Here is a 141,736-nt window from a genome sequence, read left to right as displayed (position 1 = left end):
CTTCCTTGAGTTCTAACGTGACAGTTACCGGTATGTTTTTTTTTTCAGCAATGATCAAGCAGTTTCTATCAGATGTGTGTTGGGGTGACCTGGATTGCCAGGTTATGGATACACCTCCAGGTATGATAACAATATAGAATGTAATTTTCAGAGGCTTGTGATGTGCTGATGTGTGAGGTACAGTGGCCCAGTGGTTAATGTCATACACTCTAGATCAATAGGCCTGGATTCTATGGGTCTGTGTACTGCGTTCTTAGGTGATTGATGAGAGACTTGACTTGCAATGGCTCCCATCACATAGGAGGAGAAATGAGTACCAACAAGTTGTTGGGCAACCTGAACTGCAAAAAGACGGGGATATTATATTAAGGAGATTAAGGGGGAGGGAACAATACTCCATACTAGGAGACTGTAGTTGACCTCCCTTGATCAGAGTAGATATACTCTTTATTGTTAACTTTGCTGATAGTGCAATTGTGCACATCTCATTTTGCAGTATGCAGTGTAATCCTATCATTTTTGCCCTGTTCTTAGATTGGTTTTGTTCAATCCAGGGACATCTGATGAGCACATTACAGTAGTAGAAATCCTGTGACATTATAATCCAGATGGAGCAATTCTTATCACTACTCCTCAGGTATGCATAAAGTATTTATTATAATTCTAATTTATTGCTGTCAATAATTATTATTAATAAGCCTTTGGATCTCGGAAAGTTCACTTCTTCATCTTCATAATATGTAATAATATTCCACTTTCTTTTTTTAGGAATGTACAAATGCGTGCATTTTCAAAAGCAGGAGGTGAAGCCTTGGCAAAGAGCTATGATGTTCCATTTTTAGGTAAAAATACTTATTAACATCAGTGACTACACGGGAAGGGGGATAGAGGGGTTAGGGGCAAGCTAGATCATGTTTTGTGGAAAATGGTCTTTTCCCACTATTTGTTGCACTCGTCTATATTAGTATTTATAATATAGATAGGACCCTGCACATGTTCTGATTGGTCAAAACCCCATTTTTTTTTTTATCAGGGTATGAAACAAACAAAAAGCATGACTATTGTTTTTTGCCACATTACCTCTACATCATTCACCTGCGGTTCATGTTTTCTACATTTCCTTCGTGTTGTCAAATGCCCATCATGTTTTGTCACAGTGTAATACACAGCTTAAGCTTCTTTATTTGTTAAATAAAAAAAGCAATGAAGTATGTTGTCTGGAAATGCAAAGGTCTTCTTTGCTGGAAGCTTAATAAGGAATGTCAACCAAATTATTTTTTGTGTCAAGCTTATCACATAGCAGATTAACAGGTTGTTTGTGATCTAGTCCAGGAGTCATTACAAATTGCAGAAAATTCTCACTGATGTGATGTGTTCAATTTGACATTGAAATCAGTCAGTTATCACAGAGGAGAGTCTCCTAACTATATCTTGCTTTTAGATCTTGATAGAATATATTTTTTTCCTTCTTTGTAGTTTCTATTCCACTGGATCCCAGTCTAATGCAATCCTTAGGAGATGGCCAAGCCTTCATTGACTTGTTTCCTAACTCACCAACACTAAATGCAGTAAATGTAATCACTTCCAAACTGTTACAAATGGAAAGCAATGGAGATCCGTGATTGAAGGAACAAGTGTTATTTACTTGGAGGACGACTTGCCCGAGCCCTCGCCCATTGGCTGAGTGAGAATGAAAAGTAACTTGCCCAGTAGCAAAATCAACTTGTCCCGGACAACTGGACAGCACTTTTTTCAAGCCCTGCTCTAGTCATCAAGGAAGAAGACATAGAAAAATACAGCTTCACCCCTCTATGGACGCTTTTACCACTCACTTAAACCAAGCATTGCATTGTTGTGGGAGCATATAAATCACGGACAATAGCCTCCTTCAAAAAGTTCTAATTGTTAAAGCAAGAAAGTATGATTACTGAACAGCATCTTGTTTTGGGAAAAGCTTTGTTTGAATTTTCCTTCGATACACAGTTACATAGTATATGCCACTTCAAGACTTGCTTTGTCTGTGACCTCTTCAGTTGGTTGCCAGTAAAGATTTGAATTTGGGATGACTTCATGTAACCATGCACGAAAAATATTACTTGATACAGAATAATAACAACTGACAATAATATAACCCAATAGAAACAATAACAATAAGATAGAAATAAACCAGTAAATAGATAAATAAATAAGTAGAAATAAAAATGAAAATATTAGTTTAGCATGTGGTATCAAGGTTTATATTTCATGCATGGTTACATGAAGTCACCTTGGATTTAAATTTGTTATGGGGACCAAATTAAGGGCTCATAAATGAAACTAGTTTTGTAGTTGTATATATTAGTGTAACTGTGTGTTGAAATAAGATTTGAATGCAGTTTTTCTCTAGCAAGATGACGTTAAGTGATTATACTTTAGTGATTTTGGCAAGCAGACTGTTGCAGAAATGATCTCTATTAAGAAAAATAATTTAAATGAGGTCTTTCCTAATCCAGATAGTTGCACATCATAATTTTACACGGCCAATAATATACCTAACATTCTTTGTTCAGAAACTCATAAAATGTTGCAGCTGAAAGGACAATGAAAAAAAAATGGAAATAAATACAAGTGGTACTGCCTCAGCATGGTATTTTGTGATTGTTAGAATTGCATATTAAACTAGTCGTTTTTCCAAGGCGTCCTGGAAAGATGATATGGGGTGGAAGGAGGGAATCACGTGAATAATCAACGTTTGAGTTACTTTTATGCGTGAGAAAAATTTACGCAGGGAAGCCAGATTTCCTATTTTGTATTTAATTTAGTGGTTTACTGCGGAAGCGTGAATTAAAAGCTCTTGGAGGTAGCAACACTCAGTGGACTCTTAAAAGTTAAATGATAAGGTTAATCCAAAAAGTTTGTCTGGTTACGATGTACAGCGAAAAAAAATTAGAGTTTTTTTCACCCTGGGAAATGTGATATCAAGCCAACTTTTATCAAGGTTTGATTTTAACAGTTGATTAGTGACTTTGTTTGTTAGAACTGCATGAAACTGCTACCAGCAATACAGCTAAACATCATGCAGTCAGTACTAGTAGCTAACGGTAAACGGCAGATTGGTGTTGATTCTGGATAATTTTTCTGACTCGTCTTATAACAAGAACCAATTTAATTATGACATCAACTCGTCACGCAATAGCATGGTCTTATTCTGTTGCCAGTAATGATCGTAGCGTTTTTTCGGTTTTGATATTCAAAACAAAAATCCACATAACCACTTCATATTAATATCGATTTTAAAACCCATTTAAACAAGAAGGCATTATTGGAAGTAAACAGCGTTACCTAACTTGAGACTTAAAAGAACCAAACACATGAAAACGCATGAAATCTGCCGAGCTTGGGAAGTTTCCTTGTCACATTACCCTTCCTAACGCCTGACAGCCTTCTTGTGAAAAAAACGTCAGTTACAGTAAACGTTTTGTCACTTTGCGAAAGACGTAAGTTTTCCTCTGAATCGCGCAAGGAATCTGTTTCAATGTTGCCATAAAGTCCAATCAGGAGACGGAGACCGTAAGCGCGCGCTATTTTTGGTATTGGGGCTGTCCCTATGAGCTGGGACAATTTTGCTATTTTTAGAGCAATTTGCGTCATCCAATGCGGCACACGCGTTAAGCACACACGCGTACATGCTGTGAGGATTTTTGCGGATGTTGCGCTGGGGAAATGGCGTCCGCAATTCCGGACCTTTTTTTTACGCTTTTGGTCCACAACTCAGTACGTTTATGTCTGCTGGAGTTTTGACTAAGTAGTTTCGTTGCAAGCTGCTCCAATTGTGAAGTAACACAGTGTCGAAGTTAGGACGGTATGTCCACAGGGAGCACACAATCGTGTTGAGTAGGAAGACAGTTAATAAAGGAATGAAAAGAATGAATAGTCTACTGTTGTCATCTCTCACGCAACCTCGCAATGAAAACCGCTACCTCATGTCCTGCGTAACACTGTAGCGCTAAAACTCGTACTTTGGCTTTTTTTGCGCGGAGCAAAATTTTTCTGGTTTATAGTTATAATATAGATAGGAGCCTGCGCGCGCTCTGATTGGTCAGAAACCCATGTTTTATTGAAGAAATAGAAAACATGTACCGTGTTTCTATCGAGTTTTAGTATAAATCTACTAGCTTTCTATCACAAATGCTGTTATCTGATTGGCTACACTACTCACTATCTGTTCTGTGATAGATAGTGAGTAGCGTAGCAGTGTGCCCTTGTTAACAAAAGACGGCCGCTTCCTGGCGTTTTCGAAGTGTCTGTGAAGAGGATTTAGATAAAGTTTTGAACGACTGGTAGATTTATACTAAAACAATTAGATTTTCGCTCTCGATTTCTATCGCGCGATAGAAATCTCGAGCTCATAATCTAATTGTTTAATAGAAACACGAGTGGAAGTTTGGGAGAAGGAGAAATGCTGTGGGAACACAAGCCGTAGGCGAGTATTTCCACAGCTTTTTCGAGTTCTCCCGTCAGGAAAAAATGCAACAGGCACCGTAAAAGTTTTCAAAAAAATCGATAACTTTAAAAAACGCGTGGTTACCCCTACATTTTATTCGGGGCTATTCGCTGTTCGTTATTCGCATTCGTTATTCGCAATTGCTATTCGCTATTCGGGTTTTCTAGACACCCCCAAAGAAAAATTTAAGAAAGAAATTAAAACACCCACGGTCAAGACATTCAAAACGGCTCTTTTTGTGGACGTCTAATCACACGGAGATTCATAAAAAAAAAAGTCTTGGAAATCACGCCAACAACATTATTTTGAAATGTTTTCTCTCAAGTGTCGTTGCCCGAATCATGACCGTTTTGCCAGAAAAATTACGTAACAATTAGTTTCATGGCTGGGGGGGGGCTGCAGCCCCCCTCGCCCCCCCCCCCCAGCTCGTACGCCAATGCTCCTTGGTTCATGTACTGTTAAATATCGCTATACGGATTATATATAAATATAGTTTGGACAACAAACAGAAGCGGCTCGAGTCAGTGGGGTGTACGTCATGAGAAGACACAAGTGATGTCTACTGTAAGTATCTCCTCCCGCGGAGATTTTTGTTTTGCGGTTGTTGCAGGCGTTATAATCTTGTTAAAGCGGTTTCAGCGACTGTCATCTCACGTATCTTCGGCATCTGGAAAGTGTTGTTATTTTAACTAAGCATGGTTTCCCGTGACGGAGAAACAGGTTTTACATTTCACCTCGTGACCTGCAGCCTCGACCTTAAAGCGAGTTCACGGTTGACCTTCGATCGAAGATTGTGCCAAGGAAGGGATTTTATCTTTTCGCTCGCGGCATCAATCCAGATCTTACTTCGAAAAAAACTCGGTGTGTTCTAAACGAACGTGATTGTATCTTAAGTCCGATAAAGATTTTTTTTAAGAAAAGAGCGGTGGTAGCAAGTTTTCAGACGAATTTGCACGAGTGGAAATTGGATCCTGCCTTGCCGATTGCTCCAGTTATCGTGGCAAAGCTTTGGAATTAAAGTGGTGGCTTCTTCATTTGGTTTGCTGGCCATGTTGTCACGCCAACATCTTGCCAAGAGCGCACTTCAAAAGAATACCCTGAACGACCTGGATTTAATTTGCTCACAGTTCGAAAAGGACATGGTCAAGAACAGGGGTAAGTTTGCGAACAATGTTTTTTGAGTTTAGCTGGAGGGGAAGTACCGTAATAACTTCACTTTTAGTGGCGCTTTGATTGGCAAAGGCCATTACAGCATGACCAATGCTGACCTTGTGTTTTCGAGAGCTCAAATTCAGTTTATTTTCCCGCTTGAGGCACCTAAGTTACTTTTTTGCCAATGGGGGGCCTGGGTTGATTTTGCTGGAGTAGGGTCAGAGGTCAGCTTTGGTCAGCTAACATGTATTTTCTTTTGATTGAAAGGACGGGATGGTATCGTGGACCGCAATGACAGTCATTTTACAAATTGTTATATTGAGTGCAATCAAGGGCAAAATAAATGAAAAATTAAGACCGCCACTCCCCCCATTTTAATGATGGAAAAATGCGAATTTATCATTGATTCGGGTGGATAGGTGGTTTTATTTCTCATTTTATTCTGTCCAAGATTTTAGTTTCCTGATGAAAATAATCAATGTGGTTGGTTCCCTAAAATCAATTATGTTGATGAAGACAATGATCATGTTAAGAGGTCACCTTGTTTAATTTGAGGGGCAAACACAATAAAAATTGCAGTAAATGTATGGGAAAAGTTTAAAGTTTGCTGCCTAATAAGTTGAGAGTCAGTGACTTCCTGAATGTTTTATGTGTTACAAGGAACAGATACACAGCAGATCTAAAGGGTTTCCTTAGTCAAATGTGATGAAAATAGATTTCCTGTGATGCAAGGATAGGCACTTTTAAATTTTGTATACAAATGTCTCTAAATTTTCTTGCGAATTGCGACTCACACTATTTTTCAGACTATTGAAAAATGAAAAACTTAATTATGGCTTTTCTAGCGAGGCAACTTCCCACTTATCATATGATCTACAAATTGTTTTACCCTCTAACCTTTGTTTTTAATTTACTGAAAAATATTTCAGGTTGTTAGTCTTAAGATTCTCTATTTTCCCCATACATTTACTGCAGTTTTTGCCCTGTTTGCCCTCCCAAATTAAAATAGCGTGAAAAAACCGTGAAAATCTCTCTTTCATAATTATGTTTTCCGGGGTTCCTTTGGATTTGATCTCGCCACTTTTTACCAGGTTAAAAACAGACAATATTCTATATAATTATAATAATGCAGCACTTACTCAAATGTTATAATTGATTTTTATCAGCAGCCCATATTATGATTGGTTTATCACTAACCATAAACTTAATAAGTCTGTTGAGTCAGGTGTCAAAAATGGACAATAATGGTTATGTGTTAATGTATAGTATTATTCACACTATTCAATTTGCTATGTGGTTGCTAACTGGCAGACAACTTAATACATTTATAGGTGTCCAGCTGAACAGGAAATTCCTAACAAAATTGAAGGCATTCATGTGAAGCACTTTTCATGGAAAAGCTGTAGAAGACCTTACACAGATTTAAACACAGCAAAAAATCTGACTTAAAATGGAGTAACCATCTATCAGTCCTGTCTTCATGTACACATGTGCTCTAATAAAAACATTGTCAGTTGAATTAAGATGATGACCAAAAGATAACCAAAAAACAACCAAAATAGAAAAAATTAAATAATAATGTTTTTAAGATGGCAGTAACATTAATAGGCTACACTTTAGGTGGCACACCCATGAGTGTAGTGTAACCGAGAGAGTCTAATGTCATGCCAGCAGTAACATTAATAGGCTACACTTTAGGTGGCACACCCATGAGCATAGTGTAACCAGGAGATTCTAATGTCATGCCAGCAATAACATTATTAGGCTACACTTTAGGTGGCACACCCATGAGTGTAGTGTAACCGAGAGATTCTAATGTCATGCCAGCAATAACATTAATAGGCTACACTTTAGGTGGTACACCCATGAGCGTAGTGTAACCAAGAGATTCTAATGTCATGCCAGCAATGACATTATTAGGCTACACTTTAGGTGGCACACCCATGAGTGTAGTGTAAGCGAGAGAGTCTAATGTCATGCCAGCAATAACATTAATAGGCTACACTTTAGGTGGCACACCCATGAGTGTGGTGTAACCGAGAGATTCTAATGTCATGCCAGCAATAACATTATTAGGCTACACTTTAGGTGCAACACCCATGATTGTAGTGTAACCAAGAGATTCTAATGTCATGCCAGCAATAACATTAATAGGCTACACTTTAGGTGGCACACCCATGAGTGTAGTGTAACCAAGAGATTCTAATGTCATGCCAGCAGTAACATTAATAGGCTACACTTTAGGTGGCACACCCGTGAGTGTAGTGTAACCGAGAGATTCTAATGTCATGCCAGCAATAACATTATTAGGCTACACTTTAGGTGGCATACCCATGAGCATAGTGTAACCAGGAGATTCTAATGTCATGCCAGCAATAACATTATTAGGCTACACTTTAGGTGGCACACCCATGAGTGTAGTGTAAGCGAGAGATTCTAATGTCATGCCAGCAATAACATTAATAGGCTACACTTTAGGTGCACACCCATGAGTGTAGTGTAACCGAGAGATTCTAATGTCATGCCAGCAATAACATTATTAGGCTACACTTTAGGTGGCACACCCATGAGTGTAGTGTAACCAAGAGATTCTAATGTCATGCCAGCAATAACATTATTAGGCTACACTTTAGGTGGCACACCCATGATTGTAGTGTAAGCGAGAGATTCTAATGTCATGCCAGCAATAACATTAATAGGCTACACTTTAGGTGACACACCCATGAGTGTAGTGTAACCGAGAGATTCTAATGTCATGCCAGCAATAACATTATTAGGCTACACTTTAGGTGGCACACCAATGAGTGTAGTGTAACCAAGAGATTCTAATGTCATGCCAGCAATAACATTATTAGGCTACACTTTAGGTGGCACACCCATGAGTGTAGTGTAACCAAGAGATTCTAATGTCATGCCAGCAGTAACATTAATAGGCTACACTTTAGGTGGCACACCCATGAGTGTAGTGTAACCGAGAAATTCTAATGTCATGCCAGCAATGACATTAATAGGCTACACTTTAGGTGGCACACCCATGAGCATACTGTAACCAGGAAATTCTAATGTCATGCCAGCAATAACATTATTAGGCTACACTTTAGGTGGCACACCCATGATTGTAGTGTAACCAAGAGATTCTAATGTCATGCCAGCAATAACATTAATAGGCTACACTTAAGGTGGCGCACCCATGAGTGTAGTGTAACCAAGAGATTCTAATGTCATGCCAGCAATAACATTATTAGGCTACACTTTAGGTGGCACACCAATGAGTGTAGTGTAACTGAGAGATTCTAATGTCATGCCACCAATAACATTAATAGGCTACACTTTAGGTGACACACCCATGAGTGTAGTGTAACCAAGAGATTCTAATGTCATGCCAGCAATAACATTAATAGGCTACACTTTAGGTGGCACACCCATGAGTGTAGTGTAACCAAGAGATTCTAATGTCATGCCAGCAATAACGTTATTAGGCTACACTTTAGGTGGCACACCCATGAGTGTAGTGTAACCAAGAGATTCTAATGTCATGCCAGCAATAACGTTATTAGGCTACATTTTAGGTGGCACACCCATGAGTGTAGTGTAACTGAGAGATTCTAATGTCATGCCAGCAATAACATTGTTCGGCTGTTACAATATCAATTTGTCTCACCTAAAGGTAGTAAACTGTAACCGTGAAATATTTATATCAGTGCGTATGACAAGCAAGTATACTGATATTTATTACTCTTATTGAATCTTTCATCGTGAAATGTTGACCCCTTCTGTTAAGTTTTTAACAGCCATAACACTGAAGTCACATACTGGAAAAAGTTATACTCAAAGACAACTTATCTGATGAATGCAGAAAATGAGGTCGTATTATAGTCTATTAAAGCTAATGTAAAGTGGCGAATAAACCATCATCATCATATCGTTACACAACCAATCGAATAAAAATATTTATATTTTTTTTATTACAATGTAATGGCAAATTATAATGGCAAATACTACATGTACAACAATAATAGTAATGATAAAGTTTTAAAAAGCCATAAAAAAGCCATAAGGATGATCTTTATACCAGAATATAGAGGGCCCTGAAGAGTCTAGCTTTAAACAAAAGTCGTGTTTAAATAAAAGATTGTTGTTGTTGTTGTCCATTAATGGGTAAATTCTGTCAAGTTAAAGGCCTTGAGTAAATTACGCCCAGCAAAGACAAACAAACAATTGAAAAACAAGTGGATCTCTGCGCGTAATTTTAAGCACTGAGGTGCTTTGTTAGAATATTAACTGTCTCACAAAATCGGCAAGGCAAGGTCTCAAAGACGGTCTTTGAGCTACTCTGACTCTGATAAAAACCCACGGTCTTAGAGGCAGCTTTTAGCATTTTTCATAAGAATTACACACCACTCGCGCCACTGTACAGCCGATCCTTCATTACATCTGAGGCTAAGTAACTTTGAGGCTGTGTTCAAAGGTGATTCTTTTTCTACTTAAGTGAGACGGAACTCGCTGCTACCTTGGGGCTTTTTCCAAAAGGTATGGGAACAGGGCAGCATGTATTTCTCTATGGGTGTATTAAACTCGTGAAAACAGTTTTTTAAAACATGAGATGAAATCCTTCGTGTTCCAGTTCAAATTTATGTCGCTGTCGTGGTTGCTGCCTTTTGGGTGGGCTCTTCATCAGGTAGACCATTCTTAGGGCCTGTTTACAAGGAGAGAGGGTCACCCTAGCACTCACACATTTTCTCTTGTTTTCTTCGTCGTCTTTACAAGGCAGCTAGCTAGGGTTAAACGAGTAGGCGGTTTACCCTATCTGCGTGCTAGGGTTACCCTGGCAGGCGGGCTAACTTTTTCCCTTGTAAACACTCCAGCTAGGGTTAACCCGCCTACCTGGGTTAACTTTCTACTTGTTTCCAGACCCTTTGAGTGTAATCGCGCATTAAGTTGTCCCGCGCTCGGGTTGTAGGGTTACACCAAAATTTTTCTTGTAAACCCGGGCTATCTTTTGCCCTCCAGCTAGGGTTAACACGCTTGCTAGAGTAGACCTCTCTCTCCCTGTAAACAGGCCCTTAAATATATCTCGGTGTGCTGGTTAAGTTTTCAATTTTAATTTCAAGAAACGTTCCTTTTAACGCCCTCCTTTTAGTAATGTGATGAAGTTGTTTATTGAAGTAATTATAATTTGAAGAAAAGTTTCTGTTAGTTCCTGTTACTTGAGAAAAATTTTACGGGTTTTGTTTTAACACTGCGCAACATGACGTTTCTTAATGTTCATAGTAAGCGTTACACTATACCTTCCCTTGTTGTATCGTCATCAGTTTGCCGCTCTTAATTGATAGGAAAAATAAATTATACTTTTGATCCTTGATTCCACTATTTTCTGGGGATGTGGGAGGGTTTCACCACTCTCGGTCGTTACTTTCGAAATTTTAAGGTCTGTTTTCGCAGCGCGTGCGAACACCTTGAAGTCATTGGTAGCCGTGCGAGGTCACTTAAAGCACTGACAAACTTTGCTTTGTGTACTAAGTGATTCCTCACCTCGGGCCCTAACTTTCCCCACGGCTATGTAATTGTGTGACATTTCTTCTCAATAGCGGAGGGCAAAAAGACTGTTCGGAGTATTAAGCTTAGATAACTAATTGTGGAGACTCAAATAAAGATAAATTTATAGATAAATTAGAGATTATTTATTTACAATCAAGATAAAGGTGTTTGTGACTATAAATGAAATTCATCAAGTAGTGCATATACACTCTTTCTTTTTTAAAGAATATGTTTTATAAGAATATCGAGGCTGAAATTTGCGAAATTTAAAGAATATTTTAAGAATAAACCTGAGGCTGAAATTGTGAAAATAATACAATTTCATGCGTTGAAAATCTGTAAAAACAATACAATGATGTTTTTACTTAACTGTATAAAATTATTCCTTTCTCTAAACGGCAAAACTAGCCAACAAACGAAACACTCTTCACTAGCGATAGCCAAATGTTTAATGATGAGCGGTACATGTAATGTGTTTGTACAGTAAAAAATATGTACAATGCAAAAGACATGAGCTAAACAGCAAAATTTTTCATGATAAATTCTTTCTTGTCGTATGACATGACATTTTGACCATACTGATTGCAATGAACAGCAATGGAGCACTTGTAATTGTTACGTAAATGTCATAAGTTAGGAATATTACAATAATATTTTCAGCCTAAAATCAGCAGAAAAATAGGAGTATTCAGCCTGGGCCGGAAAAACAATATTCTTATGAAAAAAAGAAAGAGTGTGATGCGTTATTTTTTAGAAAATTGTTAAGTGTAGTTCGCTCCCAGATCATTTCGGCTTAATTCCAAGATCTGTTTTAGATTGATGAATCGAGCGTCCCTTTACTTCCGGACAAGCATCTCAATGCAAGCTCAGCGTTGATCGTGATGACTTTGATGGAGTAAGCAAGAAATGTTAGTCGGCCCTTGCGCGTCTCTTTACTTGAGCATGCGTTTGTAGGCTCCTGGTTATCTTTTAGTTCAGATCGTAAATCTTGGTTTGAGTAGAGAAGGAGAGGATGATTTCGTGTTGTGCATTAAATTCTGGTAATTCGTACATCATTTGCGCGAATACTTGTTTTATCAGGATTTCCGCCCTCGCCGTAGTTTCAACATTCATTGCCCTTCCTCTCTCACGTCTTTTTTCCTTCCATGTTTTTCCCCACTGCTCACGTTCTTTTGGACATGATCTAATAATGCTTTTATTCCAGAGTGTAGAGCGTCACGAATGACTCACACAGCACACTGCATTTAATTGCTCGTTGACATATGTAAGCCGGTGTGCGCCGCTGTTCGTCTCTGGTTTACTTTCAAAAATTAATATTTTTCTGACAGACGATCGTCGGCATAACAGATTATAACACCTCGTTGGTATCATAGGGTGAAGAAACCTGGAGCGCCCTAAGATAATGCTTAACAATTTCTTGTACTAAAAGTATAAGGAATTGTATGGAGCTCTCCGGGATACTTACAGTACAAGCCGTGTGCGTCTTCTCATGAACGTTAACGTTGTCTAGCATTGTAAAACATAGCTTATTGTAGGATCTACCCACTTTTAAAGACAGCGTTATTTTTAATGTATTTGATGTACCTGTGGATGGTCTGACTGAAAATTCCTTTATTATATCTTCTGAATCGAGAATACCCTCCAAAGGCAAATGTTTCCTAACCTGGTAAAATATTAATTTAGGAGTAATATCAATTTACTTTCTCACCTTACTAATTTTTGTTTTTAAAGCGCAATGTTACGAGATTCTTTTCTTAAATAGATTTCGGGTCAGCCTGGTATGTGTATATCTTCTTAACCAAGAGCAAGGGCTGTACTGGGAGAATATCGGCCCAAGGTCTCGACAGTATGTATAAAAAAGACCGGGGCCAATATTCTCCCAGTACACTCCCAAGCAGGCTCGGTTAATAAGGGATTTATTGTACGACTGAAACTACCAGAAAATCTTCAAGAGTGACCTTGCGGGATCATTCGGAACAGTGCCTGGTCCAGTACTTAGACAGCATTGGATCGGCAATGGAGCAGTCTAAGAAGTTATTGATTTTAGTTATGGGCCCTCAATCTGAACTAACTTAGTCGTGAAATAAATATTTTTGACTCCTCTTTTCTCTAACGAGAATAAGGCTAAGTGTGGAGCTCACGATACTTCTTGGCACAAATATTGGAGCGTTAACTTCAATTATAAAAGCAATGAACTTAAGTCGAAGGTTTTTTTTTTTTTTAATGTACTTCCTAAAGCGGTTGAACAACATTCAGAAAAACTTTTAAAAAATCAGAAATTAGCAACGTGAGATTACCTTTTTCCAAATCGTGTCCCTATTCACAACGTCTGGGCTGAGCTGTTCCCAGGACAGTTTCCTGCAGTCCACCCCCTGCCGTTTGTGTCCGTTCAGCGTGTTTGCAGGAGGAGGGGGAGGTGCAGATGGTGGTGGTGGGGGTGGGGCAGGTGGAACTGGAACAAATGGCGGTCCATGATTATTGTGCCAGAAGTCTGTGTAAAGATTGAAATCAAAAGCACTACAGTAAAAATCCGCGTGTAGGAAAGACAAAATCTCAAAAGTAAGGATTCAGTTGAACTAAAAATTAAAACCAACACCTTCTGTCTTTAAAACAAATGTAGGTTCTCACATGTAGGCTAATGTTGTTATTATTTTACCGTGTAAAGTTAAGTCCGTTTTCTCAGTGCTGTTATTATGCTATGTCAGTGTTCTTGTTACTATTAGCAAAGTTATGTCCTTCACGTAGTTTTCACCAATTGTACATGTGTGGTGTTGAGTATATATTTCGTAATTGCCATTCAGTATTACCTGGATGTATGAGCGTGGATATCCATTTTTGTAGCCCAACGGAAACGGAACCCATACAGTAAGCCAGCGCAGCAAAACCTGTTGAAAAAACGATTATTTAGAACACTGTGGTAGTGTTTCTAAACAAACTTTCCTATCAGCGTTAAAAATTTAAAAAAACAAACAAAAACAAAAAACAATATTCGCAGTAAGAACAAAATATGTATTTCTTACTTGGAAACACCCAGATATTAACGGCAACGGTGACGCCATTGCTTTTGATAAAAGTAGCAGAAAATAACAGAATCACAAAACAAAAGGGCAGAATAAGTCTCCAGTTGCTGGAATAAAGCAAATTATGATAAAATCGGTTAGTGTGGTATGGGTTTTGTTGTGATTGAAGAAAAAAACTTGTAACAAAACCATTACATAATTGCAGGAGTTAGGAAAATTTCCTCGATGAAGTTACCATTTGAAAAAGTCCGAGGTACTGTTGATAAAATTCCAGTAATTTGGCCTCACTTCTGAAAAATGAAAGAATGGAAATATGAAGGCGATGGTCTGTAATGTTGACAAGACTGAAAGCTAAAAACAGAAGTCATAGATACCGAATTTCAATTTTGAAAATACTCATGATCAGTTCCCCTATCGACAACAAACGTGATTTTGGGAAGCTGGCTGCACTTCCCCACCCAATGTTTATGAAAGTACCTCCCCTGGAGAGGAAGGGGGGATCGTATGAATGGATTGCCGCAGTTAATATTCTCATTACGTTACGACATTATGGCCTAGTTATTAGATTCAAACCAATTATCACATTCTTGACAAGTTGGTCTCAGTTATATCAAGTTCAGCGTAAGATAAGAAAAGGTAACAAATGAAAAATACGAATTAAATTTAATTTACAAAGGCAGGTTCAGTTGCCTTCAAAAGAAAACGTCGACATTCTTGTAGCTTTTCATTCAATCTGTTTCATCGATTGTTTAAGAATACTTGTTCTGTAAGTAAAAACAAGGATAAGTAGCACTGAATCTTTTTTTTTTTTCTCAAAACTGATAGCAGAATTTGGCAGATTACGGTTCTGTACCTATTTTTCATTAACGTCTTCCACGGAAATTCTAGAACGAATGGAGTTCAAGCAAAATTGCGTAAGTAAGCAAATCATTGACAGCTTGCCAGCGATCAAATCAATTTGGGATTTAGGGATTAAGGAATCGCTTTTTAAATGAATGCTTTGAATCATTTCGCCGCGAAATGTAAATTAACAAAATCGTAAACAGCCGTTGTCAAAAGTTCCTTGGTTGATAAAAAACAAAAATGGCTGATAATTGAAGTGAGGAAAATTGCCGCTTCACCATCGTAGTAGAGTTTCCTTGCAGCATTTCATTTAACTTGTATAACTCAATGTGCAGTAAAACATCTTTGAAATCATCCCGATACCCGGAAAGTTGGCTCAAAATGGAATATGCTGGAAACTGAAGGAATCCGAGAGTATTTTCTTTTTGACCACCATCAAAGGTTGTACTTCTTCGGCAGTCGGTAGAAAGAAAAAGATAATTTCGATCGCCTATCCACACAATTCTATCGGCTTCTTTTTCCGTTGAATCACATTTTAGCTAAGTTGACACTGGATTATCGCGCCACTACAATTAAAAAAATTCAACTTTCACACTTTTTCTGCACTTAAGTTAATTACCATTTCATGACCTTTTATAAACTTTTTATAAATTTCTTCTTTCGATACAAAGACTGGCATATATATACAATATATTCCAAATTAATACACGTTGACGTTCTTTTACTAAAACCCTTGTTGTTTAACATACTTGCCGAAAATGTGAATTATGCGAGCGCACTGTTTAAGCTTAACAGCAGAGGGAATAAAAACTGATCAAAGGGTTATCACTATGCAGCGAGAATTAAAGTTATGAAGATTACTATGAAAATGAGTAGAAAGTGTTTGCGCTGACCTTCCGGAGCGAGGTCTTTATCTTTGTCTGTTGTAATCATCCTTAAGACACCATTCGTAACTCTTGCATGCTGCCAAATTGATGACCAAGCTTGTGAGGATCCTTCATTTAGCTGGAGTTAATGTTCTAAAAACCCTACACAATGCGCCTGTTTCCTAACAGCTAACTCGGTGTGAGCTGAACACTGGAACGCCTTGTAAGACGGCGGCTTTATGACGTCATAATTTGTTCTGACGTGATGTGACGTAAGTAGTTTGCGCGCGCGAGTTTTCTGAACCTACGCGCCCACGAATTTCATTACGCGTGCGAGCTTCAGGATAAGAATAGTGTGGCGAGTACGTAAACGCGTTTATAAGATCTTGTTTTAGAATAATTTAAACGATGGCCGTTATCACACTAGAGAGAGAAAAATCGTCTGGCGGGAAAAAAAAAAAAAAAAAAAAAAAAAAAAACTAGATTATGAGACAAGCATCTTTTCTTCTTTGAAAAACATGTAATCTGTAATCACATGATAGCAGAACACCCAACAGTGGACATGGTATTCTCCTCCGTCAACTACAAAAGAAATGTAGTGAACACCACAAGCTTCCTTATGGTACCATCATCACCCTCGCCAAAACAAAGGATTCGACCCGGTTAGAAGAGATGGGCTCCTCAACATCCTTTTGAAAATCGATCACCCCCTACACTGCATGATCAGCGCATTCCATAGTGACACGAAGACGGGTGTCTGGAAAACCCGAATAGCGAATAGCAAATAGTCGCGAATAGCGAACAGCGAATAGTCCCGAATAGCGAATAGCGAATAGTACGAATAGTACGAATAGTGCGAATAATGGCGAACAGTCTCGAATAGTGGCGAATAGTGGCAAATAGTAACAAATAGGGTACCCAGTATCTCGCAGTCAACCTCGTAGCAACTTAGGATGGGATTTTTCCGCTAAAAAGTGCAGACGCTTACCAGGACAAAAGGTGTTTCTTAACGTAATTTCTTCTGTTTTAACCACTGCAAAACGTAAATACGTCTTTATTAGGTTATCCTTGTGTTTTCTGTTTTCTTAATGTCGGCGATGGACAGCCTACTAGCCTGAGTCCTGAGAAGAAAAGGTAATAAATTCACTGAAATTCTGTTGCTTATTTGGATAATTAATTAACGTAGGATATTAGATCTAAAGCGGTGGCTATTGACGACTATTCGTCACTATTTGCCGCTTTTCGCGACTGTTCGCCACTATTCGCACTATTCGAGACTACTCGCACTATTCGGGACTATTCGCTATTCGCTATTCGCGACCATTCGCTGTTCGCTATTCGGGTTTTCCAGACACCCCATGAAGACAGCTATCCAGTATGAAGACAGCATGTCCAAGCCCTTCTACATCAAGAGCTCTTCGGCATCTTCTCTTTCCCCTTAAAGCATGCTATGGGGAGCCCATCTGACGGAGTGCACGTGCACCTACAAATTAGATCAGATGGGAGACTGTTAAAGTATCAGAGGAATGCTCGGCGTCGACGCTGATGATACAGTGCAGAACTTTAAGATTGATAAGGGGAAGAGAGGGTATAAATATAAGTGAAATTACGGCTGAAAATAGTATGAACCGGCTAGCTGAGCTGAGCGTTTTAAAATTGCTTCGGCTTATACTTGGCTCCTCGAGTCTTTCATCAGAGTAAAGTTCTCTAATCAGTTATTGAATAATAGATAAATAACTTTATTTGTGTACTGCAGCTATTTGGGGGACACCTAAATGAGCTAACATTATGAAAACTAATTACAGTATAATGATTATTATAAGACTGAAAGTACATAAATGAGAGGTAATGATTTTAATAATGATTATAATACAACTAATAAAACTAAGTGTACATAAATATGACAAGAATAATGAACCCGAGCGTAAAGAAGATTTACTTTCACTTGTAGTAGTTAAGGAACTTAAGTCTTAATTGTCTCTAATATAGTCAAAGTCCCTCAAAACTCTCGATTTAACTTCAATGGGTATCTTGGCCCGTAATGTCGAACCTAAGTATTTGACTGAGTGTTTTCCACAGGCCACCGTGTTCAATCTTTTTACGACAAAGTCTGAGTTTCTCAGATTAAATTTGCTTTGTTTTCTTTGAAAAAAGATCAGTAACATATATATTGAGGGCATAGATTGTTCTTAACTTTACACATCAAAATTGAAGCAGTAATATCCTGGAGTCTTCTATTGTATAGTGTTGGTAATCCGGCAGCAACCAACAGCTTGTCATAAGTCGAGACTATGTCACGGTATACATTGCCCTGAGTGCTTTCTCTTGAATCCTCTCAAGTTTGCGAATTTCAGACGCCTTCAAATGCCATACAACTGACCTGTTACCGGTTACCTATCCTCCTCGTGCCTCGTGGCGCATAGGGCCTTTACAGAGGTCCTCTACTTTTCTCGGTCTGCTGCGACCGTTCCCGTTTCTTTCCACTTGATGAACTCCACCCTGCCTCTTTCCGTTCCTTTTCTACTGTTCGTCTCCATGTTGTCTTAGGCCTTCTCCTTCTCCTTTTCCTTGTGGCGCCCAGCTCATTGCGTCATACAAGTGAGCAGTAGGTTGATCCGTCTTTCCATGGACTGTGACAGACCACCCACTGACGAGTCAATTGCTCTGATGAACACTTTGTCAGGAAAGTTGTCCGAAACAGGCCGTAGGTATGCAAGTTAACACGATCATTATGAATAGTACGTGACGAAAGGAAGTGATGATAAAATAACTGCTTCTGAATTATGTAATAATTATACTACTATACCATGTTGGATATTTGGAAAAAATTAGAAGGCCAAAAAAAAAAAAAAAAAAAAATTGCTGTTGAAAAGTCATCTGTATTTATGGACTTTCGTTTCTGTAGCCGCTTTATAAGGACGCGGTACATTTTGATTTTTTTGTTAGGATAGAACACTTCTGTCTTAATGAACCCGTGACAAACAATTCGTTAGCAAGCTTTCATCAGTTCATTTGGTACAGCAAAACTGACAAGATCTTTTAATTTTACTGGCGTACGTCAGAAAAAAAAATTGTTTGCTGATCCAAGATTAAAGGAAGATTACCGACTGAGAAAAAAAAAAAAAATGTAAGCAAAAGATTAAGCAAAGGTCGACTTGAGGCAAGGCTAGGTTGACCTACGCCTGTTATGTTTTGCAGGGATTATAAAATCAGTTTGACGAATGTCACGTACAGGCATTTTTTTTAAATAAGTTGATAGCGTTTCTGATTTCCTTCTTATCTGAGAATGAGTGTCATTGCGTGCATTGCGCATTGGCTAGTGTGTAAACTGATTCCCTATGTACCTGTCAAATCACCAAGTCGAGGACGGAGTCGACAAGCTACATTGAGTTAGATAATTTTAATGATTTGACTGAAACAGCGGGAAGTTCAAGGATTTTAGTCGTCGACTATCGACTGAAGGAGCGTTAACAAAATTGATATGACACAGTAAGAGAAACTCCTTAATGTTTAAGCAATTTGTGACGTCACTTTATTTGCCCCCTGAAAGATGCAATGAATTTATTATGACTTGTTACAGTTTCATAATTATCTCCGGTAGCGACACAAACGAAATAAAGTGGAAATGCCAATATGTATAACCAAATGAGCGATTGTAATTTTAAGGCTCTTTGTTTATTTCGTGTCTACTGTTCAACATTTTAACGCTTTGATTCAAGATAAATTGTTGTCAGAGAACACGATGTGTAACAGAACTTGCATTTTTAAACAGCTAGCCAAAATCAGGAGAGGAAAGAATTAATTGATAAAAACAGTATTAAAATCATCAAAACAATTAAACGCCTGCTGTCCTTGAACTGAGAGGAACAAAGAGTTTGTTAATAAGTTAAACAGAGGTCTGAAACTTTGATTCAATGTCACTAAAAAGACTACTCGTGGAAGGGCAAAATTGAACGTCTGTGCTAAACTCATGTATACGGTATAGTAATAGTATCAATCGGGTGTTGTTAAATTAATTATCATTCTTTAAATGTTTTTAATTCTTCTGCTGGTGCAGTTGAACTCAGCCGTGCAAGATCATCGGTTAAACAAACGTATCGAATACATTAAACAACAAAGTTCTTGGATAAATATTTTGACGAGGACACCTTTTGAAGTTGTGCATATTGAACATGACCCATGGAGTTTATAACGCGCAGTATCGGAGATCTGGGAACGAGGTAAGGAAATGCTTTACCCCCGCGAAAGTTCTTTAATTCATCGAGGGTATTCGTGAAAAAAACTGTTTGCGTTACAGCGCTTTTGTCTCACAGATATGACGTAAGGTCAAGGGTAGCAATCAAAGAATGTTTACTTTCATCAGAGCTGTTTTCCATATTCTCCAAGTTAGCGCCAAAGCGACCCTTGAGAAAAATACCCAAGGTTCCCCTGGTACTTACAAAGATCCGATTACGTTTAGTAACTCACTGTTTTGTTGGCATTTTTTCGCTTAGGATGTCAAGGATGGCGGCGTCGATGCCCGAATTTTAAAGATATGCAAATCTTGCTAGAAGTGCTGTGTGCATGAATAATTAAAGCCTCACTGCTGAGTGGACATCACAGCGAAGGTGAATTGTTTTAGGTGATTTCGCGCTGCGCGAAAACTAAACAACAACGTCAGTTTGTTTTATAACTTGGCCTTTGGGGATGAATTCTTCAGTGGAAAATGGAAGTTAAAGTATTCAACGAACGAAACATTGTCGTCGAGACCGTTTTCTAGCGGTTTTTGTCTGGGATTTCGTTGCTAACTCGATCAGCTTCGTGCGACGTTCTGGTTGCCTGGTTTCAAATTTTGGCGTCGTCGACGTTGCTTGTCAATCCTCAAAATAGTCCTCGATAAACGTGTCCCGAATTGGACTCGCTTTAGATGTCATCAACTTACATTGGATTTCAACAACAAGGATTCCAAGCCCCAAAATTCGTCATTGGAACGTTAACTGTTCACAAAGACTTTGAAGGACGAGTTTTGTGGAAAGTTTACGAATGGTCACCTGGTTGTTAACGGGATGATTTAGGAGATCAATTTTGTGATATTAATTGCCGACTTTGTGGTTGGAAAAAGACTCGTGTATACAAAAGAAGAGTATTTAGTTTTAACTTAATGCTTAGAGTTGTTTCATCAACATGAGAACAAACGAGAATTGGCCCGAAGCTTTCGGTTTCACCGTCGGTGGAAAGGTGCCTGTGGTTATTTTGTCTGTGGACGAGAATTCCGTAGCACAACGGGCAGGTCTTCAGCCTGGCGATCAAATACTCGAAGTCAATGGGGAAAACGTACAAGGTTTAAGCAGAGAAGAAATAATCTTATTAGCAAAACGATCGCGAACAGTTCCACCAGCACTTGCGGTAATTTCTCGCATTAGAACGTTCGATCTGCGTCGTCGAAGAGGTCGCTTTGGATTTTCGGTTCGCGGTAAAGGACCCGTGTTCATTGCAGATGTAGAGCAAGGAAGTCCCGCTCAAAATGTCGGCATTCGGCGCGGCGATCTTATTCTTCGGATAAATGGTGTCAACTTGAGACACATGAATGAAGATCAAGTCGGACAAATGATCGATACTTGCGGACCAACGATTTCTCTAGTGCTAATCGCCGGAGCGGCCGACATCGGGATAACTGACAAACGAGGTGGAAAAAGTTCTTCTTCGAGGTACAGAAGAGCCAGAGATTTCTTCGTGCAGGTTAGTTTCAATGAGATATTCTTTTGGTAGATTGTTGTTTATTATTGATCAAAGTTCTTGTCTTTTGTGTGGATATCATACACAACAGTTGACATTTCGTTCGTGAAATGAGTTTACTTTAACAAAGTAGTAAGCTTACAATTCATGCAAGCTTATATTCTGTAATTTTCGTCTGAGCGAATATGAAGTTACTGCCTTACAACTGAATGCTTTTAAGAGGTCCAAATAATGTAAATTGGTACACATTAGTCAGATTTAATTATTCGGTAATTTTCAATTTTTTTAGATTTGTACGCAACAATTAATTATATTTTTGTGTGCACTTGTGGTCGCGTTCTGCGATTATCTTAAAACTGACCATTAACAAATGGGATAGTCCATACGTTAACGTTTTTGGAGCGTTCAGGGAAGTAATTAACAAGTGAAAGTTTTTTGTTTGAAAAGAACACCGTAAGTTAAGGGTTGTCAGTTTATGCTTTTAGCAAAGTTAGACTGGGTTATCACAACGATCTGAGACTATAAACATCCAGTCACACAATATCAGTATCATATTAAAATGTTTGATTCAAACCGTCAGAGTGCCCCATGCCCCAGAAATAATATCTGTTCAATACTTCAACAATTAGAAAGACAAAGCATTCATCTTCGGATTTATAGGTACAAAATGAAGAAGTGCAATATCTGTTTGGATTACACAGTCACACGATTCTGGTTGATAGGTGACAATTTATTTTGTGAATTAATTTGTGTGAAGGCAATCGGTATTGGCTAGGAGTACTGCAAGTCATTGTTGGAAGTGAAAGAAAATAAAAGCATTACAACTGAGTCGACTGAAAACATTACGTGTTTGTACCATTATCATTTAACTTAAAAAAAAAAAGACAAATCAAAGCTGTTTTAACAAATCCGTGATCATTATTATTGACTGATCTTTTTGATTAATTTATTTCCTTTAAAGATGAATTATTATCTAGCTGGTAATGAAACGATCAAAAAGCAGCTCATCAAGGCCCTTAATCAGTATGCACGAGACAGGTCCATTGAGCAACTGGCACAGAGCCTGAAAGGAATCCTTCGGACCCCTGTAGAGAGGAAACTGTTGGGAGACATAAGGTATATACCATTAGTATTAAAATTAGCATATCACAATTCATTTTCATGTCTTTGATTAATTTTTTTTTTTTAAATAGACTGTTCATTCTGTAGTTCAGTTTAAGACCACTTTAAGGTGGCCGAATACAGTTTTGATACCTGTGTTTCAGTCTCCTTTTTCTCTAAAACCTTTGATCCTTTGGTTGCCAAAAATGGCTACACGAAAGTTAGCAACACAAACCTCAGATTTTTGATGACTAGGCTGATGTATGTGTCGTTGCCATGGCAACGTGAATAAATATAAACAGGCCTTTAAAATTGGTTTTGTTTGTTTGGAGAAAATCTAGTCTTTAGATTTTCTTTTTCATTTGGATGCAACAAGATTGTAACAATGCTCACAAGTTAGCACTATTTTAATAATAGTTTAACAGAGGGATGTTAAATTATCACTTGTAGAAGTTTAACTGAAATATCTAGAATTTCCTCTGTCAGTTTTCAATTTTTTTCCATATTCCAGTTACTTGTTTTCTAAAGTATTTTCGTGCCAAATTTCGTAAAATTCTAAAGAGTGGTTCTCGAGAAATAGGTGTATTTCCAAGAAAGCTATTCAGCATTCAATCGCAATTTTTTGCCTTACTATGCATGCGCTGCATTTAATTGGGATCTTTTGGTAAAAAAGAAAAATCTGAGAATGGCTGGGTTCTTTGCATCGTTACCTTTTCTGACATACACTTTTGATAAAAGAGTAAAGCCATAAATACACTGTGTTTAATTATGAAGAAAAAAAGCACAGATAGCGAGGGCATTGACCAAATAAAATGATAGCTATATCGATGCCATGGTTGCTTTGTGTAATCCTTGTGTGCGCACTGAATGGCATTAGCAAGAGCGCGTGCTGAAATTGTGTTCAGCCACCTTAAGTTCAAGATAGAAATTCAACATTTGTTTCAATTTATGAAATGTGGCCTTAGAGATTCATGTCTTTGTACAGGATGCATATGTACACATGACTGTACAGGGGTTTCATTAGAAGCCAGCAACCTGCAAAAATTGCCGCCTACTTTGTCAGAATTTACCTCTTACTGCCGCCTACTTTGTCAGCATTTTCACTCAGATTATTAAAAAAATTCATCAGTTTGCCGCCTACTTTAGTTAGCTCAGACGGCTATTTCAAAATTTATTGAAAACCCTGACTGTATTAATCTATAAGTCAGAATGATTTACATGTAACATGAAAAGTACCAAACTTCTGAATCGTTACACCATTTTCAACTGAATGAAGGAAAAGAGACAAATAAAGTACTGAAGGGATGCACATACTGTACAGCAACAAGTAGAATAATTACTTAATGTGTTCTAACCACATAAGCTCCAGCCTGATGGGCCACTTGACTCGTATGCAGACTTTACCTTTACCCGTTAATGCTGTGTTTCAATTATTTTTTTCATCTTTGGTATTATTAGGAGTTTCATCCCCAAGAGTGAACAACCATTGTTTGACATCCTTGTCGGAATGAATGGTGAGATAATGCATACCAAGAGACAGCCTGCTGATGAAGATTTTTTGCCGGATTTTTCAAGTGCCTCTGACTTAGAATTCTCAGAATACAACAGCCGTAATACTGGTGCTCTTGGCAGGTTTGGGTAAGGCTTAGCAAATGACTGTCTCAATGTGCATTAATCACATGCAGGAGGTGAGGATGGTCTTAAGTGGTTTGGGTGCAAGACTTGTAATCCAGAGGTCCTAGATTCAAATCCCTCTCTCTGCCACTGAATGGATTTGAGTTTGGTACCAGTCCTGAATTTATATAGCCTACTGGTCCACCTCCTACCAGTTGGGATCTTTGACAATTTTTGGTATACAGTAGAATCCCGATTTCTCGAACCCTTACTTTTTTGAACCTCCCGATACATGTAACTCAAACCAAAAGGCATTCCCTCTCCTCAGTCGAGCACTGTAATTTTACCCCCAATTTCTCAAACTCTTTGATGTTTTGAACCAATTTTCTTTTCCCTTGGAAGTTTGAAAAATTGGGATTCCACTGTATTTACAATATTCGTTTGTTTACTTAAGGGCCACCATGTAAACATCTTGTAATTTTGTTTACTCTGTTAAGTCTTTCTTTTATTATGTTTTTGTAAGCTGTTTAAGAACTATGATGATCTCAAAATAATGACTACTTAAGACTTATTCAAGAATTATACACTTATGGTCATCTCAGGGGTAAAATTCTGTGGTAATAATTCTTTCAGCACTTGGTCAGTTGGAACAAGTAATCAATACAGGGATGTGACAAGACAGCCAACACGAGAGAGAACTGCTGGACCTCCAAGGTGAATACATGTATACTGTAGATTTTGTCTGAGAACTGTAAGTTACTTTTGTACAGTCATGTGACTTTATATATTGTACATCTTGGAATGGAAGTGCTGTCTGTTACAGTTACATGTAAATAATGTACAAGCTGTATAAGCCCAGGGCCAATAGATGTTCCTGTTACATGTACATAATAATGGATTTTTACATGGCTGTGCTGGTGAAAAAGTACACTTATTTGAACATTTTATATCACTTATTTGAAAAGTAATAAGTTTAAGTATTACATAAGTGAGATCAACAGGGTGTAACAATCCCAATTTAGGGTGTAATAATACTCCTACGTGTACCTACATGTATATAGCTGCGTCATGTTGCAGAAACCCAATGTGCTACATGAAACGTTAGAAGCGCTAGTTATATTAGCAGGTTCAGAATGACAACTGAATTTAGGTGTTTAGTATAAATATTAAAATTGGGTATTTGATGAACACTATATGCAACTTACATATTTTGACCTTTTTCTAAACCACTACTAAATGACTAATACTTGGTATTCTGCAATGAACCTCTTGTTACAGGACTGTACAAGTCAGACGAGAAGGACCTGGTGCTGGGTTTGGTTTTACACTCAGTGGGAGTTCACCGGTGTTCATCAAAACTGTTGACAGAGGCAAGCTCCATCTTATATTATCTGTATCAAAAAACTAGTAATTAATAGTATGCTGGGTACAAAAACCCACAGCTCATTCAATTTTATCGCATGAGAAAGTGTATGTAGTTGTTCCCGAAATGCAGTCAAGTCAAGTTACAGAGATACTTAGCATAAAGGTTTTTTTGAACTACTGTATGGTGTAATACAAGTTATGAGGGCTATTAATTAGTTGATTGGAACTGAGTGGAGTTTGCGTCTCTTGAACTTAGGAGGAGCAGCGTCCAATGCTGGGATCAAGGCTGGTGATCATATACTAGAAATAAATGGATTAAACGTCAGGTGAGACAAACTTCATCAAGTTGACTTTGTGTTTTGAGAATACAGAAAGGTGCAAGAACCTGCAAGAACAAAGCCAATTGTCAACTATATTGTAATATTGCCTTGATGTGCCAGTTAACTTCTTAGTGCACTGTGTGTGTTGTCAACTGAAGAGAAATGTTTGGTAACAACTGAATCTGCCACTTTTGTTTTTGGGGTTTCCTATTCTGCAAGAAACAGACAGTTCTGAATACCAAAGCAAAAAGAAACTGCAAGGTTAAAACAGATTTAAAAGAACAAACTTGAAATATTTAGGCTGAATTTTTCAAAATGTGACAGTGCCAACCATGTCTTGGCTCCATCAAGGAGGCAGAGGAATTAAGATCACTGAGGAGGCCTTTATAATTGAAGCTACTGTGCACAATGTCCCTATTATATTTGAATGTTTTGTCTATTTTCTCTCCAGGGGAAAGCCCCACCTTCATGTTGTACAGCTTTTGAAGGGAAGTGGCTCACAGCCAACCCTATTGGTTCAGTGGCGTCCCACCAGTGCATTGAAACCCCAGTCGTCAATGTCATCACTTCTGTCATCCAGCAAGTCTTCTCAGCTGTCTGTCACATTTGAAAATGAACGACCTGCAACTGTGTCAAGGTGTTCATCTATGGCATCCAAAGCTTTGTCATTCAGAAGTGATCTGTTCATGAATGGAGCAGGGTACAACAGGAATGACCTTCGATCGCTTTCCAGGCAGTTTAAAATCCAGGTGTGAAATACTGTCCATGTTCAGATTAATGTGGACCTTTAAAATACCTTTGAGATGCAAGTCATATTGAATAAAATAATCTGTAATGCAGTCATAAGAGAAACAAGTTAGTGTGTTAAATTGTCATGTCAAAGCCTTCTCAATCCATAACAGTATGATAAAAACTCTTGCATGAACAATTGTACTTACTCTGTAAGTACCAGGGTCCTGTTTAATGATAAACACCTTGTGTGTTCAGGGAAAACTCTAAACAGAAATCAGTCATCAGATGTACATGAAGGTGTATTTGCAGATTGCATTTCAGTCTGTGTTCAAAACTTAACTACAAATTTTAGTTTTGATGTTTATTTCATTAACAGATGAGTCAACTTCTCACACGCGGTGAACAACTTGTTGTCAAACAAAGCCTTAATCAATACAGCAAAGATAGAAATGTACAAAGACTCATCAGAGCATTGGATCCTGTTCTGGATGATGGAGCCAAGCTGCAGATGTTACACTACTTGAGCGAGCTTCTACCTGAAGCAGAACAGCAAGCATTTGACAGAGCAGCTGCAAGAATGATCTCTAGGAAAATGGACAGTGAGTAACAAAGATTTTTTTCAATTTTTAACTCGTGTCTAGCTAATTCACTTTGTTTTCCTTGCCATCTTCAGTCTGTGAGGGAGCATAGGGCCTCCTCTGTGACACTTCACCGCACTCTATTGGGCATGGGTTTCTTGGCCTCTCACCAACACAAGGGGTAGTCCCAGCAATGTCATGTGTAGTTTAGCTAATACACTATATGATCTTAACATGAATACGTCCCCAAGTGAAACACAACCTAGTGACATCACTCAAGACGTGTTGTTTGTTTGTTTGTTGTTCTAGCTGGTGTTGTCCCTAGTCTGGAAACGAATGATGATGAAGTTGTTGATGTACTGTACCGAGTGCAAGGCATGCGGCTTGCTGATGCACCAAGACCTCGTAATACCACACCGGGAGGAGGTTAGTTCAAACTCTGTACATTACGCATTTCAGCTAACTGTAGTTTTCATTAATTGGTGCAATGGCATGATATTGCTCAGGACAAACAACCTGAGGCCAGGCTTGTGATTCCTTGCTTGAGCCAAGAGGAAAATGGAAAGGGATGCCAATGTTGCACCCATCTGAGTTTCTTCTTGACTTGACATGCTTGAAATGGATAAGCCTTAACAAGCCCGTCTATGCAGGTTTAGAAGTTTGTCCGCAAAGGACATTGAGGCACACATTCCCCAGCCTTTGATTTTCTTTGCTCCCAATACCAGTCTAGTTAGCATTGTAAAGATTGTTGAAATTGGATGAGAGAGGAATAAGGAGATTTTCTGATTTTCATCACAGGATTAAACTACATGTAACCTAGGATTATTATTGCATTGATTATATTTTGTTTTTCTATTTGATTGTTTGGTGCTTTATTGATAACTGTAGACATCACGTCTGTGGATGCTCTGATCCCTTGGCTTTCTTTATTATTACTAGTATTACCTGACGAGCCATATGGTAACTGGCCTTCATCAGGAGCTGTCAGGGGTCGCCTGAGCCCCAGGTTTGGTTATGGTATGTGGCACATATATTCCTCAATTTGTCTCTTATTACCGTCACTGTCTCGTTCTCGTGTCAGATTCTTGCATTAAGTTGTAAGCATTGTTGTAATGTGTTGAAAGAGAAGTGATAGAAACCGGAAACTGCAAATAAGATGTGAAATTACTTCCTGAAGTAACTTGGTTGTTATTTTTCTGTAGGTTCCGACCTGGATACAGTTCCTGTACGTGACACTAGATCCAGAAATGGTACCCCAGATTCTGGGTGGGATGATGATGAGGATGATCTTGATCTTGCAGGGCTTGGTAAGACTGAGTGTGAAAGATCCTGGTTGTTCTTGACAAGAGCGCATTATGCAAATATTTACAAATATTTGCAACTATTTGCAACTATTTGCAATGGTCCAGCAACCAATGACATGCCATTAGACATGGGGTGTGGGTGCACTCTAGAGTGGGTGGGGTCTTTGTAGGGTCACTGCCAGGCTGTGACAATCTTTGCGGCCACTGTTGGATCATTGAGAAGTGAAGGGAGCAGGAATTAATTCCTGCAAAGGAGACTTAGTAAGGTGGAAAGTGAGATGTTGTTTTCTATTTTCGCATTGAAAGCACAGTGGAATTAAACTCGGCTATTCAGTCTGGCAAAAAGAAGATAAAATGATGAAATCTATTTTTATTTTCATTTAAGAACATACAAGTAAGTCCAACAGTGAATTTCCAGGAATTATAATACTGTTGTTCCAACTCTGTCTGGGACAGTCTCAATGGATCTAGAAAATAGAGGGAATTATTACCTGTCATGATTTTCTTGTTATTCAAGCTGTGTTATTACGGTCATTCAACAGAAGAGCTAGCGGATGCATTATTGGCGGATGAAATCAGGAAGTCTAGTGTAACAAGTATTCAGACTCAAGCACAGGTCCACCACAGCCCTGTAACAGCATCCTCATCTGGGACACAGGCGTCCTCTGGTACAGGAATGGTCACTTCAACTCCTCGCTCAGTGAGTGGAGATAGCAGCATTGGAGATGGTTCCGTTGAAGGGTCTGAAGTCTCTGTGGAAAAGATTCAGCATCAGCTGGCGATCACTACACAGGAGTTGATGGAGACCAAAGAGGCTTTGGATAAGAGCGAGAAAATGATATCAGAAATGAAAGAGACTGGAGGTAGAGTGTACATTGATAATACTACCAATGCTTATATTTCTGGCGACCGGTAATCAAGGTTTGGTTTTCATTTTATCATTTGGCTTGTGCAAACACATCTTTCTCGCGAAATTATTTCATTGCAAGAGAAGTTCCTAGCCCTAAAAAGTCCGTACTCACTGACTTATGTCTTCAAGTATTTGATCAGTTTTTCTGATTGGCTTCTCTTGCACGCAAAAATTCAACACCAGTTAACCACAGCAAACAACAATCTTTTTTTTTTCCTTTCAAGACCGTGGTAGTGAACCTAGCTCTCCAAACGAGGCCGAGAATCCGTTAGACGCTGCAGTAAAAGCACGCCGAAAGGATAAAGATGAAGAGAAGGAGACCGGAGGTACGTGTAGATGTTTAATGCAGACTATTACGTCAAGTAGTGGAGTATCTTGTCAAACAGAACTTATTCTGATTTTTCTTCTTTCCCCAGAGAATGAAGCAAGCACAAGTGCCGCCCCTCCACCGCCACCTCCCCCCGTGGGAGCGCCCCCTCCCCCGCCTCCGCCTCCACCACCCCCTCCCCCACCGGCAGCTCCGCCTCCTATGGGTGGTCCTGGAAACCTAGGCGGACAGATGCAACTAAAGAGAGTAAACTGGGAAAAACTGAGTATTGCTGGGCTGGAAGATACTGTGTGGGGACAGGTATGGCCTCTTCACACATAAACTGTGATAACAATGTTCCGTTTACGTTGTCTCGCATTTTGTAAGAGATTGAAGTGTTGTATTCAAGGCGTCTGTTACGAGAACAAGACGATCTAGGAGATGAGTTGCATTATTGATCTTTTCAAAGAGTTGACCTTCAAGGAGACCTCCATTACAACGGCCAATTTTAGACCTTCAGATTTTAATTATATCTAGGGAACGTTAGAGTAAGATTTATTAAAGAGTTTAGAGATGTTTACATAGCTTCATAGCAAAATTGGTTGATTAATCCACTCTCAGTTTGTAAAACCAGCGTCCTTATGATATTAGAATTTTAGATGAACTGCACCTACCATGTATATACTTTGTACGAAGTTTAATTTAATCAGCCACTGAGTTTTAATTTTAGTCGTGCTTAAATAAAGGTTGTCTGTCTGTCTATTATCTGCGCTGACCAAATTTACGTCCGTATAAGAGAATCTCTAAAGTTCAAGTCTAACAAGACAAAAAAAACACGAAAGAGGTAGTACTGAACCAAGAAGCAGCGAGGATGTTAATTGTGAGAAAGATTGACAAGGATAGTGAATAAAGAACATGAAAAAATTGCTGCACAGTTGAACAACCTGGCTTCGTTGTGTCCCAGCCGGAGTTTGCTGTTACATGTCCTTTTCGGTTCAAGTATATTACCCTGAAGTGAATTGTCTCATTCATACTGTAACATTCCAGTCCCTCCGTGCTTGTCTTGAGTAAATTTATTTAATTTTCTGTTTTCAGTTGCGGCAAAACGAACCATCAGAAGAAGTTATTGAGTTTATTCAACTTGAGCAAAGTTTCAGTGCGATACAGAAGGCTTCAAGTAAGAGTGCAGTCTCCTCGATATTTCATTTAATAGTACTGTCTATCAACTTTTAAATTATCAAATAAGCAAATTAAACCTTGCTTCAAATTGAACATTTTTTCTTAAGGCAAAGAAGAAAAGAAGCCTGCTAAACCAGCCGTGATGAATCCCAAGAAATCTTACAACATAGGTAAGTAAAAAGGAATGCCTGCTATCTTTCATGTCTCTGTTGTTTTTGTTTTTGTTGTTGTTGTTGCTTTTGTTGCTCAATGTTGTTTTTTTATGATAGTTGTCTTCAATCTCTTGTTGTCTTTGCTCACAAGTTTCTGTTCATTCTAAACCAACAGCAATTTTACTGGGTCACTTGAAAATTCCATTCGAGGAGATCAAACAAGCGCTGCTAGCGATGGACGAGAACAGGTTTACTGAGTCTCATTTGAAACAGCTTCTCCTTTATGCTCCGGATAAAGAAGAGGTAAGGAAAACTGAAAAACAACCGACAGAACTGTAAATAAAAAATACAGCAGTTCAGGTTGAAGAAAGGAGGCAGCGTGGCCGAGTGGTTAGGGAGGACTTGATCGCGGGTGCAAGTCCCGCTCTGACCACTAAGCTGGAGTTGTTTCTCAGTAGACCCTAATTCAGCTCGTCGGCCACCCTTGTAAATAGCCAACTGGTCTGCCTAGTTGGGACTTTTAACCATGTTATTATGTTCATTTGCATTATTTGTTTCACCATTTGGTTTTCTTTGGCCCTGAAAAGCTTCATTGGGGGAGTTGTCAATTAAGATATTTATTTAAGATATGTATTTAAATTACTTGTGTACGGTCCGTTTGATGGTTTCAGTGTTAATGGAGATTTGCTTTGCTTTACTGAGTTCGTCGATCAAAGTGAAATCTCAGTAGAAATTCAGTCAAAGACTTGAAACGCAAGCAAACTGTTCCTTTGCCCTGTGTAGGGTCGGGCCATTTTTTATTTCATTTTACTAACTTAAATAAATATATCGTAATTTGTATTTGCCCGAGGTTTTAACCGTGTTGAAATAACCTCCCTGCCAACAATATCGTCCATATTCCCCTAACATGTATGTGAGATACTGCACATAAATCCGCTGCCTTTCTAAGAACAAACTATTACTCCCAGTGTTACAAACTAAACTGTATTCCTTGCCATAAATGATTGATGTAACAAGTGTGGTTTTCATCTTTGTTGTTTCAGCTTCAAAAGTTCAAATACTTTGCCGACGATGTTACTAAGCTGGATAAAGCGGACAGGTTCTGTTACGAAGTGCGTATGTTTTAATGTTTGTGGTTATCATAAGTCTACTTAATGTACGTGTACAAAGTTGCAACACATTACACCGCATGTCGAGAGAGTTTTTCACGTTTTTGTTGACGTTTTGGCGTTTTTGACGTTTTTTTTTTGACTTTTTTGTTGACGTTTCAAGACTCATACCCTAGAATCTTTATTTTACCACTTGAGAAATAAAATTGTTCGCAATGTTGAGTTACTCAAAGATAATTATTCCATTTTGTGCCAGCATTAACTACGTTTCGCGGGAACTTGTTTCGTGACAATTGTGAACAAAAGTACTAAATGCAAATGGTAGAGCTTAGACGAAATTCCTCACGCCCTTTTAACGCGCATAGTCCTCTGCCGTTGCTAATCTTGTACTCCTTGTACGCGTTGTGGAAACAACAACTCTATATTTTCACGGTGCTTACAGCGTGTGTGTAATTCTTCAGTGCGATCTTTTAAGCCAAAAATCTTAGACAGTGAAGGTAATGTTGACCTTTTTCAATTCTTACTGTTGCAGATGAGCAAGGTGTCTTGGTACAAGCAGCGGTTAAAAGCCCTACTCTTCAAGGCTCGCTTTGCAGACAAAGTGGAAGAGATCAAGCCGGTAAGAAATAGACCATCTTTTTTGGTTTCCCGTTGCTTGGGGTTGACCGATCGGAAATCAAGTCAATTGTCCGCGAACCGCAAGCGTCAAACAAGTCACAATCGTTGGGCGTGCGTTTGTGTGCTTTTCGATTGGCGGAGAATTCTGGAAAACCCACATAGTTGTCAAGAATTGATCTGAGACTTTGGTGCTAATGGTACAATATTTGTCACTGCAAACGTAGTTCGTAATTCGCAGAGAAGAACGCAACACAAGTGAGCGATCGTGAGCGTGCGTTGCGTTCTTCCCCACGGAGTTTCGAGCAAAATAGAGACTGCTCGCAGTCTAACACCTTGGTTTTTGCAACAACCTTTTTGCAGGACCTAGAATCGGTTCTTGATGCTTCAGAAGAATTGAGGAGGAGTCCAAAACTGCAGAAGATCTTAGAGGTATGAAGATGACCTGCTTTTACCAGTGTGGTTTGAAAGGAGCCAAATAATTACTGCACTGATAGGGAAGACTGACTTTAATTCGCCGTTCTGCCTCGTCTTCCCTAAACTCAAAAGGCATGGACTGGGTTCCAGTGCCGGCAGTTATCAACTGATGTTGTGTCATTCGTGGACAAGGCACTTAACCGTCAAAGTGCCTCTCTCTATCCAGATCTAAGTGGCTGCAGACAAACGATTTCTAAATCGCCTCATGATGCAGAAACCGGGATAGCCTGCGATGGTGGAGGCCAATGCCCACTGTCAAGCCTTTTTCGGATACTCCTTTTCACATTTACCGTCAAGGCCTTGAAGTTTACTTTTAAGCGTGGTTTCTATTAGCAATGCCGTTGTACGAGTCGATTTGTTTCCTTGAAGAAAAATACAAGTGCTTGGATAAGACTTTTGCATACTTCGCCCTTCTTCTCCTCCTCTATCCTCTTACCGCTGGCCTCTCAACAGTTCTCGGTTGTTCAAAGTGTAGATAACGCTGTACACCGGATAAACCAGCGTCCAGTTGATAGGCTAGTTCATTTTGCCAGCGTTTACCACTGGATAGTGATTTATCCTTTGGATAGCGTCATCCCCATTTGAAACAACTTCCTGGTCTCTGCTGAGTACAATGAAATTGTAATGTTTCTAACATGTTATGTCTGTCTGATGTTTTCAGTTGGTTTTGGCGATGGGTAATTACATGAATAAAGGCAACATGAGAATAGGATCAGCGGTTGGCTTCAAGATTGAATATTTAAATAAGGTGAGGTTGTCGCTAATTCATTGTCATATCTATTTTCAATGTTGTTATTAATGTGAATACTTATAGGTGTTGTAACAAAACAATACGTTGTCCTCTTCAGCGATTTTTCTGAAACACTTTTATCCGAAATTTGCGCAATTCTTTTGTAGCTGACGCCGGTTAACGCGGTTAGCCTAATTTTTTTTCGTTTTGTTTTCAATATTTTCGTTCCCCTTTTGTGTTCATTCATTTGTGTTTTAATCGTTCGTACTTTTTTCTTTCTTTTTTAACCTTTTTCAGCTCACCAACACTAAGACGTCAGACAACAAGTCCACGCTGTTGCACTTTTTGGTGCAATCAATTGAATCAAAATGTCCCGAAGTTTTGAACATTAAGGAAGAAATTTCCTCGGTCCCAACGGCTGCGAAAGGTAAGTTTTAACTTTGTCTCTATTTTTAGTAAAAAAAAAAAACAAAAAAAAAAACGATCGCTTGTGAGACGTGTGTGGTTTGCAACATTCAGCATTTCTTAACCAATTGAACTGCTCCTGTTGTATTCCACGTGAAGTTGATTGTGAGCCTTTTGATTGTGTGAGGTGTTCAGTACGTCTTGGAGAACCAACAAAAATGCGTCCAAACGTTTAAGGCAGCGTCTACACTACGTCGGAGAAATTTGAAAACGCAGCTTTATTTCCACGGTTAGGCCTACCGTTGACACGAAAGCTTTCCTAAAACGCTCTTCAAACCGGAGTAATTTGAAAACGCCGACTTTTCGTTTTCTTGTGAACGGAAAACAAGTTGAAATCGGAGATTTTCGAAAACGATGGCACCACGTTAGTTATGTGATTTCCCTCACCTAGTTTTCCTCTAACACAAATCCAGAATGACTGGTGATTGTTGCGTTTTTAAATTCCTCCGGTGTAGTGTGGACGAGACCTAATATTTACAATATTATCCAACGTGGATGCAAGGTAGACTGCAAACGTGACAACGTGAGCGTGCGAGCGTGACATGCGAAGCCTTGAGCCGTAAGTAGCACGGGCGTCGGAGTTTCGATCGTTTCCTGCGAAATATAATTTGACACCGGAATGTCATATTCAAAACGGGCAGAGGTGTCAGATTGTTATCGATGCGATCTTTCAAAGTAGCATCAGAAATGATGCATGAAACCATTGCAGGGTCTCTTTTCGCTCGTCTTCCGATACCCGCGCCACTCGCGGCTCGCGGCTTCACTCTCGCAGTCACGCTCGTACACTTTCTTGGTTTGCGTTCTTTCGAGCAAAAGAGAGACTGCTCGCAGTCTAGATGCAAGGAAATTTTGGGCAGAAACTTCAAAATTGCCCAAGATTGCCTTACATGCATGTAGATAACAATGCAAATGAGAAACATTGACCGCGACATGCCTTCAGTGGTATCGCGAATGCAACTGAATTGATTTTTGCTGGTTTTTTTTTTTCGTTTAGTTTCAGGGCAAATGGTCGCATGTGAAGTGGAAGAGTTGGCGGCTGGAATGAAGGTATGTTGAATAGTTATTCCATTGTCTTTTGTTCTGGTTAAACAAGCACTGGAAATTTTATTCAGGTAAAAGGAAATGGCGAAACGGGCATTTCTCTAGTACCTGTCTTTCCGTGGCTACCTCACAACAATCACAAACGGTGAAAAGCTAACAAAAAGCAACTAGACAGCAAACTAACGATTTACCAACAAAGACCATCGACGACTACGACTTTATTCGCAAGACTACCCATCAAACTTGCTACTTTCAACTCCCTGCCATGGTCTTCAAATGCTTGTTATTTCGTTTTATAATTTGACACTTGAGCGCTTTTCAGTTGAGTGTCGAAATTTGTTATTACCCATTGTTATTACCCATTGTTAAGACTATTGTTAAGACTATATCCCTAAACTTAGAATTTTCTTTTTCTTTTATTGTTGTTTCTACAGGAGTTGAAATCCGACCTCGGAGCGTTCCGATCACTTAAGTCCCAAGATCCAAATGATCGCTTTTCCCTGGCGGTTAAGGTAAACTCTGCGTTACCAGTAATATTTATCTAATTAAAATTTGACCAATCAGAGTACAGGTACATGATTGTTCATCCAATCAGGAGTGATCTTGATTTGCTCCGCGCATGTTTCATTCAGCTTGGAACGGGCTACTTGTTTACATTGCACGTGGTTTTCACGTGATTTCGACGTTGCTTGCGCGCGCAGACACGTGTTAGTTATTTTTTCGCGGTTACCACCAGCCATGTTTTGGTTTCTCATTGTCAAAAGGTTTTTTCAGCACACCTTTGCTGTAAGAGTGAAGGTTGTTTTTGCTGATTAAGAACGTGTGTGGGAAGCTGTTCTTTCTCCAGTCTACTCAAGTCATTCTCACTTGGATCATTATTTGCGTTCAGGCTAAAATGAAATGTAAAAACGAACTCCTTGTGCATTAGCAAAAGAAAGCTTTTGACACCACACAGCTAAAACGGTTTTGTTAAACCTTCTAGAGCATTATTGACGAAACTGAAGGTGAACTGAATGATCTACTCAGCTTGCAAGAAAAATCCACCGGCGAGTTCCGAGAAACTGTGAAATTCTTTGGAGAAAAACCGTCCTCAGCCACCACAGAAGATTTCTTTGGTATTTTCGCCGCGTTTCTTATGCATTTTGAGGTGAGTAGCTATATATTGTTGTTGTCATGCAGATGGCTCTCTGCGTAAACCCTTTGTCACGTCACGTTGCGTTTCAGGGGAAAACCTGACTTTGGAGCAAGCGCTTTGTCATAGCAGACCACAGCAGACCTTGTTGTGTTTTACTAGTAGCAAGAAATTTCACTTCCATTGGGTTTGAAAATCGCTCTCTTGAAACTGGAACGTTTCAGTTTTAAAGCCCCACCACTGCGTTCTTTTATAAAATCACTTCAGCTTATTTCACTTTCTTGCAATTGTAGTTTTTGCGGGAATTTTGATAGATTATAACGCGATTATTCCGCTCGCGTCTTAGGCTTTTGATTTACCGTTATTCATATGAAGTTTTTCACAATTAATAGGAGCTCCGGTCTTCACGGCTTTTTTTTTTTTCACTTATTTTGGCCATGTACAAAATTACCTTTAATTTGAAGGAAACGCGGAAATAGTACTGAGTTTACTAAGATAGAAAAACACCAAAGAGATAATAATAAACCATAAAGGAACAAGGATGGTTAAGGATGGAGAAGATTAACACGGATTACAAACGACGAACTTGAAAAATTTAGGCTAAACTTTTCAAGATGCACAAACCTTGACGTAGCTCCTGTAAACCTTTTTTATGGATCAATGTACTGTATGTTACTATGGATATTTTTTTATGTCGATTGCTCGACATCTCTTTGAATCCCTTAGAGGGCGCATGCAGAAAACTTATCCAAGTTGAAGTTGAAGGAGGAGCAAGCCAAAAGAGAGAAACAAAGAGAGGTTTGTACGAATTGCGCATACATGTACCTAGTAGTAGACTGTCCATAGCCTTCTATGTTCTTACATTTTATCAGTCCATCATTCAACGCGCGAATAGAATCGCCAGAGATCTGGACGCCAGCGCAGAACGGGAGACTTCTCAGGGTAGGGGGGGGGGGGGGGGGGTTTAGAGACCGAGAATAATAGAGGGGCTGTGGACATCTTCGGAGGGAATTCCCCGTGTCTTTAGAAACAGAAAATTCCCATTGGTTGGAAGGCGACAAAAGTGTCATCTTGATAACCACTCTCTCCCTACTTTTCACTCCTCCCTCCGCTATCTAATTACAAACTGTTCCCAGAAGGGAACCAAACCGTTACTGCAGGCTTTTCTTTTGATCTAGGCACTGCTAAACATACTAAAATTTGGTGCTTTTCTAATGCACTGTTTTGCTTCCCCTAGGAACGCGCAAAACAGCTGAAGAAAGAGCGCAGTATGAGCGATCCTGATTTTGAACCAAAAGATGAGCTGAAGAGGAGTTTAGAAGAATTCCAACTTAAGAAACGCCTTCAGAGTCAGAGCAGCAGTGAAGACGTGTTTTCTCCGTTGTCCTCTCCTCGTAAACTGTCAAATGACACAGGGGCGAAGTCTGTGGAACCACAACCGACTACGAATTGGACTGTCGTGGAAGTTGGTTCATCGTCGCCGCCAAAGCAAGAACCGCCGCCAAAGCTAGAAGCGCCGCCAAAGCTAGAAGTTCCAAGGCAAGAAGCTTCAAAGATTGTCATAGAGCGCGCGAAGCCACAGGTGCCTACTAAACCTAAACCAGCGCCGCCGAAGACGAAACCGAAATCGCCAAGTAAAGAGTTCAGTGCCCCTAAATACACTGTGACCACAACATCCACCAATGTCAAGTCTCCCAGTAACGTGGCGCCTTCGGAGCGTGTCAGTGACTACCAGGAAATCAGAACAGACGGAAATACTAGAAAAGTAGAACTTCCGAAACTTGAATTGAAGAGCGATGCAGCAGAAGACAAAACAATACCCAGTACATCCCCAAATGGTGGTGTGAGAGGTATGATGTCTTTGTTTGAAGGAGGAAAGCAGCAGATGCCTTCTTATTCCAAACCAGACATATCTCAAAAGAAGCCTAGACCTTTTCCCACCAGTGAGAACAAAGCTCCCAGTGTAACCGAGAAAACGAAGGATGAAGACATCGTTGAGGTGTCTCCAGCAATTCCTGATCGCGGGTATACAGAGGAAGACGTATCATCTTTATCGCTGAGTCCCAAGCCCTTGCCTCCAACCCCGCCGGTAAGCGGCAGTTTGCCTCAAATGTCCCCGAAACAAAATCGTTTCAATTCGTTGAAGACCAGCACCAGCCCGGTCAACAGCACTTCAGATATTGACGAGAATCCTTACGAAGTTGTGACACCTTGCCAAAAGGAGACTTCTCCTGTCCCCCCTACACCTCCTCTTCATCAGCGTCGCTTTGAAGGCAGACACGACATGCCCCCGGCCCCGCCCAGCGCGTTCAGGGATAGACGTCCAGAACCCCCTGCTCGTGATGTTAGTCTGGCAAGCTCGTCTCCATCCCGTCCTTCCACTGTGACAGTAGACTCAGATTACGCAGAAGTGGTGGAATCTGTCCGCAGGTCGCTTGTTTCAAATGAAAGTCCGTACTCTGAGGTGGAAGATACTGCCGCAATACCGGAGGTAGAAGCGTACTACACCACTGATATTCTTCGCAACTTGCCTACTAAAACTGGAGGAGATGCAAAGCGTGTTCCGCCTCCTAAACCTCTTCCTTACCAACTGAAGAACGCGGTGGAAGATGATTCCAAACCGAAAATTCTGTCTCATCCAAAGCCCGTCAAAACACCACCCGCCATACCTGCCCCATATCGGCCGAAACGTTTTCAAGAGGATCTTCCAAATGACGTTGTCCCATCGGACGAGGGTAAACTGAAATCTCCTGTCTCTCCGACCTCACCACGAGTTCCTGTTGTGATGCCTGGGTCGCCAAGACTTTCCTCAGCTAGAATTGTATCAGACTCCGCACCTTCTTCGACATCTTCATCCCCTAACTTAGAAAGGTCTCCAAAGTTAAAACCACCCCCACCCCCAAGAGTATCGTCCATAGCAGATCCTACAAAGGGGAAAGTGACTCAGGCAGCAAAAAGCCCGGATGAAGAGAACCGTTTGAATGCCTACAGTCCAGTCAATGGTGTCTTGGAACACTTTGACAAGAATGAAATTCCCACTAGAGACTTTGATACTGCATTGTCTTCCAAACCTAATGTACTGCTTAAACCTCAATTCGGTTCGAGACCGAGTCATGCCGTAGAAGAAGCCGGACCGCCAAGCTTTCAGCCTCCGCCGCCGCCAAAGCTATCATCTCTCGTCCCCAGGGCTAACGGGGTAAATTCCGGTTCTGTTTCGCCGGACCGTGAAAGAGCTGGATCCCAGAACGGTATGGATTCTTTTGGAATTATTGCTCCGCCTCCGATGGAGTGGATGGATGGCAAAACTGGACGTTCATCTTCAAGAACAAGTGTAGATTCCCTGGATCTTAAAATTGTTCCGCCGCCTCCTGTTCACTTTAAAGAACTCGGCAATAATAACGACCAACAAACTGTAAGCTCGGCATTTGATATCTCGACTGTAAATCCACCTTCCGGCTGGCAAGAAGGACCAGAGGACACTAACCTTAACAACGTCTCGCTTAATTCCAGGAATTCGAAATCGGGGTTTAAAAAGGGGTATTGGAAAAGCAGTGGGAATGTGGACTATGATATTGCGATTGTTCCCCCTCCCCCTCCCAGTGAACCACCTCCGACCTTACCCCTGTCCGGTCCGTTGGATTACGAGTTAGATTTGATTCCTTCCCCCTTATCCGACGGCCCAGGGGGATTAAATATAGAGAACATTCCTGGCGATCTTGATACCACCCTGTCAGCGACTTCGGACGACGAAGATTTACCACCTGCTCCACTTCCCCCTGGGGAGCGCTATGCTGGAGTACCCCCACCACCCGGAGATGGCATAAGCAAGCCCCTGGTACCCCCACTGAGAAAGCAAAGATAACAGCCACTGCCCTTTCAGCTGATTGTTCAATCACGCTATGCTGATGTCACGCTTTGTGTCATGCCGTGTTGATTTCACGTCACGGTTGGCTCACGCCAAAGTTGTGAAGGAAATGCAGTTGCATATTTTTGTGAACAATGTAACGATGATATTAATGATAAATTTTAAAAATAAACTTTTTGGCTTTAACCGATTTGGATAGGCCCAATGAATTTATTTTAGATAAATGGAGTTCTAGTTTAAAATTTAGGTGAGAAAAACGTTGATTTTGAAGCTATACCTCTAATCGTAGTGGCAGGGGTTTTTTTTGTATCGTTTGTTTCTCATTTACCCAAAGCGCGATGCGAACATTTATAGCCGTATTTAAGCGACAAGTGTAGATATAAAGCTATCTTTTTTGGCGAGATAGACTGGATTATATTGCGTGCTTATTATTTGTACAGCTGAACGTTTTTTTTTTAAATATACATAACAAGTGCGAAGTGAGATAAATTTATGTCTATTCAGAGTTACAAAGAGAAAAAACTACAGTAGTTGGATTTTGTTCATGCTAAACTGGGCAAAGGAAAGTTTCCGCCATCTTGATTTAGTTTTTTTCTTGTTAATAACTAAGAATGTAAAACAAACTGAGGTATATTTACTTAGTAAAGATAACGTCATTCGCTCGTCGTAGGATTAGTTTTGAAAGATTATCACAGTGTAATGTAAATACTCAAAGCAATGCAAGAAGTTTGTAACATGAATACAAGAGTGAAATTTGGCAGAAGATATTAAAAGTTTAACTGGCAAGTCTGTCAATGAATTTTATTCCTCGCTTATGATTTTTTTCCGGAGACGTTCTGACTACCTTTTCATCAGACCGAAAAAACAGTTGCCGGTTTTCTCGCCGTGCTTATAATTCTTTTCTCTGACATTGAGATGGGCTTTGTGGGAGGTGAGGAAATGGGAGAGGAGAGGGGATTTGACCGCGAGTAGGAAAGGCTCTGGGTCCTGGAAATGAGTGATAGAGATGTCACGCAACATGAAATCGCGAGGTCATCAGTAGAGCTGTTGCAAACTCATGAATATGGGACCCCAACCCAAGAAGACGTACATCAACTTTATTTTGAGTGTCTATGACAACCAACCAATTTTTACAAAGAAAGGTGTACCAGTGAGCAGACGCTTGCCAACTCAGATGCGTTTATTTAGTTTATTTAGCAATTGGAGGCAATAGAGAAATGACAAATGATCATAGTGCTAAGATATATACTTCCATAATACGTTACACGAGATAGCCTGGTGGATCCTTTGATTTTGAAAGTGGCCGGGGGAAAAGATGTTCAAAATGGATAATATCCAATGATTTTGACTGTTTTCATTAGTTTGCCAGGAATTTCGCTCCTGCTGTCTACAAATCTCAGTAATTTTTGTAATTGGCAGCGGTACGGTTATAGCTTGTGTGCTTGCCAACTTTCCATTCTCCAGTTGAAACCACAGAAGGTCTAGCTTGCAGAACAGGCGGATTAGCGGGCTCTAGCGCGATACACAAGGGCGTGCGCAAAGCGCGAGAACGAGCGATTTCTCGCCTCGCGCTTCGCGCCAGAGCCCGCTAATCCGCCTCCAATGCAGGCTACAGAAGGTCTGGAGCTGGAGTGCCGGAGCCGTCATTCGGCTTTAGTAAAGGGAAATAGAGCTACCCCTGATAAAAGGTTTGAAAGATTACCAGATGGCTTGGGCAGATCAGCTGACCATTTTCAAAGCGTGACTTAGGAGTTGAGGGGACTACCGTTCTCCCCCACCCCTTCCCGGGGGGATTACCATATGAAAAGGATTCTGGTCACTTACGGTTTTCATGACGAAACGCCACTATTTTTAGCTATCAAAGTGACGTTTAGGGTACACTCGAAGAAATAATAAAAAACCCGCTCCTATTGCTATTTTTAGGCTCGATTTTCGGCGGTCTCTCGATCGAGTCCGGTCTGTTATGCGTCAGTCAATTCCAGCAGTGCCCATCCCCTCCCCCGGGCTAACGCCCGGGCATTAACATTTTTTTTTAAATAAATGGGCAAATTCCCCAGGATGGGGACACATAAGCTGTTTAAATGCCCCGGGGTGGGGACGAAGAAAAAGGGCAAGTGGCTCGCCCCCGGGATCGTCGCCTTCCAACACCTCTGGAGTTTTTTTTTGTTGTTGTTAATCAGTGAATAAAACGTTCAACTGTTCAGTATGTTAATGCAACGGTAAGACTTCAAGGACAACAGTACGTGCTAGTTGATTCTGATTATATTTATTTCTTTATATTTGTTTTTAACAGTCTGCTAGAGGATAGCTGGGATCGCGGCGGACGTGCCTCCAGCCGCGAGCGATGATAGGTGCCTGTTTTCGCAGGCTACTTTTTCTGTGAAGAATCAAGACATTTTAAATGATGATGTTTGCATTATAAACTCGCAAGATCTGTCTTGAAGATCGCATCATTTGAATTCGCAAACCTTAAGTATTTTAACTCTACTTTCATGAATTTAAAAAATGCTAGGCTAGTTTTGCATGCGAAATGCAAAATAGTCGTGTTCACGTCAGTGATTGTTTTGTGATAAACAAAATATAGTTCACCTTGTCGCTTATATTTATATGCTTACAAGTAATGAAGAAATATCTAAAATTGAGTAAACACATCTTTAAAACATCCAGAAGTTTCTCTAGTCCCTGACGGACAAGTCATTACTCGACAAACGCCTCGTCTTTCCCAATGAACTCATCCATGGCACTAAAATACGTGTGTCAAATGCCCGGGGGTCGCCCCGGGTAAGCAAATGCCCAGCCCCGGGACCGCGATAAAATTGCAGATGACCCACCCCCGGGACTGACAACGTGAGCAAATGCCCCGCGGTTGCCCGGGGGGGGGGGGGATGGGCACTGCTGGAATTGACTGATGCATTAGCCCTTCCTGAGCAGCGGTTATTCAAAGTTATCCACGACCCCGACGTCCCCGACCTTTCCCCCCTCCCCCGGGCTACTGTATATCAGCAGTTCAGAGTCGGCAGGAGTCAGCAGGAGGTCACGCTGCAAACCTAGCTTAATCGCGGCAATAAATCTGTAATTAGTAGTCAAAAACATCCCTGAAACACACCATGGTCTGCCAGTGAAAAATCTACTTTTTCTGAAATTTGCATCGTGACGCGACGTTCTCACAAACGCGTAGATTGTGTGACGACTTCTGGACATTTCAGGTAAATTACAAAAAGTGGGCAGTCTTTTCCACTTGGGACAAGTTTCGTGCACGGACAGCACGGACCATGTTTTCAAAGCGTGCAGTTTTGAGCCAATTCCAACCTCGCACTACATCACTGGGGCTTCAATATGTCCGCAGGAGTTTTAAATCTTCTTCAGGTACTTTTTTGTGTTTTCATTTACCGATCAACGGCTTAGAAAAAGGTTGTAAATTGCTAACGTTATCTTTGCTAGCCCTCGCTCTGGGATTGCGCAGTTCTGAACTGCAGGCTTGTCTTGTCTCTGGAGACAGATCGTTGTGATATTGATAGTGGTCCGAATAATTGCAGAAATAACTGTTGAAGGTTATCTATAATTGACGTGGCTTGTGCTTGAGGTATATAGGCTTAAGTACACGGACAGCCAGATACGGAGAATTTTGAAAGCGCTAGCTGTCTGGTTCCCGGACTCGCTCGACGCGTCACGAGAAACAGTGCCCATTTTTACATGTTTCATTTTTCATTTTTTATATGCAGCATGCTTGTACATACATCAAAAAACTAAACAGGAAAGGCTGTGCTTTCCTCCAGAAATATAACAACGACAATACAACCACAACAGCAACAAAAAGACAGTTGCCCGGGGGGGGGGGGGGTGTACTTTGGGAATTCCTGGGTGGGGATGTGCCGCTGGGACCCTGGAACCCTTAGCCTATACTAGAGCTAGTTCAGCTGAATTTTGCTACCCTATACTATAGTAATTTCCCCAAATCCCCCAATCTATCGACACTGTTGAGGCTGATTTGCATAAGTTTCAACTTGCTGATTTGATTTTTTTATATTTTTGAGTGGCAATTCCTGGTTTCCTTAGTCTAGATAAAATCTTCGACCAACTAGTCAGTTTTGTGAAAAATTATACCCTATTCTAGATCCAAACACTCTGAGTGATATACCCTATCCTAGAGTAAACTGCTTGAAAACCATACCCTTCACAGCGGCACATACCTATATAGCCCATATATGGCAGGGTCCCCCCCCCCTGACAGTTGTTGGCACAGAATGATGTGACCTTGCTATCTTTTGCTAATTTTCATTACACTGGTCACGTAATGAGGTCTACTGCTTTAGAAGCAGCATTGCTTTTAGCTTGTTTTAGTGACTGATTACATTCAACTTGCTCAAGTGCTTTTCTCCAGCCTGTACATGCTGGAGGTACATGTAGATGGTACATGCACATTGGAACCCCTCTTGGAATCTGGCCAGATACACAGCCTGGTCCGCCAAAAGCCCTTTGTCCCAATTCAAGATACAAGAATTGTCTAGTTTGTTCAAAAGATGCCTTGTTGTGCAAAATTTCTTTATAACTTAATTTTGCGATATTGCAAAAGTATTTTGGGAAACTTGATGTTCTGGGATGTGGTGCGCAAGCACCTGGGGGAGCGGGGGTGTACTCCCTTACATGTATATGGGCTATATACGTATGTGTGGCCCCAAAGGGTAGGGTTTTTCAGCCGTTTTGGTCATAAATAGGTTATCGATTTTGGCCATTTTGGTCTTAAATAGGGTATGGTTTTAGCACTCTAGATAGTCTTGAATTGGGTATGTTTCTTGGACGAAGCTACTTTTTCATCATTGTCAATAAGAACATCAACAAAAGTTTAGGGTAACTGTGCCAGCTGTAGCAAAATCGCAGATTTTGGTCATAAATAGGGTAAGGGTTTTGGGCAGTGGGCCACACACCCCACCCAACTTTTCTGTGGGAGTACCCCTCCCCCCGGGGGGGGGGGGAGGGGCAGTGAACTTGTATTAAAATTTAAAAAATAAGTCACTTTAATTTTTTGCCTATATACCCATTCTAAACTAGATTAGAAGCCATATAGTGTTCAGGAAAGGAGCATGCATGCACCAGCTTTCTATGTAGCCTGATGTGTACATATAAATTTGGATGAATTTTGTCACAAAAGTTATACTTTTCTAACTAATGTAATTTGTGTCATTAAGGTTACTCCAAACCTTCACGGATGTCCTCCAGAAAAGAATTCGTACGCACACTGTTTTCAAGGAAACCCTCTCAAACTATATATAAATAGAAAGGTTATGAAATGTCGAAATATTCGATAAAGTTATTTTCTGTTTTGCCCATTGCTTTCCTAAGGCAGCAGAAGCCGTTAATGCCAAAATGACCAACTGGTATTCCAGCAAATTAATTGTGTATCAAATGCGATTGTTGATGCAAAAAAACTGTGCTGTGTTAATCACAAAACATCAATCTCCCAAAAGGTGTCAGCATTTTCTTGTATTTCTGTAGGTTATCTTTTTATAAATCTGTCAAGTTCCACTATCGAAAAATCCACGTAACATGTTGCGTTAGAGGCCGCCATGAGAAAAGTATTTAAAATAAAAGAATTTGCCAACACCCTTTGCTCCTTGTCTATCAGTGAATGTTTTGGCCAATTTTCACGGAAAACTGTCAATTCTACATACCCCATTACTCATTTAAAGAGGATGGATTCTCTCAAAAAATGAGTGCGTGTTTTTGCCCTTTAAAGATTGATGAACATGTCATGGCTTCCCAGGGGGATATGTCAACTCAAAAAAGACGTCAGCCCATGAAATAACAGAACCCCAAGCATTCACAATACGCAAACTGATACTTCGCGGAAAAGCGATAGTGTCACAGTGACATTTTAGGCGCATGCATTTTAGGCCGGTGGACAACAATAATGGGCAAAACAGAAGGAAAGTGATGTACAACAAAACAGAAAGAAACCAAGGAGCAATTGCTGAAGCATGATTACAAGGAGGCACTCTTGACGGACATGAAATCTAAAATTGAAAGTATTTGATATAGGATCTCTGGATTAAGCTGTTTGCCATGAAAAGGTCGCTGAGGAGTCCATTCCTTTTCGGGATTATGACACCGTGGTGGTTTATTAACTTTTATTAAAAAATCTCTTTTTCTCAATAATTACTCACGTGCGTTTTCATGTTTCACTTAGTTATATTAAGTAAGGTAAGGCAGGCAGGAAGTTTTTCTTTTATATTCATGCATCTTTGTACCAAGCTTGTAATCAGTGATTTGCTTCAGGACCCTTGCTGCAAAAGACAGCACGTTTGGATCCTGGGTTGGAAATGCCACCATGTGACTATAAACCTGAACCATACCAGGTGTGTCAACATATCTCCCTAATGCGTGGTTCATAACTCTATAGATAATTAAATGTATTTGTTATATACCTCCCAACTCAAATACGTTTTCCGATTAGAAACTCACTAACTCCCTACGGTGAACATAACTTACTAACTCCTTAGGGAAACAAAAACTTGAACTTTCGACTCACGCGTGATCAGGTCGTGCACCTTGAAACCGTAGCAAATTTGTTGCGCCTGCCGGCTTCAAGTAAATTATTTTTGCTTTCCTATATTTGAGTTGAGAGGTATCACAAAACACTTACATGTAATGTCTGGCCCCATGGCAAACAGTTAGTTTTGTTTCCCCTCGCACTCAATGTTGCCCTCGGCTTTGCCACAGGGAACATTGAGGGTCTTGGGAAAACAAAACTCACTATTTCCCTTGGGCACAGTGAATTAAGTGCTTAATGATGTACTTGCCAACTGTTTCCAAGTCAAATGTGCTAATTATTTATTCTGGGAGTAAGTAACCTAGTTTCCTTCTGCTCAACAAACCTTTTCAAAAATGAAGATAGTTGTTCCAGTTTAATTTACAGATCAGGGTTAGTAACTATGTTGTTTTATTGAAATGTTTATTTTACTTTTTCAATTCTGATCATTTATCAGGGGATTTCATTTGAACATGCCAAGGAGGTCAGGAAAAACAATCTAAATCCTGCTTTGTTTTCATACTACAAGAATCCAGTGTTCATTTGCAAGGTACATGTATGCACAAACATGTCCAGCTTTATCTGTTGTGTCTAACCACATACATACATACATACATACATACATACATACATACATACATACATACATACATACATACATACATACATACATACATACATACATACATACTTTACTTTACTTTACATACATACTCCCCAAGTGCGTTCAGCAGAAATGGAATAACTTACAGGTGTGATTTGTTCAGGGTGGATCAACTCGCGTATCATTCACTTTCAAACTGGTCCAAGCTTGTCGGTTGGCCTTTTCTTTTCTTTTCTTTGTTTTTTCTTTTTTTCTTTTCTTCCCTTTTCTTTGCTTTTACAGCTCTTCGGTTTGCTTCTCTTTTCTTTTATCTTTTTTTTCTTCTCTTTTCTAATTTCCTTTTCTTTCTTTCCTTTTCTTTGCTTTTTTTTCTTTGCTTCTCTTTCCTTTACTCCGTAAAGTGGGATATGGTACTAGTACAGTCAATTAAACCTCCACTGGTAGATTAACATTCTGGAAGTAAGTGGCACCTTCCATTTATAAGTGGCCAGTTATAGTGATCCTAGTTGCCTACAATAACACTTCAGTCTATTCTCTCAATTGTGTCTGTTACAAGTGGTTAGACCTCACAATGCATCATCTCACATGTATGCAGTTGTTCCCTTAGCTGCAGCTGTCAAGCAGTAAAGATTTTCTATAATGGCCATTCGGCATTTCTGTTATTTTTATGATCTAGGGTCACATGCAGTGGCTGTGGGACAGTGATGGTAGAAGATACCTGGATTTGTTTGCTGGTATTGTGACTGTCAGTGTGGGGCACTGTCATCCGTAAGTTCTGATCATTTATGTACATTGTACAGACGGTATTTTAGTGGCTCCCATTTTGGGTAACCCGAAAACACTGATCCCCGGTCCGCAAACCCCCACAACGAACCAGGTCCGCGGACTACCCTACGGACTGGTCCATAGACTACCCCTACGGACCCCCTCTACAGATCACCCTTAAATAGTCCAAAAATAATAAATCTTTCGTATACTTTATGGCCACAGCAAAGGAAATGGCAATGTGTAATTGTATAAATTGCACCCGAGCCTGAATCCAGGTCTGCCCATTTGCACAATGTAATGTTCGAAATTTCACCGTCACGAGTAATCTATTAGACAACCCGTAACTGAAATATTTATTTATTATTTTTATTATATTTTGTGGGGTGGTCCGTAGAGGGGGTCCGTAAGGGAAGTCCATGGACTGGTCCATAGGTAGTCCATGGACCCGGTCCGTAGTGGGGGTCCGCGGACTGGGGCTCAGTGTTTTCAGGTTACCCTCCCATTTTTTCCTTGACAGCAAAGTTGTTTAAATGGTGACCCTAACTTAAACCCTAACCCCTAAACTTAGCCTAAATTTGTTTACATTGTCCTGCTCTTTGTTAACCAGCCTATTTTTTTGTACAACTATATTTTATTTAGAGGGTTTTGCAGGGAGATACAAGCAAAGTTCCTATAAAAGTGTGTTATGGTGATCATGTTGTGATATCATAGAGCAGATTTCAATTGAGTGGTCTGAAATCAACACAAAAGTAGTCACCCTGGCCAATTACCTAGGGGACCTTGAGACGATCTAGTGAACCAATCAAAACTGGAAGGGAATATGGAATTTATGTATCTAACCTGAGACAGGGGAGAATGTGTGAGCAAGGGAAGTCACAAAGTAGTTTTGGTTTTACTTCTGATTAAACACTTGCCTGACAAAGTGGCAAGAGTATATATTATTGAACTTCAAAAGCCAGTCACTTAGTGCATAATAAAAGGCAGACATGAAAATTTACATGTATTCATTGTACTTGAGGCACTGACGTGAAATCCACTCTTTTTTTTACATGATTGAACGTATTATCTATTAAATTCTTACTGTCTGCATTCTTGCTGTCTGTGGTTCCGTGCCTAACTTCATGAATTAAATGCTTGAAAGAAGAATTTTAAAGTTTTTAAAAGCTGTGAAAAGATCACAATTGATCATCTTCTAGAGTCATTGTTTAATTTTTTTAAAATTATCTTTGCAGATATGTGACAGAAGCTGCTAAGAAACAACTCAGTAACTTGTGGCACACAACAAACATCTATTACCATCCAACCATTCATGAATATGCAGAACTAATGGCTTCAAAACTCCCTGGAAAGCTAAAGGTAGAAAAAAAAAGTGACAGAGAATAAACTGAAATATTTGCAAATTCAAAGCCAGGGAAGGTCGCTATTAATAATAAATGTGATAAAAAGCAACCATCTCATGATTGGAGCAACGATTTAAAGATTGTTGATCAATGCATTATTTAAGTACATGTATTTGAATTTAATTCAGTTGCATGTAATGTTCTTGTATTTCCTGTTCTCTTAAATTATTGGTTTATTAATTAAAAATGATTATTGATAATATACTTGTGGATGTGTAGCCAATAGTCTTGAACAACTGGCATCAATTGTGATTGTGTTTGATCAAATGTTAGTGAATACATGTAGCTACTCAGACAGGGTTATTTGGAACTTAATGTGTTGCATTCACTGTCCTTATTGTTAATTAAAAGGAAATTAAATGTTAATAATTACACCTTTAGCAGCAAATGTCTTTAATTGAATTAATGCTATTAAACTCTTTGACCTCTTCATTGTTTATTGTAGGCTCTTGGGTCAATGTAAGGAAGATATTAATTTAAAAATGAAAGTGGATCAGGGAGATAGCTAACTAGCTAGTCATTAGGTAGGAACTGAATGTGGGCTACATTCTACCGGTACAGGTGCAGTATCTACATGTATCTATGGGCATTTTTGAATCTCATCAACCTATTTGATGTGGATTATTACTAATGAGAAAAAAACTGAAAATATTTTAATTAACTTTTGTGGCAATTAAGATTTAATTAAATTACTGTGTGTTACAGTTGTGCATGCACAATCACTTCGATGTTCATTTCACTCTTAATTCCAGACTGATTTTCATGCCACTGATGTCTTTTTGTTAGAAATTTAGTGTAATTAGCGCATAGTTACTTGTATGCATTGTACAATCTTAATCTGAAGTTTGCTCTGGTAAACACCATTTGTCTTACGGATGGTACTTTCCTAACTTTAATCTGAGCAAAACTGCACACATTTTCTTGTTATTCAGGTATGTTACTTTGTAAACAGTGGCTCAGAAGCTAATGACATGGCCATACTGATGGCAAGAGCTCACACTGGAAACTTTGATTTCCTCTCTCTCAGGTAAGCCTGGTTTTCACTAGCACATAAGCTGAAGCATAAGGCGGCATATGCAGATGCAGTAAGATGTTGATAAGTAGCTCCTTTTGTTAGTAAAATTTCCTGACAAAAGGCTCTACTTCTAACAGCACCTTACCGCATCTGTGTATGTTGGCTTACGCTTATGCTTGTGTGCTTGTAAAAACCATCCTGTAAATTAAGGCCAGAATGCTATTGAAATCAACTCAGTGTCATGTATCCAGGTGCTTTGCACCCAAGTGGGTATTCATTCCTCAGACACACACTGGTACCACATCAATCAAGATAATTTCTTATACCTCCTGGGTTGATTATCCTAACTTACATTCTTACACACAGCACAGACACAAAACTATTCTTTTAACTTACAGCTGTATTATTTTTGTTATAGAAATGCATATCATGGTGCCAGTCCAGGCACACTGGGAATATTAGCCCACAACACTTGGAAACTTAATGTACCATTAGGATTTGGGTTTTACCAGGTAAAATAATGCACTTTTCTTATCGTCTGAGTGATTCAACTACATTTAGTTCTATTTTGCCCACAAACAAAAAGAGCACTGTCATACATACAGTGTCACAACAAGACCTTACAGTATGTGCCCTGCAGGCAGAATCTCCATCGATCTTCTTAGAAAAATTTTCTGTACTACAAATACACAAAATACAAGAATCTTCATGATTTTTCTTGGGAGATTGAAGGAGACTCTGCTCGCAGGATGGGCCCTGAGAAATCTTGCAGCACAGTTTAGCAGGATATCGATGTTTCATATGTTCCAAGGTTTAAGGTTTAAACCAAATTGTACTCCTTTTGTCCCCAGCACCAACACTTTATTGCCAAATAGCGGATAGCTAATCATGGTGTAATTTAAGGCATTTTTAAAATACTTTGGGCTTTCCATACCCTTGTGGAGAAACATGTTCATGCTACATGTACTCGTGATATTAGAAAATTCTTTCAACTTGCACTCGCCTAAAGGCTGGTACAATTTTAAGAGAATTTTCAAATATCGCTTGTAGTGTACATCCTTAATTGCGCTCGCATTCATACGATTACCCATACAAATTATTGCCGAGGGCGTGTGAAACTTTTCATCTACTTAGATTTAACGTTTTCAAACAATTCGCTCTTTAGACTATGAATCCAGATGTTTATCAAGGACCGTGGGGTGGCGCGAACTGCCGTGACTCGGTAGCACAGGTAAGTAAAGTTACTACACCCCACATTGCATGTTCCTGGTTGCTTTCTGATATCAGCTCGGTATTTTGTGGGTCCAAATTTTATATCCGCTTTTTGTTTTTGTTCTTGTTTCCGTAGACGGACAGGACTTGTAACTGCGCTGCAGGTAATTTGGAATTGTTTGTAAAAACCTGACAAATGGTTAATGGTAGTGAGTAATGCAATTTAGTTTAGAATCAGCCAAAGAAAATACGCGCGTATTTCTATGCTGAGCTCAAGACTTCTATCGCGTGATATATAGTTGAAGAGGGCGTAGCCCAGAAATTAAGTGTGCGGTTGTTAATGAATTGGCGGCCTCTTCTTTGCGTTTTCGAAGTGTGGGTGATTTGTACTTAAACAATTACATTGTTCGCTCTCTCCATGCCTGATAACCCGGTTTTCATTTAAATCTTGTTGGCGTACAGTCAATTCTTAATTCTTGTAGCAAACAGCCAGCGGCAAAATAGTCGAGAAAGTTTAGGGGAATCCCAAAGTTCTACCTTCGGCTGAAATTAGAAAAGGAACTTTGTCTTGTGTTTACGTAGCGGCCCATGAAAAGGCTGGAAAACCTCTCTATATCCGTTGGCTTGCGGCAAAGTTTATGCAGAGCTGTCTTCCCGTCAAAATCTTTCCGTTTGCGACACAGCTTGCAGTTGAAATTTAACTGTATCGTGTACGTGTATCGTTAAAGGTCAATGTATGGCATCCAAGATGTATGTTGATCAACTGAAAGATGTCTTGGTTCACTCCACCAGTAAGAAGGTCGCAGGCTTCATCGCCGAACCCATTCAGGTAAGTACAGTCTGCACTGAAAAGAATCTTTTTCTTTTAATTATTTGGTTCTGTCCATGATGTGTTAAGCTTTTCTTTTAGGGTGTCGGCGGGTCAGTTCACCTTCCCAAGGGATTTCTAAAGGGCGCATACGAGCTAATACGTGAGAGAGGCGGCGTGTGTATATCAGATGAGGTAACGTGTGAATCTTCACTCAGACTATACATCAGCATGAACAACTACATGTATTAATGTTATTGCTGTATATTTACAGGTTCAAACAGGATTCGGTCGTCTTGGAAGCCATTACTGGGGTTTCGAAACTCAAGAAGTTGTTCCAGACATCGGTATGCCATTAATAAATAAATTATTCCGATAGCTGTTTGATAGGCAAGTTCTGCTTTTAGTATCTTTGAACGAGTACACGTATAGCATTTTTTGTTTTGATCTTGCATAGTTTAGCTCTTTCACCAATACTTCTGACCAATGACCACTACGGTAGACCCTTGGCTTCAGAGCATTTTGTGTTTGCTTGTTTGTTTGTTTGTTTTTGTTTTTGTGCGTTACTCTTATCCATTCCCTGATGCATTTTACTCTTAGTGACGATGGCCAAAGGCATTGGAAACGGGTTTCCACTGGCAGCTGTGGTAACGACACCAGGTAAAACACCATCTTTACTTGAAGTGATTTCTTGTATTTTTTCAGTACCATTGAATACATTATTTGCTTACCATTCACCCAAAAATGTTCTGAAATTTCGGTCAGAAAGTAAATGGTAAGACAATTTTGGCTCGATCAAACGGAAAATTTTCGAAATACACGGAACGTCTTGAAAGGTAGTCCAAAATTTCCAAATTGCACAAACCGTTGACGAACCAGTTTCTCCGTGAAAAAATGGTATACAAGCATTGTGAACGCTGTTTTTCTTAGATGCGTTGAATTTTTCGTGTTCTTTTTTCATATTCCGCAGAAATTGCCCAGAGCTTTGCGCAAGCCATTCATTTCAACACCTACGGTGGAAATCCTATTGCTTCAGCGGTTGGAAAAGCTGTATTAGAGGTACTGTAGAACTGTGAATATATCGTAACTGTGCCAGGCCAACTTTAGATTTCTTTTTGCTAATGGCTGCGTAAGATTTTCACATTTCCCGCCGCTTGGTTGCCGTCGGCAGATGTCTTCTATCGATTGGTCCATTTTACTAAGTCGAAATCTGATTGGACAGAAAACTGTAATTGACCACATGAACTTTTCAGATTTCCCGCCACCGGGTGATTGGACCAGGTAACATGCAGACCGTTTTTTAGTGGCTCCAATTTTTCCCTTGACAGCAAAGTTGTTTAAATGGTGACCCCAACTTAAACCCTAACCCCTAAAGTGAGCCTAAATTTGTTTATGTTGTCCTGCTCTTTGTTTACCGACATCTAGTTTTGTTTTTGTTTTTCCAGACCATTGATGCAGATGGCACTCAAAAGAACTCTGAGGTGGTCGGCACCTACTTTCTACAAGAGTTACTCAAAGTCAAGAAAGAGTTCCCGGATATAGTTGGTGACGTCAGAGGCAAGGGTTTGATGATTGGCGTTGAGTTTGTCACAGATAAAGTAAGTTACTTGCTACATAGCTGTTTATAACCTGTCCTTTGATAGTACTGCGCATGTTCTTTATTGCCGGACGTAGCCAGTATGAGGCAAACCGAAGCACTTTGACTTTGCCTCAGCCACTTTTTTCGTGATTCCAGGGTTGTGTTTAAAGGCAGTCATCATGAACAAGCTAAATACCTAGAAAGAGAATTTAACCATGGAGATTGCCTCAGTCATATTTTATTTCAGGCTACAGTCCTGACTGAATCTGTTAGTACAATGCAATGATCAAGAACTAATTTCTCAGAACTACATGCATTATGCAAAGTTAACAAAAGTGGCAAAACTGAAAGCATATACCAAGCAATCTGGGAAATCAGTCCACACCCGGTAGATATGGGTTATTGACTAATCTTGAGGTCAAGGTGGCTAGATATTGGCCAATTTTTTTTTTTTTTTTTTGCGTGTTTATGGACCGAGAGGCAAACTCGTAAAAAAGAACGAGGCCAATATCCAGCCATCTTGACCTAACAAGCTTCAATATGGGTTGAAAGTGTGGGGACAGTGAACGCGATACGATAAAAATCCACTCTAATTCCCCCTTCCCCCCCCCCCCCCCCCAAACAATTTTGAACTGGGAGCGTTGGACAGACGTTAGCCAAGCTAAATAAGTGTCAATGTTTGATAGGAGCTTTCCGACCCTGCCTGGGGGAGGAAGGGGGACGTTAAGGGGGGGGGGGGGGGGCGGGAAATTAAGTTGGATCCAGGGTCATAATAATGATGGCGAGAGTAAAACGCACCAATTTGAAAGGATTCCTGGAACCGTCCCAAGGACATCTGTCCTCCGTTGTTGGTCAATAAAGGATCTTCTTTATGGAAAGGGAACACTATTTTCTTGTGGGACACAGCGAGTAATCCCGAGCGGGCAATATAGCGCCATCTTGCCCGCTCGGGTAGACAATCACAGCGCAGGATTCGGTTCATTTTGCCCATCTTGAGTTAGCCATATCAGAAGGGCCATATAATATGACGATTTCTTGATTTGAAACTTAGGAGTCGAAGACACCGTTGCCGCCCGAGAAGTTTGTGCCAATTTGGGAGGACATCAAAGACATGGGAGTGCTTATGGGCAAGGGAGGACTGTATGGAAATGTAAGTATTAAATCCTTTGGCACTCCCGTCACATGACGCCCCCGTCCACACTACACCGGAGGAATTTGAAAACGGAGGATTCACTCTGAAAACGCATCAAAACACTACGCCGGAGAATTTTATAACGCAGCAATCACCGGTCATTTTGGACTTGTTTTCGACGAAAACTCAAGCAGGGAAATCGCGTGATTTTCGTGACGCCATCGTTTTCGGAAAACTCCGCTTTCAAAATGTTTTCCGTCCACACGAAAATATAAGCCCGCATTTTCAAATTCCTACAGTTTGAAGAGCGTTTTCTAAAAGCTCTGTTGTCGTGAAAATCCATCATGAACGCAAGAGCACTTCGGACGTGGACTCGTGTAGTTTCTGTCCGAAATTGCTTCGTGTCCACGTTGAATTTCGCTGTAATGCAAGATTGATCAGTCCACTGTGAAAAGGGCCTTTCGTTTCTTCCCTTCCCTTCCCTTCTCTTCTTCTTTCGGAGTGGGTATTACTTCAATATGCGGGAAAATTTAAACCTTTGTTAAGCTTTTCTTTTCCTCGGGCGCAGCTTCCACGTGTGTCTCACAAGTCCCAGATAAGTTTGATGCGGATGGGTTGTGTGGGGTTATCTGTCTTTATTGTAAATCTCACCCCGTTGTTCAGTTTTCAACACTGTTCTCACTACTTTCAATTTTAGACTCTTCGAATCAAGCCACCCATGTGTATAACGAAGGAAGACGTTGACTTTGGCGTGGCGGCCTTACGTACGGCCTTGCAAAACTACATCGACGGCAACTAAACTAAACAACTTAATCTGCCCAGTGGTTTTAACTTCAAGAGTACATCCTGGAAACGTTCAAATGCACTACGGACTACAAATCAACGGATCTAATATAATAACTCTATTAAGTTTATTCACAGAACATAAACTTCCTGGATGCACTGAATCAAATAGCAGTGCCCGAAATGAGTAAAAACGTCGACAAAGAATATCGAAATAACCATTGCATGTCAGTGCAGGGCCTGAAAATGTATTAGAAACAAAAAAAGTGCGTAAGGTTGTCTTTTAAACAGGATGATAGATGCGAATGCAGCCGTTACTATGTTGTTTACTATAAACATAAGATGTTTATTGACTAACTATTACTATGTTGGTTTGTAAGCGGACTCTTCAATAAAGGAAAACGTATTTTTGAGGAATTTGTGTAAATTAAAGTTTTGAAAACTTCGGCTCTGAACCCCTTGTACAGAATTTTTAAACTTTGCCAAAATCTGCGTCTTATCATGCTTAGTCAAAATTTGATAATATCAAAAAATTTCACCGTGCCGTTTTTAAATTGTAAGCTCCTAAAGCTGTAATTTAAGGTGTTTTTGGCAGGACATACTGTTGCTATGGTAACCTGTTGTGTCATGAAAATGATCACAACGTGTTCACCAATGATTGGGCAGTTTTTTTAACATCATGATTGTAGCATCAAGTGATAAAGAGTGGTTGCAACGACCCATCAAAATCTAACTACTGGAAACTGTTTTGAGCCACCTTTAAGAGGTTGGTAACTTTTCATCTCTTCCGGTTATGCGCGCTGATAAAATGTTTCATCATGTTTGGAAAAACATAAGATGTTTATTGACCAAGCTTGTTTGGTTCAGATATCAAATGTTGGCCTCACCCTTCTTTGTGTGTGTGTGTGTTTGTTGTTGTTGTTGTTTTATGTTTTGCTTGTTTTCACATTCTTTTAACCCGTGAATAGCGTAGCTACGGGTTGTAGTGGCGGAGCAGATTATGCTAATTAGGGATTGGTCGATCATCTGCTAACAAGTTTTGCTGTTTTGCAGGCGCTTATATCGTCTGACATCTCTAGGACAACGTTTTATGTAACTGCGAGTGTTGGGCTAAAAATTGAACTGTTAGTTCAAATAACCCAAATTAAAATGGTTGTTAAAACGTCTGGTTAATTTGTTGATCAGGGAAAGTGTTAATGGCTGCCTGTAACTGTTAGTTCAAATAACTCAGATTATTTAAAATATTCCGGTTTATTTGTTGGTCGGCGAAAGTGTTAATCTCAAACGGCCGTTCGGTCGTACGTAACGTGACGGTGACGTGGATGCTCTGAAAGGTTTGACTCATGTCACGAAAAGATTGGCTTAGATCTGTCGTGGAACGCGGAACAGCGACGGCGAAGGACTTGCGCGGTTGTGCTCACTTTTCATTACTACTTTACTTCAAACAAGTAAGAGTAGAGTGTTTAAAGTTTATTTTGTTTTAGCGTTAAACGTTTATCGAGAAAAAGTAAAAAAAATGCCCGCACACAAGTGAACACAAAAGACGTTGGCCAGATTAACTTTTATTGACTTCACTTCTTTCCTGTTATGAAAGCAGCTTGCCGAAAAGTTACAGGTAATTAAACTGATTCTTGAGGGCTTCCCTTAAGGCAGCGTTCCTCTGAATTTGAATAACAGGATTGATGGAGGACACGAGCGTTGTTATTGTAGACGCCCAAGGAAACAGCAGATTTCCAGCAACGACGCTGTCTCCGAAGTTCAGAAGGATCATCAGAGGTACCAACGAGGCTAACGTAACTACAGTGTAGACAGCCATGCTTGCAGCCGCCTTTTTCTCTCTGTTAAAGAGGGTCGCATGCTGTCGATTGTGAGTGAGGCCCAGGACGTTTCTGCTGCTGCGGCGCACAGCAAGGAAGGTTAGCACGTGACCTGCCGTTGGGATGATAATCAGTGAGGCCAAAGTGGCATTTTCCATCGAATCGTACAACGTGCTTGGGACCACAGTCTCCATGAGAGAAACGTAAATGAACCAAAGGACCCACGCACCCACCACGATCTTCACCATACCTGTTGACAGAGACATTACACCACTTTTGTTAAGTCAATATTGAGGTTGAGCAGAAGGTATACGGTTAAATTGTGCCTCGAGTCATAAGGATCGTGGCAATCAAATCAACTATCACGGTTATCGAATACCGTAAAATCCCACGTTAAAGCCCCCCCCCCCGGTTACTAGCCCCCCCCCCCCAGATATAAGCCCATCTAATGTATAAGGGCGTTCCTTTTGCCTCTCTTTACAAACATCAGAATTTTTAAATTAATCAAAAGTTGTAGACTGATAGGGTAATAGGGTAATAAACTTCATCTGTACAGAATACGATCTGTAAGTGGGCAATTTATAAGAGTATACATTTTGTCGGCCATATATATTTACCTATCAGTTCTAAATGTGTTAGTTATGCAAAAGTTGCCTCTGGATACTTGATCTGATTGGGTAGTTCTTGGACTAAGTTTTTCACTAATTCAATGCTGGTTGAGCCTCCGACAACAAACCGTCTAACCAATCTCCTACAGACCTTCACGAAGTTCAGTTAAAATTGGCTCACGGGGAAAACTTTCGATCAGTCATCCCTAAAGAAAGACAAATTTAGCGGTCCGAAAATTCCACCTGTCTTTTGAATTCTCTTTGTTAAAATCTGTCTTGAGATCGAATGGTTTTAGTAAGAGACTAAATCATTGGATAACCAGCGTTGAATTAGTGAATCTTAGTCCAAACATCCTCCCAATCAAACCCTGACAAGGGTTCATAGCTGCCCTTTATGTTGCCAAGATCCCGCGGACAAACAGGCTCAGGAGATGAGAGTATAAAAACGTACCATAATGACCCCGGCCAGGGTTCGGACTTGGACATCTCTAAACATTAGACGACCGCGTCATCAAAAGAATTGTGAAGAACCAAGAGACTTTGGAAGGACATACCTTGAAATGTGACTACTGTTCTGTAGGCGAAGGGTTTGGAAACTGCATAAAATCTGTCGACGCTGGTTATTCCCAGATTTAAGAACGTACAGCCAACGACCAAGAACGGAAGCGACTTGCTGGTCTGGTACAGATGGACCAAACTGCAGGGGTCTCTCAGGTGATGCAACAAAAAGCGCCATGACGCGTACACGGGCTGCACAACCAGGCCTGTGAGACAATCAGCAGTGGCCAGGCCACACAGCAACACGTTGACAGGGACATGAAGTGAGGGGGTGCGGATGATGGCTACTATGACAGCCAGATTAGACAGGAATGCAAAGATGGCGGACGGAATGTGGACAACCGTTAGCACAATATCGCTAACGTACACTGCCTGGACGCCCATTGCATCGAGAATCCATGAAGGCAGGCAGCCCGAAGATTGTTCGTGTGTGGAAACTGTGCCGTTTCTCAATGAGTCGTTTAAACCTCCGTTGGTAGCATTAAGGAATGTTTCATTGATAAGCAAATTCATTATAGATGCTGATTCCTAAGAATAGAATGGACACTTTTTTAAAAGACAATTCCCCTAATGAAACAATTGGTATTTTATTGAGAACCGATCAACATTTGATTTTTGAAACGCACACATTAATTATTGTACCTGCGAGCTGATTGGTGTTATTTCAAGCGTTACACGCGTGGAATACTCAGTCATGCTAACAGTTTGGTGTTTTGGCGGGGTAGGGGAGGGGGGCGCGAGGGAGGGGGCGCTGGTTGGAGTTTTTGTCACTGTCTGGCTATATTTCAGTAGTATTTCTATGTGAGTTTCAATACAGGAAATAAGTTTTAAGCCTTGTCCAAACGAAAATGTTTGGCGACCAAACGCGATCAAACATTGTTTAGTGACCAAACATGATGGTGCACTGACTGGCCAAACGATATTAAATACATTTAAACGAGTAAAATGTTTGGCAATGTTTCAACAAATGTTTGACGTCGTTCAAATTTTATCAAACACGATCCAACAATTTCAAGCAAAGTGTTCAAACGGGAAAACGTTTGGTCACCGAACAATTTTTGATCGTGTTTTATCGACAAACATTTCCCGTTTGGACAAGGCTTTAGTATACCGACTGGTTTCAAACCGGAAACTTTGACTGGCTAGCTATAGATTCCCGGCCTGGCTTGTATCGTTGTGTGTATACCTAGCTTCATGGCCTGTACAGCCGAGTGAATTAACCGCATAGTTTGTACGTGTAGCATTCTTCCAAGGCCTTCATATTCCAGGAAGTGCGATAACTGATTAGAAAATAGCTCTTTATGACTGTACGGAAAGCTTTTTTGTCATTTTTGTGTGTTTTTCTGTGTTTCATTTTTACTTAGACTAGTACATCTTGCAGCTTCTAAGGTTTGGTTGGCCTGTTTCTATCTCCAGTACGTCCGTTAAGGGGGGGGGGGGTCCTTCTTAACTATAGGAAAAAGCTAATTTTGAGCATTTTGAGGTGCTAAATAGTGAATTTTATGTGAAGGAACGTTTGCTTTTAAAAAAAAGAAATGATTTCGCGTGCGTAAATAGTGCCAGTCCAAAACCGCGCGTTAGACTTTTTAAATCCCTAAAACTTGGAAGAAAAGAGGAAAAGTTCCGATTTTTCTTATGAATCAGAAATAACTTAGCCTTCTTTATAATCGTACGCATGGAATTACTATTTACCCGTAAAAGAGGAAAGCTACAGTAGAAAGTCTGTCATTACGGGTGTTTATATATCTCATAATTATGATAATGCGATCGCGAGTTTCATAAAACTCATGCTTAGCATTAAGCACCTGGACGTTCTTAATCTATTAACACTGATTTAAATATTCGGATTTAGATGCCTTTTAAACTTTAGGGTTTTTTCTGTTCTGGCACGTGACTGGTCAAATATGGCCATGATTTGAAACTTTTTCAGGAGTCTTCAATGGAACAAACCTGTGCAAGCTTAAGCTTATCCTTAGGAGGTCTGGTTTTCAACAACAAAGTCATCGACAAATTGATAGTTAAGACGGACCCCCCTTAAACTGAATGTGGATACGGTAATCATTTCTTAAACTCATTAATAATTCATTACCATGACGGTGTTTGGATATCTGATCTTAATTAGCATAGAATATTATGATTTTATTGCATGCTCTGTTTTCTCCTTAGTTTTAGTTTCGATTGAGACAGTACTTGATCACATTTCCATACACCTCGAAACTCAAAAATACTCCGCTACGCGTCGTATTTTCAACACTCTTCTCGTTGTTTTGAAGTGTGGTCAAACACGGTCTTATGTGTTTGATATATTACATACACCGTTGTTACAGCTGGGTCGATCGTTTGAGTGATTTGTAACTACGCGCACTGCTTTTTTTTTTAACACATCAAAATTTCAGCACAAGATTTCGGCTACACGCACCTTTGGCCGAATGTTTTTGCTGAAATGATGTCATATAACCTTTCAAGAAGAGATTGTCGTCGAGTTTTACTAATCGGATCGGAAAAAGTTACCAGTTCTAATGAACAACAGATGGGGCTCGCAGACCAAAAACTAAACCTATTTGTGAATAATCGAAGAAAACTTTTCACCTAAATACGTGATGAAATCAATTTCGGTCGTGTTCTTCCAATAATTGAGTCGATCATTTAACGAATGTTTTGGCAATAAAACCAAAAGGCTAAATATTGATTTTAATTGCATAACTTCTATAAATATCAGTTTTTCTGTTTTGAACTGAAGACCTTACAAGTGGTAACGACATATTCAAATTTGTCAATCATTAAGCTCCCGAAAAACATTGCTTTCTTGGATTTAATTTTTCTCGCGTTAGAACAAAAGTCTGCCATGTTTTGTAGGGAAGTAGATGAATCGCTTTCTGATCGCTAAAAAAATCATTCATCTGCTTTTTTGAAATTACTTTCTTAGTTTGTCGTGCTCATAACATGAAACCTTAAACGGAGCCTTGAGTTGATGTGTTTAGAATCTACATCCCTAACATCTTGTCATTAAAAACACGTTGAAATGCTTTGGGGACGGCAACACTCGACAGGTTTCATCAAGACTTGTTAAAATAATGAACTTTTTGTGTTTGAGATAAATATTTTTTTGGCGGCGGGCTGAACTCAGTAGTTTGTCAAAACGCGAAGACCAAAATCGATCATTGCATACACTTCTGTTATGAAGGGTGATTTTACTACTTAAGATACTGTGCTGTACACAAGATTCGTTACGTTTCAACAAACGTACCTTGGTATTTCTCGATCCCGGCAGCAGGTACAGTTATCAATTTGTCAAGATTAGGTTGGCGAAAATCCGTATCACCTTGACTTTAGTGCTATTAAACTCTTCCGGGCTCTCTTCAATACGTCGTCTTTTTTGACTCACTCAAGATTATCTGCGTGACAGAGTTGAGAGTTTCGCTGTCAATTAAGATCACCTTTGCTTTCGAACTAAAAAAAAAAAACAAATTTGAAATCAACAGCTGTTTGCCTTTGAAATGAATTTCTGGTTTTCTTAGCATTGATTAGGTAAGGTGGTTCCCTTCGCATTGGCAATGCACGACTATGCACGACTGCATAAGCCGCATTAATTGCAGCTTGGTGGAAATTGACAGATCTAGTTAGCACTGTGATAATATCACTTGAATTGAATGTAATGTGACATAACTGTTTTCGGAAAATTAAACATTTGAAAACACGGTATAACTTTAATTTATATAGAGAAATTCAACATGATTTATGCCATGCATCTTGAGTCTGTCAAAATTAAATCAAATTAAGGTATACATTTACAGCTTTATATTAAACTTGTATCAAAGTAACTTAAAGCTAATTCAGCGCACAGAATTAAGTTCTAGCTAGTAACTTAGCTTACAGCTTACATAATTCAGTATAGCCAATTTTTAGAAGGAAAAAATAGACAGCACCATATGCAAAATTCCTAATTCCGTGTTCAATATTGAGTGGGAAGAAATATAGCTGTCTTTGAAGTTCGCCGGGTTCTTTTGTGAACTTGGTAACACCGGTCCGATAAAGTCTAGTTTTTGCCAATCTGGGCTAATTCTTTTGTCAATTATTATCAGCAGAGTGCTTTTAGCACTGTTCGCGTCTTTGCATTTGAAAATACTCGAGAAATTGCAATTTCACTCCCACGAGTTATCTTTTTAACTGAATCGTTTAATCTGAGTGGATAACCGTCAGTTATATGTAAGAGTGAACACCTTTTACATGATAATTAGATGAATGCGCGCGCTCTGATTGGTCAATCAGCTATGGTTTATTGTGCCAGTAAACTCATGGAAATTTCGCGTACGTGTCTTCTGCATTATTATATAAAAGCAATAGACCACAACTTTCTATGGTTTAGAGGCATGATAAACCACTTGGGATGTTGGAAGAACACTCGAAGAATTCGTAGATCACTCGCCTGCAGTTCGTGATTTACGAATTCTTCTCGTGTTCTTCCAACATCCCGCGTGGTTTATCAGTCTGTAAACCATAATTCTCACCTTTTTTTAGCTTATAATTATAATTTTATTATTTATTTTTTTTACAGCTATGCATACCATTCACATGAAGTTTTTTTTAACTTTTATCGCCTATTGTTCCATAGACATATTTTAGCGTTTTTAACCGACCATCTGACATGATTCAGAATCCTTTAAATTCTTAAGGCTGTGAGGTTTACGGTCGGAATACAAATGTTCGCGAACTCGTGAAGAAGACGTTTTCACAAACTCGTTAAAATAATACCAATCGTTTGCCTTGTACTTTGGGCGTTAATTTAAAGAACACAACTGGAAGTGTCGGGATACCTGAAAATAGTGAAAATCTCGTTTGTGTCCAAAAGATAGGTCCGCAGTGCATACATGTGTGGGTGTTGTCTTTCAGCATTTTATTAAACTACCCGGTACATTTTTAATTTACACCTGACCTATTTTACCATGCCAAATCGACGCTTACTGTTGGAAAATGCTGGTACTCTCGATTCGAAATACTGAGAGAAATAACAGTGTGCACCAACACATAATTTTACAGAGTGAAATGCTCAGAGTGAAGTCTTTGAGGTTGATACATACATACATATACATACAGAAAAATGTAAAAGGTTTCACACAATCGTAGAAGTGCTCGATGCAAATACATGCAGCGCGGAATACTATAATTAAAGATAGAGACCGTACGGACAGTTACTCGAGTTTCACGCACGAAGCGATCATCAGACTGTGCCGTAAGAGGTGGGTGGAAAACAATTTAAACTAAGCTCATGGAGGACGGTTGGAGCGATCTTGTTTTTGATTGGCCGCGTAGAACTTGTTTTCGTGTCTGCACTTGGTAACAAGTTCAGATCTTTTGTTCAAGAGAGTAGATCTGTCAGCTGATAGTATGCAGAGCTTTCCGTCAGTCACAAATTGCAGCGTGACGGGTTTCCCTTGTAAGAGCTTGCTCGCGTGATAATCGGGACCACTTGATCGAAAAGTCGGTGTTATTGTCTTTCAGGTCCCAGATATACTTTGATAGTACAGTGTCGTGTGAATGCTTGCGATGTTTGAAAGGTAGCTTATGGTTATTGTACCGAGATTTGAAATTATGCTCAGTCATGCCAATGTAAACCTTCGTTTCGCCAGGTGTTGTAGAGACAGTCGCTTTGTAGACGACATTGTTGACAAGGCATCCACCATCAAGAGGGCAAAGGTCTTTATTTCTGCAGTTGCACGACTTATTGGACTCTACGTGAGTGCCGTCCTTAGCGAGAATTTTTGAGTTGTGGCTCTTGATGATGTTTGCCATGTTGTTAGTGCAGCTGTAGCTGATCTTCACATTATTCCTATTAAATACCTTATGCAATATGTGTGACCTAGGGAAATGTTTATCAACTAACTGGAGGAACGATCTCGCAATATTCGTCTGGACATTCTCACGGTACGGCGGGTTGAACCAAATGATGTTTCTTGGTCTGTTCCTGTTCCATAAGCCTGAGATTCTGGTACTAATCGTTGCCGGTAGATGCTTGATTATGGAAGGTGGGTGGTTGGACTTCGCATTGATGTATAGTGGATACCAGAATCTCAGGCTTATCTTGGCTATCGTGAGAGTCTGCAATATGTGAGGGATGATAACCGGACGGATCACAGACGCAGGAACAGACCACGAAACATCATTTGGTTCAACCCGCCGCACAGTGAGAATGTCCAGACGAATATTGCGAGATCGTTCCTCCACTTACTTGATAAACATTTCCCTAGGTCACACATATTGCACAAGGTATTTAATAATGTGAAGATCAGCTACAGCTGCACTAACAACATGGCAAACATCATCAAGAGCCACTACTCAAAAATTCTCGCTAAGGACGGCACTCACGTCGAGTCCAATAAGTCGTGCAACTGCAGAAATAAAGACCTTTGCCCTCTTGATGGTGGATGCCTCTCTACAAAGCGACTGTCGCTACAACACCTGGCGAAACGAAGGTTTACATTGGCATGACTGAGCATAATTTCAAATCTCGGTACAATAACTATAAGCTACCTTTCAAACATCGCAAGCATTCACACGACACTGTACTATCAAAGTATATCTGGGACCTGAAAGACAATAACACCGACTTTTCGATCAAGTGGTCCCGATTATCACGCGAGCAAGCTCAGTCTTACAAGGGAAACCCGTCACGCTGCAATTTGTCTGACAGAAAAGCTCTGCATACTATCAGCTGACAGATCTACTCTCCTGAACAAAAGATCTGAACTTGTTACCAAGTGCAGACACGAAAACAAGTTCTACGCGGCCAATCAAAAACAAGATCGCTCCAACCGTCCTCCATGAGCTTAGGCCCGGTTCATACGTCGCATTTCTGCCGTGTCGAATTCAATTCAACGAATTAAATTCGACAGAAATTCGACGTCTGAATCGGCTGCCGCATTTCTGCCGCACGTTCGACTGGTTTTGTCGCATTATCCGACAGAAATGCGACACCGATTCAAACGTCGAATTTCTGCCGTGTCGAGTCTAATTCATACATTATGTTAATGTATCGAGCAGGCGTAAATTTGGTCCTGTCAAAAAGAAAGAAGAAACTTGGCTATTCTCGACCCAATGCGACCTGAAAATATTGCAAAACAAACTGCTGCATTGTCAGCCTTCTCCGTCTCATTCCACTGGCTGACAATTCTTCGCAAAATTAAATTCTTTCGTCCGGCTCAGTATCTCCGTCCGCCATATTGAATACTCTACGTTTAAAACATTTTCCGCTGACCGACACACCCGACAGTATTAATTCTGAATTAAATTCGACACATGTGCGACTTATGAACCGACAGTCGCATTTCTGCCGCACGTAATTGAATTGAATTCGACACGGCAGAAATTCGACGTATGAACCGGGCTTTAGTTTAAATTGTATTCCACCCACCTCTAACGGCACAGTCCGATGATCGCCTCGTGCGTGAAACTCTAGTAACTGTCCGTACGGTCTCTATCTTTAATTATAGTACATATACATACATAAACTTTATTTTGCTTCGGACTTAAAAGTAGCAGAATAGTGCTTATATCTCCGAAAACTCAAACGGTTGGAACTAACGTAATTCTTTCCTATCACACGAAGTCGAAAGAGACAAGAATTTTTTTTTTTTTGGCTAATCTACACTATTTGGTTCAACAAAATTGAAAAAGGTCATGCCGAAATAAGTACGTCTTTAAAAAAGTTTTCATATGTATCTTGACTTTCCTATTTTGGTGGGCTTATATTAGAGGTCTAATGTAGGGACGGGGTGGGGGGGGGGGGGTGGCGAGGGGAAAGGGGTATCGAAAAAGGAAACTGATATCTGTGTCGAAAAATTTGGGTGCTTATAAAAATATCTCATGATGAGCGGTTATTAAAGGAATATCCGCAAAAAATCTGGTATATATCTGCAAGAATCCAATCAGTAGACTTCTTTGCTGAATTGTTCAATATGTCTTCGTTCATCTTCAGCTAACTACTAAACAAGTTCAATCCAACCTGACGTTCTGCATATATTTTCTGTTCCGTTCCTGCGTAGCGCATTCTTAAAGACGTGTCCGTCAAAACGTGATCAATGCTTTGACATGTTACTTCTACTTATTTTACAGGCTTTTTTTTTTTGGATTTGGTGCAATTGTGTCAAGGTAGTTAAGATGGTAGCGGGTACTGTAGTTTTAGTTTCCTTTTCAGTTCCAGTGTGGGTCATTGTATCTATCTAGTGGAGTCCTGGTGACGTATTCCACGAATTTCATACTCTGCATCGCGTTTAACTCGTTTGGTGGGCATCCGGTCAGTGGACGAAGGATAATCTCTTTCACTAAACCTCTGGGAACGCGACTCGTTAAAGGTTTTTCTCGACCGCGCCCTCGCTTGCTGTTGGACTTGATCTCCATGTCGCCTTCTTTCATACCTCCTTGTTTTGCCACTCTTGTCTCTGCTACTTCGACTAGAGTAAAGCTCTGGCCGTTGATCATAAACGCGAGGGCTTGTTCGATCACGATCAAACTGGTCTTCATATAGCAAAGGTCGTCTCTCATTGTCTTCTCTTGTTGCGCTGGGACGCGGGTACCCTTCACTTCCAAATGATTTCTTACTTGAGTAGCGTTTTTCATCTGCTGGATTGCGAATTTCTGATGTTGTTCTCCCCCGTTCACTGGTATTATGAAAACCTGGCGATGTAGTACGCGGGTGCTCTCTCTTGTACCTTTCACTTCGAAATGATTCCCTCGTTGTGCAGGGTTCTTCATCCACTAAATGACGAATTTCTGATGTTATTCCCTCGCGGTCACTGGCATTGTGACAACCTAGGGATCTAGGGTGCGGGTGCTCTCTCTTGTACCCTTCACTTCCAAATGATTGCGTCGTTAAGTGGCGTTGTTCATCCTCTAAATCACGGATTTCTGATGTTGTTCTCCCGCGGTCACTGTCGTTATGAAAACCTGGCGATGCAGGGCGCGGGTGCTCTCTCTTGTACCTTTCACTTCCAAATGATTCCTTCCTCGAGTAGCGTTCTTCATCCTCTGAATCACGAATTTTAAATGTTGTTGTCCCGCGGTCAGTGGCATTATGGAAACCTGGCGATCTAGAGCGAGTGTATCTTACATCCTGTCCTCGTGCAGGTGGCTTCTCAATACGAACATCCGGCTCGCGAGAGGATTTCGTTCTTGGCCACGATTCCTCCATGCGTTTACGAATTCCTTTCATTTTAATTTTTTCACCCTTTCTTTGCTTTTCATCCTCCATTGCTCTTTCCACTCCTTTCCTTTGCCGCTGCTCACCCGCCAGCGCGAAGTAATCTTCCATCTCACGCACGTACCATTCATGCAAAAATGTGTTTCCGGCGTCACGCAACAACGCGTTAGCTGTCACGCCTCTGCCAGGCGCGTTTGGATCCCACTGAAATGCGTACACCGATGTCACGTCCTCTAAACAGACGATACTCTTTATCCAAGTGAGTATATCGCTCAGGAACAGCAAGTATTTTTCTGGATCAAGATTTTCTCGACCAACTCGATCGGGAATGTCGTCAGTTCTCACGTGGTCAATGCTAGTCACGTGACCATCGTAGTCTCTGATGCCGTACACAATGAGGGGCGTGCCTGAAATGATTGATTGACACCACCAGGGCACCAACCGCTTTCGTTCGAAAGCCCACGGTGCACGGACAATTGTTTCAGTTGTTACCTTCAGTTCCACGTAGTTTGAACGTGGGTTTTGCGCTTCATCTAAGCTCTAAAAATACAAAATGAAAAATGGGCGAAGTGGGTTAAGACTGACATGACCTTAAATCGTAACAACTACTGGAGTTCCCGATCCCATCCGGCAGTGGAATCACCGGAAGTAAGCCAAAAGAGCACAAGCTCTTCATTTAGCAAATGAACTTCAATTGTCTCAGAAATCTAAACCGAGTGATCGAAGGCTAATAATCAAAGTTCCTTCTGTTCGTGAGGGTGTTTATTCTTGTGGGTGGGGTTATGCTGTATTCGAAGCTAGTACGACGTAGTACATGTATGTTGTATCGCGTTTTCTCTCACGAACGTCCGGCAAAGTGAACTCTAGTTCTGAATCTATAACAAAACAAAACCTCTTACTTGCATTTCTGCATCAACTTCTGCTCGCAGAGCAATTCTGTGATTTTCCAGCTGAAACCTCACGACTGAAAAGAATCCTGGGTAGGCCTTGAGAGGACCATGCCGTTCAACCTCGTTTGTAAGCAGTGGCCCGGATGAAGAACCTGGGAACGAGGTTGCTGGTGCCCAGTTCTCCGTCACTTCCACTTCAAACCTCTTTCCCCAGTAACACACCCTCCGGGAGAAAACGGACTGTTGGTAATCCCGATCGACGTCTTCAATGTGGCTCAGGTAGACTGTTCCTCTGAAGCGCGTGGCCAACAAAGTCCATTTACGTCCCTTTCCGTCTTTGCCATTCAGAACGTCTAGAATACGCGCGAGATTTCCTCGTGATGTTACGAAGTCAACATCAAGCCTGGCGAAGTAACAGTGATAAACGCTAAGTGTAGTTTAGGGTAGAATTCTGACAACTCAAGGGTGACTTGATATTTGAACTTTTTCTTCTGTCAGTTTATATTAGACGGAAGCGATTCTAATTGTTTTAACAGTTTGAAGGGAAGAAATTAAAATCAAAAGTTTTGACTTCTAATAGGGTGTAAAATAGAATTTGTAAATCCCGCTTCCCGCCAGCAATTTTTCCTTCATCCCGCCATCCCGCTTGCTTTGGACGCGTCATCCCGATCCCGCCGCGTTCCAAAGTAGTTTCACCGTGACAAGACGATGTTTTTCTCTGATGAGACACCGAGCTTTGCCGAGCTAACGTGCTATATTAACACAGACGCTTGAAGTTGCCTTGGTCACTGTTCGAGCTAAACAACACTAAGTTTAAGTTTGAGAAAACAAATAAGGTCCATCTGGCATTCCACCAGCCCTATGCTGGACCATCTACTAGTAACATTGTATTATAGTTGAGTTGAAGTAGTGTATAAAAGGACAGCTTTCATGGCGGGGGAGTGAAAGGTAAAAATGCACTTTAATGTCATGGCTGCTCCTTAGTGAAGTAAAAAAATGCACTTATGTAGTCACCTACATAAGCTTATGTAGTCAATTACTGTAAGGATTCTGCAACTTTCGTTGTTGATCACTTTAAAAGTTTGACTCTACAATAGTGCGTGATCTGTTGGTGGAAGTTTCTCGACCCTGTTTTTGCGCGTAGAACTTTTAAGATCGACGATGGGTTTGTGAGTTTCTGACCTGCAGAAACATTTGTGACGGACAAGTGAAATCTTTGAATTGCAGGTTTTAAATTTCGTTATGTTGTAAGTCGTCCAGCTGAGAACAGCTACCCAGTGGGAAAAATTACAAAAATTCACCTCCCTAGTGGAAATCCCTCGGTGGGTGAGTAAATCCAATCCCTGGCCCAGGGATTTTACTCTGAAAAGTCACGTTTTAAAATACCGAAGGTGGTCCGTTTAAACTACGGGTGAAGAAAATAACCAGGATTTAGTCGTATTGAGACTGGAGGGTTAAGCGCTATACCTGTCTCCTCCGTTGCTAGACCGGATATCACCTGGTACCATCAAGGATTCCTTGTTAAGTAAAATCCAGTACAACATGGAATCCAGGTGTTGTTGCACGTTAGGTAGATCTCTCCATTGTTCAAATCCCGTATTCAAATCTATATCGAGACTTCTGCAGTCCTGAGGAAGATTCAAAGTGCCGAGTTTAGATTTGTTGTGCAAGAAATACCTCTCTCCGTCGATGGAGAAATGCCCTAATTCACTATGCGTGTATCGTGCTCTATTGTTAGTCGTAGGCTGCCAAGCTGAAACATCGAAGGACTCAAAGAAATCCTTGTAAGACGACATTTTACCCAGCTTAGGTTCCAATTCTAAGAATTTGTTTCAAGTCCTTGTATTTTCCGAATTCCCAGAATTTTGACCGAGAGGGATTGAGCACAAGGAAATTACTTGCTCAGTCGCTTACCCATGATTCGTTGAGGTACTTTGGTCTCAGCGAAATGAAACGCAAGTCGAGTGTTTATTTGCTTCCCTTCATAGGTGCGGAAACTAGGCTTGATTGCTAAACGTGGAAGATTTCAGCTAAATTTTAATGGATTCAGTTAACAAGGATGTTAAGGAGGCCGTGTGTGGTAAGCTGTCAGTTTAATAGATCTTTTCTTCGTTATTTTACCGATCATGACCGAGGTGGCGTTTGCGACATCCTGCACGGCTACAGTAGCTTCCGGTATAAAAGTGAAGCGTGTAGATTGTATCAGAGTTTCTTCCTTTGCCAAAGCGATATAGACGGCCTTGATATACACTTTCTACTGGGGAGCATTATGCATCAGTAAACGTTCATGCAGCAGGCAAGCTGTTGATGAGAATCTATGTAGAGGCTTGTAACGAAACCGGTCAACAACTGTTAGCTGGCTGCCATAATGATAAGCTTACAATGGACATTTACTCAGTGCATTAACTTAATTGTTGTTATCCTAATCCATGGTATTCATCCATTGTATACCTCATGCACTGTATATATTAATGATAAATGACTATATTTATAAAAGTTAAGTCCATCTGCAGTAAGCCGGCGGGGTAAGCTGAATTCATTTCAAGAATTCTAATTATTTTTTGTTACCTTAGGCCCGGGTCAAACGCCGTACTTCACATGAGCCGAACCCAATAGCCCTTTTCATGGTTAATTTTTCTCATTTGCATTACAATGGCAAGGCAATTTCGGGCTAAAACTACAAAATAGCCCGAAATTGCCTCACATACATGCATGCTAGATTTTATTGTAATGCAAATGAGCAAAGGTAACCGTGAAAAGGGCTATTCAGCCGCCTTAATATGCCATTTGAACAAAATTCATTCTGACACATGTTAATTATGCTTTTTGTACCATGACATAAGTTTTTAAGCAAAAGATCTCAGTGCAACCAAGGGCTAGTTTTCACAACAACAGCAGCTTAATAATTAAGCTGTTGCTGTTGTAATTATGATAATTATTATCATGCGAAGGAAAGCAATAAAGCACCCATGATAGTACAGCCCAAAATTTGCAAGATGCCATCAAACTAATTGTTCATGTGGAGCATGATCTAAATAAATCTACTGCATGTCATCTAAGAAACTGACAGGATAAAGAATGATAATGATGCTGGTAAAGGCTGGTTTTCACCAGGGACAGAGCTGGAGTCGGAAATGTAGTCCAAGTTGTAAGAGCGTGTACGACCTAGTGAAGTGCTAAACTCAGAGTTGTAAGCAAAGTTATAAGTTCAACAGAATTGGAGTCAGAAGAAACAGAGCATTTCCATTTATTCTGATTCCATTTACAACTCTGTTGTTTATCATCTAGCGAAAAACAGATTGTCAGAGTCAGATGTAGAAGCAGAAGAACCAACCAATCACAAGGCCCGAAACTGAACATTGTAATTTGTTTAATATTCTTCTGCTTCTGCTTCCTCCTCTGGCAATCTAGTTTTCACTAGATTGTAAGTGACAAGGTCATAAGCGGAATGGGTGTTCTGCTTCTGACTCCATTGGTTTGATTTTCACTAGATCATATCATTCTAAGCTTCTGATTGTGACTCTGTCTCTGGTGAAAAACCAGCCTTAATGCTTTGACTACATAGCATGCCAAGCTTGCTATTTGTTAAATCACTTGCTTAACCTTCCCTTGACCAAAATGCTGAAAGTTTCAAAAATTTTGGTACATGTAGCTTAGAAATAAATTAACATAGGTAGCCAAGAAAAAATACCATGGTCAGTTGTTAAGACTTCTGATTTTATAGATACTAAATTTGTACATGTATTGTAAACAATAATGGATAATTAACCAGGTTGTACATGCTTGTTTTCTTTGCAGAGGCTGAAAAGTTTTTCTCTGTTACATTGGCCCAAGAAAATCTATCTCCAGGAGCAGAGAAAGAGCGCAGCCTGCTAGCAGATAAGTTCAGGAAGTTAAAAATTCAACTTGGTTGCAAAAATGATCTCCCAGGTGGAGGCAAAGCACCGCTGCGGCCGCCAAAGGGTGGAATAGCTATACCTGGACTTGAAGCTACTAAAGCCCAGGATGGTGAAGAATTGTATGATGATGTGGCAGGTAAATGTCAAGCTTGACTTTTCAAGCCTGGTATCTCATAGTTAATTTGTGATATATGCAACGATGATATTTTTTTGTGTGCTAGCGATTTAGTGTGTTTCCCATGAAGCCATCATGGTTAATCCACTTCTATCCAATATATGACTTGGCATTTTCGCAGTGAGCCAACATTTTGTCACAAGATACATACATTATATATACAGGGCTGTCATTAAGTTTTGAGTCACATTAAGTCCACTTCTTTTATGATACAAGCATAGTCAGTATATCAGTGCACAGTGGAACCTTGCTTATGGACACTCTCAAAAGTGGACAGCTCTAGAAACAACCGCCCTCACAAAACCCTGTTTGAACTTCCATGCAAACTCTGTATTTACTCATTCCCATAAATGAACAATTCTCTTAAGTGGCTGCGGACTCTTTGAGGGCTTACTGCCAACAAAGACTTTTCCTTTGTTTTTAGGTTCTTGGGGGCTTTCACCCCTGAAAAGAATTGGGCCTGACTTTGAAAGATACTCGTAGACATTTGTAAACTGTATCACTGCTTTTTGTTGCAGTGGGACTGGTGCTAATTAATGTTAATGCTGGCTGCAATTGGTTTGTTCTTTAATCACTAAGGGCCAGTGCTGGTATTGCAGTGTAAACACTGTAGGCAGTACTCTATGCATGCAGTTATCACCATTACCGCAGCATTGCACCAGGCAAAAACAAAAAATAATAATTTGGTGGTATATACCGTAATAACTCGTGTATAAGCCGCACCTTTTTGCTGAAATTTTGGGCTCAAAATGGCGGGTGCGGCTTATATACGAGACCATTGCTTTCAGAGGGGGCTAATTGCCCAGTTAGTGGTCAGATATAGTACTTAAAAACGTAAGTAAATAAACATTCAACATTTTGAAACCTGTTGCTGTTGTTGATCATTGCTTTTGATAGAAGTGGTGGCTCCTAAAGGAGCCTTTGTCTCTTCAGGTTTTAAACCTGAATCTTCTTCGCGAGTAGTTCTTTCAAGCGATTCATTTGTACTTCCTTTGTGCAGCTAAACTCTAACTGGCATGGAATCTCCATTCCTCCACAAAGCTGCTTACAATGCCTTCTGCGACCGATCACTTCAATACTGATCTCTCCGCCATGTGCAAGAAAATACCACGCTATTCGTGAGAACTCACGGGGCAAATGACCGACTGTTTCGGTGTTCTTCACAACTTGCACCGCATGTTTATCCATAGGATTGTTAAACTCGCGTCGAGCAACAAGTTTTTCACCAATTGAAGGCTTCCATACATGTTTATAAACATGGTATCCACGCACAGCTGATGTGAAATGGAACTTTTCCATGTTGTTTATCGTTCGTTCGATCGTTCAATTCGATCGATCTACATGACTCGGCCCAGACTTCTTATCGGTTTTTAGCTAGCCAATCAAAGTAGAGTGCATCTGTGAGGCGTTGCTAAGTGACCTAACCAAGCCGCATGCTTGTGGCTGTAAATAAACCTGTTTTTTTGCATGAAAATTGATTCTCAAGGAACTTTATATTCAAATTTTCGATAATATGCTCATATATTGCGTGTGTATTTCTCTTGTGTCCAGACTCTCTCTTTAAATGACTGCGTGGTTACTAAGCAATCATTTTGCATCGATCGGTCAGAGATTGTTTTGCTTGGATTTCCGTTTGAATTTCATCGTTTTCAACTATCGCCTTTAGCAATAAAGGCAACATCTTGTCAAAAGAGCCTCTCTTTAGGAGGATATCAGAAATTCCGTTGAAGAATAGCTTGTAAAAGGTATTTCAAGAGTTATTTAGCTCGCAGCAAATACACAGCATCAGATTTGACCAAGCTTACAATGTACAAGTAATCACTTTCTTTTGCTCAGCACTTTTTAAAGAGTTTTCTTTTTTTCAAAATCAAGCTCGAAAGTTGGGGGTGCGGCTTATATACGAGTGCGGCTTATACACGAGTTTTTACGGTAATTTGCACTCCCAGTGTTTATTGTGAGCTGAGCAAGCTCCCATAGGTGGCCATCTTTCTGTTACAACTCTAGTGGCAGCTTACGAGAACTATTCTCACAAGTGGCCAGCTCCAGTTACAAACAGCTTTTTCGTGTCCAGTGGGTGTCCACTTACAAGAACGTCTGCTGTATTCACTAGTATCCTGGATTGGTCTTTGCTCAGTTTTGAGTGTTTGCATTGAAGTATCTTAAGAACTGATCTTAAACACCACACACCTTTTTATATAACTGGTATGAATATTTAAGGTGACTAACCTTCAGAGTGGGTGATATTAGGCATTTCAAGAGAGATGGCACCTGTTGAATTGTTATTAAGTTGTTATATTTGATACATGTAGGTGTGATCCCTCAGGACAACTATTGTGAGATGGGCCAAGGTGCTGAAGGAAATCAGAATCAGCCTCAGGCAACAGATACGTTGGGTGAAAATTACGAGGTGATGTCAGCAGAGCAGACAGATGGGACGTCACAAGGTGAAGCTGCAGCTGGTGAGGACTATATGGCAATGGAGGATGAAGTTCAAGAGGATTATGAAGAGCCTCAACAGGAAAACACTGCGGATGAGGATTATGAAATAACAGAAAGCAATAAACAACCTCCTCCATCACAGGATGAGGAATATGAGCTGCCAGATGCTGATTCAGACTATGAAGGTATCAAGCAACAGCAAGCTTTCTTTCCAATAGTTAACTATCTTAAATTAATTTAATAAAAGATTAGGGCAATTTCTAAATACTAAATCCATTTGACAAGGGAGACGTAGTGGCCAAAATGTTAGCTCATTTGAACTCTATTTTAATCTTAGAAATTCGACAACCCTATATGTAGCTGGGATGCAGTAAAGCCATGGCAGCCAAAGGAAAGAAAATCCAGGAGACTGCTAACATTGCATTTTACATTTCCCCCCCTCCCCCCCCCGTCCCAGCCTCCTCTCCCCCACAAATCAAAACGAGCTCTGCTGATTCAGTGGGAAAAATGCTTGAAATATCCACTCCCTACCTCCTACCCCCTCCCTTAATAGCGAAGATCGGAGGTGAAAGTCATACATATTTTGAGCACTTTTCATCATATCTGAGAAGCAATTGACAGTCGACAGTTCCTCCTGGAATCCCCAAGTTTAATCTCAGGGAGAGTTGCATGTACATATTCATGTACTGTTCAAATACGTCTGGGTGTGCCTTCACAAGTGTGAGCCAGGCTTTTTAAGACAGTAATAATAATCTCTGTTGGGGTCAGGGGTTGGAGTTGTGCTACCTGTAAGTGTACGTATAGCTAGAATTAAGCGTCAGCTTTGACAGCCTGTTGTACTGTAATTTTATATATTTCACACTGACTTGTATGGTATTTCATAATGCCTCTGCGTACTTGATTTTCATCAGACGATTCCTCTTTATTTTAGAGGCAGACAAGTCTACTCCATCAAAAACTGCTCCTGTGGAAACTGATAGTATGTATGAAGGGGTTGAGCCAGGCATGGGAGAAGGCTCCGTTGATGGTCCTCATATGACAGCAAAGGAAAGGTCAGGCTCGGCCAACTTGGATCATTACATGAAGAAAATTAAACCTGAGAATATTGAGGGCATCATTTGTGAAGGTACATGTTAAGCAGATTTTTGTTAACAGTAACTATATAACTGACTATATTTGACTTGTTAGTACTGTACTTCATACTTTCATACATTTTTATGGTCACTCAAGGGTGTGAAGTTAAGAACCCAATTTTGACATGTTAGATAAATTTATGAAGTTAAACTCACTGTATTTTATCTGCAGCCTCATTTATTCATGAGTATATTTAACTTGTTACAATATTACTCACAGAAGTGGAGGTGAATGGGTGTGTTCCATTGGACCAAAAATTCCGGTTTGAATTACCAAAATTTTTGTATGTCAAATGGAACATTATTTTTTACCAGGCCAGACCGATCTCGTTCTATTCCTGCTTGAGCTCATTTCCCACCAAGATTTACTCAACAAAATGCTGAAGGATAATAATGAAGTGGCTGTCTTAAGAGCTGTAAGCTCCATGCAGAGAAATTTAACATGCATTCACATCACTCTTCAGACTTCTGGGATATTTACCAGACCGACTCAAGAATTATTTTTGTGTCATAGGACACTGGCGAACTTTTCTCGCGGGAGATCATGCAAACCAGGCAAATACCCACAGGAAATTCGGAATGACTAGTCCAAAATTTTCCAGAAAAGTGGATCCTAACGTTTTTGTGGAGGATAGGCAATCAATAAAAGCTTGAACTGTGGCAGATCGTTTTGCATCCAGTGTAGTGTCGACTGGTCGCCATCTTGTAGCTTTGGTCGAGGCAATATTCAGGGCTAGAGGAACTAGGGCCAATTTATACCGGTTAGAAAGGCCAAATGGAGCAGAAAACTTCCAGAATTTCCAAATTTCCAAAAAGGGACAACCTCAAGAGGTTGACCAAAAGTTTTGAAATGAGTTTCCAGAAACTTTCTGTCTCATTCGATTTTGAACCGGAATTTCCAGTAATTTTGGTAGAGTGGAACACGCCCAATATCTACCACTTTCATCGACACTGAGGGAATAATTGTTTTTAATTAGTGTACATTGTATACCACACAAGTTTGATAATTAGTATACCAAATCGTTACTTAACTAAGTCTATTTCTAACAATAAACCAACAAATGGTTGGAAATTTCAAAATTTCTGCATGGAGGCAAATAGTACTTTGCTTCCTCCAAGGTAACCAATCAGAATGCATGAAAGCACTTATTCATTTGTGTGATAATATCGAGATATATACCAAAATTTATTATTCTCTTAAAGGCTCATAGCTACATATTTGTCAGTGAACAAGCTGTTAAACAGGTTAATCACCATGACAAGTGAAAGAAAATGAAAAGGCAAATGATTTTCCAAATAAATATACGGATATTAACATACACTAGAAAAGAGTCTGTAATCATAGGTCTCCTTTTGTACTTTAACATATGGCAGTAAAAGCCCTGGGGTGAGTACTTTCAAAACAATTGGGTGGGGGTATGCAGCCCACTACCCAAAACCTTTACCCTACCAGAATCTGCGATTTTCCCTACCCTATTTATGACCTTACCAAAAATTTGATACCCTATTTATGATGTAACCCTTAAATCAATACCCTGTTTCAGACCTGCTTTAGAATTAGTTCGCTTGGTCAGACCAATGTTAAATTGCCGTAAACATAATTTGTGAAGGGATTTTGTTGATGGTCTTAAATCGACAATGATGAAAAAGTATCAGTACCTTCTTAAAAAATATACCCAATTCAAGACTAGAGTGCAAAAACCATCCCCTATTTATGACCAAAACGGCTGAATAATCGTATCTTTTGGGGCCACACAGAGCCCATATAAGGGAGTACCCCCCCTCCTTGGTAAAAGCACTGTCAAGTTTTACAAAGGGGGCTTATAAACAAGAAATTATATTCATTTGTTCTTTTAGCACTTATGGGCTGGGCGATGGTATTATCAGAAGGTCTTGCTGAAATTTGGTTTAGACGGACGTATTTGTATTAAAGGGTTATACAATCCTGCAGAGGGGTTTATATTCAGAAGTTATGATTTTATAGTGTGAACTTGCAATTGTTTCCTAAGGTTTCTTGAAGAAACTCCGCAAGGAAGGCAAAATATATGTGGGAAGTAAGTGGCAGAAACGTTACTGCGTGGTGCGGAACCATGTACTCTACTACTTCAAGGATAAGAAAGCGAAAGAGCAAGCAGGCCAAATTCTGCTGCCGGGTTACAAAGCACAAGTGGCTAACAGGAAAGGGCGCGAGTTCAGCCTGACACATTCACACCTTGAAATTAGGGCATATCAGGTACGCGCTTGTAAAGTCAAATGGACAGCTCCTGTAGGACAAGTCAGTGTAATGCTGCTAGCCGTATGCAGACAGCTCATTTTTAAACCCTCCCCTCACCTCCAGCTGCATGCTATGTGGAGATCTCCTTTAGGTGGACATTTTATGTAGTCTCAAGGGTTTCCGGGTTCTGTTAAAAGTTTTAAACGCATGCATTACACGCTATTGTACGCTGACTCATTTTTTAAAGGTCGTTGTTGGTTTAAGAGAGAGAGATCTGCCCTCAACCTCAAAATGTTTACATACTGTACATGTAAGTTGTCATGCCAAGCTCTACAAGCATTCGTCTACATTAATCTGCTTTGTTGACCCTTTGCTTATAGAAGGTAACTCGAGCTTATTTCCTAGATGATTATTGTAATAATACACTTGAAAAAATAACTTGATTCTGACTGACTAAAGAGGAGTGCATTTTTCATGTAACACCAGAGCATGCAAATTACAACAAAGATTTCCGTAACTAGTATGAAGATATCGAGGACTACCCACGGTCGTGAGGTATTTCAAAGGTGGTCAGAGTTCACCCGAAATCTTCCGAAGATAGCCGAAGGTAATTAGACGTTTTCCGAGCACTTCAGAAGATCACCCAAACCCAAACATTTTCGAATACCTCCGTCAATCACCCGAAACTTTCCGAAGATTGCCGAAGATTAGTTAAGATCACCCGAAGCTTTCCGAAGTTTTCGAACATTGTTGGGAGCTTTGCAAGTATTTTCATTAATGTTTGAAGATATTTGGAATACCAAGCACACTGCAGCCTGCCTAAGGAAACAATGTGTAGACAAAGAACTGAAATTGTGTGTTTTTAAGTGTATTATTGACAAGTAATCACAATTATTCTCGTGCAATTTGGAATATATGAGCAGTTGTTAATTTTTGAAATATTTACTCGTGCTTATTTTTTCCAAATTGCACTCAAAATCATGTTGAGATAACTGCGCAGTCAATGCATTGGTTGATGAAATATTCACAACGTATTTTGGTTTCACAATTTTCTTTTAGTTCGAGGGCACCTCTAAAGAAGAAACAGAAAAGTGGATAAAAGCCATAAATGCCGCTTGCGACGCTCCCTTGTCAGAGGATCAAACTGCTTTGTTAGCTGAACTCCGCAACAACAAACAGCCATCAGGTGACGAGGACAGCTTGCATTACGATGACACAGGACAAGCCAAGAACGAGGTAGCGGACGAGTCCAATGGTGACGATGCCTATGATGACACTAATGAAGATTTATATGAAGTAGTCGGCATTGCTACCCAGTCCGCTGCCTCTAACCAGCAGTCGCAACCACCGAGGCAGGATGTTGATTATGAGATTTCTGCCGCTGCAGTCTCCTCGACGCCAGCTTCTGCTCCTGGTTAGTATGGTTGGCTGTTTGCAATTTTCTAACTTCCCCCGCCCCCCTCGTCACGGCTGTAAAGCCCTCTGAGATTTCTCTTGAACATACCCTCCTTCGCAGACATTCTTTGGGCTCGTCACGCAATCCCAAAGAGGGTCTGCGCAGGAGGCTACCCTGAACACTGTCCCGTTGATCACGTAGCAGTTTTGATTTGTCCAACCTCGTTCCCATGGTCCGGGAAGGAGAGGAAACCGGGAACGAGGTTGTGACGTACGTCAAAGTTCGTAACCGAGTAACAACCAGCGAGTCAGAGACTTCACACGTAAATGTATCAAACGACAGTCACTAGGATAGAATTGATCGGTCGCTCAAACCCGTCGCGCTATAGTAACTGTGTTTGGATTGCCGTTACGTCACAGAACCCGTCTGCTCCCTTGTGTGTGTATCGATTCCTTTCCCGTCATGCAACGTGTCTCTTTCTGTTTCGTAGCTACTCAGATCACGGCTGTCAACGGAAGCCAGGAAGCCAGACGTATATGAGGTTTATTTAATTGGTTTGACTTCGTTTATTTATGTAACAGTATCTAAACTTTTTTTTTTCAGCTGAGCCTTCACCAGTTGAACCAATACAAGAAGACTACGAGCTTCCGGAACAAACCAGTCCCGCGCCACCTCCCCCACGACCTACTAAATCACAACCCCAATCACCAAGGGAAAACATCCCCCCTGACTTACCACCTCCACGGCCTTCCAAAGCTCAGCCAGCGTCCCCGGCCGCACCGCAACAAGATGAATTGTACGAAATTGCCGATAGTCCTGAGGTTACCTCCTCAGAATTACCACAACCACCAGCGCCGCTGAGAGAAGAGGAAAATTACGAAATATCGGGCGAATCGCCACCACAAGCACCAGCCCCCGTGCGACCTCCCAGAATACCTCAACCACCGACCCCAAAGCCGTCACCAGATGTTTCACAAAAAGAGACTCGTAAGTTATATTTTCATTTGCAGGTTACGATATTATGATATCGTTACGTGATGTTGTCGTTGCGTGACATTTACCAGGCTTAGTACAAAATCATCGGCGAAGCATCACGTAAAACAAAGTATTAGTTGTATTCGACGTATCATATGTACGTTAGAAACCTAATAAAGTGCTATCGTGTCAGTTACAGTTCTGAACCAATCATAGGCTGGTAATTCGAGAGCGTGTCATCGCGACATTTTGCCGTCACTCTTGAACGTAAATCTCTTAGTGAATCGCATTACTACATGTTCCATTTGTTAAAGGAGCTCAGTCACGGTATTTTGAGTTATTTTGGCCGCGTACAAAATTACCTTAACTTGAAAGAAACCTGAAAATAGTAGTTTACTAAGATAGAAAAACACCAAAGAGGTAATAATAAACCATAAAGGAACAAGGATGGTTAAGGATGAAGAAGATTGACACGGATTACAAACGATGAACTTGAAAAATTCAGTCTACGTGTTTCAATATGCGCAAACCGTGACGTAGTTCCATTCTGGTTGTAGCTTTTGTCTCTCAGAAATTCAACATAAAAAAGGGTCCGTAACCATGCGGGTATATATTCGTACGTCAATTTTTATTTCTCTGGCTTTTGCAGATGAGAAAATTCCGGAGCGACCTGCTAGGCCTGGTGCCAAGCCTCAACTTCCGCCTCCACCTCAACGAAAAGACGAACCACCGCAGAGTCCCTCAGAAAATCAAACTAACGAAATAAATTACGCCAACATTTACCAAGCCTTGTGGAATTGTGACGCTGGTGACAAGGACGAACTGGGATTCCGACGCGGTGATCTCATTTACATTTACGAAAAGCCGCATCCTGATTGGTGGATCGGTTCCTTGTTCAAACCTCAAGGGTACAGTGTGGGCCTGGTACCGAAACAGTATGTGATGGAGGCTTATGAATTGACTGCATCTTAAAGGCACTGTGTCACGGATCTTAGCCAAATTGAGACATAAGAAAATGACCACCAAATTAAGTCAAATATAAAAAATAACCACTTGAAAGAGTGAAGGAACATTTCGTAAACACAACCAATACCAAAGGAGATACGGATGCACAAAATTTGAATAAGATTGAAACGGATTGCGATATGGGTTTTTGAAAAAAACGCTAAGCTGAACAGTTTTCAAAGTTAATCTCGTTTGTTTTCTCACCTTTAATTAAACCGCCCTGGAGACATAGTTGTTTGTATTGTAGCTGTGGTTTTGTCATTTAGTTTCTTCACTAACATTTTATGATTCAGGGTGAGTATTTGCGAGTATTTGACTAAACTCAGCCGTGACACAGTCCCTTCGAAGAAGCAATGCCGCGTTATTTTAGACGTCCCTGTTGTGTAAACATTTCTCCAAAAAAGAAACTTCCAAATTTCGTTCAGTCATAACCAACATACCTAACTGTCGTCCTGGCTATTTTCTCAAACGTTTAACAATCTTTTGTACGTGAGTAAAAGACTAAGACATGACGAGTACAGTTTTGAGTTAACCAAAACTGTTTAAATGAAAAGACTTCTCATCTGCGTCGTGTGTAGGCTGATTCTTATACGCGAAAAGCTTAGGACAGCCGCTGGTATGACCTGGGACGCTGTTACGGTATATGAGGAAATTTTTCGCTGGCCTCGCTATCTATTCCAGGTATTGACCTCAGGCATGACTGAGAAATTGGGTGAATTCAACTTCACAGACATACTGACGATAAAAAAGTACTCTGTTCTAAACTCGGAAGTAAGATATTTACAGCAGAACACCACAACCCTTAGTTTAGTTTTCAACTCCTTTCTGCTTGTATTTGCAAATATTAATTCCTCGGAGTGAGCTACCATGAGGGGTAACTGTGCGGATGAGTCTTTGGTCATTTTATTTAACGGTCTTGTCTTGCCTTTCTCAAAACTAGACTGTTCAATCAGGACTCGAAGCACGAAATGCCAAGTATATATGTACCAAAACTGCGACTTGTATCCCTCTATGTTGACTACATTACTTGCAAAAAGAAAAAAAAAACCTTCGGACGTTAGAATTTCGGACACTTTGCTGAAACCTAACCAGCGTAAATTTACGCCTACAAAACACAAATTAACATTTAATTAATTAGCATTTAATAGAAATAGCATTTATAAAGACGACTGCACGCTCAAGTTTTACAGATACACTGACGGAAAATAAGAAAAATTCTGTCAAGCCGTAATATATCTCTGCAAGTGTCTCAACTAGAGCTCGCTCCATAAAGGAAACTGTTTTGAAGCTATTTAAAAGTTTTATGCTGTATTGTAAATATTTCGGACGCTTACAAATTTCGGACGGTTTTAGTTTCGGATACTTTTCTGTCCACAATTATAATCGTCCAAAATTTTTTGCAAGTAATGTATGCTTGTCTAGACTGTGCTACATTGGAATCAAACAAAGGAGAGTACAATGCTATTTCTAGCAGAAAATGCAGGTGTAAGATAGATATGAAATGACATATTTTTGCGAATTCCGTTGAAATAAGAGAAAATTTACCGACCCAAGAAAATTTGGGTATTGTGTACTCTAGTGTATGTCGAACAAAGGGTTATCAAATTGCTGAGTGGATTCAGACATGATTTGAGATTGTAGTATTGTAAAAGACTTCAAATTTCGTAGATTATGAAAATGAGGCGGGTGAACCGTTTGAATGCAAGCTTTCGGCCCAGTCTTACTTGGGTTAGGCTCGATTTCCAGCCGTTTTGTGAGCCCGCGTTCCTTGCCCAACACCAGGATAAACAACCGAACTCCCAAAATCGAGCCTAAACTTGGGTTCGAACTCCCAGAAATTCAGAGTATGAGGTTGTTGATATAAATAAATAAACAAATGGCACAGAAATTGCCTGAATTTAACATACATTTAGTATATTAAAGTATATACCTCACAGGATTTTATAAGTAAATATTTTTGTATGTAGCTAGGAGATATAATGGAAAAATGAATGATTCATATATGTGTTGGCAGTGTGGCCGTTATCGAGGTTAATGGTGACGTGACATCTTAGCGTTGTGTGACGCGTCACGAGATGCTTGCCGCAGCGTTCAGGCTTACGTCGTTCATGCTCAATTTATATTTATGTACGTTTGGTCACGATTATTACTGGTACTAAAGCAGTGTAATCTGGCTATTCTTTCGGGCAATCTAATCAGTGATGATTCGAAAATGGCCTACTCTTAATAGTCAATGGATTTTTACAGAACAATTCTTAAATTTTACGAGTTTTATATCCAAGTATTGTTTATTTTAGATAGTCTTCTTGCGACATTGCTTTTTTACCCTGATTTTATATGGAAGTTATTGAAATGTTACCATGTGTAAACAAAATTTAAGTGAATGCCTTGTAAATGTATTTTATCACTTTTAAACATATGAATGTATTTCTTTTAAATATTTCGCACATGGATTATGGATCATCCCATTAATACTTGAATAAAGTGAGTTTTGGGAAAGTTAAGTGGATTGTTGGAATCAAGCTAGTCTTGGGCTGATATCGCGAGGGCGTCGTATATGCGTTAGCAAGACACCTCTTTTCATGTATTTAATTCTTTCCCAACTTTTGTTGGGTGCCAAAGGCTATTCTTGCCTGGTTTCAGGTCTTGGGCACCCGTTTTCGAAAGTCCCTGTAGTTACCGGTCCCGAAAAGCTGTTTCTTTTTTCGGTGCGTTTACATTCAAGATCGAGATATTAAATGGTTTTGATATTCAAACAATCAAAATATCAGGAAATGGAACTCAATGGACTGGTTTTTGAGTTAAAACCCGCACTTCTGTTTCTTAGATTAAGATCTTAAAATATGGCTTCGGGTCCGTTAAGCTACCGGGACTTTCTGGAAATGGGACCCTGGCCGGAGGCATTCAAGAGGAAAAAAACTGGTACCCAGGGAAGAGGCTTCTGAAATATGATTGGTCGAATCTCACGTTGCTGGCGCGGCTTGAAGATCAGTTAGGGTAAGGCAATTACCATGGCAACACCAAGAGACACCTAGCAAGAAATGAATTTTGCTTTCACCTATCTCTGTTCAGGACGCCGGAGGGTGAGGAATTATGGGTGATGGTTTATATAACACTCTCCTCACACATAATGGAGTTAACGCTGTTAGCAAGCCTCCAAATATCCTTTCGCAGTTTTTGTTATGCTCATTCATATTGTGTATGGGTTATTGACCAAGTGTGAGGTCAAGATGGCTGAATATTGGCCAAGTTCTTTTTTTGCGTGTTTATGGACCGAGACGGAGTCGAGGTCCATAAACTCGCAGAAAAAGAACGAGGCCAATATCCAGCCATCTTGACCGAACAAGCTTGGTCAATAAAGGATTTATTATATGGCTTTCGGGGAAATTTTTCTTGCGGGACACGGCGGGTAGTCCCGAGCGGGCAAAACAGCTCCATCTTGCCCGCTCGGGTAGCCAATCACAACGCAGGATTTGATTCATCTTGCCCGCTCACGGAGCTGGCCATATAATAACATACGTTATTATGTTGTCTTCGTGACGAAAACTCTCTTGTTTCAAAAAAACCTACGCTTCAGAGATGGCTAAATTTAGAGTCTTCGTCATCATCGCTAGTTTCGTCATCACTGACGTCATCTCTTGTCTCCTCAACAGTGTCTTTATCATACTGTTCAATGTGGGGACTCTTTCCAGTCTCTCTCATCGCAGTCTCTCTTACCAGTATTTTCGCTTTCCAGTTTTCAAAGAAGGTTTGGAACCCTCGCTGTTCTACAAACCGGAATTTCTTCAGTTTCACCAAATGGTCATCCATCGTTCTCTAAAGACAGGGAAATAATAAATGACAACAATCTTGATTAGAGTAAGGGATGGGAGGGGAGTGGGTTCTAGGGGGAGCTACTAACAACAAACTGAACTGAGCTGTAACTATCAATTGTGACTCACAATGCAAAGTACTGTTGCGAAAGGTTGTTAGATTCAGAAGCTGATAGCGAGTTAACTAACTGACAACTGCTTACCGCAAGAACAGGTTTGTTACAGGGTAAACTGTAAGCCCGCTCAAGCACTTCCATCATCCTTTGATTAGGCTGGACATCATCATCTGTCGTCCTCTGGTGATGAGAATGGAAAATAAATAAATAAATCAACAGAATAGTTAACAAGAGACAGGCAGGTAGGTACAGTCTGTAGTGCATGAACCTACCCACCTACCTAAATATCATTTACGTCAGAACATGGATATAGTAACAGTTATACAGTTGACTCCCGATAACTCGAACCCTCGCTAACTCGAAGTAATTTTCATTTCCCTTCAGGCCATTTTCTGAAGAATTTTACCCTCTTAATAACTCGAACTTCCGATAAGTCGAACCGTTTACTATTTCCCTGAAGGTTCGTGTTATCGGGAGTCGACTGTTTATCCATTCCAGTGATTAAAATATCCAACAGGATAATACGTAACTCTTCTCAAAGCAACTTTGCACAAGGTAAATAAAATAAATTTCAGTTGGTACTTTGGGTTGTATGACATGCAATCGTCAGTAAAAAGTAGTTAAGATGTTTTCAACAGATCGCATTGTCAAATTATAACAAAATAATTTGGAATTCGTCATTATTATCAATTTCACGGGCAGTCCCATTCTTCCAACTCTGAACGTTTTCAACCGAATCTGAGTCCTACTAGACTATGAGTAGTCCAAAAGATGCAAAAGAAAACCGCTAGAAAAAAATGGCTATGAGAAGTACAGGGGGCGAGAAGCACGCATCTTGCCCCAGGGATTTCATGTAGCCGCTTTTTTCCTCGCAGTTTATTTACAGTCTCGCTCGACGGACTAAGGGAGAGAGGGACTGCTCATAGTCTAGAGTACTGCATATCAACATTGATTTTGATGGAGGGGGAAAACTTGTCACGAAAACAATGAAAACAATGGAAAAGGAATCTTACAAATTTAGATGTCTCAACTCTGTAATTGTTGCAGACTGTACATGAAGGTCTCAGCTTGCACAACTGGTGGTTTTCTTGTCATTGTACAGAGAAAACTACCAGCTGTGCAAGGCAGTTTAGACAAACCTTGATCAACTGGATGAGGTAAGAAAACTGTCTGTCTTTAGCTGCTCCAGAAATCAGTATTCCATACACAGATTGGTCTGCAGCAATTCCCTCAGACTATAGCAAATCATAAACAGCAACAAAGAGAAAAAGACATGTTCATGATATCATCGTATACAAGTCATGAATTTCCAACATAAAATGGCACAGTTGGCAAACACTAAAATGCCATGGCCAACACCTATACTACAGATTCACAAATCATAGAAAATGGTTCACAAATCATAACACCCACAGTAATATTTTTTAATACTTAAACTAAATTATAATATTGCTGTGGTTTTTCAACTGACAACACAAAAAAAGCTGGTGCAGTTTTCAATCATACAGTCAATGAAGAAGGGATGATACACTGTCTTTAGATTTGAATGGCTTGACTTTGCACCTTGCCAGATATGAAGTAAGGTTGTGATCTTAAGAACTCAAGAACTCATGCATATTGCAACCCTCAGGACCAAAGCTTGTACAGGGCAACTTATTTTCTTTAATATTTGCAAGGTTGAACCATTTCACACCTTCATTTCATCAAGCAGAGCAAGTCCTTGCTTTTGGCGTTTGCAGACATGTGCCAAGGCATGGTACGATTTTTCAGATGGGGAAATCTTCAATGTTTCTTTCAATTCCTGCATGTAAACCTGGAAATTCGGGGAAAAAAATGAGATTATATGCAGTTGAAAGTGCATACAGTACCTGTATAATTTATATATAGACTCAAATCAATAAATTAAAGAAAGTGTGGCTAATTCAAGGTGATCACAACATGTGATTTGTCTCTCTGTTCCTATATGATTGTGCCGAGAGTTGAGTATACTAAGTTTTTACTTTGTAGCGTAAAGCAGAAAACACTGTACTAGCTCCTTAGCCTGTCTAGGACTTTCACGTTGCTGTTAATAGTACTAACCATAATGCAATATTTCTAACTATCTGAAATAGATGTGCAAGCAACTGTACATAACACAGAACTCTAATTAATTTTGAAACACACTGCATTGCATTTTGCAGAGGATAGGAAAGTAATGAGGAAGAGAAATGATCTGTTTTAATTAGCACTCGATGTAAGCCCAAATTGGGCTAGCACTTGGAGGATATTTCATGTAATTACTACATGTACATAGGCCGCACACCTACGTCAAGAGGTAGTCAAATGAACTTCCCAAACACATTAACAATTCATCAAGTTAAAACAAAGAAAATCACAAACGTGGAGGTTTGGATGTCTGGTCTTAATTAGCATAGATTTTGAAGATTTTACTTCTCCGTGTACTCCTTCAGCTTTTGTTTCGATTGAGAAGACATATATAACACTCAAGACAGTGTTTCACCGGCTATCCAAACACCTCGAATTGTGTCAAAAATACCCTGCTGCGCGTCGTCATTTTCAACTCTCTTCTCAGTGTTTGGATATCCTGATGAAACACTTTCACTCGTATTTGATATATAATTACATACTAAACAAGAGACAGTATAACATTGTTTTTTCACTACTCAGATGTTCAATTCTATTACAATCAGATACATGCATTTCTTTGATACCTTTGCCTCCTCTACACCCTCCTTTGCTGCTTTCTTCTTGATAAGAGTGTTATAGAAAGTAGCATCAGGAGAGATGTTACAGCTTTTCATCAGCTCCATCAAGTAATCTTCTTCTTCTTTTGATGACGTCATGTAAAGAAGCAGGTGAAAGGTCCGTACATCAGGAGACACATTTTCAACAGCCATCATCTGAACAAACTCTTCTACACCGGGAAAGTAATGGTGCAACTGTAAATCATTGTCATTGTTGTGCCCTTCTTGTAAAACACTTTCTTCAGAATGCAGTTCGCTACTTTCACCTTCTGATGTTTCTTCATCAAGAGGATACATTGGATCATGCACACATGAACTTTCTTCTGTAACATCAGCACTTGGCATAGACTTAAACAATTGTGACCTTTTCTCCTCAGTAGAAACTTTAAAATCTCTCATCACCTTTAACACTGAGTTGAAAATATAAATATCTGGTTGTATCTGAAGAGATTTCATTTCTTCAAGAAGTTTAAAAGCTGTGCTAGGTCCTTCAACTTTATCAAACGAGCAGGCAGCCAATAATGACGAAAAGGTGTGGCCATCTGGTTCAACATTGTTGTCCTGCATTTCTTGGTAGATGTCAAATGCATGGAGGGGGTCACCACAAATAACTAAAGCCTGGATAGCGGCATTATAAGTGATGACATTCATTTCTAAGTCCTGGTTTGCAGTCCTTTTTCTGATTTCAGCCAGAAGCTTTTCTACATGGCGTAAAGCATGCTGTGGAGTTGACGCCTTCGTACAAGCACTGAACAAGCTGGAGAAGGTGTGAGCTGTAGGTGTCAGGCCTCTCTTCTTCACCTGAACAATAAGAAAACATTCATTTTCAGTGATATTTTTACTTAAAGCCAAAATTACTTTGCTTGGTTACAATCTATAAAATTATCCATTAAAAAAATATTGACTTAAGAAAATGGTTCTTTTTTTACACTTTATTGTTCTTAATTAGTAAATATACCCAACTAACACAAAGTTAAAATTGAAATTTTATTAATAAACCAAAAACCAACTGAAAACCATTTATAAATTTCTACATTGGCACTGAAACACTCAGAAGCACAATGTACTTTAAATACCGGAGCCATTCTCTCAGGATACGTAATCAGCCATACTAAAACATAATACAACACTTATCTTTAAAATAATGAGTTACTACCTGCACCCTCATTGGTCGATAGGTGTTTTTAGATAAGAGTATGGACACGCAGTTGTGACATTTTAGGTTCATGCATATTTTTGAGAATTATTTTGTGGCAGTAATAGATCCTTTGCATAAATGGTGTCTAAATTTGAATAACAATAGTTTATACATCCCTAGCCTCATACTAATGTTTCAAGACAAAGGATTTTTTTACATGAATGTGAGGCTAAGGGTGTATAAGTATTGTTACTCAAATATAGGCACCATGTATGCAAAGGGTCTATAGAGCACTTTTTCTGTGTTTACATAGCCTCATCTAAACACTTACAGGACTGGGAGAATTCTTGAAAGTTAATATGCAGGTCAACTGTCTTGAATTCTCCCAACCCTCCTCTTGTTTAGATGAGGCTTAGTATGTAAACATGGAAAAAGTGCTCCATTGCTTATATATTAAATGATTACTTACGTCATTGAAAATCTTAAAAGCTTTCCTGACTTGACCTCTCTTGGCATATGCAGAAATGAAGATGTTGTAAACCTCTACAGGAGGATGAAGTTTGTTTGCTTTCATAGATGCTAAGAGATTAAGGGCTTCATCAATCTGATAACATGTAGAATAAAATATGTAATATTTCAAATCTCTATTTGTCCAATAAACAGGCGGGGGGCAGGGGATATTGAAAAAACAGAGACTGAGTATACATGTAGTTTCATCCTTTCTTCAAAAAATTCTAGCTTCCACCCTGGTACTTTCAGTGACCTTTCTCGGGGTTAACACTAATACTTCATGTATGCTGCACATTGCTTAACAGACTGAATACTGGAGAAATTGTCAGTCTTATGCTATTGTTGTGACTGTGTGCGTGGCCAAGTGTTAAGTGTGCTGGGAGTAAAATATAGACCTCGCAGCTTCAACTCCCATTATGACCATTATCTGTGGTAGTTCAGCTCTGTAGCCATGTTTGTAAAGAACCAACTTGTCTGCCCCCTTCAAGTTGGGATTTTCTCCACATTTGTTTGGGGCTTGGAGAACAGTCCTGGGTATGCTGATATTAAAACATTTTTTTTCAATTCTGTTAGTGCTAGTCCCTCAGGGCAAACAAAATAACGCTATGTGATAAATAACTGTGAGGTGTAGAGGTTTATGACACTCTTCCTCACCTTGCCCTCTTGAGTAAGGCGTAGCATTTGCCTCGCATACCAATTCACTTTTCCTTTTCTGTGCTCTGAAGCATACCTTCGTTCCCATCGCTTTACTTCCCCGTGCCCCGGTAGAAAGTCTTTAAACAGATATCTGGAAGGACTCAAAGTGACATTTCCAACAGATTTCTGACTTTTGAACTTCCTAGACTTCCCAGATCCCTTTTTTGATTTCCAAGATTTACCGCTCAAGTCTTCTTCGTCCTCACTTTCTGTCTCTGTGTCGGAATCGAGCTCTGTCTCTTCTCTTCTATACCTACTGTCCTTAGAATGTGACGTTGAACCTATTCTATCCCCACGAAATGAATGAGCGAGTGGTCGAGGTTTAGCCAAACCACGAGTTGGTCCCGAATCATTCCACTTTTTCGCCATGAGTGGTAAAGATTTGGAATATGAATGGAAGGCACTAGTTCTCAGCGTGTTTCTTGCGACAAATCCGTGCCATAAACGTCGTCCAGAATCGTTGAAATGGCGAAAAAAACAGCCGTAGCGCACCTTTCTAAAAGAAGCCGCCATGTTGGATTTCCTTACTCATGGGGGTTTCCGCTGAACGCACTCCTTCTACGCCAAAGGTGCACTGTGGGGTATTAGCCTATTGACCTCATCCCAGTCTCCTGTCAATCACTGCTCATGTGTTGTCTCGTCAATGTGTTGCGGCATGTGAGGAATACCGTATTAATTTCACAAAAAGCCCTTCCAGCTTATTTTCTCGCTCCTTTGCACCTGTAGGAAGGCTCAAGGTAAGAGGAACTATTAGTACGTGATTCAATTTCGAAAATAACAATTTTATAAAGCGGTAATATCCACAGCAATCTTAAATATGTACGCGCTATTAGTTGCGAGAATGGTCATTGCACGGCTTTCAATAAGCTTATATTGTGAAGAGATTGCACAGATATTCAACCTTTTCTTTATTTCGGACACGATGAATTCGACCTGTGATTTACTTTAATTCAGCTAGTCGCCATTAAGGCTTTCTTCAAAGTCACTATTTTTTAAAAAGAAAAATAATAGTAATAAATGTGTAATTTTTCGCTTTCATCCAAGGGGAAGAAGTTTGAAGACTCTGAACTTCACTGTGACCAACTTCTGGTTTGTCTGGGTTTTTGAATGCGCTGAAAAACGTTTTCGAAATTACTGTGAATCTCATGGCGACGCACGAGGTTTCATGTCCAACATTAGGGAGCTTAAGCAAACCACGACGACGATGGCAACGACGGCAACGAGAACACAACCAAATTAAACACAAGATGTAATGAGCAAAACAATGGCTGCACGCGCGTTATACTTCTTTGTACATTTCGCTGGCGTCCTCTGCAAAACAACAACACGATATGACCAAATTCTGCGTAGTCTGAGTTACGCGACCGGTGACGGCTAATTTTTCGTATTTCCATTTGGAATTGAACGCTGTCATTGCATATTTAGCCTGAGCATTTAATTCTCGACTAGGTGTCGTCCTCGACGTCGTCGTTGTCGTTGCTTAAGTCTGATCTCCTTATTATTCGGCGAGCATCTTGATTATTCTATTATTACAACTATAGTGTGAACTAAATTAATCCGATGTGTCGACATGTGGACCCACAATATTACATAAAACGACCCTTTGAACCGACCATATTTTTTTTCCAATCAGCTGTCATACGCTGTTAATAAACAACGAAGTCACGCCACAAATCTCAATGTCACTGTTTTCTCGCACACTAACTTTCTCAATATTCACTTCCTGCAAAGGATGCACTAGCCCCGAGCCAGTGAGAGATGCATAAACTGGGCAATTTTTGATTAATTAAAAGTTATCTTGTTCGCTGTTTGACGCAATTTTTGTCCAGGTATTTGGGGACGTCATTCATTGAGATGTGTCTAGGAGAAGTAGTTTGATGAAGTACTGGTTTTGCCTAAACCACACATAAATGTATCTTCTTGACTTTCACAATATTGATTATTTCTTTTTATGGAGAAAATCAGTTCTTAGCGGTGGATTCTCATGCGAAATGTTCAATATGAGTGAAAGAAAAAAAAAAAGGCGGATGCGACAAAAATGCCTCAAAAATAATACACTTTTTTAAAGATATATAAATTAAGAATATATTTTATAAGCCATATCGAAGCTGAAATTTAGGAAGTTTTATGGATATTTTGTATCTACAATGCAATTATAGGTTTTTAACTAAACAGTATAAAATTCGTCCCTTTTCTAAACGGCAAAACAACAACAACACTGAACAACAACGTAACACTAGTCGTGGGTCCGATGCTAATTAAATTTCTGCAAGAAGTTATCTGTGTCATATCAGGCTTAATAAAATAACTGAGCTACTACGCGCGCTCTTATTGGTCGATAGGTGTGTTTAGATGAGAGTATGGAAACACGGTTGTGACGTTATAGATTCGCGCCTATTTAATTTTTGAGAATTATGTTATAAAAGTAGCAGAGTACTTTTTCCATGTTTACATAGCCTCATCTAAACACTCTGGGGCTGGGAGAAGTCTTGAAAGTTATGCAAGCCCTCAACTACGTCTCGGGTTTGCATAACTATCTCGAATTCTCCCAACCCTGCTCGTGTTTAGATGAGGCTATGCAGTCACGGAAAAAGTGCTCTATTGCTTAGATCTGTGCTGCGGCTTTCGCCTCGTGGATCCACAGCTACTTTGACAATGTTATGACGAACTCATGATCAATAACAGGACAGACGCATAAAAAACTGACGTCAATTTGTTAAATATCGAGCCTGGGCCGGGAAAACAATATTATAAAAAAAAAAGCAAGAAAAATGAATAGAAAATAGTGTAACGATGCTTATTCCTTTATCTTATGCGCCATTCGCCGTAAAAAGGTATCTTTAACAGGTAGTATTCAATCAATCAAACACCAGACAGCTTTCTGTCTTTTTCCAGGCATTGACGTGTAAATTATTGTTCTGTCCTGAATTAATTAGCTCCCAACTACTTATTAACAATGCAAATCCAGTTCTACGTAATTATAATCTGATTGCGAAATCGAAATTTTACAAAGATCTATTACTTGCCTCCCTTTGGGACTATAAGGAATGGACAATTCAAGAGTGTTTTGTCTTGTTGGAAGGTAAGTTGGTTTCAGCAGCTTCGATTCAGTGCGGACATTTGAAATTTAGTGTACATGTTCGTACATTTCTTACATTGAACTAATGTAATCAATTGTGCTGTACAACTCGAGTCACTTCAGGAAGGCGAGAAGTTTGGTTAAACACGACTGTTCTGAACAAATCAATGTTTATAATTTTGAAAAGGAAATAATTTTGAAGATGGAATACTTAACTTATGGCCTCTTTAGAAGTATATCTCTCTGATCAACTACACTTGAGGTCCGAAAAATTGCACGGTACATTTTAGAATAAGAAACAAGGAATGGGGAATATCAAATAAAAGCGTCTTGAAAAAAAAAAATATATATATATATATATATTTATAGACGAGCTTAGGTACCGTCAAGCCACGGCAGTTGATGCTAATATAAAGTCCTTCCTTTCAAACGGTGGAAGAAAATGGCTGTTAGTTTGAAAAAAGCGAGTTCAGGGGTAATCCAGTAATTAAGGGATACATGTATTTGCAAAGCCTCCCACACACACATAAAAAAAACCCAGCGGTTAGCCACCTGCATTCCACCATGTAATTATTACTCAACCTGTGCGTATTTCATTTAGACAACGCTATTTTGTTTTGAAGTGTAAGGCGAGTTTTGATATTATTGTCTGTTTGCCGATTGGTGGGTTAAATGTTGAGTGCTTACGCACCACTTGACTAAACAAAATTGTTTCATTTTCAGTGATCCGATTTCACGACCAAGGCCAAACGATAAAGCTGAAGAAATAAGTCATGTGCCCACTAAAACCACAGGGGATGGAATCTTAAAGGCGTCCCACAAATCTGAAGGCAGGAACGCTACACTTCGTTGGAGTCAAAATTCGCAGAAACGCGACAGTTATGTCGCTGCGATAAGTTCTTCGGAAATCAACCTTGATAACATTTCTAAGAGCGGGAAACCGTCGGCCATGGAAGAAATTCTTTTACAGAACAGAAGCAAAGAGAGTACGAGATCTGTAAATGCAAATGAAATTTCAACCAAGGTGAGGAACTGTGTTATAAATATTTTGGTGTAGCAGTCAGGCTAAACGCGCTTTTCAGTGCAAGAAAACTGTACGTGAAAAGTGCACTATCTTGGCCGGAAAATTTAACTAAAACTTTCTTTCAATATATGAACAGCTTTAGTTTTGTGAACACTGTCACTTTTCATGATGTTATGATACAGAGGACAAAATATACTTAGCACTGGAAGAAATATCGGCCGCCACATAAGCTCTACATCGCGTCAAAACATATGTGATCAAAGCGCATGTTCTCACCACGCTGCCTGCATGTTTTACTCTCGACGATGCCATAGGAGAATATGTAAGTAATCATTGCCGGCTAATTGAATTCTGTATTTCTTTGCTGCAGAAGATTGATTATGTGCTGGTTTATTCTGAGCCGGAGTCGGGTAAAGAAAATGACGAAGAAGAAAAAGAAAAAGCAGAGATTAGGGAGAAATACGAAGAAAATCTCAAAAAACAAGGACTGATGGTAGAGCATGTAACATCGGACGAGCAGGTTTGTAAACCAGCTGTGAACCTGTCAATTTTGTTTTCGTATTGGTTTAGACTTGCCCGACACATTCAATGGACGCTTTGCATGCAAACTCTATTTTTATAATGCTAAAGCGATTTAAATTGCACTTGGGAAACAGATTTGAACACATCGTATGTTGTTCAAAGTACTATGTTATAAATGATGACAGAGAAATTCTATTGTTTATATTAAGAATTTTGCACCTGTGCAATTTGTTGTGTACCTGTGAAAATCAAGTGTTTCAGTGGACTTGTGAGTGCGTTCAATTCTTTACATTTCTCTCGCTTCTGATGTCGCAGCGAGATCACTTGAAATTACCTTTTTCCAGTTTTTCCTTTTGAAACTAAGCGCTTGAAAGGATGTCGAGCAAAACATTTTGAGAAATGCCATAAAAGAAACGCCGGTCAAGAACGCTAAAGATTTCCAAAGCGTATATCCTTTATAAACAGGGAAGGTTGCCCGTTTTTTTTTTTTCCTTAAAAAATAGGGACTAGGGACAGGAGCGGAGGAGGGGGGAGTGACCGGGTACCCCGATACGCTAGTCCCGGTGGACACATAAATATAAGGCTTTCTTTCACTATATACAGGAGAATGTTGTGTTTGTCCTTATTCATGCCCCATGGGACGTGCTGGCCAAGTGCGCAGAGGAAATGATGATCCGTGTGCCTGTTAGCGCGGAGCACCAAGGAACCCGTTTCAAGTCCTCCAGCAAGAAAAGATGGCTGAAAAAGGCTAAAAATGTCCTCAATATCTTTCAAGTTCAGGATGACTCCGACAGGAAAACCGAGCGGCCAGTCACGGCGTTTTTCAGCAGAGCAAAGAGTGACTGCTTTCTCATAGAGGACAGGGAAACTTTTTTCTCCGACATCGACCGAAGTCGAATGACACATCGCTTACTTCTCTCGACGAAGTATTCATCAGAAATGGACGACTTCGGAATCTCTCGTCTGCTCTACAAAGGGGCTTACACAGTTGCGTATCCTTTGCACGAAGATCTTCGGAAAGAAAACGAAGATGGTGCGACGGAAAACGAAAGACAACGTCTGTGCAGGAACTGGGCTTCTTTTAGCCAGTGGTACAAATATCAGCCCTTGACTGCGGTGAAGAAGTACTTTGGAACTCGGGTGGCTTTTTATTTTGCTTGGCTAGGAACTTACAATTTCATGCTTGTAATTGCTGCTTTGGTTGGCTTGTGGTGCTTTGTGGCTGGCCTCATAACAGTGAGGACTTTTACACCTGTGAAAGAAATTTGTGATAAAAATAATTCGCAGTTGTTTTACATGTGTCCGTTGTGCGACAAAGACTGCAGCTATTGGACGCTAACAAAGAGCTGTGATTACGCCAAAGTCACTCATTTGTTTGATCACGAGGGGACGGTGTTTTTCGCTGTTTTTATGTCACTCTGGGCAACGGTGTTTCTGGAGGTGTGGCGGAGGCGTCAGATAAGCTTGGCTTACGAGTGGGACATGTTGCACTTTGAGGAAGAGTTCGAACCTCCACGCCCGGCTTTTGTCACCAAAGCCCAGAACAAGAAACCAAACCCCGTCACTGGAAAACTCGAGCCTTACATCCCGTTTTCGCTACGCGCGGGAAAGTTTACCTGCGGGTTTATGATCGTTTCGTTCATGGTGCTGCTAGTGATTGCTACTTTGGTGGGAGTTGTGATCTACCGGGCCGCCATGGTTGCGGTGTTGTCGGCGTATCCTGATGAAGACGTGCAACAGGGCGCGCGCATAATTACCTCACTGACCGCGTCCGTGCTCAATCTCCTGGCTATCACAGTGCTGGGTCTGGTGTATGAGAAGATCGCTGTTGCGCTCACAGAGTGGGAAACGCCACGAACCAGAACAGAGTATCATAACATCTTAACACTGAAACTATTTTCATTCCAGTTCGTGAATATGTACTCGTCGTTGTTTTACATAGCGTTCTTTAAGAACAGTCATATCATAGGTTACCCTGGGAATTACAATCGTATTGCCGGAGGACGAATGGAAGGCTGTGATCCTTCAGGATGTTTCATTGAGCTGTGCATTCAGTTGGCTGTTATCATGGTGGGAAAACAGTTCATCAATTCCATTTCCAAGTTTGCAGTACCGTAAGTATTACTCTTTCCTGCGCGCGCTTTTCTTAAAGGAGTTCAGACACAGCATTTTGAGTTATTTTGGCCGCGTACAAAATTACCTTTAAATGGAAGGAAACCTGAAAATAGTAGTTTACTAAGATATAGAAATGCGCCAAAGAGATAATATTAAACCATTAAGGAACAAACATGGTTAGCATGATTAAGGATGGAGAAGATTAACACGGATTACAAACGACGAAATTGAGAAGTTATGCCTAAACTTTTTAAGATGTACAAACCGTGACGTAGCTCCTTAAAATTTGTCTCCTTCGTAATATATCGACGTTTCTTTTTGATCGATCACTTATATTCTTCATTGCGTTGTCCTCATTGTTAGGTCTTTGCTACGTTGGTGGAACGGCCGCAAGAGCGCCGAGAAGATCGTGCATCCCACCCAGTGGGAAACAGACTATCTCCTAAACAGTGAACATCAGCTAAGAATGTTCTATGAATACCATGACATGGGTACGGGAAATAATTCGCCACTTCGTTTAGTTCGATTCGTACTTTTGTTTGTTAACACTTTCGTTCACTGACAAAACAGGGACTTAGTTAGTAACAGGTAAACCGAGGCCTCAGTCATCTTTTTTTTCGTTTTTAACACTTATATAATATATCAAACACGAGAGACAGTTTTTCATTGGGATATCCAAACACACAGAAGAGAGTTGAAAATACGGTACGACGCGCAGCGGAGTATTTTTGACGAAATTCGAGGTGTTTGAATAGCCGATGAAACACTGTCTCGAGTGTTTGATATATTTTCTCAATCGAAACAAAAAACTAAGAAGTAAACGGTAAAGTATAAAATCGTCAAAATCTATGCTAATTAAGACCGGGTATCCAAACCTCCTTCACGGTTGTGATTTTCTTTGTTTTAACTTGGTGAATTATTAACGAGTTTCAGAAAGTCATCTCAAACACCCTGAATACCCAGGAAGAGAATTTAACCGTGGACAGTGCCTCAGTCATAATTTGTTCATGGACGTTGCCACAGTCATTTTTTTTTGGCTACAGCCCTGAAAAATGGCCTTGGCAGAATGTGGGAAAGTTTCCACAAGTTGCTCGTAACTTTACACGGTAGAATGTCAAGCCTTTATACGTGTACGTCATGTCGTAACTTCTGCTCCTGTTGGGAGAAATCGTGAATCGATCAATTATTTTCCGAGAAGATACCTGAATGAAGTCAATGTGGTTGTTAATGAAGCAATAGTCGTGCGTAGACTTGAGGCCAAAGTATAAATTAAGATTGCATCTCAGGCGCAGGGAAGGTGCGTTTTTCGTCAATTGTTGGAATTTTATTTTTCGTTAAAACACGTTTTGGCCTAACTTGCTCCAACCTCAAAATGCTAACATAGTTAACTGATTTCATACATTTATTATGCTGTAAATATTTCACTCAGCTGTACCCTCCGAGCGGTTGGTTTCTCCTACGCCGAACGAGAGAGAATCCACTGCGAGCAAGTGTGCTTTTCCATTGAGCATACGCGAGTTCGTCACGTCCCACGTGATGCATTTGACGTCGATTCCATTTGTTCCCAAGAAATGCTTGTACAACGCCGGTCCAAAGAATGCAAAATTTATTGCTTGCAGTGGTTTCTCTCTCGTTCGGCGTAGGAGTAACCAACTGCTCGCAGGGCACTCAGCTATTACAACACTTATTTTTAAGGTATTTTTTAGTTATCCAGTTTGGTTTTGTTACGATGTTCGTCGCAGCCTTTCCGCTGGCCCCTTTGTTCGCACTTATCAACAACATCCTGGAACTTCGGATAGATGCTATTAACTTTGCGGTGAATTTCCGCCGACCGATAGCAGAGCGGGCTCAAGGGATTGGAATCTGGTTTGGAATTCTTCGTTCGATGAGTTGGTTTGCCGTTTTAGTGAACTCGTTTGTAATCGCCTTTACTTCTGAGTTCATTCCGAGGTAAATTTCAATCAAACACGCCTTACAATGTATGTTGTTAGCGAGAATCGCAGTGTGATCTGGTTATGAGTCCTGGGGCCCATTTCTCGAAGGTTCCGAAACGTTTTCGCACCCGGGAAGCCATAGCAAAATCTCAAGCCTTTTGATTACAGAGCTGTTTTAGTCTAATATTCAGAGGTTTCCCTCCATACAAGAAGTTTCAGGAGTATACACCTCTCTGTTTTTAGATACAAATGAACTACAATGGCTTTCGAGAAACGGGCCCCTCGCTGAGAAAATCGTGTTCAACGATTGTCGCCATCGTGCAGGACCCTTTACCCTCACAATGTCTCTCTCGACCCAAGTGTACAAATGGGGATCGAGATATCTGTGTAAAAAAAAAACCTGACAAAAATTCTTGGGAGTAGCTGCTCTATCGTTTTGTTTATTTCTTTATTGTTTCCTTCATTGTCTTATTGGTGTTTTCTTTAAATAAATAACTATATACTAAGTTCTATTTGTCACTGTCATTTGTTTCTTAGGGAAGTCTACAAATACGCGTACAGCCCTGATGGAAGTTTGACTGGTTATGTCAATAACAGCTTATCTTACTTCAACATTAAAGACTTCAGTAAAATGGCCCTGCCTCGGGACCCTTTCAAAAATTTACCTTATAACAAGTCCTACTGCAGGTCAGTAAATAACACAGCCTTACCGGCCATGGAGTGGAATATTTACATTAAAGTTATTGAGATTGATTAATTCTTTTATTGCCAAGAAAAAGAAAGACGTTTTCCAAAGGAAAAAGAAAAACATCCGTTTAATTCAGTTGCAGCGCTATTCCTGTTTAAAGCAGACCGATCGCCTTCAGTCCCGCCGATAAAATCCGCCTTAAATTTAAAGATTAGTTATTTACTTGCTCCGAACAAATTTTCAGTTTTCAGGCATTGAGCCCTTTCAAATACTTTTCTGACAAGAAAACTGTTAAAGCTAAAAATTCTTATTTTACAACTTGACCACTTCCGAAATTTATCGTACATACAGACGGGGATGGTAAAACAGCATGCAGCGATACATGCGTTTTCTGTTGGAAAAAAAACAAAACAAAAAAAAAAAAACGTTATATTGATCGATTTTAAAGCTAATAGTCCATCTTAGCCCATGTTTGCTATCCCCGCAATGTGGATGACCTTTCAGTTGTTACAATGTATCTTATTTGTTTTTGGTTTTTACAGATACAAGGAGTACTTTGATCCCGTCGAGCCTTACGATTTCAACCGCCAATACTTCTTCGTGCTTGCTGTTCGACTGGGTTTTATCATCATCTTTCAATATTTTGTGTTCTTCACCGTTGGTTTCCTGGACTGGCTCATTCCCGATGTCCCTCGCAAACTTGAAGTCAAAATAAAGCGGGAAAATTTCGTTGCCAGGGCCTGTCTGACTGCAAGCGAGGCTGAAGCGTCACGTGAATTGCACGCTCGCGAGCCACACACTGCCGGTTCTGCGAACTCTCTTTACATGTCATGTGAGAATGTCAACAGATCCAGGAACTCAAATGTTGGCGGAAGCAAACTTAGTATACATAGAATATGATTACAGCATGAAATGGAGAAGAAATTTAATAGTGAGATTTGCGTTTCAGAATTTTATGATAACGCCGCGGCTTACAAAGGAATATTTCATTGAGACTGAGTTAAAGCTATTTCCAGTTTACAGTTATAATCTCATTCTGTTTTGTATTTCTTTTCTGATTCAACCTTTTCCGATTAATTCAAAAATCAACTTGCGCCTTGTTTTCAACCAATAAGATACCAAATTGTCTAAACTAATACAGGATAGCCCTTTTCACGGGCAACTTTCCTCATTTGCATGACAATATAATTCAACGAAAATGCGCATCCACGTGGGATTACATTGTAATGTAAATAAGCAAAGCTAACCGTGGAAAAGGCTATTTGTCACGCGCTTGGAGGCCACCACGTGCCGTATTTATTTGCTTTGAGTTCTACCTGTTTCATTACGGTGTTTCCGTTTGTTGTGATGGGTGGTTACAATTGCTTTGGTTCTGACTTAGCCACTCAATTAAAAACCTGCTCTAACTGCCGAAACTGAATCGCTTTTCTTTTTGCAAAACGAGTCCGTGCAAACCATTCATATGAATGATTTCGCACGAAGAGTCATTATGACACAGAAGCAGAAGGTAACTCGGAAATGGCATATTAGGCGCAAAACCAACACCAGTCGTGAGTTCGGCGAACCATGTGTACTCGTGTTGACTTGTCACCTCCTACCCTTTCTTCCTCTTTATACATGATCACATAGTATGACTTCCGGTTAGTAAAATACGACGAGCTAACTTTCGGTTAATGGCGACATCTTTAAAGTTAGACGACTCGACAAAGTGGAGTCATGTGGAAACGACTTCACTCTCATTAATTGTTTCTGATACAGCCCTAAAAAAACTTCCCAAAATCGGCCAAACGAGCCTCCGGTACCACCTTAAGGTCTATTGGACAACCCTTAACAGAGAATGGCTTTGTGGGTGGCAAATATTGAGTTGATAATTGTCTAGTCAGTTACACGTGTTCATGATGACCTGGAAGTACTTTTTTTGCTGACTTTAGGTACATTAGCATATCTGACGCCTTTGAGGTCTAAATATAATACAATTAAGATAATAATGTAATAATGAGATGTCTATAAATGAAAATCATTAAATGTTAGTAAGAAAGGTTTCTAGTTGTTGCATTATTACCAGGCATGAGCAAATCGCAATAGGTTACTCAGCGACAGGCAAGGGAGTTACTTATCGGCAACTACTTAGCTTTGAGAGCAAAATGTTGTCGATCTATAAAAAAAACAACAACAACAACAGCAACCGGAGCGTCGGACGTTCGGTTGCCGATGATCGAAAACGAGCGGGCTCTGGGGACGAAACTGGTCGACAAGGGCGCTTTAGGCCCCGTCCACACCGCGGTTAGGCCTACCATCCAAACTAATCCTCCACGAAAACGGCGGGAGCTTTTCGAAAACGATGACATCACGATAATGACGAGATTTACATGCTCGAGTTTTCCTCCAGCACATATCCAAAATGACCGGTGAATGTTGCGTTTTCAAATTTCTCCCGTGTAGTATGAACTGAGACTTGTATTCGAACAAAAGTTCCGGTTTGAATTTCCCAAAATTTCCAGTGCCTTATTGAATGGTTGGAAATTCATCAACAATTTTCGAATTTGGGATATCTTCCATCGCCTAGAAATTTCTGTACCATTTGCTGTTTGCCTCTATTTCAATATGTTCAGGAATTTTTAGTTGAAAGGAAAGCGTCCATGATCTCACATAAAAGTATGACTAATCTGACTGGTTTGACTTTGGCCACTGATCAAGGGTGAGAAAAAGCGCTTTCGAGCGCAAATTCTTGCTGCAACGTATTTAGTTCGTCGATGGAGGCCTCAGTCAGTAGTTTAATATTCCTGATTGAAATAAAAATGCGATATGTAGAATTGTCTAAAGTCTCGACATTCATAATCGACTGACCATAAATGTAGACGTGTACAATTAAAATTAAACCGTACATGCACAAGAGCTTTTGTTGCAAAAGTTTTTGTTGTGGTTGTTGTTAAGAGTGAAATTATAAACAGTGTACTGGACTTGTGTGCACCATCATTCATGACATACTTCGTTTTCCACGATTTATTTTTCTTTTATTTTACCGAATCTGATTGGCTCATTTTTACGCGAAATATTCACATACAGGTGAATTCTTCGCGTAACAATGACCGGTCAAATATCTTTGATTGAATTTAGTTTTCTAGAGCTTCTGCTATCACATGTGATTCTACGAGTGAACTAAGTTGGACCGAATGTTGTTGAACAACCTTAAGAAGAACCAAGCTGTTCCAAATTCAAAGCAGCTTGTGTTTAATGGAGAAAAAGAAACTTATCCACAGGTAAGTTAAGATGAATTTTCGTTGCAAACCATAAACGTTGCCTCCATTATTTTCAGTGAGATTTTGGTAAAACGTACACCATGTACACCGAAAAATTCAATGAACAGCTGTACAACTCCCCAGTCAGTTCAACCTCCACTTGTACGGTCTACAGTTACGGAAAACTGTGTAACAATTTGAAACTACATCCAACATCTAAGCAGAGGAACAGGTTCCGCTATCTTCGATCGCTTTTACCGCCTCTAATCGGGTGGCGAGATTTCGAAACTCAACTGAGTTGTTCATTGCTTATGGTTTCGTCATCCTTTCAGAATCAGCCATTAGTTGAATTAAACGGAATTGAAACCATTTTTTTAAAATAAACTTTGCTGATTTTTAATTTCTGTTGCTTATTCCTTTCTTTGATTCATTTTACATAGGAACGAAATAATGTTTTCGTATGGTGCCTTAGACGAGAACAGAAATATGCCTGAGAAAGCTCTCAAGATCTTGTAAGTAAAACTGCTCAACTGAAACCAAATGACTTACATACACTCGTTTTCCCAGTTTTCGTAAACGATTGTTGTCTTTGTAGTCAGTATAATCATCAGAAGACGGGTAATCTTGAAGCGGTTGACGAGAATATGAACGCAATGACACCTGGAGAAACTTCAACCCCTAAGTCTCCGGACAAAAGGTGAGATTTTTTAAGTATAACGATTAAAAGCTTGTAAAATACATTGTAGACGTACTAGAAAGAAAAAATACTTCTGTCTTTCTTCTCGACTGCCAAACATTTATGCCGCCAAGAGAGAACGATTGGCCCACACAGCAAAATCATCAGGGTAATCCATTCCAAGAGTCCATTCCATCATAATTTTCATTTAAATTTGCATATTGGTCATGGTAAAGATCACGCGCACATTCAATGACCCATGCGTTACGCTGTATGATATGCAGTCTGCAGCACATGACATTCAACCGCTATACATGTCACGAGTAATTTGAGTTATTTTTTTCTGTGGCGGGTCTTATATCCTAGTTTAAAATTAACTATTTTAAAATTTGTTCTATTTTGTCACACCCCATGGCCAGTGCAAGCGGTTTGCGCGCTCGAGTTCCAGCAGCTAGCCAAAGTGAAGCTTCCAGGCGGCAGGGTGATTCTGCCGATCAAACACCGCTGTTAGACGAGGAAGCTGTATTGTCGAAACACCAGATGATGGAGGAGAAGACCCTGGAGATCGAGTTGGAACACGTCGAAGTCGAAAAGAAAGAGAAGGAACGGCTGTGCTTTCGTGATGGCAAGAGGTTGATCGACTATGTGATTGTGTACGAGACGCCGTCGAACGAAGACGATTTGAAAGAAAACGCGAAAGAAGAGCTAAGCGAAAAAGCAGAAAAACGGGAAAAATTTCGGCAAAATCTACTAGAGGCTGGACTTGAGATCGAGTACGAGGAGGAGGTTACGACCAAGGTAGGTGCAGCTTATAAACTGTTTGTATTTTATGATCGAGCAGGCTGGATGTAAGCCCCTGCTAATATCTCAGTGTAAATTTCAACGTGTATTGTCTGCCAAATATTGAAGAAAAACATGTTAACTGCATTCGTATTTTCTTTTTCGCCGTTCATTTCACAAGACTAAAAAATGCTATAAAATGTCAAGAGTAAAAGCGATTCAGTAACTCCCTTATTTACGTCTGATTTACGTTGAAGTTTTTGTATTCGGTATTTTGTGGTACGAACCCTCCAATATTTCCCAATATTGACCCCAGGTTTAAGCGTATTTTTAATAGGGAGTGGATTATTCTACCTGTAACAACGATAAAAAAAGCTCCTTCGTATGACGGACAAAGTATTGTCTTTGTTCAGTGACCTGCTCCAATTTACTAAAAAAATATGCGGCGTACTTTTTCTCGTAAATCCCTGATTGAGCCAAAAAAAATTATTCATTTCTCGCACACGTTTTCACAGTTTTTGAATAATTTAGTCTGTTTCCTCCTGTCCGTTAGACAAAGATGTTTACAGTCAGACATTGACCATGAAATCTTATTTTCTTGACTGAGAGGGAAAGTCGGTTGTTCAATTAAGTTTATGTCCAAGACTGCTCTACGTGTTTACGAATTTACTAGACGTTCTTTCTACACGCCTTTCATGGTTTGTTAACCGCAAGACGAAAATTTACATGACTCAAATTTCTTTGTTGTTGTGTCACGCAATCTGTTTGTTCATTCGCGTCTTCATAGCCGTATAAGAAATTTCACACTTTCCCAATAATATACGTTTCTTGACTTCATCTTGGAATACTTCCAAAAATATCTTGAATTTTCGTTTAAAAAAATCCTCATGTTTGTGTTGGGTTTTTTGTGATCCAGCGAAGTTCAACGACATGTTTTAAAAATGTATAGTCAGAGTATATAAAGAATAATAACAATTATAAAATATATATATATTCTTTGGTATATGCAATGCTGGAGGAATTTGAGAGTCTAAGAATCCCGAAAATGCCACTAAAACGCCCAGTACAGATTAATTGCAGAGAGGGCATTTTATTTTCTGTGGTTAAGTTTCGATTATTATTTTCACAGTCAACATATTTCCATTGTTTACTTTGTTGAATTTTCTACCTCTATTGCTTTGCGTCTGATAAGGGTAATGCGCTCTTATGGCGTGTAAATAGCATAACACTGACCTTTTTAACTCGCTCTGTAAACAGTCTATCCATGTTTTGGGCTGGAATTGTTCAGCCGTCACGTTCGATCCAGGGGAACCGCCGCCATTTTGGCGGGAGGTCTGTACTCATCACGGATTTCTCTCGCCAAATAATCAAGGAGGCTGTGGCTCTACCATCAAGCGTGACCGAGCAATGTTAGCGAAACCTGAATCGAGGGACTGTTCACCTTTTATTTATTTCTAGCTTGCTTTTAGAAAAGTAGCGTACTACTGAAGTCCCTGTCTAGGAAAATTGCTTGGTTCTTTTCCATAGGCGAAGGAAGAACTGAGCGCAAAAAGTGGGTTAGCCCTAGCCATTCTCGTTCCCAGAGGCCGCGCTCCTTTTGGTGCTGACGAAAAGGAGCGCAGCCTCTGGGGACGAGAATGGGCCCTAGCAAGTTTCAAATGCATCAGGACTTTCGAGAAACGGACCCCTGGTCGGTCAAAACCAGGGGAAAGGCTTTACTGCTTCATAGCTGTGAAAAAAATAATGATAAGTAAAAAAAAAAATTGAACACGCTTTGGGCAAATAATGATGTCATTACCAGTACAATATATATTTTGTGTTAATATTTGATAGGATGACAAGACAAAGACTCATTTCTGGAAAATTCATGCTCCATGGGACACTTTGAGCAAGACTGCAGAGGACATCATGATGAAGATGCCTATAAAGGTAACATTTTATTTCGAGGCCAGATCTCATCACGTTTGATATGTTTGCACTGAGGTTGGACAAATTTAAAATGTTTTTTTAAAAACCTTCTTTCGATCATAACCCCCTTTTTCCATCTTTCCTTCTCTGCTCTGCATTCTTTCCGATTTCTTCATTTTTCTTATCTCCTTTTTCTTTCCTTCCTTCATCTCTTTATACGTTGATTTTCAGTCTGTCCGTTCGTCCGTCTGTCTGTCGGTCCATTGGACTGTTCACAGTCCCCTATTTTTCCGTGAGATCGTAGATGTCGATCGTTGAGCTCGACGGGCCGCCATCTTGGTCTTTTGATTCAAGCGAAACTGGAGAGAGTACAAAATGACGGTGGGTAGGGGTGGTGGAGGGCACGGCTAGCCGTCACCCCCACGCTATTAACCCCACCGCTACTACCCACGGGCATTTTGTACTCTCCCCAGTTTCGCTCGCATCAAGAGACCAAGATGACGGCCCGTCGAGCTCAACGATCGACATCTACAATCGTACGGAAAAATAGGGGACTGTGAACAGTCTATCGGTCCATTTGCCGGTCCATCGGTCGGTCGGTCGGTCGGCCAGTTCGTCCGCCGTCGATAGGTCGGTCGGTCGTTTCGGTCCGTCGATGAGTCGGTCAGGTTGGCAGGTAGGCAGGCAGACAAACGGTCAGTCATTTATTTGTCATTTTATCTACTTTTCGTCATTTAGGAAAGTGACATCCAGACCAAAAACTGGTACGAAAAACACGTTGGGCAAGGCATACGAGACATGATTGCTCGCAACAACCCGTTCGAAATTCAAGACCCCTCCATCATCAGAAGCCGCAATTACTTCATGGGCTACTTTAAGAGGGATCGCTTAGAAATTTATGTCGGTCACCAAAACAAGGACACGTTCTTCAGCCAAACAGAGCGAAGCCGCATGGTGGAACAAATCTGCAGCAAAGTGAGATTCAGTGAGGAGAGATATGACGTCGGGGTCAGGAGGCTGATCCATGATCAGTGCATTACAGCAGCGTACCCGCTCCATCCCGGTTCCGAAGAAAGTCCCGAGGGCGAACCGCCCACTAACGACAGGCAGCGTTTGAGACGTGACTGGGCGCGGTTTGGACGCTGGTTCAAGTTTCAACCATACGACGCCATCAAGGATTATTTTGGCACTGAAATTGGCTTGTACTTCTCCTGGCTTGGTTTTTACACCATCATGCTGATCCCTGCTGCTATTTTTGGGCTCGTTGTCTTCTTGTACGGCATCATCAACGCACGCAGCTTCCAGCCTGTGATAGATGTGTGTAACAAGTCAAACGAGAAAATCTTTTACATGTGCCCTCTGTGTGATGCTCAGTGCCCTTACTGGTCGCTGATTTCAAGTTGCTACTACTCCATTGCAACCCACGCGTTCGATAACGATTCCACGGTGGTCTTCGCCGTCTTCATGTCGGTTTGGGCGACGGTTTTTCTGGAGTTCTGGAAGCGTCGTCAAGCTGTCCTTGCCTACAAATGGCACATGATGCATTTTGAAGATGTCGAGGAGCAGTTTCGCCCGGAGTTTGTCGCCACTGCGCCAACCTGGCGGAGGGATCCCATCACAGGCAAGATGGTCCCCCACATTCCCAAGATGACTCGATACCAGAGGTTCGCCGGGGTGGGGAGCGCCATCTCGTTCATGATACTCCTAGTAATCGCAGCTGTGGTGGGCGTGGTCGTGTACAGGGCCTCGGTGTATGGATCTTTAGTGGGTAGTTCCTCGCCATCTACACGCAGTAATGCCAAGTTTATCACTAGTGTAACGGCAGCCTTGTTGAACTTGGTGAGGTTTAAACCGACTTTCTATGTGCTTCTTTATTAATGTGGTAGTCGAGTCTGTATAGGCATCGTTCTTCAATTTCCTCAGCTTTAATTTGAGTTCCCAGTATTAGTTTCAGTGACTGTCAGAAAGATATATGTTTGCATAAAAAACCTCGTCTGGACCATAGCTTGGTACAGGCAAACCGAGGCAATTGCCTTAGTAATACTTTTTGTTTTTTCTGTTCATATTCATCATAAACACTTTTAATACCTAGGAAGAGAATCAAACCATGGACATTGCCTCAGTCATAATTTTTTCATGGACACTGCCTCAGTCATTGCTTTTTTTTTTTTTTTCTGGGTGCGGCCCTTGCTCGTTCAGGTCATCAAGAACTTTGGTCAAGTATAGAACATGTACACTAGATTTGACACCAGATTCCTTTTCGCTTCATTTCAAATGAGGCGGTTTGTCACAATGGTCTTCTTGTTTTGTTTTTTGTTTCCTTTTTTTTTCCATTCAGGTTTTCATCAACCTGTTAAAGTTCTTCTATGAGAAACTGGCGTTGTGGCTGACGAATTGGGAAAACCCGCGAACAGAAACCGATTACCAGGACAGCTTTACCTACAAGATGTTCCTGTTCCAGTTCGTCAACACTTATTCATCCATTTTCTACATCGCCTTCTTCAAGTTGAATCTGGTGATAGGTACACCGGGCAACTATCGGCGATTTGGAGGCAGTGGAGGATATCGACTGGACGGCTGTGGAGCTGCGGGCTGTATGATTGATCTCTGCATTCAGTTGGCGATTATCATGATCGGCCAGCAGGTCATTGGCAACGTCACTGAAGTAGCTATCCCGTAAGTACTGACCAGCAGGTCTGGTCTCTGTGGTGAATTTTGAATGCACTGTTGTTGTTGTTGTTGTTGTTGTCGTTGTTGTTGTCGTTGTTGTGTCATTTGCAGAGGACATAACAGAAAGTACACAAAAAAACCTTAAGAATAACGTCGATTTTTTTTAAAAGTAAATAAACACATTATTTCGTCAAAGTCACCTAATTTATAGTTTTGATGTCATTTACGTTGTATTATATGTAACATACATGTACATACATGCATAGAACTGGATTATAAGGTATTCGCGTTTATTGCTTTTGTTGCCTTCATAGCTTAAGTTTCTTCACAAGGACATAACAGAGAGGGCGTAATAGACAAAAGCAACAGCAAAAAATAACAACTCAAAATGAAGGACTTTCAAAGCAAAATATCTCTTTCCAAACGAAGGAGAACTCGACTAATAATTTTATTACGTAGAAAAACACCTATGAAGTAACAATAGACCAAAACTAAGACGCTTGCAGCTGAGGAAGCTTAAGCCTGGCAGTTCAGTGACAGAGCTTTCTAAAAGACAGAGGAGGCAGTGTGGCCGAGTGGTTAGGACGCCGGACTTGAAATCCGGAGATCGCGGGTTCAAGTCCCGCTCTGACCAGTGACTTAGCCGAGTTGCTTCTCGGCAGACCCTAGTTCAACTCCTCGGTCACGCTTGTAAAGAGCCTGGGATTTTTAAGCCTTTTAGGTTTATATATTTGATATATTTCTTTCTTTCAATGTAAGTGACATGCCCGTCAGTGAGGTGTAGCTAAGCACGTTGACCGCTGTAAACAACAACATTTGAACTTTTTTTTTTTGTACTGGAGCTCATACTTATCTTTGACTTTGTTCTCACTGTTACCTAGCGGGCTGATGAAGTGGTGGAAGCTGCGCCAAGCCATGAAGGAAGCAATGGAGATTCCTCAGTGGGAAGAAGATTACAAACTGAGCGCTCTGCCTGATCATCACATGTTTTGGGAATACTTGGAAGTTGGTAAGATTCTATTGTTCCTTACAGTTAACTTCTAGAAATAAACTACGGTTTTTCCTGGTCCAGAAGTTGATCAGTTTTTACGTTTACCGCACGGTGTTGAAGTATAATATCAAAAACGTGTTTGGCGACATTTCCAAACACCGAGAAGAGCGTTGAAAATACGACACGCAGCGGAGTATTTTTGACGAACTTCGAGGTTTTGGGGAACTGTAGTCAAATACTGTCTCGAGTGTTTGTTATCTCTTCTCAATGAAAACTGAAACCAAGGAGAACCGCGGAAATGAAGTGGTAAAAATCTGCGCTTTTTAAAGATTTGATATCTAGACACCGTTACGGTCATGATTTCCTTTGCATGTTTAAACTTGATGAACCAGTTTATCAACGAGTTGAGAATCCTGTATCTAATCCATTAAGTTCGATTGAGCATGATTACCAAAACTATCAGCCGAGTAAAACAATTTAAATGGCTAACCAAGATATTTGAGTTTCGTGTATCAGTGAAGGCATACGATTGACTGGGAAGACGTCTTTCGCTCCGGTTGCCCAGACGTTAGCCTGAAATGTCAGTCATCCCCCGCCCTCAGCCTAATCGCCCGGAGATTTAGACTGCGAGAAGTCTCTCTTTTCCTCGAAAATCCATGGGGAAGAACGCAAACAAGCGTCCAAGCGTGACTGTGAGCGTTGCGTGCCAGCGGCAATGCCGCGAGCTGCTAGTAGCGCGGGCGTCGGAAGACGAGTGAGACTGCTCGTAGTCTACCAGGGATTAGGCTAAGGGCGGGAGATGAATAACATTTCAGGCTACCCAGACGTCTGTTACCAAAACAAAGCTCTTTCTGAACTTCCCCTAGCCCGGACAATTACAGTATTTGAACGACTGATACTCTTGAGCTCAAGCAATTTGCTAAAATAATGCTACTCTTGTGCTGCAATTTGCAATTTAGAATTGCGCCGTTTATGCTGAAAAACTCTTTGCTTTTCTCTCTTGCTCCAGTGTTACAGTTCGGTTTTGTGACCATGTTTGTAGCTGCCTTTCCTCTCGCCCCTCTGTTCGCGTTGCTTAACAGCGCTTTGGAGCTGCGGGTTGACGCTGTAAACTTTGTCTGCCAATTTCGTCGCCCCATCGCCAAGCGTGCTCAAGACATCGGCGCCTGGTATCGCATCATGGAAGCCATTGCAAGCCTGTCAGTCCTGGTAAACGCATTTGTGATTGCGTTCACTTCAGACTTTATCCCCAGAATCGTTTACAGATATTCCTACACAACGGACAACACGCTTGTGGGTTACGTGGAAAACCGTTTGTCCTACTTCAACATATCAGACTTTGATACCTACGATTTGAGAGGCAAACCCGAAGATAAATACGCGTATCAAGTGTTGAACTATACCAGTGAGTACTGTAGGTAAGTGAACGTTTACTGTACTCTAAGCTACCGCCATAACTTACGACGGTAAGTAGGCTAAAAACAGTCTTGCGCAGGAGGCGTCTACGAGTTGCCGATCGAGGGAGGGAGGAAGTGATGTACAGAGGGACGTAGGGAGGGGTTTAGGGAGGGAGGCGGGGTGGCGGGGGGGGGGGGGGGGTGAAGAGTGAGAGAGGGAGAGAAATAGAAAGAATGCTTTTTGATTATGTTTCAAACCCTATTAAACGGCCACCCTCGGGGAAATGGATAGTGGCCGCGTAAAGGGGGTTGGCCACTTGATGGAGGTAAAAACAATAGAAGAGCCCTCAATCGGCCGGGACTATGATTAGTGGCCGCCTAATAGGGGTGGCCGTTTAATAGGTGGCCGCTTAATAGGCGACTTGCATGATAGCGTCATTTGACTACAACTACCAGAATCCTTCACTCTTTCTGTTTCTTATGCTAATCAGGGCAATTTTTAATTAGATCCACTGGGAATTTAAAATGTAAATAATAAAGAAAAAACGAAAGGAACTCTGGTAGGTGTAGTCAAATGACGCTAACGTGCAAATCTGCTATTATAGCGGTTCGACTGTATTTACAGTGGAATGTTAGTTGGAATCTCTGCAATCATTTTTTGTTTCGCATTGGCCCTTGCAGGTACCCAGGCTACCACGAACGTAAATATCCTTACAACGTCACCAAACAGTACTGGCAGGTGATCGCCGCAAGGCTGGCCTTCGTGTTTTTGTTTCAGTACATCGTGTACGGCGTCACGAAGTTTGTGGCATATCTAGTGCCTGACCGGCCTAAGCTCCTTGAGCTGAAAATCAAACGAGAAGAATTTCTGGCCAAGGAGGCTCTTCTACAGAGGGAGGTGGAAGAGATTGATGCAAGTGTAGAAGTAGTGGCTTAGCAAGGTTGGTTTACATATTTCAGCTGTTTATAACTTCTCAATATCTAGGTGAAACCAGGCCTTCCGCCCTGCAAAAGATACACAGTACGCATAACCTTCATTTGATCCTGCCTATTATGCTGTACCAAAGTAGTTCTAACTTTGAAGGTTATCATGGAAGAAACCCCGAGCTGGTGACGATTCAAAGGGTACTTTTTAAAGGGGTCAAATCATGTCCCATATTTTTTCTTGCAAATTTCACAAAAATATTGTTGTTTTCGTCAGCTTTTAGCTTAGCTCTCTTGTAACGAAGAGTAGTGACTGTTCTGTTCTTCTTTACAGCTTCTTCACGCCGACAATTTACTGAATGGAACCGTCCCTCAAAGTTCCTGGAATTTAAACCACTCTAAAACACCTGAAAGAACAGCCCGAATTTTGTTTTGTTTAAAGTTCTTCGATAACATAATAATACAAAAAACAGGATAACTGGTTCGTGTGAAAAATTGTTGTACGCTTTTACGTTTACATCGTTGTACTTACTTCGTTAGGTTGTTACGATTTGTTACTTTAGGTAAACATGCCTTTGAGAATCAAACGGTTATGACATCGGCTCGTAATTTGTTTCACTGGTTAGTAACCTGACTAAACATGTGTCTCTCAGTTTCGTCATTTTAATTCTTTCTGGAAGAGATTCAACCTGAAAAATCCCATGCTGATGACGTTTGATGACGTATGGAAGGTAGAGTTTCTGATTGGTCGTAACTCTGTTTATTGTGGCGCGCTAATAACAACCAATCCAAACACTTCACAGATCCCTTGGGCGCCAAGTCATCAGGATTTTTTTCTGAATGTCAACAAATAAACTCTCCCCAACGTTTGCCTTGCATTTGTTATAACAGCAGTTGTGAGAATTAGATCTAGATTGAATGTAAGAATTATATCCGCTTAGTTATCACTTACTATGTCCTTACCTTATATGAATATAATATTTTTTTGAGTAAACAAATGTTCTTTGTCTTTATTAAAAGACAGTTTTTAGGGAATACATTTATTCCGAAAAAGATGTTAATAAATGCTCAGTAAGATCCTATATTTATCAATTTGGGAGTGAGGTACTTTTTCACTTGAAGGAAAATTGATGTATAGAACGCTTTCACTCACGTGGCACTACGCAGCCACGCAAATTTATGGGAACAAAAGAAAGTGTCTACATAAGAAAAGAGTTTAACTCGCACATGATTGGCTTGGACACCAACATGGCCATTTATTTCATTGTTTTGGGACACTAATATGACCGTCGTGACGTCATGTTTAAACGTTCTATAACGTATAATTCGTTATTTCTCATGAGCCTCTGATCTGTCGCATAATTACTTTTTTTTTCAGCTAGAGCGAGTTATAGCTGTAATTGGGTAAGGAAACATTTACTCGCTCGGTCAGTCAGTCAGTTTGTCAGTCGATGGACATGAAACCTTTTATGGTGGTAATTCCGCTGATCCGAGTTTTTCGCGAGAGGACATCTGCCCGACCATGGTTAAACCAATTGAACTTATCTTCATCTTGCCACTTCGCCTACCTGCTATAAATAAAACATTCATAAATCCATGACCACCGCGATATAAATAGATGGGAGGGGGGGGGGGGGGGGCTACTTGGGTATGAATTTGGTGGGTATGTGCCGCCCGGGTTTCCAAATTTGGACCCCCTTTTAATAGAATTTGCATTCAAAATGATATCCCGTATTAGAAATAGCTGACTATTGACAGCAGTCCCTTCCATGTATAAGATTTGGAGAAAAATGGCGACCGCGGAAGGTCAAACGAAATGTGCAAACACGCAACACCCACCTAAACAAACGCCATAACTTAAGACAAACCAAACCTAGAAGACTCAAACTCATAAAACAGACCAAAACTCAGAAGGCTCTCATACATCTACATATCGGTTCTAAGGTATTCAATATCAACACAACAGTAAGGCAAAAGAAAATTAAATAAAGGGGAACTAAGAAAACAATACCATGACTACGAACTGAGGATGATATATAGGCAGCCATACCTTGGGGGAACAAACAGGAACAATGAAATAATAAAACACAAAACAAAAGGGCAAGTCTTTCGCTCATTTTCTCTGTCGCTCGTTCTCTTGCATTTTGTTGGTTCGATCGCTCCTTCATTTCATAGTTCGTATATTCGTTCGTTTTCGGGCGTTCATTAAGTTCATCGGCGACTAGGTGGCGATGGTAGACTCGATTACATTCAAAGACCTAAATCGTTGCTGTCCCGTACTGGTGCAGAGTGTAGCTCAGATACCAGTATCTGGTACCAGCGTCTGGCCAACAGTTTTATTTCTTCTTTGGGTCCATCAGTCATCGCCGAAAATGATACACGCATTCAGTCTTAAAACCACTGGTTTTTACGCCTGGAATATTCGCCCTTAGAAGACTCGACAACGGACGAACTTGTATTGTTCAGGCGAGTAGCGAACTATTTATATCAGGATAAAATTTCTCTTGCTTATATATACTGTAACGCCGTTGTAGTTTCGCCCAGTTGCACTCGACTTGCTGTTAGAAACACCCATGTCCTTAAATATAATCGCCACTTCACAGAAATGAACACCCAATCCGATGATAGACTGTAAACAGATATTGTTCATTTTCTTCGATGACGAAAGCCCGCGATAAATTTCATTCAAATTTGACACCGACGAATATTTATAGGCGGAATAATCCAGAAATTTATTAGAACAGCGAGATAGTTATAAATATTTCAAGAATCACGTTTTCAAATGCATGCAGAAACATAGTGCAACACACAACTACAGTTTTGTCATCCGATCACTTTGTATATCTATCTGATTTGTTTTTAGAATTTTTCGTATCGCAAACGAACATCAATAATTGTTCGTCCTACAAACCCCAAGTTTTGACTATTCGCACACAACAAAGAACAACAAAATATTTGCAAGCCAGATAAGTTGTATTTTTATGCAAATTTCCAATGCTTTGTGTCACACCCTCTGTAGATTTTCTAAGTGCATCGCTTTGCTCTAAATTTCATTAGAGCGGAGCAGGGAAAGATCGAACTATGGCACAACCCGTTTCTTATAAGAAAGCTCCAGACGATGGTGACGTCCTTCTTGAAATGGTTGAGCCCTCATTCCACGCGAAAGGTAGCGAGCCGAAGGGATTATACTTGGAAGACGCCGGACCAAATAAGAAGATTGACTATGCCCTTGTGTACGAACGTGGTGAGGAAAAAGAAAATAAAGACGAGGAGGCTAAGGAAAAAGCTCAGAAACTCGAAGGCATGAGAAAATCATTTGAAGCCAGTCTCGACAGCGCTGGATTGGTCATTGAACGTAAAGAGCACACATTACCTCAGGTAAGACCATCGCTTGCAGTGGCCGTCAAAACATGATTAGCACTGAGATATATTCTTCTAGTTTCTCTAGAAATTGACAACACTGAACGTTTGGAAGCGTTTTGTTCATCTTGCTTCTAAATTCTAAAGCACGCTTTTATTGTAGGGGATGCATTTATGCAAAAGAAATGTTAAATGTAACGACGATCGATTGACTTCTGAAGCGAGTGGCAATATTGTATTTTGAATGAATTCCAGCGGTGAACTAAAGCGAGACTCTTCCATGCCTAAACCGCCGTAACCCATTTCGTCAAACCTTCATCTTTTCGTGTAACTGCACAATTCATCCAAAATTCCTTACATAACATTTCTTAGGGCTGGTAGCAAATTCAGTAAACAGTGTGGAAGGATACAATATTATTTCAGTTTCTTCGTAGAGAGTTCACGAATATTCCGAGCAACGATAACTATATATTTTGCAATATTGTACTCTATAGTTCATGGCCAGAATTTTGCCATGGAACAAGTTTACACAGATTTCTGAAGGTGGGGGAACGCCAGTGATTATTTCGCTCCGCTAATTTAATGAAGCTTGGTTATCTTTCCAACGACGAATAGGTTTGCAAAGAGTTGTCAAACATATTTACCCAATTACAGTTGTGAATAAATTATCAGATTTGAACGAGTTTCATTCTGTCCTTTCGCGGTATTACAGGTAACGGAACATTCAATACAGGCTGCTTACTTTATTTTAGAAAGACGCTATTCGTTTGAATATGGACACATAGTCACTCCCATTGGGATGACAGTCTTTTTATAGAAGTGTCCAGAGAATTGGAAATTACTGGCAGGTCGTAGAAGAAATGCAAATGAGAGTTATTTCTACAAAACTTCTTCAGCACTGAGGTGTAGCATTCACCAGCGCAAGTGCCGAAAACAGAAAGAATTAATTAAAAATATGATACAAGATGGTACAATAATTGAGTGCTATTTCTTAGTTGAAATTTGCTTATGTTGGGTTCAAAGCTCAAGGGAAAGCCGAAAACAACGATCCTTTTAAAAATTAGCATACATCCTTACACAGCCAGATATCAATATCTGATTGTTTACTTTTATTCTCTGAAATTGGAATGAAACATTTACAAACATGTCAAACATCTGTGAGGATAGCGTGCCACCAAATCTGGCACAACAAATTACAAAGCATAGTAGTTTCGTTATTTGAGTGTCATAGTAACACGTTATTTTACACTAAGCACTCTCGAATTGTTTACTAATTTACTGCTTATGATAAAGAGGTCTTAATTTTGGCCAAACAGCCATTATTCTTTCCAAGGAGGTGTTGACTATAGCAGTTTCAGGCTTGGAGGTAGTAACATAAATACTCCCTTGATTAAAAGAACTATCAACAATTACGAAACATACAGTGTAAGATCGATTAACAAAAAAACAGCGTCTACTCAGACATTACGGATACAAATACGTGCGTTTTAATATTGGCCTCTTGAATAGTTATCAGAAATATTAAAATTTCTTTTTAGAAATAATAATAATAAATGTCGTAACATGCATGTTTCCATGGTAAACTTTCGAAATAGACAGAGTGGGTGGTGCTATGGTTTCAAAATATTTTACAAATGTACTTCTAGAAACAGATGGCCAGAAGTTGCATGTGCTTACCGTATATTGCATGAACATTCCAGTGTCACTCGAACTGTTGTAGACCACAGCCTCAACTACTGCTACTTACGCTTTTGATCATTGTCGACTAATTTAATGAACTGTTTGTCATCGCTTTGTAAACTTGAAAGTAAATTTACCTGAGTGTTGTTCTTGTAACGGAAAGACGTGTATTTGTTTCAAATACAGCACTATTTGTTCGAGGCGCTGTTTCAAATACAATACAAATACGAACCTCCAAGGGAAACGAAAATTGGTTCGAAAAATCGTTGAGTTCGAGAAATCGGGGGTAAAATTACAGTGTTCGACTGAGGAGGGGGAATGACTTCTGGTTCGAGTTATCGGGAGGTTCGAGAAATCGGGATTCCACTGTACTTACTCACTATTGTAACAACTAATTCTGGGTCCAGCTCCTTAGTCACTAGGCTAAGCTCGGGTAATGACCGAAATTTGTAGCCTTCCGCGTCATTTGGAATTCAGAACAAGTCTGCATAATCTTTGCTGTATTTATATGGTCATTAAAAGTTTGCCCAGTTGACAGGGCATAATATCGAGAAGTAAGGCCGGAAAACCATCATGCTTTATCTAAACCGCCTTCAGTTGAAGAAAAATATGGTTTTTATTCAAGGCTCAGCATCTGTATGGAATTTGTTAGAAACAGAGAGAGAAAATGGTCCACCAAATTCATCACGATTCAGACTAAATAGAGGTTCAATATCTATTCATTGTAAGCTCGAGTGTATATATTGAATTTTAACACTGATTTTAAGCAATAGCTTTGAAGACAAGCTTTAAAGGACAAGGGCTACTCTGATTAGAAAATACAGCTTCAATATCACCACCTGAGATGAAAAAATTAGATTATAAATCACACACTGGAAGTATACCGACTTCAATCGGCAACGACGAATCAGTGTTTTATTCTAATGAAAAAAAAAACAAATAAACAAACAAAAAACAAATCTTCACCACGGCGGATAAGAAGGATTTAATTAATTTACACCATAACCCGAAATTGCAAAGAAAAGAGGGCTCGGTACGACTTTCACCAACATTCTAGTTGTTCATTCATTAGGTGTCAAATTCACGCGGTTTCAATCGGCTGACCTCAAAGTAGCAGTTACAGCAGCTTAGAAAAGGATCAAAGTTGAATTAAACAGTCAATCCTCGTGGTTATGTGTATTCTCGATCACCAAGTGTAAAAAAAAAAAAAAAAATGAATCAGGTAAACAGAAATAAAAAATACCAAAAGTACAAAGTCTGCAAAAACACTAGAAAGTTCGTTGATCAATGATTAACGCTCGAGCGAACGAAGCAATCACTTGGTTAGTTTTTTATATGATTAATGATGCGAATTGTTTTTAAAGGCCAAAGTACCCGTGACTGTTTGTATATACAGAATAAAAGGCATTGAGCCGAAACCAAACTGAGAGTTATGCAAATTCTGCACGCCCATTCAGTATTTTGCCGAAACAGCCCAAGTGTCTGGCAAGTGCCGCTAGTTTGAAGGGCCTACTGAAATACGAGGAGGCCAAAATGAGTAATGGCTACGCCCGCTATACCAGGTTAAGCCAAGATGAAGACGAGCTCGAGCTTCAGCTGGAGTTAAGGGAGCAAGCAACATTGACAACAAGATCAGAGCCGAAAGGAGTTTATTTTAGCAACGGTAATGAACCAAAGAGACGCATCGACTATGTGTTGGTCTATGAAAGAAAACAGAATGATGATTCGGATAGCAGCAAAAAAAGAAGCCTGCAAAGTCTACGGAAAACGTTTGAAGATAACTTGAGGAAGGAAAAGCTTCTAATCGAATACGATGAGCTGTCTTTGCCACAGGTACGAGTTCGATGCAATGCTTGACCAGTTTAGTTGAGGCATTTAAAGAAATTTTCACTCTCTCTAAATTGAATATCGTACAAGATGCGATCCAATCGAATATTTTCTGAGGAACTTTTTGGCATAAATAGCTGCAATTTCAATTTTTAAAACTAATCTTTTGTGTATAAATATAATTTAGAATGGATTTCAAGCCATCCAGGCTCAAATTCCACCGTCTTTATCAGCATTCAAGCGTATAAATTCACAAATCAGTGAATACATCACTGAATAGACCTCAATGATGCCACCCATATTTGCTTCTTACCAAGTAATGCTACTTTTGTTTATCCAAGTTCCCTTTTAATAAAACACTGGCTGGGGAACATTCAGTTAAAATACCGACAATTCGATATATTCCGATTTTAAATTAAAGTTTTTACGTTCAGAATTAATACTTGTTTGAATTAATAGTATCAAACAGTGCTGTTATATAGGGATCAAAGACTCTTGGTATTCGCATCAAGACTGGCTACGTGGAAAACAAAATGCCATTAGATTAAGGAAAAGGCTGAGTTTTATCTTTTAGAATTTCATATTGGAAATACAGTATGCATAAAATGATACGCTGTGACGTTTCGGCGAGCAATACAGTCGAGTTGCAAACTTATAAAATTACATAAGCAGGAATATGTCCAACTCCGATATGATTAAACTAAAGCTGAAGTCGTTGATCGGCTTAAGTCGGCAATGACGATCAATCTACCAACATGCATGTAGGATGTCATTTCTGCCGCGTTTTATCGCCTACATAATATTAGAAGGATTAAGAAGTATTTATCTCGCGATTCGTTATTAACGCTTATTCATGCTTTTATCACTAGCCGTTTAGACTATTGTAATGGACTTTTGTATGGCTTTCCTAAGTCGCAATTAGTTAAACTGCAACGTGTGCAGAATGTTGCGGTTAGACTTGTGCTGAACTTAAGAAAGTACTCGCATATTACTCCCGCGCTTTTCGAACATCATTGGTTACCGGTACAACATCGTGATCATTTTAAGATCTTAATTTTAACATTTAAAGCTAGTCTTGGATTGGCGCCCAAGTATATCATAGAATTAATTAACATTATGCCTAGATCTATTTATAATCTTAGACCAAATCAAAGTTTATTGTTAGACCCTCGTAAAGGGAAAATACTTGTGACTTTAGGTGACAGATCTTTCTCTGCTGCTGCTCCATATTATTTTATGGAATAGTTTGCCGGCTGAATCACGTGATATTCAGTCATTAGCTATTTTTAAATGTAAGCTGAAAACTTATTTATTTCGTGTAGATTTTAAAGCGTATCCTGCTTGATATTCAGTCTTATTAGTGCTACTAATTAAGTTTGTTGTTATTATTATAAATATTCTATTTTATTAATATACATGTAATTAGTTTAACAAATTTGAATTTTATTGTAGTATTTTAATTTTTAAAGCGCCGTTGATCAGTGAATGTAAATAGCGCTCTAGAAGTTGTTAAATTATTATTATTATTATTATTATTATTATTATTATTATCATTATTATAATGCTTTGCAAAATCTTCATTACAAATGGCATTCGTGCAAAGGATGCATAAGCCGAGCCTCTTCATGGCAAAAGTTTTATTCCTCTTTTTCTGCCCTCAGGATCCCAAAACCAAACGACATTTTGTCCTTATTCATGCCCCATGGGAAGTGCTGGCCAAAAAAGCGGAAGCAATGCGTGTAAAAGCCCCATTCCAAGAAAATGACATCTTGATTAAGTCTTGGATGGAGGAGAGACTCGGAAGTGATAGAATGGAGTCATTAAGGAAGAGAAATCCTCTAATTGTACATGATTCCACCATTGAAGACAAAGGAAACTTTTTCATGGCTAACTTCAGACGAGAAAATGTAACCAAGTTCGTCAACCATCAAAACAAGGAGACGTTTTTTGATAACGTCGACCGCGTCTACATCGTGCAGCAAATTTGTGGCGGCGCCCGCTTTGCGGAGGGCCCTCACGGTGTTGGGCTGAAAAAGTTGATCTACGAAGGTGCATACATAGCAGGATACCCACTTCACGATGGTCCCGTTCGTCTTGAGCCTGGCGAAGAGCCCTCGAATGACCGACAACGGCTCAAGCGTGACTGGGCCAGATTTGGAAGAATGGCCAAATTCCAGCCATACGGAGCAATCAAGGATTACTTTGGCAGTGAGATTGCCTTGTACTTTGCCTGGCTTGGATTTTACACGGCGTGGTTGGTACCTCTTGCTATTATCGGTCTTGCTGTGTTCCTGTATGGAATCGGTTCGGCTGGTAGTCACGCCCCAGTCAAAGATGTCTGCGACGACAAAAACAAGGATGTGTGGTATATGTGTCCACTGTGTGACAGACAGTGTAGCTACTGGGACCTAGCTTCCACCACGTGCATTTACGCTTACGTCACCCACTTCTTCGACAACGATTGGACAGTTGGTCTTGCTTTAATTGCGTCAATTTGGGCGACTTTGTACCTTGAGTTTTGGAAACGTCGTCAAGCCTCCCTTGCTCAGGAATGGCACACTGATGATTTCGAAGAGGAAGAAGAGCCCCTTCGCCCAGAGTACTCAGCTACAGTGACGACCCTAAAGAAGAATGAAGTTACCGGTAAGATGGAACCGTACGTCCCCAAAAAAACACTGTACTCTCGCTACGGTGGAGTCTTTAGCATCATAATCTTTTTTATCTTGCTTGTCATCGCCGCTGTCGTGGGTGTTGTCGTGTACCGAGCAGCAGTTTTCGCCTCCTTGAGCGGGAACGAAGACGAAACAGTCCAAACACGTGCTAGGATCATCACCTCCTTAACAGCAGCTCTACTCAATCTTCTTGCCATCAACCTGCTAAAGTTCGTCTACAGCAAACTGGCCGTCTGGTTGACGGACTGGGAAAATCCACCGACTCGCACCGACTACGAGGACAGCTTCACTTGGAAAATGTACCTGTTCCAGTTTGTAAATACGTACGCGTCCATTTTCTACATTGCTTTCTTCAAGTCTGGGCTCGTGGTAGGAACTCCAAGCAGATACAAGCGGATTGCGGGTGAATTCCGATTGGATGGCTGCAGCGAGCAAGGGTGCTTTTTGGAGCTTTGCGTTCAGCTTCTTATTATCATGGTGGGACAGCAGATCATCGGAAATATTACGGAAGTTGCAATCCCGTAAGTAACATTAAGGGTTACAAAATGAGGTTCTAATTTACTAAAACTTTAAGAAACTAAAAATCTCACACGTTCAACTCGAAGAGAGGATTCAATTACGGGTGGTTTGATATTCAGAACAGGTAAAACATACTAAAGCATTTGTTAAAATTGCATTTAACGATTGATCATTCTTGTAGAAAGAACGTTTAAAAGTGTGTGAAAGAATTCGGACCCCGCCGAAACCTACAATTTATCATTATTGCATGCTTTGAGTCGTTGAGACACAAACTTAAAGAAAGAACGGGTAAAATGAGACAGAAAAGAAATGGAACTTCAATTTTAACCAAAAGGTAGCAATGACACTGGATGTTCTCAGCCATCAAACGATTCTCCGCAACTTACTTGTGCTATTTACTCTGCAGGATGGTCATGTATTGGCTCAAAAGTCGCAAGGAAGAAACGACAGACCAGCCACAATACCAACGAGACTTCGACTTGAGTCCCCAGGGTGACCATTCCATGTTTTGGGAGTATCTTGAAGTTGGTAGGTATTAGCTTAGGTGTAGTTCAGTACCTGAACTCTCCCTTCCCTATTCTATACAGTGGTTGAATCCAAGCGGGAGAAGAGGGAGCCCAGGATAGCTTGTATGCACATGTTCAAAACGCCACTATTCACCCCTCCCTAGGAAACGAGGGGAAAAAGCACAAGATAGTAGAACTTTCTAAAGCGCGTGCCTAGAGACAATGTATGAAATACAACAAAAAACACAAGAAAACCCATCATGAAGATTACAATTGTTTTTATCTGCTTAAAACTGTCAGCCTAAACAGTAATCATAACAGTATAAATCGAGAGTAGAGATGTTTTGTGTACGTTACGTTTCTGTCCTTTCCTCAGTATTGTAATCATCTTCTTTGTTTTGCAGTTTTGCAGTACGGATTTGTGACTATGTTCGTGGCTGCCTTTCCATTGGGTCCGCTTTTCGCTCTTCTCAATTCCATCGTCGAAATTCGTGTAGATGCCATCAACTTTGTGGACCAGTTTCGGAGACCCGATAGCGCACGTGCAGAAGATATCGGAGCCTGGTTTCGTATTCTTCAGGGTGTGACAAAACTGTCAGTTCTGGTGAATGCTTTTGTGTTAGCGTTCACCTCAGAGTACATCCCTAAGCTACTGTACAAGATGAAGTATGCACCTGACCGTGATGAACCAGGTGGAGGCACCCTTAAAGGATATCTAAATAACAGTTTGGCTCATATTGATATTGCGTACATCTACCAACAAGAACCTGGAACACAGCCAGAAAATCCCTGGGAAAATTTAAATTACACGAGGCCATACTGCAGGTAAGAACTGTCTCCTGGTTGTTTTATCTCGGACTAAACAATGTTCTCGTAATTTAGTAATTTAGTTGTGAGGTACGTTTCTTCACATCGAGATAAAATTGAGTAATGACGAGATTTCTCTGGTAACTGGACAAAGTTCTTAAGTGATAGGCATAAATTTCGGATAAAAGAATTTGGAACACTTACACGATGTATTTCAACAATAACAACGTAAAATTCATCAAGAACGCAGAGTTATAGAAAATTATCCTCCCCCACGAATTCTGTTGCATTCAAAATACCATGGAACGGGATACATTTTTGGACGCTGAGCTACATGAAAACTGAAAAGGATGTGAACTACAATACACTGCCTGTTGCCTCAAACAAGGCAGGGCACAATAAGTCACCAGAGCCTATTTAGTATGTACACCGATTATTCTCGTTGTAAAAACGAAATTTTGTCCTCTGTATTGCAGGTACCCGGGCTATTTTGACATGAATCCACCTTACAAACAGAACAAGCAGTACTGGCACATCATTGCTGCACGCCTCGCTTTCGTGTTCGTATTTCAGTTTTCTGTTTACCTGATCACCAGCTTCATATCTTGGGCTGTCCCAGATGTTCCTAAGGATCTGGATTTAAAGGTGAAGCGGGAAACACATTTGGCCAAATTGGCCTTCAAGAAGAAGAATGATGATTACCCAGAAAAAGGCGAGGATGTCCTCAATGGAAGCGAGATGCTGTAGAGCGACAAAAAGAATTGAAAGAAAACACTGCGATGACAATGCCCATATATTAACGTTACAGGAAGACATTTTAAATAAGGTAGTTTAGGATCAAAACACCGGCATTGAGTTCGCAAGTGCAGCGTACGAAAGATCAGTAACATTGTTCTAATAGAGAACGTTAATTTTTTGACAGATGGAACTCATCATTTCAGTAGAGTAAAAAACTAACAATAACTTACAACTGTAATGAAGCAAATCCAGAAAACGCAAACTTGGGCGTCATTTGTTTTTTTGATGTGGCTCTTCATCATTGTATATGATGTCACTGGGCCATATTTGTATACCACTGTTATGTAATTTCTTTTTGGAAATTGGCTTCTATTTTTGTACAAATATTTTCCAGCATTTATGTTCATTACGCTGGTTAAATGATTACCGTGTTGTATAAGTTAAAAAGCAAATGAAAAAAAAAAAAAAAAAGAATTCAATACAGAAACATTTGATGAGGATGTTTTCTGTTTCAGTATTTTACGAATGAAACGTGTAGGAGGACTAGATTATTTTATTTCGTTTCTTATACCATTCAGCATCGAACAATCCACGCAGAGTTTGGTATCTGTTAGTAAGCGTTAAATCAATTTTTGCTGTATATTTTTCTAGTAATCATCAATACAAATGATCAAGATTGATCACTCCTAGGTTGTCACCCCAAGTGGCATGTGTATACTTTTGGAATGAAACACAGAGCACCACACTTCAAATGAAAGCTATGGAGCAATACTTTTCATGTGACAGTGTAATAGACCATATCACAGTTTTCGACCCCATCGTGACGGGTAGCCAAAGCGGTCAGGAACTAGCACGTTTGTATGGGAATCCGATGGCAAATAACTTTTTCCAAAATTGAATTTTACTCTAAACTTGGTGAATACAATATTCTACCTAGTATTTTAACGTTGCAATTCACAAAGTGTAAAATTCAATTTTGGAAAAAGTTATTTTCCATTGGATTCCCATCCAAACACTGTAATTTCTGACCGCTCTACCCACCCGTCAAAATGGCGTCGAAAACCGTGATAAGGTCTAAAGGACGGACCACCGAAAAATTGGAAGGAATTGCACTTTCCCTGTGGTAGTGGTACTCGAGGCGCCATAAACAGCGTTTCAAGCAGCAGTTTATCTTTCGCAATTTAAGTTCGAGACAAGTATTATTCATGCAGTTCCAATCTTAACGCTCTCACTAGTCAGGGGTTCATTGTGTGGAATTTTAACAATTTTAAAAAATAAGTTTTGTATGAGACACAAGTGAGGTTGTAAATGACGTTTACAGCAAACGGCAAACGGCAAACGGCAAACGGCAGACGGCAAACGGCAAAAGTTTCAAAACTTTTGACTTCAAACTTTTGCCTTCTGTTTCCTGTTTTTGTTGTTTTATTGATTTAGAATTAAAGGAGTCTGAAAAAGGAGACAAAATCGAAGACAATTTTTGTCGTCTACGTTGTCCGTGCGTTGAACGTGTTAAATTCTCCATTAATTGTGGGCATTGTAACGTGGGCTTTGTGTGCTAACTATTCTTCTTCTATTCTTAGTTTCAGAACGTTAGAATTTTCATATAGTGATAAACTTTTAAAATAAACTTGAACATTAAAATATACGTTGGTATCGTTTGGCTCGCGATCACTTATACCGCAGTTCGGGTGTTTAACAGTTATTTGACATTACAGTGAATGAATATTTTATTGACCTGTTTTTTAGGCGAAGAAAAGTGACAAATTTCACCGTAGATGAACACATTTTGAAGTTTATTCCAGGGACTAACTTAACTCATTTTCCAAGCTAGAGTAATTAAGACTGTGTTAAGCGGACATCCTTGGAGAATGCCCCAGTGTCAATACCAGGCATTATGTACCGAGAGATCCTCTCTTCCATGAGGGCGAGAATTCGCCAATAATATCTCAGACAAAATCTTCAAGCCTGGTTAGGTCACCGTGCAACTCGCCCGCTTGTCGTATAATGGCGGGAAGAACGTCTTCACTCTATGTACATTCGTATGGGGCGCCGTTTGTAAATTTATTATTTAGACCGAATTTATGCCACTTTCCCCTTATTTATAAATAATTGGAAACGCCACAAAATTTGTTTATAAATAAGACACAAGAACTTGTCCGTTGATATGTAAATAATTATTTTAGGTACGTTCTGATTTATAAATAATCTTTTACCATAGAGTTATTATATATAAATAATAAACTAAACAACTTCAATTATTTATATATCAGGTCATCTCTAAAATAGTTATTTACATATCATAAAGTTTGTAAATGCCATTATTTATAAATAAATTACTTCACCGGTAGTGTAAATTCATTATTTAGAAATAATAAATTTCACCTCGCCGAGTGTAAATTCATTATTTATAAACAATGAACTTCACTGAGTGTGTAAATTCATTATTTAGAAATAATGAATTTCTCCTCGCCAAGTGTTAATTTATTATTTATAAATAATGAACTTCATTGAGTGTGTAAATTCATTATTTAGAAATAATGAAGTTTCATTTCGCCGACTGTAAATTTATTATTTAGAAATAATGAATTTAACTGTGTGTGTAAATTCATTATTTAGAAATTAATTATTTAGAAATAATGAAGTTTCATCTCGCCGAGTGTAAATTTGTTACATAGAAATAATGAACTTCACTGAGTATGTAAATTCATTATTTAGAAATAATGAAAGTATGAATGGCTGACCCAGCGTCTCTTGCCCGATCGATTTCGGAGGCTGTTTCTCGCGCTATAAGTGAGACAGTTAATGCTACCCTTGCTCAAGTAGGTAACGGCGGCGGTATGTAGCCTGAAATTCAGCACTGGCGGATCTGGGGGAGGGGCCCGGGGAGCCCGTTCTCCCCCTCCCCCCCACCCCCCCGCCTCAACTCTCTATTATGGAGTTCTTATTCAGTCAGCAATTCGGCAGCTCACACTGCAACAGGAACAACTACTCAAAGGCCGAGGTAACAGGTAAATTTTAAGAAAAGAAACTGCTGCATGAAGAAAATAAAAATCGCTTGGCGTGTTAAGTGAAAGGTCTGATTTCTATTGAAATTCAATAATGGTTTAAACGTAAATGAATTTAGCTTTCCACGTGTACGATCTTTAGACTTGCCTGGAATAGACATGCCCAGCCGTGACTTCATCAAGCCAAACAAAGTGTGTCACACAGCTATCCGTCCAAAGGTCACAAAGGTCACAAAGAATTTAACCTGCGAGCGGGCTCACGTTTGAATCAAACACGCGAGTGACGAAGAGGAATAGCGATCGGCGGGAAAGAGGCGCCAAGAAAGTGACTTTCTCCTCTCGAGGCTTCGCCCGTGGATTTCTCGCTCTCAGCTACGCCGAGCGCGTTTGTGCTCCAACGTGAGCCTGTTCACAGGCTACAAAGAATTATCTAAACATCTAAAGACATTATTCGATTTCCCGATTTTAAAAGTTCTGCATTTTCTTCATGCAGCAATTTCTTGGCTTAAAATTGAGTAGTTGTTGTCGTTGTCGTTGTCGTTGTCGTTGTTCCTATTGCAGTGTGAGCTGCCGAATTGTTGAGTGAATAAGAACTACATAATAGATATTTGAAGCGTGATTCTCGCTTAAACTCAATTAACCAAAATAGGGGGGGGGGGGGGCCTCCCCTAGATCCGCCACTGCTGAATTTCAGGCTGCATACGTACCTGAGCAAGGGCAGCATTAACTGTCTCACTTATAGCGCGAGAAAAAGCCTCCGAAATCGATCGGGCAAGAGACGCTGGGTCAGTCATTCATACTTTTATTATTTCTAAATAATGAATTTACATACTCAGTGAAGTTCATTATTTCTAATTATTATATGGCTGCGTCTCACAAACACTAGGAACTACCGAATTCACGAATATTATTGGCTGAAATCGATATTGACCGCGGTCTAGATTTTCCCATCTAGACCGGCATCTAACTAGACCGGTTTCATTTTGCGTTGACAAAGTAGCAAACTAAAATACAAAAATGTTCACCATTTTCTTTTATTTTCTTCTCAATCATTTATGGCACTGCCAAAAAGCCTGATGACAAAACAAACAAGTAAAGAGAACGAGCAAATTTCGGCAGGTTTAAGTTAAGCTCATCGCCGTTCGCAAGCAAACTGTCGGCAAACCAGTTACATTAAACGAATTAAAGTTTTCTTCTTTGCCATATAATAAACATCTTATTAACCGAGCTAAGTCGGTCTGTATGGGAGAATCTTGACCTCGGTCGTGTGTACAGACCTCACTGCGTTCGGTCTGTACTCACGACCTCGGTCAAGATTCTCCCATACAGACCTCCAGCTCGGTTAATAAGAGCTAAGTAATAAATTTACATTCGGCGAGATGAAACTTCATTATTTCTAAATAATTAATTTCTAAATAATGAATTTACACACACGGTTAAATTCATTATTTCTAAATAATAAATTTACAGTCGGCGAAATGAAACTTCATTATTTCTAAATAATGAATTTCTAAATAATGAATTTACACACACGGTTAAATTCATTATTTCTAAATAATAAAATTTACAGTCGGCGAAATGAAACTTCATTATTTCTAAATAATGAATTTACACACTCAATGAAGTTCATTATTTATAAACAATAAATTTACACTCGGCGAGGAGAAATTCATTATTTCTAAATAATGAATTTACACACTCAGTGAAGTTCATTATTTATAAATAATAAATTTACACACTCAGTGAAGTTCATTATTTATAAATAATAAATTTACACACTCAGTGAAGTTCATTATTTATAAATAATAAATTTACACACTCAGTGAAGTTCATTATTTATAAATAATAAATTTACACACTCAGTGAAGTTCATTATTTATAAATAATAAATTTACACACTCAGTGAAGTTCATTATTTATAAATAATAAATTTACACTCGGTGAGGTGAAATTTATTATTTCTAAATAATGAATTTACACCCCCGGCGAAGTAATTTATTTATAAATAATGGCATTTACAAACTTTATGATATGTAAATAACTATTTTAGAGATGACCTGATTTATAAATAATTGAAGTTGTTTAGTTTATTATTTATATATAATAACTCTATGGTAAAAGATTATTTATAAATCAGAACGTACCTAAAATAATTATTTACATATCAACGGACAAGTTCTTGTGTCTTATTTATAAACAAATTTTGTGGCGTTTCCAATTATTTATAAATAAGGGGAAAATGGCATAAATTCGGTCTAAATAATAAATTTACAAACGGCGCCCCATACATTCGAAGACGTGTCGGATGATCTCGGAAAAAATTTTTATCGAATATTTTATCAGTATCGATCATTCCCATTGGTTTTCTAAACCAATGTATAACAACGTCACACTGGTGATACATTTAATGAACCAAAGAACATGGAGGTTCCAAATAGGTGATGACTTCTAATTAGTAACACTCAGTGATATCACGAATCGATAAATTGAAATTTAACCTATTCTCTGCCCCTAAGTTCTTAATACCCCCTCAAAGAAAGGTTATTAGAACAACTTCTTAATATACATACGTGTTTAATATATTGTTAAATGGACGACAAAGTTCTTGCTTAATGTGTTTTTTCACAGTTAAAAGCCCCTTCTATCATCCTAGCTTAGGACCTGCTCTCGGAACCAAGCTTATTCCCTACTGAACCAAAATATTTTACAAAAGCTCCCTGAAGTCATAAGTAATGACCATAGCAAAAGAAAAAACCAACAAACAAAGAAAAAAACGTTCGTAGAAAACGAAACTACACGTGAAAGCCAGCAAGAAAATTATCAGACAAACTGCACTACCGCAACGAAACCAAGAACTTGACTTTCTAAAGTTCTGAGAATATAGATGGTTTTATGAAGAGCAACAATGTAGCACAGCAACATCAAAACGGGGATAAAAATTTCACATAACATTACAAATGAGTGCTTTCTAAAAATTTGCAATCATAGTTTTAATACTCTTTTAAGGTATCCCGCGCTCATTTCGCCAAAAACTCTGAGGCTATATAACATTTTGAGATGGTAAGACGGCAGGGTCCTTTACCCAAGATGCCTGTTGTGAATTTGATATAAATCCAACGAAATGTGAGACCAGTTGCCTGTACCAGTTGGGTGTATTAAATATTGCCACTGGCTAACACACCAGTCACAATAGTTGACACAAACTCAATGCTACCACCACCCTCCCACCCTGCGGCGTGGAAGATTCAACCAGCGTTGTGAAAAAGCGCGAGTTATAATATGTCGGCGTTGTTTGTTTGGATTCACCACGGTCTTTTTTAAAAATGTACCGTCGTTGCCATCAAAGCTCGTTCAGTTCATTGGTCAGGACTCGCTATAACATTTTTACTAAATAGATAAACGGTTTTCTGTCATTAAGAAAACCTGGTAAGTTTCCAGACTAAGAGGGAAATAATTCAGGGAGGAGAAAACGCTCAACTCTTGCCAATGTATCGCCCTTTAATCACATTATGCATTCTAAATACGAAAATCGTTTACAGCCTCTGTATAATAATAATATTAAAATCTCATTATATAATTATCTATGAGATCTTGTTGTAAGCTTAAGTTTCTGTCGTTATCCTTTTAGGTAGGCATCAACAACTTATTTTCAAAGAAGCTCCTTCAAGATTACTGACATTATAACATTGCCAAATAAATTTTACAACATAGATTAATAATTAAGGCTGTCATGGGTCCGTTTGATTACAAACATTGTAAATTAGTTATACCTGCAGACCATACAAAGCATCCACTTAACTTCTCAAAACATTTCGGAAGTTGTTTGGGTGTCTGCAAGTAGAATCAAAACGTACAAATATTAGGTCCTAGATTTACCGAACTGCTTGTAAGCCTCGTCCAATTGAGTTCCGAATAGCCTTATGGAGCGAGGATCGTATTCAAGGTTGGACCGAGTCGACGAAATTCAGATCGAGTTAACTGAACAACCACGATCCTCTCCCACGCGTGAATCGTTCAAGACTGGCAGTGCAAAAGCAAACCAGATTGATTACGTGCTTGTTTACGAGAACGAAAGGGATATCTGTGAGCTTGATGAAGAATCTATTCAAGAACGGCGAAAGCGTGCAGGATGGAGATATACGTTTGAACGTTGCCTTGAAAATAGGTTTGGATTAGTTTTGCAGCGCAAGACGGAGGTCATTGACGAGGTAGGTTATTTTCTTTTTTCCCGTGAATAATTTTTGTCAAAGTTTACGTTTTTTTAGAATAAATAATATAAAGATTTAATCTTGCCTAAAAGCGGAGTTCCCATAAAATACTTATCATTTGCTTTGCACAATATAAACCTTTAAAGGAATTTCGCAAATAGAAAACGTTTCACCAAACAGAATGAATCGAGGAAATCTCCGTAAAGAATATGCAAATCACCACGTGTTTGGGTTAAATAAAAAATCCTGTTCGCTTTTAGGGTCTAAAATTCGCAACGAAAACTGGCCGAGTGAAGGAAATGTTAGGGCCTGTCCACACAACACCGGAGAAATGTGAAATCCGCGTTTTCCCTCTGAAACTGTATCGAATATTTACTGTCCACACTACGCTGGAGACATTTGACTGGAAGACTGGTCATTTGTTATTTGTGTCTGACAAAATTTCGGTTAGGGAAATCACATAATTATCGTGATTTCATCGTTTTGGAATGGCTCCGTTTCGAAATTTTTACCGTCCACAGAAAATTTCGAAAGAACATTATTGTACATTACAATTTTCGTGTTGGAATTCCGCAAGGTTCATTAAATCGGCGATCTGTATTGAAAACACAGTTGAAAACGCACTGATGATCATGTCTTTGTGGCAATCGAAGAAAAGAAAAATTCTCCACCAAAGTTTTTATGACTCTCTGCTCCATAATTTTATGGAGCATTATTTGGTGTTCGTACTTTACATTTTAAGGCCATTAGAGGTAATTTTCCATGTTATGAACGGAAACAATACCTTGGAAGCTTGCGAATTTTTGCCGCACTACACGCCATCGTGTCTTGCAGAATGTTAAAGCTCACGTTGGCTTACATGAAGTGGCGTACTACGCACGGTTGCACGGGCAATCACGTGACAAACGAAATGATTTATGCTCAATGGGTTACTCTCTATAATTTCCTCAAATGGGGCTCCGCTCGTGCGCCTTCGGAGCGCAGAAGCCCCACTTTTACTCCAACGTTTTGCTCCTCACTCATGACTAACAGTCTAGTAGAGAATGACTTTCGTCGTTGACATTGTCAGATGGTTAGGTCATAACGAACATTACATACAGGATCTCATACTGACTATTCGTCCTTGTAGGATCCAGGAAAAGAACGTCATTTTGTACTGATCCACGCGCCTTGGGATGTGTTGGCACAGAACGCTGAACGGATCAAACTGAAGGTTCCTCTTCAAGCAAACGACGTGGTATTTACAAATTGGCTGGAAGATATTATCGGCACCTCAAGAGTTGAGAAATTGAACAGTAAAAACCCTTTAGTTGTACATGATTCTACTTTGGAAGAAAAGCCCAATTTTTTTATGGCCCCGTTTATGGAAGATCATTTGAACGAATATGTGAACCACGAGGATGAGGAAGGCTTTTTCAGTGGAACGGATCGCAGCTACATTGTTCAGAATTTGCTTCAAAACGCACGCTTTGCAAGGGGGCCAAATGGAGTAGGGCTACAGAAGCTTCTCCTTGATAAGGTCTACATCGCTGGGTACCCACTTCATGATGGGCCGGACTCAAGAGGTGAAGGAGAGGCTCCGAAAAATAATCGACAGAAGTTAAGGGAAGACTGGGCACGATTTGGCAGAAGTCTCAAGTACCAACCGCACGATGCCATCAAAGATTACTTTGGTCATGAAATTGGCCTGTACTTTGCCTGGCTTGGATTCTACACCGCCATGTTGGTTCCACTCGCAATTTTGGGCTTACTCGTGTTTATCTATGGAATGGCGTCAGCAGGTTCCCACATTCCGGTCCGCGATCTATGCAAAGAAGAAAACAGAGGCCGTTGGTACATGTGTCCGCTTTGCGACAAACAATGCAGCTACTGGAATCTGGCACCAGACACTTGCATGTACGCATACATCACGCACTTTTTTGATAACGATGGAACCGTGTTTCTTGCCTTCGTGGCGTCCATTTGGGCCACGCTGTTCCTTGAGTTTTGGAAACGTCGTCAAGCTACCCTTGCTCAGGAATGGCACACAACAGATTTCGAAGGAGACGAAGAACAACTTCGCCCTGAATACAAGACAAGTTTGCCAGATGAGCAATTGCAGTTGTTACTGTTTAAGAGAAACCCCGAGACCGGCAAAATAGAACCAGCGGTATCCAAATTTAAAACGTACCGCAGATATGGCACTGTCATCGGAGTAGTTCTTTTCATGATTCTTCTGGTTCTTGCGGCAGCTATTAGTGTTGTTGTCTACCGTGCGGCTGTTTTTGCCGTCTTGAGCAGCGACGACGACAACAAAGTGCAAAAACGTGCTCGCATTATAACAACGGCAACTGCAGCTTTTCTAAATCTTATAGTAATCATGCTTCTGACCAAAGTTTACATCAAGCTGGCAATCTGGCTGACTGACTGGGAAAACCCACCAACAGAGAGCGCTTATAGAGACAGCTTTACATGGAAAATGTCTTCATTTCAGTTCGTCAACAACTATTCCGCCATATTTTATATCGCGTTCTTTAAATCGGATTTGATTGTGGGGTCCCCGGGAAGGTACAGAAGAGTGTTAGGGAAGTATCGACTGGATGGGTGCAGTGAACAAGGATGCTTTTTGGAACTTGCTGTTCAGCTTTTGATCATCATGGTGGGAAAGCAAATTTTCTTCAATATATTCGAGATGGCAATGCCGTAAGTATTAAGTCATTGGTTTGCAGTCATAAGGGCACACCTTTTAATGTATTTTTCTAATTATTCTGTATGGTAAGCTATGCGAACGACTATACCTCAAATTTTGACGATAACTTGTCCCGGATGCCTGTAAAAAAAAGAACAGTTTAAAAGAGGTTTTTGTTTGGAATTGTCAAGCGATTCAGGGAATTGTGTTGGAATCCATAAAAGTTCTCGTTACGAAGACCAACAAGTGTTGAGATCAAAGTAATCTATAGTCTGCTTAGGCCCTGAAATTTCGTCGACGAAAATGCCAAAACGATTTTATGAATCACGTGCTGTGGGTGATCAGGGATCGTTGAAAAAACTAAAGAATCAAGATTTATTTCAAACCATTTAAGTACAAAGAACATGTCAGCACATAGATTTTCAGGTTGGTTATCGGAAAAAAACGAAAGAAGAGATTGTTGGTCGACTGGGGAACAAGTCAAACGTCGAACTTCACATGGGACGAATTAAATTGCAATGGTGAATTGCAATTCAATGAGTCGATCCAACCGGGTAAAGCTCGACCTTTGGGTCAAACATCAAACTTAATTCGAGTTTAGATTGACCAACCAACATGTTGGTCGATCGATCTAAATTCAATCGGACGAACTCAGTTGACTCAAACGTCGAACTTATCATGAACTTTTTTTTCTATGATTTACATTCCAGAATGGCCGTGGCCGGCTATGCTTATAGCTCTTTGTAACAAAGTAAGTGTTTCATTACATTTCATTAGTCTTTTTCTATATAATTTTCCAGATATTTGAATCTGATAAAGAATCGCCGAAATAAAAAGAATCTAGACGATTGTCCTCAGTACGAAAAAGACTTTGATCTGACGGCATGTGAAAAGCACTACATGTTCTGGGAATATCTGGAAATAGGTAAGATTTAAAGTTATTATAGTCAATTTCAGTTTTGATTCTGTGTATTTCCCCTTTCAAACTATGAAAAAAAACTATAGCTCCTGCCGGTTTAAAGGTGACACCCTTTTACAATTCTAGCTAGAAGATAGAAAATGAACTTATCAAATCAATTCGTTAGGATTTAGCACTGAATGGAAACGCCGTGTTGTTTTCTCAGACCGAGAAGCCCAAATCAGTAGTTGCAAACTGTTAAGAGAGCCTGACGAAATGCTGAGAAGTATAGTATGATATTGAAAACTCTGTGCCAGGGCGTATGTGTAAGGGCACTACGGAAGCTTATGAGGTTATAGAATCCCAAAAAACTACTTCGTTTCCCCTGTGGGAAGATGTCGCAGAACTCTCAATTCCCTGATACTCTTGAGGCTAATCACCTGAGACTGATTCACATCTTATATAGTATACCGACTTTCGGGGTGGGGGACAGTCCTAGTCTTGGTAAACTCTGGAGATACTTGGTGGAATAAACTCCGGCATGGCCTCGATGGGTCTGGCTGATTTGGTGTAACCTATGACTTTTTTATATTTTTAAACGCTTGTAGTTTTGCAATACGGCTTTGTGACCATGTTTGTGGCTGCCTTCCCCCTCGGTCCACTGTTTGCACTCATAAACACAATCATCGAGATCCGTATAGACGCCATCAAGTTCCTGTGTTACTTTCGCCGACCAGACGTCGCCCGTGTCGAGGACATAGGAGCCTGGTACGACGTTCTCGAGGCACTTACCAGGGCGTCCGTGTTGGTGAACGCATTCATACTGGCATTTACTTCAGAGTTCATCCCCAAACTCCTTTACAAGATCATGTACGCGCCTGATCGCGATTCCTCTGGAGGTGGTACGTTGAAGGGGTATGTTAATTCTACCCTTGCGTTCATTGATTTGAAGACCCTCTACTCGTGGGAAAAAGGCACACAGCCAGACAACCCGAGGGAAAACCTAAATTACACAAGAGACTACTGCAGGTAGGGAAAGTTTCAGCTTTAAATGATTTACAGGAGACAATTTTATTTCTCTCAGCGATATATCCATTAAAGAACCCTTCATAATCATGGAGTAAAGCGTCTTAGAATCATGGAATTCAAAGCGCAGAAACTTCTCCCTTCTTTATGAAAGATGTGAGATGGAAAGAGTGTGTATGAATTGTAAGATCACGCAAAAGAATTTCAGATTTCTTGAATGCACATTGTCAAGATTAAACTGACACTTTCCTGCAAATGTGGTGACGGACACTTAACGGAAAACCTTAAACTTAAAATCGTGACAATGAGACACATTTATATCACTTACCGACCTCCATAAACCGATTTCAAGTTACTTTCCTTTCGCGCATTCATTATCTACCTAATTTACATTATGATCTTTGTGTTTCTTATGTTTCCTGCAACTGAACATAGGTACCGCGGTTATCATGACAACGTCTACCCATACGGCTACTCCAGGACGTATTGGCATCTCCTTACCGCTCGTCTGGCGTTCGTGTTCGTTTTTCAATTCATCGTGTACACCATCACCGGTTTCATAGCCTGGCTAGTACCCGACAGACCTGATGAACTTCAGTTCAAAGCGGAACGAGAGAAGCAAGTCATCAAGACGGTGTTTCAAGACAGCGAAGACTACAGTGACATTGACGAGTACAGTGATAACGATGATGACACGGAGGAATTTGAAGATGCCAAACAATCCCTTCAATCCTTTGAAACTCAAGGGTGATACTTCGTTTCAATTTCAGCTAAACTCCCGTCCAAACCTTAGCCGTACTTGATACCTTAAAATCATGAGCGTAACAGATTTAGTTTTGTTTCAGCTGATGTCGGTTTCTTCTTGTCTTCATCTTGTAAAACTGACGCGATAGGAGCTTTTGGTCGCTTAGCTTAGCTTGTAGCCGTTGGTTGTTGTTTTTATTTATGCGGACTGGTCGGGATATTCTAATTTTCATTGGTTTGTTTAAAAGGACTTACATTTGTAAGACGATAACAATAACCGAATATAAAATGGTAAGTATAACGATTTTGGCTGGTTGAATACTTTTCCTCCATCACCCTTTGCGCGTTCATCCTCGTTCAACTTATCTCCTGTGAAATATATTTTGCTCGCAAGGATCAGGCGCCATTTACAAAATTGCAAATCGCTGATCCCAGAAGTCCTTTTTCCCTCCTCTCTTTTTATCGCGGTCACGCATGCAGGAGATAAATTCAGTCGGAATGAGCTGCGAAGAGCCGACGGCAATAAGGACTATTAGATTTCTGGTGGTGGTGCTATTGCTTAATAAAAGACAAAAACCCTTAGTGACTACTATAAACATTAACATGGAATGCCAAATAGTAATTGGGTCTACTGGTTAATTTGGATTTAAGGTGAATCATTCGAAAACATTTCACAATAAAGAGAGATTTACTTACCTCTAGTGTACGTCGAACTTCATTATCATTTCGTGCACAGATTTACAGCATTGTGTCACTGAGGTATCGTGTATGTAATACCGCGCGATCGATGGAAAAACGTCTTATGTTACCACGTTAATAACTTTAATTTGTAACAAGAGGTAAATATATCACTAATTGGAACAAGAGAACCTAACTTGGAGCCAAGTGAACCTCGCGTCAATAACGAGTAACGACGGCCGGTCAAATGCTAGATCAAATGCTATGTTGTAAATTCCTCTAAAAAGGATTCTTCTGCAGTTGGTGCAAAATTTTGCTGCACGTATTGTATTAGGACTGCGGAAGTACGACCATATCTCACAAGGCATCAAATCCTTGAATTGGCTGCAGGTCAGCGATAGACTCTACATAAATGACGCTGTGATGACTTTCAAATGTATTCATAATCTTGTTCCAGACTACTTGATTGATAAATTCATTTTCCGATCTCAAATCGCTACAAGAAACATCAGACAGAGTAATGACTTAAACATTCCACGTTGCCGACTGGCTACCGGACAAAGATCATTTGCATATCGCGGAGCAAAAATCTGGAATGAGCTGAGTGATGATTTGAAAAGTTTACCTTCTGTGAAAGCTTTTAAGGGACACTTGACCAAACATATTTCAAATGTTAATAGTGTAAATTCTTAATATTCAATTTTAAACTTTGTAAATTTTTAAATCTTTAACACTGTAATTAATTTTAGACTCCTTTCCCAGTTTGTTTATTCATTTTAATTGACGTATTTTTATCTTTTTTATTCCTTTTGTAACTGAAAAGCCCCTTTGGGCAGTTGCAAATAAAGTATGTATGTATGTATGTATGTTCCAAATGTGTAAATCATGCTCGTCCCGGCCGGTGCGGCATGCGAGTTCAGCAAATCGTTTACAGGAAATCTGCGAATGGTCTAAGCGATTCAATTCCTGGAAAATACCACTTCAAAATACAAACATAACCAGCCACTGAACAGTTGACAGGAGGTCTCTAAGAACACAGGTAAGACTTAGCTTAACCACAGATTTTAGAAGGCGAGGAATTATTGTGCAAGCTAGCTTATTAAATTCAGTGAAATTAGAAGTGAAGTAGATTCCCTACACTCATTTCTAGTGGTGCTATTGGAGAGATTGTTGATCGGCACTTTATGCTGCTTGGGTTATTTATAGGCAAAATCCATAAAAAGTGTAGTTTGAATTTCGTTAGGACAGTGTTATAGATTTTTATTTCTTATAGCTAGAATGATAGGCCTACTTCAATTTCGAACACAATAAAAGATTCTGTTTCTCTGGAATGATCCCGACCAGGATCGATGATCCTAGATCACTCAGATCGTGATGCATTAAACAAGGATTCAGCTGTTGCTTAATTGATGCACCATAATCCCCGCGATGTTGGACCATTGATAATGGTCTCGATCATGACCGAAAGAAACGCTCTCTTAGCCAGTTAGATTCATCTCCACGGTATATAGTGGGACGATAGCCAGATAGCTATTTCATTAGGAGAAATGTTTTGAAACAGAAGCTCTTGGTTTATGGTGCTGCTGGCAAAAATGAGACCGTACTACACGACATTAACCCCTTAGACGTGCAAGCTAACTCTCGCCCCAAACGTGGTGCAAGGAGGGAGAAAGAAACCTGTCCCCTGGGTTTTTGTTGGAATAAGTCATAAAAAGTAAATTATTTTGCTTTTAACAGACAACCTCAAAGATGACCAGATGCCTTTTATGTTGGTGATGACGTCATACGCGTCACATGACGTCTGTCCACCAATTTGGGTTCCACTACCTTCTTGGAAAGTCAGTAAATAAAGTGAATTCTTGGGAAATTATCCAAAAATAAAAAAAAAATTGAATGTAAGAATACACTAGTTCTGCAATGTTACTTAGGAGAACTAAAAAAACACAAAAGAATTCTGTCCAAAAAGACGAAATTTGGCTTGACCTGCGGGTGAAAATGCGGTTGCTATGGCAATGTCAAATGGCATGCTAAAATCTCGGCAAGGAATTAATGAACATTGACTGAAAGTTTCAGCATCACGGAGTAAATCATCTCAAAAAAGCAAAACTTCTGAAAAAATCTCGCACCCCTTTGAACGTCCGAGGTTTAATTGCGGGGTTTTGTTTCAAACACGGTGTTAATTTAATGTAATTGATCCTCACCGTTTTAGTGTCCCTTCGGTGATCTTCCATTGTGGCCGGTACGCGGAACTACCTGCTTACATGACGGGTAGCTTAAACAGCATGCACCCAAGGGAGAAAACAATTGAACTTTCCGAGAAAATATAAGAAGTTTTAGTTATTTACTGTTACCAGTGAGGCGAAATTTAACAGCGTAACTGTTTCAATACGACTGAATTTAGCAATAAGGTTCCAAACTGCGCGAGCGGATTGTTGATAAAATGCCAAATTAATTTAACAATCAAAGACGATAAAAAGGCGTATTTCGACCTGAGTAACTGGCCTGCGTGGCCTGAACTGAAATGTGAATTTTCTCCACCCTCACCCTAACTGTAAGGTTGGGCTGATGGTGGAGGACGATTGGCATGTCATGCTCTACCAACCTACGAGCTCTGTTATAACAGAAGGCTCGTAAATTAAAATTTATCATAAATATAAAATTAAAATTTATTTTCTTGAGCTTTGCACAAGAGGC

At 40.0% G+C, this 141,736-nt stretch overlaps 11 protein-coding genes and 2 long non-coding RNA genes across 17 annotated transcripts in view; 10 read left to right on the top strand and 3 right to left on the bottom strand.

The window, feature by feature from the left end:
- LOC110063852 (cytosolic Fe-S cluster assembly factor NUBP2 homolog) overlaps positions 1-2,621 on the top strand; it is a 5,918-nt gene extending 3,297 nt beyond the window's left edge. For 2 of the 3 annotated variants that reach the window (XR_016207565.1, XM_089290757.1), the window contains 4 exons: positions 49-120; positions 535-637; positions 769-842; positions 1,477-2,621. Coding sequence is in view for 2 of the 3 variants with exons in the window: in XM_089290757.1 (XP_089146883.1) it covers positions 609-637; positions 769-842; positions 1,477-1,622 (249 nt within the window). In the remaining variant the exon portion in view is untranslated. Of the gene's footprint in view, positions 1-41; positions 121-534; positions 638-768; positions 843-1,476 lie in introns of those variants that run through there. The other variant, XM_089290758.1, reaches the window with a different exon arrangement.
- A 2,354-nt stretch (positions 2,622-4,975) lies between these two features.
- On the top strand, positions 4,976-7,154 carry LOC149112765 (uncharacterized). The gene is made up of 2 exons (XR_016207566.1): positions 4,976-5,638; positions 6,967-7,154. It is a non-coding gene; the product is annotated as an uncharacterized LOC149112765 (long non-coding RNA).
- Positions 7,155-20,333: 13,179 nt separating this feature from the next.
- Positions 20,334-41,399, top strand: LOC110063904 (delphilin-like). The gene is made up of 27 exons (XM_020770900.2): positions 20,334-21,620; positions 22,579-22,733; positions 24,177-24,356; positions 24,966-25,046; positions 25,611-25,702; positions 25,954-26,023; positions 26,469-26,766; positions 27,126-27,348; positions 27,637-27,753; positions 28,267-28,344; positions 28,530-28,634; positions 29,174-29,494; positions 29,766-29,867; positions 29,958-30,169; positions 30,944-31,025; positions 31,135-31,197; positions 31,355-31,482; positions 32,223-32,291; positions 32,821-32,907; positions 33,267-33,335; positions 34,042-34,128; positions 34,408-34,537; positions 35,570-35,622; positions 36,051-36,128; positions 36,599-36,763; positions 37,475-37,546; positions 37,986-41,399. Exons 1-27 carry the CDS (start codon positions 21,066-21,068, stop codon positions 40,608-40,610), a joined length of 6,297 nt encoding a protein of 2,098 aa, XP_020626559.2. The 5' UTR covers positions 20,334-21,065; the 3' UTR covers positions 40,611-41,399.
- Positions 41,400-43,832: 2,433 nt separating this feature from the next.
- Positions 43,833-56,857, top strand: LOC110063971 (alanine--glyoxylate aminotransferase 2, mitochondrial-like). The gene is made up of 17 exons (XM_020770968.2): positions 43,833-43,979; positions 46,887-46,966; positions 47,597-47,689; positions 48,420-48,511; positions 49,744-49,867; positions 50,844-50,938; positions 51,345-51,438; positions 52,092-52,157; positions 52,275-52,302; positions 52,867-52,967; positions 53,049-53,141; positions 53,221-53,293; positions 53,547-53,606; positions 53,917-54,005; positions 54,392-54,544; positions 55,577-55,675; positions 56,355-56,857. Exons 1-17 carry the CDS (start codon positions 43,886-43,888, stop codon positions 56,454-56,456), a joined length of 1,536 nt encoding a protein of 511 aa, XP_020626627.1. The 5' UTR covers positions 43,833-43,885; the 3' UTR covers positions 56,457-56,857.
- A 1,129-nt stretch (positions 56,858-57,986) lies between these two features.
- On the bottom strand, positions 57,987-59,947 carry LOC110063993 (trace amine-associated receptor 7f-like). Its single transcript, XM_020770996.2, has 2 exons — positions 59,420-59,947; positions 57,987-58,507 (listed from the first exon to the last, which is right to left on the bottom strand). The coding sequence occupies exons 1-2, from the start codon at positions 59,934-59,936 to the stop codon at positions 58,050-58,052; spliced, it is 975 nt and encodes a 324-aa protein (XP_020626655.1). The 5' UTR covers positions 59,937-59,947; the 3' UTR covers positions 57,987-58,049.
- Positions 59,948-64,296: 4,349 nt separating this feature from the next.
- Positions 64,297-71,364, bottom strand: LOC110063854 (uncharacterized). Its single transcript, XM_020770849.2, has 3 exons — positions 70,974-71,364; positions 69,516-69,909; positions 64,297-69,156 (listed from the first exon to the last, which is right to left on the bottom strand). Exons 1-3 carry the CDS (start codon positions 71,300-71,302, stop codon positions 67,636-67,638), a joined length of 2,244 nt encoding a protein of 747 aa, XP_020626508.1. The 5' UTR covers positions 71,303-71,364; the 3' UTR covers positions 64,297-67,635.
- Positions 71,365-71,429: 65 nt separating this feature from the next.
- LOC110063853 (uncharacterized) lies at positions 71,430-85,242 on the top strand. Its single transcript, XM_089290754.1, has 8 exons — positions 71,430-71,586; positions 73,305-73,541; positions 75,890-76,204; positions 76,951-77,145; positions 79,162-79,385; positions 80,427-80,781; positions 81,367-81,750; positions 82,388-85,242. Exons 1-8 carry the CDS (start codon positions 71,547-71,549, stop codon positions 82,708-82,710), a joined length of 2,073 nt encoding a protein of 690 aa, XP_089146880.1. The 5' UTR covers positions 71,430-71,546; the 3' UTR covers positions 82,711-85,242.
- LOC110063988 (pentatricopeptide repeat-containing protein 1, mitochondrial-like) lies at positions 84,632-92,306 on the bottom strand. The gene is made up of 7 exons (XM_020770990.2): positions 91,718-92,306; positions 91,023-91,157; positions 89,383-90,216; positions 88,365-88,484; positions 87,811-87,906; positions 86,759-86,851; positions 84,632-86,559 (listed from the first exon to the last, which is right to left on the bottom strand). The coding sequence occupies exons 1-7, from the start codon at positions 92,270-92,272 to the stop codon at positions 86,317-86,319; spliced, it is 2,076 nt and encodes a 691-aa protein (XP_020626649.1). The 5' UTR covers positions 92,273-92,306; the 3' UTR covers positions 84,632-86,316.
- A 75-nt stretch (positions 92,307-92,381) lies between these two features.
- On the top strand, positions 92,382-103,163 carry LOC110063972 (anoctamin-4-like). Of its 2 annotated transcripts, none has more exons than XM_089290753.1 (8): positions 92,382-92,496; positions 95,562-95,862; positions 96,233-96,382; positions 96,988-98,498; positions 98,863-98,990; positions 100,206-100,449; positions 100,971-101,120; positions 101,664-103,163. In XM_089290753.1, exons 2-8 carry the CDS (start codon positions 95,788-95,790, stop codon positions 102,019-102,021), a joined length of 2,616 nt encoding a protein of 871 aa, XP_089146879.1. In that variant the 5' UTR covers positions 92,382-92,496; positions 95,562-95,787; the 3' UTR covers positions 102,022-103,163. The 2 variants fall into 2 exon arrangements, with proteins under 2 accessions (XP_089146879.1, XP_089146878.1); XM_089290752.1 differs by lacking the exon at positions 92,382-92,496 and adding an exon at positions 93,915-94,841.
- Positions 103,164-104,214: 1,051 nt separating this feature from the next.
- Positions 104,215-105,102, top strand: LOC149112764 (uncharacterized). The gene is made up of 3 exons (XR_016207564.1): positions 104,215-104,381; positions 104,801-104,872; positions 104,956-105,102. It is a non-coding gene; the product is annotated as an uncharacterized LOC149112764 (long non-coding RNA).
- Positions 105,103-105,269: 167 nt separating this feature from the next.
- Positions 105,270-114,788, top strand: LOC110063965 (anoctamin-4-like). The gene is made up of 8 exons (XM_089290751.1): positions 105,270-105,834; positions 107,650-107,745; positions 108,463-109,563; positions 110,063-110,400; positions 111,276-111,403; positions 112,395-112,803; positions 113,464-113,723; positions 114,041-114,788. The coding sequence occupies exons 1-7, from the start codon at positions 105,448-105,450 to the stop codon at positions 113,717-113,719; spliced, it is 2,715 nt and encodes a 904-aa protein (XP_089146877.1). The 5' UTR covers positions 105,270-105,447; the 3' UTR covers positions 113,720-113,723; positions 114,041-114,788.
- A 1,675-nt stretch (positions 114,789-116,463) lies between these two features.
- LOC110063964 (anoctamin-4-like) lies at positions 116,464-127,458 on the top strand. 2 transcript variants are annotated; one of them, XM_020770962.2, is made up of 5 exons: positions 116,464-117,084; positions 122,235-123,766; positions 124,171-124,292; positions 124,675-125,095; positions 125,554-127,458. In XM_020770962.2, exons 1-5 carry the CDS (start codon positions 116,788-116,790, stop codon positions 125,822-125,824), a joined length of 2,643 nt encoding a protein of 880 aa, XP_020626621.1. In that variant the 5' UTR covers positions 116,464-116,787; the 3' UTR covers positions 125,825-127,458. The 2 variants fall into 2 exon arrangements, with proteins under 2 accessions (XP_020626621.1, XP_020626620.1); XM_020770961.2 differs by lacking the exon at positions 116,464-117,084 and adding an exon at positions 120,112-120,579.
- A 5,279-nt stretch (positions 127,459-132,737) lies between these two features.
- Positions 132,738-139,904, top strand: LOC110063921 (anoctamin-4-like). The gene is made up of 5 exons (XM_089290750.1): positions 132,738-133,028; positions 134,158-135,710; positions 136,497-136,621; positions 137,203-137,623; positions 138,056-139,904. The coding sequence occupies exons 1-5, from the start codon at positions 132,741-132,743 to the stop codon at positions 138,369-138,371; spliced, it is 2,703 nt and encodes a 900-aa protein (XP_089146876.1). The 5' UTR covers positions 132,738-132,740; the 3' UTR covers positions 138,372-139,904.
- The last annotated feature ends 1,832 nt before the right edge of the window (positions 139,905-141,736 follow it).

Source organism: Orbicella faveolata, unplaced genomic scaffold, assembly GCF_042242905.1.
Source record: "Orbicella faveolata isolate gen_17 unplaced genomic scaffold, um_ofav_v1 contig_2, whole genome shotgun sequence".
NCBI lineage: Eukaryota > Metazoa > Cnidaria > Anthozoa > Scleractinia > Merulinidae > Orbicella > Orbicella faveolata.
Note: the sequence above shows the minus strand (reverse complement) of the source record. Positions and strands in the feature narration are given on the sequence as shown.

Coding starts and splice junctions, on each gene's coding strand:
- LOC110063904 (XM_020770900.2), top strand. CDS start 21,066: ATGAGAACAAACGAGAATTGGCCCGAAGCTTTCGGTTTCACCGTCGGT. Junction 27,349..27,636: donor GATCTCTAGGAAAATGGACA/GTGAGTAACAAA, acceptor TTGTTGTTCTAG/CTGGTGTTGTCCCTAGTCTG. Junction 32,292..32,820: donor CGGACAGGTTCTGTTACGAA/GTGCGTATGTTT, acceptor TTACTGTTGCAG/ATGAGCAAGGTGTCTTGGTA.
- LOC110063971 (XM_020770968.2), top strand. CDS start 43,886: ATGTTTTCAAAGCGTGCAGTTTTGAGCCAATTCCAACCTCGCACTACA. Junction 52,158..52,274: donor GCCGTGACTCGGTAGCACAG/GTAAGTAAAGTT, acceptor TTGTTTCCGTAG/ACGGACAGGACTTGTAACTG. Junction 54,545..55,576: donor TTGAGTTTGTCACAGATAAA/GTAAGTTACTTG, acceptor TTTGAAACTTAG/GAGTCGAAGACACCGTTGCC.
- LOC110063993 (XM_020770996.2), bottom strand. CDS start 59,936: ATGAATTTGCTTATCAATGAAACATTCCTTAATGCTACCAACGGAGGT. Junction 58,508..59,419: donor AACAGTAGTCACATTTCAAG/GTATGTCCTTCC, acceptor CTCTGTCAACAG/GTATGGTGAAGATCGTGGTG.
- LOC110063854 (XM_020770849.2), bottom strand. CDS start 71,302: ATGTCGTCTTACAAGGATTTCTTTGAGTCCTTCGATGTTTCAGCTTGG. Junction 69,910..70,973: donor TCTAGCAACGGAGGAGACAG/GTATAGCGCTTA, acceptor TTACTTCGCCAG/GCTTGATGTTGACTTCGTAA. Junction 69,157..69,515: donor AAGTTGATGCAGAAATGCAA/GTAAGAGGTTTT, acceptor TTGTATTTTTAG/AGCTTAGATGAAGCGCAAAA.
- LOC110063853 (XM_089290754.1), top strand. CDS start 71,547: ATGGATTCAGTTAACAAGGATGTTAAGGAGGCCGTGTGTG. Junction 77,146..79,161: donor TGAGGGCATCATTTGTGAAG/GTACATGTTAAG, acceptor TTGTTTCCTAAG/GTTTCTTGAAGAAACTCCGC. Junction 81,751..82,387: donor TGTTTCACAAAAAGAGACTC/GTAAGTTATATT, acceptor TGGCTTTTGCAG/ATGAGAAAATTCCGGAGCGA.
- LOC110063988 (XM_020770990.2), bottom strand. CDS start 92,272: ATGGCGGCTTCTTTTAGAAAGGTGCGCTACGGCTGTTTTTTTCGCCAT. Junction 91,158..91,717: donor GCCTTACTCAAGAGGGCAAG/GTGAGGAAGAGT, acceptor ACATGTTATCAG/ATTGATGAAGCCCTTAATCT. Junction 87,907..88,364: donor CTCTGCTTGATGAAATGAAG/GTGTGAAATGGT, acceptor GATTTGCTATAG/TCTGAGGGAATTGCTGCAGA.
- LOC110063972 (XM_089290752.1), top strand. CDS start 94,807: ATGGACAATTCAAGAGTGTTTTGTCTTGTTGGAAG. Junction 98,499..98,862: donor ATTTCCAAGTTTGCAGTACC/GTAAGTATTACT, acceptor CCTCATTGTTAG/GTCTTTGCTACGTTGGTGGA. Junction 100,450..100,970: donor ACTTCTGAGTTCATTCCGAG/GTAAATTTCAAT, acceptor TTTGTTTCTTAG/GGAAGTCTACAAATACGCGT.
- LOC110063965 (XM_089290751.1), top strand. CDS start 105,448: ATGGCCAGTGCAAGCGGTTTGCGCGCTCGAGTTCCAGCAGCTAGCCAA. Junction 107,746..108,462: donor TGATGAAGATGCCTATAAAG/GTAACATTTTAT, acceptor TTCGTCATTTAG/GAAAGTGACATCCAGACCAA. Junction 109,564..110,062: donor CGGCAGCCTTGTTGAACTTG/GTGAGGTTTAAA, acceptor TTTTCCATTCAG/GTTTTCATCAACCTGTTAAA.
- LOC110063964 (XM_020770961.2), top strand. CDS start 120,280: ATGAGTAATGGCTACGCCCGCTATACCAGGTTAAGCCAAGATGAAGAC. Junction 123,767..124,170: donor ATTACGGAAGTTGCAATCCC/GTAAGTAACATT, acceptor TTTACTCTGCAG/GATGGTCATGTATTGGCTCA. Junction 124,293..124,674: donor TTGGGAGTATCTTGAAGTTG/GTAGGTATTAGC, acceptor TTTGTTTTGCAG/TTTTGCAGTACGGATTTGTG.
- LOC110063921 (XM_089290750.1), top strand. CDS start 132,741: ATGGAGCGAGGATCGTATTCAAGGTTGGACCGAGTCGACGAAATTCAG. Junction 136,622..137,202: donor CTGGGAATATCTGGAAATAG/GTAAGATTTAAA, acceptor AAACGCTTGTAG/TTTTGCAATACGGCTTTGTG. Junction 137,624..138,055: donor TACACAAGAGACTACTGCAG/GTAGGGAAAGTT, acceptor AACTGAACATAG/GTACCGCGGTTATCATGACA.